Source organism: Peromyscus maniculatus, chromosome 18 (genome assembly GCF_049852395.1).
Source record: "Peromyscus maniculatus bairdii isolate BWxNUB_F1_BW_parent chromosome 18, HU_Pman_BW_mat_3.1, whole genome shotgun sequence".
In the NCBI taxonomy this organism is placed as follows: Eukaryota; Metazoa; Chordata; class Mammalia; order Rodentia; family Cricetidae; genus Peromyscus; species Peromyscus maniculatus.
The window spans coordinates 14,028,916-14,173,094 of NC_134869.1; the positions used below are offsets into that span (position 1 = coordinate 14,028,916).

The following is a 144,179-nucleotide window of genomic DNA, read 5'->3' on the forward strand; positions in this document are numbered from 1 at the left end:
ATCCGCCTGCCTCTGCCTCCCGAGTGCTGGGATTAAAGGCGTGCGCCACCACCGCCCGGCCATTTTTTTTTTTTTTTTTTTAAATGGTATTGGGGGTTGAACTCAGAGCCGTGTACATGCTAAGCAAGAGTTCTACCCCTTAGCTGTGTCTCTAGCTCAAAAACTCAATACATTTACTGAGATCATCAAATTTAGAGCATTCGTTAAACAAAAGACTCAAGTAAACATGCTTCGATTCATTAATAACAGCCCAGTAGCATTTGCTTTAGAAGATGAAGTGGCTCTTCCTTTTTCTACAGTTCCACCTTACCCAGCTAATTGATGCTTAAGTACCGGTTCTGGCTCCTCTGCCGCTGGGGTGCGGCAGCACAGCGGAGCCCCCGTACAGGAGGGTCCAGACGGTAGATTAGAGTCCGTGACGCTGGGGGGGGAAGGCATGGCAGCAGAGGCAGGAAGCTGAGGGCTCACAGCGTCAACTGCAGCGGGAACCTGAGAGAACACACCTCACTTCCTCTTAAAGGCCGCCCCCCCCACTTACCTTTGTCCCTCAGGCCACGCCCCCTGAGCCCCCTCAACACTCGAGTGGGGGCCAGTGGATGCCTGGGACCCCCTTACACCTCTTGTTCTCTTTAACTCTCACGGCCGGTTTCCATTATTGACCACTGTTACATATAATGGATTTTTAAAACAGCAGCTTTATTTAGGCCTGGTTCACATTATATAGAGTATTATTTTGGAGAGACTGATAATTAACTTTAATTTATAATTCTGGAGTTGTGCAAGATTGTTAGGAGTCATTTGCAACATAAGGGTTTGGTTTATGAAATCTTACAGAGATGGGCCTGTAATTACAGGTACATGCTTCTATTCTAGTACTTGGGAGGCAGAGGAGGAGGATCATGAGACAAGACCATCCTGGACTACACAGTTCAAAGACTTACTCAAAACCAAGGTGGGGAAGGTGGGGTGTAACTCACCGGAGTGCTTCCCTAGCTCACTCTGGAGAACACAAAACCTTACAGAGTAAGGACTGGGAGTCACGTTGTTAGGAAGTAGCTTTTGTGTCCATCAGCAGACACTGTTATGTGAAGTGTAGGTCTAGTGCCAGTTTGTACTGTTCACATTAAAACACACACACAGAGCACTAGGTTCTTACCTTCTTTGTGTACATAAATACATTCCAAATGAAATATGTGTAAAATACAGAAATTAGCTACATGAATGTGTAGGTGCATAAGCCTGAGATACCTGGGTTGGGAAAGCCTTTCTGAAACAGTGGGAGGATTTACAAAAAGGTTTAATTGCAACTCAAAACCCTCAAAATTCAGGTGTGCTAAAAATACCAACAAATAAGATAGGAAATCAGGACTGACTGGAAATCAGGATTGATTAGTGGTCCTGTTTTTTTCTGAGATAAGATTTTGCTTTTAGCCCCCGCTGACCTTAACTTGTTTGCCATGTCCTCAGGCTAGCCTCGGACTTTACTGATTGCCCTGGACTTCCAAGTTCAAGACTGCCATCCTTGTCCTTTTTCTTTCTCTGGTGTGGTTGGATGCGTCTGTCTCCTTAGTACGCGCCAGCTGTACCCAGCAGTGGGTTTCTTTCCATTGCCCTACGTGCGTGTACACACTGTGTTTGTTTATGTGTACTCCCTTATCTTCTCTGGTTCTCCTCTCACTCCACCAGCCCCTTCCTCCCAGCGGGCCTTCCTTCCGTGTTCTTGTCTTTTTTCTGTGACCCAGTGCATTTCGTTAGAGATGTTCACAGGAGTACGGATGCACCAGCACACTCTCTTCAACACAGTTTAATGTTGGTGTTTTTTCCCAATTCAAGGGTACAAACTGATGAAAGGATTTTTCCTTTATTTTTTTAATTTATTATTTCCTTCCATTTTATTTAGGAAGAAGAGCTGAGAAAGGCCATTTTAGTGGTGTTTGCAAACAAGCAGGACATGGAGCAGGCCATGACACCCTCAGAAATGGCCAATGCACTTGGGTTACCTGCTCTGAAAGACCGAAAGTGGCAGATATTTAAAACATCCGCAACCAAAGGCACTGGCCTTGATGAGGCGATGGAATGGTGAGTGTCTGTTTGAAGCCAGCTGCTCGTGCATATGGCGAGCTTCCTATAGGATAGTTTTTATTTTCCCCCAGACAGTGTCTTGTTGTACAGCCCAGGTTCTGATCCTGCTTCAGCCCTCCTTAGTGCAGGGACCAGACCTGTGTGCATTACCACACTGGCCTATGATGCAGTGCTGATTTTCTTGGGGATGACATTTAGATAGCAGCTTTTAGATAGATAGAATAAACACCTCTTCCAGCTTTTTCTCCCATTGTCTTCCTGAGTAAACGTCTTCATTCCAGCCACACTCACATAACTGCTAATACTAGGTAAGCTGCCCCTCTGCTTTACGTCCCCTTCCAGTTCCGAGGCCTTCAGGAATTAGGATAAGGCTTGCTTCTTGTCAAGAAGAGGCTTGACAGGCATGGTGATAGCTCATTCCTTTATACCAGCACTCAGGAGGCACATGCAGGAGGATCACTATGGGTTTGAGGCCAGTCTGGTCTGCTTAGCAAGACCAGCTGAGGCTACAGAGTGGGACCCTGCTGCAACTCTCTTCCTCCCCCGAAAAGATCTGCATCATCTGTGATCCCACTGTCTGACCACACACGTGAAGTTATGTGCCCTTGTCACAGACCAGTGACACGTGCTTGTCCATTAGTCTGTAATTGTTCAGTAGGTGTGTCTTCTCCAGATGCTTGAGAATAGAGGTCAGTTTCTACCTCTGAACTGTGCATGCATACATCCCAGCAGTAATAGCAGACTATAGATACCTGAGACTCATTTGATGGTGCCTGCCTATGATATCAACACTTTGGAGGCAGAGGCAAGAGGGTCAGGAATTTAAGGCCACCTATGGCTCTGTGGTGAGTTCAAGGTTAGCCTGTCTCAAAAAAGAAAAACATAAATAGAAAGAAAAATCAATAGATACTTGGGCTTTTTCTTTAATCTGTGTTAATATTTGTAATCTTAATTGTGAAATTTATATTGTAAATGTTCATGCTTTATACCTGGACGTTGGTTTTGTTAACTATTGCATTTTCTCTCTGCAGGTTAGTGGAAACACTGAAAAGTAGACAGTAAGTCCACTCACATCAGTTCCTGTGAACCCAACGCTACGTCCCATCCTCACTGGAATCAGCTGGATGTGCTTCTCTGACTGTTAGGACTGTGTGATTGCAGGCTGTACAGAACTGACTCCACTATTTGTAATAAATATAAAAAACAAGTATTTGGCAAGAGGGTTAGCTTGATTGAATCACCCAGATGGTTTATGTAATGTAAAATAGTCTTCCTTGCTTTCTTGTGTTAAGGTATATATTCTATTTGTATGGAATTCTTACACAAATACAATTCTATTAAAGAATGTACACTCTTGGGGGGAACCCTCCTATTTTTAAATTAGTGGTTGCATTTTGTTTGTATGAACACTAATATTTAGCTCAGACTTTTTCTCCCTTAAAATGAATTAAGGCTTTCCAAAGATTAGTCTTAGCAAAGTAGATTAGAAATAGTGTGTATAATATAATCATCACTTGCCTAACTGACTAGTTTATATAAGCTATTCCACTTAAAGAGTTTTTGGTTATAGGCATGAGAAGTATTTTGTTGGCTCACTTTACTGACTTACATTATTTTACAATACTTTATACTTGTCCAAGAATTTTATATATGTTGATCTGAACATTGTACCAGGAACCCTGTGAGAAGAGCAAGGTTCTGCTGTGTTGCTTGGCCAGGCCCTATATACTGAGGTGAGGTAGAGTCCAGAGTCAGGCTTCTGGGTCAGAAATTTGTGTTATAAGTCCTACTGTATCTGGAAATACCAACATGGGAATGCACACACCCAGGTGTGGTGGCACACACCTGCAATCCTAGGACTCGGGACAGGCAGGAGGACCAAGAGTTCAAGGCTAGCCTCAGCTTTGTGGTGAATCTGAGGCCAGCCTGAGCTGCTTGAGGCTGTGTCTCAAAACAAAAATAACAAAAAAATTATGCTAAAGTAGTTACAGACATTCAAAGCAATGTTTATATAAACTCTTGTCTATGCTAGTAAAATGATAAATGATACAGTCAAAATGATCCAAATGGCTGTATTTAATGAGTTCACAACACAATAAAAAACATAACATGAAAGGAAATAAAAAGTAATTTTAATAAGTATTAACAAGATGTCTTTACTGTCTTCCATTCATTTACCTTTTTTCAGTATTAAATTGGTTAAAAATAATCTTATACTGGTTCTATAGCAAAAAATTAAATATTCCTAGTTTTAAAAATTAGGCCTAACTGCAGGCTTAAAATGGTCTTCAGAGGAGCTTTCCCAAGCTAATCATCCAGCACGCACTTAGCAGCAGTGTGACAGTAGTGTAATACACAGTATTACTAACATTGGGAGTCCTTGCCAACATGGACGACTGGCATTTGAAAATCAGACATTGCTAGACATGTGGGCTCTAGCCTCCCTCCCATCTATGGTCATTTTGTGGGGTTGAGTGAAGGAATGCACTTTGCTCCAGAGGGATTTTTATTTTTTGGAGCTAGCCCAAGCTGGCCTCAAACTCCCAGTGATTCTCATGTCTGGGGGTGCTGAGGTTGTGGCTGCTTACTGTCATGGCCAGCTTGGGATTCATAACCTTTTTGTTCCTGCTTCTATTTAGTTTGATTTTTTTTTTTTTTTTTTTCTCGAGACAGGGTTTCTCTGTGTAGCTTTGCGCCTTTCCTGGGACTCACTTGGTAGCCCAGGCTGGCCTCAATCGCCTGCCTCTGCCTCCTGAGTGCTGGGATTAAAGGTGTGCGCCACCACCGCCCGGCCCGATGATTTTGTTGAAGGTTTTTTAGGGGCCTTCTTCCTCTAGGCACCATTATTTCCAACACAACAAAACAAAAACAAGTTTTGTTTTCATAGACTTCAGTACCCATATACGTGGACATCCGCTTTCATTGGAATATATTCATACTTAAGGCTGGGGAGGTGACTCCATGGGTTCACTTTGCTATGCAAGCATGAGGTTTGATACCCAGCAAGCATGTAAAATGCCAGGCATGTCTTGAACCTCAGTGCTTGGGGCCAGTCTAGTGAAATGGCAGAGTCCAGCACTGAGACCTTTATCTCAGAAACAAGATGGAGTACTAGATGAAACTCTAGTCACCCTCTGACCTTCACATCTGCCCACACAGACAAGAGCATCCCTCACACCCTTATACCACGCAAAAAAGTCTAAAGTCGACATAGGATTATATCTGTCAGCTAGAAAAGAGGCGCTGCAATGTATAGTTTCCTTCTGGCCAATGGCAATAGCACATACGGAGTTACTAGGTTTATTCTTAAGGCGTTAAGTACTCCCCTATGATTCTGGAACCCTGGAAAAATGGTGTGGCAGGCACACAGCACCCACCACCTCAATCTGATCATGATTCTGTTGATTTATCACATATAGGCTAGGATATATCCTGAGTTCCAATGCTGATGTTTACAAAGTAAATCTGAATACTAGAATGTCTGTGTGTGTAAGAAGCTCTGTAAGGGAAGTGTTTTGAATCTTGGTTCTACATTTCACATCTCCTTAGGTTATTTACTGAGTCTGTTTCATCTATAAAATAGAAACAATTTTGTATCTCAGAGATAGTATCAGAATTTGGATGTTTGCCAAGTACCTAACACACATGGTGGACTGTTTTACAAATACACTGAGCACTGAAGATCGCGACAACGTTGAGTGTGATGAGCAAATGATGTGGCTGGACAACTAAAAAGTTTCCTTCAAATGTGAGTCACTGTAGACTTATGTATATTCGACCTTAGAATCAACTGGTAGTTTCAGGGAAAGCATATACTAATATTTGTTTCTTGTTGTTTGCCACATTTAAATTGAGGCATTTGCATATAAGCAAAACATGAAAACCTGGAACTCCAAATCTCATGAGTATTGCTAGGACAATTTAAGACCTCTGCCACCAACACTAAGGGTTTAAATTGTGTTCCTTCTCAGGACTATCTTTAAACACTGACATCCTTCTCGTTATCCGTGTGTGACGTATGTATGGATAACAAGAATGGCTTCATCATATAGTGTATGTGCACATGTTCAGATTCTTAAGTTTATTATAACACAGTGTCACTCTATTTTTCTGACTTGCTTTCCCTGGCTAACAGTTTCTAGCACTTGCCTATATTGATGTAACTAGCTCATTTTTCTCTACTGTGTTTCTGTGAACGAATATGCCTCTATTCATCTATTTTCGTGTGTAACTCCTGTCTGTGGTACCGTGGCTCTAAGTTTCTCTAAATAGTGGGTTACTGGACTGGAAGCACACTCATCTTCAAGTTCATAGTTAATGCCAAGCTGTTTTCCAATGTGCTGACTTCTATTGCTCCACTAGGTACCTAACACCTAATGGTCAACCTCATCAAACGTAGGTTCCTAACAGAATTTCCTCCTACCAGTTTGGCTAGGAAATACTCCTTTATTATATGGGGGGTGACAGTGAAGGAACTCACTCATGACCCACGGTGGCCGTTGGTGGTGAGGCTAAAGGCAATGATTACTTACCAACTAGCATGTAAGTTCTAAGGCACTGGTACAGCCATTATCAGCTGGCAGTTAACGGTAAGGATCGTTTCTGCTTCTCCTCTGTGGACCCCCTCTTTTGCCACGTTTTCTATAGGATCACCAGCTCATCCATAGTTTACTCATTACATATTCGGGAAGCAAATCCTTGAACAGTGGTATATGGAGTATGCCATATCCCAGCATGCACCTCTGTAGAAGCACCTTTAAAACAAAACCTTTTATTTTTGTGTATGTGCACATATGGCATGTTAGCGCAAGGGTCCTCAGGGACCAGGAGAGGGCATCAGATGCCCTGGAGCTGGAGTGGCATGGCTGTGAGCTGTCCGCCATGGGTGCTGGGAAGTGAACTGGAGTCCTGGGAAGAGCAGCAGCTGCTCCTGACCCCTGAGCCACGGGAAGGAAAGCTCCTCTTCCATGCAGTAGAAATGCCCACGTTCCGCTGCCGACAGCATTTGTATGTCTTTGAGACTTCATCCTTTTCTAAAGGCATCTTGCTTTGTTGGTTCATTGTCTTGTCTTCCATGTAAATTTCAGAACTGGCTTTATTAATTAGCTTAACATGAATTTTTGGGGTTTTGCTCCCCTATGTAGTCAACCAATGGGATGAGTTTGGGAAAAGAGCATTTTATACTAATCCATCAGCATGGCTATATCTTTCTGTTTGCACAGACTTCTCAATGCCTTCTGATATTATTATAAATACTTTGTTTTATTTATTTATTCCTAATATCTCCTTTTTTGCATGTATATATGTGTGTGTGTATGTACACACACACACACACACACACACACACACACACACACACCAGGTTTTCCCCATTTTAAACAATCTTTTTGTGAAAAAGCTAAGCTTTAAACCATGTCATTTAGTATCATATACTTTTTAGACAAAGATACAGGAGTAGGATATTAAACTTTTTAATTTAAAAAATACAAGCATGATTACATTAAAATATACATTACAAATCTATGCCAAAGTTGAACTCATTTTCTTTTCGTTGAGACCTGTTCTCAGTAGTCCAGCTGGCCTGAAACTCACAGGTGGGCCTCAAACATGAAGAAATCCTCCTGCCTCAGCCTTCCAAGTGCAGAGATTACAGGTGTGAAGCCACACAAACCTTTCAAAGTTTAACTTAGAAACAATCTGCTGGGTATTCAGTCCAGGAGAATGAAGCCGGAAGTTCAGGTTTTCACCCCAGTTGAGAGAGTGTGAGTTACTGGTATGCACACAGGGAGACCTCACTCCACTATTGCTAAATCTCTCAGGCTGTGGGATTTTTGTCTCTTGGCCTTATAGCCCGGGCGCAGGAACTCTATCTTTCTTTTCTTTGCTTCACTTTTATTTTTATGTTTCTTCAACTTTTTCTTGGCAGCGATATCAGGATTGGTCACAAACTTGAAGAGAAAGCAGAGATCTTTCATTACTTTTGCGGTACACATGAAAAGAATCCAAATCGAATGCTGAGATGTCATTAGTGACAATCCCTCTCCTCTCCAGCCCTCCTCCTGCCCCTGGGGAAGAGTAGCACACGTGTGCACAGCACTCCTAGCACTAATTATACCTGTGGCCCCGCCACAGCCACAGCAGCCGCCTCACTCACCTCCAGGGCCTTCCTCTTCTTCCGGAGCGCCCTCTTTTCACTAGCCTGCTTCTGCACAGAGGCAAAGGCCAAGGAGAAGCTCTCGAGTCCAACCAGCTTTCTGAGTAATTCTATGATTTCCTGGGATAGATTCTTCAGCAGAGGATCTTATTACAGGGAAAAAAGATGAGAGGCGGTCACACGTCAAAACATTTAAACTCTTGTGGCACCATGACTTAAATTACCATTCAACACAAATCTACTGGCCTCGGAGCTCCTGAGGCGGGGGTGCGGCACCTGTAGTGCCCACCTCAGGCAGAAGGCAACAGGAGAGCCAACTCTAGGGGCCCACCTCCCAGCAGGAAGCTGGATGCGAAGAACCTGGCAGCATTTGGGTTTCCTCTGCGAGCCCGCAGCTCTGCAGATGTGGAAGAGGTAAGACAAGATGTTTCTCTAGCCTCCAGGGCACAGGTCAGAGCCCAGCTGTCTTATAAAAAGCCCTTCTCTTTATAAAATGCAAATCAGCCACACAGTTGCTTATTCCTCAAATACCATGGGAATTAAGATGTATACCCAGTGCCTAACACACAGAATGAAACTTTCCAAACACCCTGGGCATTAAAGAATATCACTTCAAGACTAAGTGCAGTGAGCAAAAGATGAATGGGGCTGAACAGCTAAAAACAGCCTCCTCAGCTGGGTGGGGACAAGCACACGCCTTTAATCCCAGCACTCGGGAGGCAGAGGCAGGCGGATCTCTGTGAGTTCGAGGCCAGCCTGGTCTACACAAGTTCCAGGATAACCAGGTCTACAGAGAGAAACCCTGTCCTGAAAAACCAAAGCAACTCCACAGCAACAACAAACCCCAGCGTTTTCTAAGTGTGACTTACTAGAGCATCGGGAACATCAACCTCAGGACCAACTGCTAAGGGCTCATGAAATCACGGACTGTTTTCTTTCTATACTTAGTTACTTAAGCCACACATTAAAAAAAATTATGAGGTATTTGTGAATAAGCAAGATATGAAAGCCTGGGAATCTAATGCCAAATCTAACACAACTGCTCCATTTCCAACCTAACACCAAATCTGCTCCATTTTTTTTTTTGTTGTTGTTGAGATCCTCTCCCCACGTAGCCCAGGCAAACCCCAAACTCCCAATTCTGCCAGCACCTCCAGAGTGCTGGGATTACAGGTGTGCACAGCCTGTCCAACTCACTGTGAGGTTAGGAATACCGCAAACTTGCCCCGGGAGTAGAAGTAAAGCATTCTCTCTCTTTAGATAGCGTTTTACTGTGCAGTCGTGGCTGGCCTTGAAGTTATCAAGATCTACCTGCCTCATGCGGCACACCCAACACAAGGTTTGTTGACTAAACGGAAAATGAATGTTGTCTTCCTTGCACTCTAGGAGGGAAGGGGTCATGTGGCATTTAGGAGAGACGCCAGGGTCCCAGTGTGCACTCAGAAGACAGGGTTACCTTGCTCTGCATAGGTGCTGTTGAGTTCCCGGAACAGCGGGGCGATGATCACTGGGAGGTAGGGCTTTACCCGGTCCACCCCGAGGTCCACGGCCGCCGCACCGAGGAACTTAAAGATGCAGGTCCTCTGTAAGGAGAGACTGGTCACTGCAAACGCCTCTGCTCAACATCCACCATGCCAACAGTGTGCATGGGAAAAGCAAAGGTCTCGATTGTGAGACAGATGTTGATGCTGCTTTAGGTTCAAATTACAAAATAACGGGGACCCGGAAAGTCTTACCAATAACGTAAAAACATTCAATAAGAAACACCAAGCCCCAAAACCAACACCCCGAATCAAAACTCCCAAATAAACAAAACATCAGGCATTGTAACTTACTCCCATAATAAACCTAGCACTTGGGAGGCTGAGGCAGGAGGATTCCTACAAGTACAAGTTTCAGACCTGCCTAAGATATATAAAGCAAGCACCAGGCACATGAGTTATAGAACCTACGTCAGGAAACCCCGTCTCTAAACACTGGAAAACAAAACCCAAAAACCAAACCGGTGTCAAAAACCAAGAGCCTGCCATAGTGAGTGGCACACACCTCCGACTCTCCGGCATTTGGGAGGTAGAGGCAGACAGATCTTTGTTAATTCCAGGCCTGCCCGGCCTAGCAGAGCTCCAGGTCAGGCCGGGCTACACAGTGAGCTGCGACCCTGCCTCAGACAGCACCAGCAACAAAACAACCACCAAGCCTGAGTCGCCCTGCGGCACCTTTAAGGGGTTTCTCGGCGAGTAAGCAGCCTCCAGCTTAGCCGTCCGGGACAGCTTCTGGATCAGCCACAGCAGTGTGGCCGGCCTGCTGGGTTCTTCCTTCTCTTCTCTCTCAGATTCCATCTTCCCATCTGCACCAGCCTCGTCTCCTGCCGCCTCTCTGGCCAGAGCATCTTCCAAGTCTTTCAACTCTCCTCGCTTGTTCCCAGAATCGGGTTCCAGTAAATACAAGACTTTGGCTATGAACAGTAAGTTCTTAACAACCTTAAAGGGGGAGAGGGAGGAGGTTAGATTTTGAACAAGCAAGGCTTCTGGGCCCTAACCCAGCGTGCAGGAGACAGATGGTGGGCACCCAGCACCATGACACTGGCGGCGTTCCTTCAACTCCTAAGTTCCTCCATAAAGTATCCAGATCCATTCTCACGTAACCGTTAGCATCCGGCCCAGTTCTGTCTTTAGAGTCTCAGAAGCAGAAAACCTTTTCCCATGGAATAAGCACCGTCATTTATCTTGCACTAATTCTTTGAACCTAATTATGCAGAAATAATCTGAACTGATTAGCTGTTTTCTATCCATGTTGATTCACCTGTGGAAGATCTCTCTGAGGTGATATTTCTAGGAGGAAACCAGCTACTGTAAGTTACATTAATATAAAATATCACGAGTGGTCAACCAGAATCCAACAGTCTTTAGAATTCAATGCCGCCGGGCGGTGGTGGCGCACGCCTTTAATCCCAGCACTCGGGAGGCAGAGCCAGGTGGATCTCTGAGAGTTCGAGGCCAGCCTGGTTTACAGAGTGAGATCCAGGACAGGCACCAAAACTACACAGAGAAACCCTGTCTCGAAAAACCAAAACCAAATAAAACAACAACAAAACCCCAAAGAAGGTGAATAACAAATGTAAGCTGCCTTAGTCTGCTGGTGGAACCGTCTGTCGGCTGCTTCTCTTATACTGGAGACTACATACACTCACTCTTACCTGTTCTCCTAGGGACTCGTCTAAGAATTTGGAATGCAGCTGATGGCATGAGGCCAGAGAGATGCTCTTCATCTGTGAAAAGAAAGGGGCATCAGCAGGCAGACAGCACATCTGCTGGCCACACCCAACAGCTGGGTGTGGTGGCGCACATCTGCCATCAGGAACACACCAGGAGCCTGAGCGGGACGAGCCCTGCGAATCCGTGCTACACCGAGTTCCCGAAAAACGCTATGTCACACAGTGGGAGCATGTCTTAAACGCCTACTGATGACATACGCAAGTCATCAGCTGCTGCGTCTCCCACCCCAAGACAGCCACATAGACCAGAGGATGCATCTCACCCAGGTCAGAAGAGGGACAAGGTTAGAGACACTTCTCCTTACAGACACACGGGCAACAGCAACCAAACCCAAGCCAGGCACGGGGGAGTTTGTCGGCAGCAGTCAGTCTGCTGCCTTAATTTTAAATGCCCTTTTGGTCCTGTCCCAGTTAAAAATGTGCAGCTGGGTTCCGGAGGGTGCTGGGGATCAGTTCCCCTGTGGTTTTTCCTGTCGGGAAACAGTGTCCGGCTGGCCACCGGATACAGAGTAACCATTCCTTGACTCCTGCTGTTAGAGGGGTACATAAGCCCATGTTGGTAAGAATAAAGAGAGCTGCTTCCCTGAGGAACTGAAACTGGGTGTCTAGAGTGCTGTTTAACCTTGGCGTCCCTCGCCAGATTTCTTGCTCCAGTTGCGCGGGCTGAGGCAGGAGTTCAAGTCCTAGGACTTGGGAGGCCGAGGCAGAAGGATCCCAATACATTTCAGATCAGCTGGATTTTAGTCTAGCCAGGGCTACATAGTGAGACTCCGTCTTAAACAAACAAACAAACAAACAACAACAACAACAACAGAAGCAAACGGTACCTTTTGGTCAAGGTCGCTTGTTAGGAACCTGACTGCTACAGGCTCCGTGGGTTTCTTTTTGCTTTTCCATTTTTGAACGAGCTCTTCTGGTTGGCAAGATGCAAAGAGCAATCCAAAAATCTGGGCTGCTGTGAGCCACACCCAGCTGTGCGGATGTCTGAGGTGAGAGTGTACGTGACCTGAAAGAGCAGAATGCATTCTCAGATTCCCTGAGGTAGACGCCGTGAGTGCAGGCAGCCAGGGAGCCTCTCTGTGTGCCTGGACCGAGGAACCAGAGAGGAAAACAACCGTCCGCTCTCCAGGCCACAGGAGCCAGGGAAAGTGAGGTAGAAAGACACAGGAAACAATTATAAACTAACGGTCTGGTAGACACTGAGGAAATAACGAAATGCCCACAGTTCCCTATGAGCTGGTGCCACCTGAGCCAGTTCAGAACCCAGTGAGGTAAGATGCTGTGAAGGACACGTTTTTTAAGGTCAGCAGTGTAAACACGTACACAGGCACCAGCTTAATCCTAATGGTGGTGACTTGGTGGTCGGAATGGATCGTTTCCTTACTGACTTCTTTCTACAAAGTGTGCGCTATGGTCACCAGGCGAGGAGAGAGAGAGATGCTCGGGGGAGGCTGCTGTCACCTCACCCAGAACTCAGGCTTCAGCAAGAGCACACAAGGTCGCTCTCCATGCCCACACGTGGCAGGTAAAGTGACAGGTCTGATGTGACTGTCACTGAACCACAGCATTCCACGTAAAAACCCACGGACTGACTACTCTAAACTCACACGTTAAGTTACTTTTATTTCAGCCCCCCCATCTTATTATCCCCCCTCCCTCTACTTCTTTTTATCAATAAGGCCCCCACAGATAGTTCTTATCTGTAAGTCACATCTTAGAATTCCTTTTTTTTTTGAGCTGAGGATCGAACCCAGGGCCTTTAGCAAGCGCTCTACCACTGAGCTAAATCCCCAACCCATAAGTCACATCGTAACAGAGCCCTGGGGAGACAGGGAGGAAAGGGGAGGAAGAAGGAAGGGAGAGCTGGTGAAGGGGGTGTGGGTGCCAAGCAAATCATCACGCAGCAGCCGGACTTCTGTAACGTCTGCCTTCGCAAAAATTTACCCCCAATTAATACCCTTTGTTTCGTAAATGAAATGTATTAGTGATGAAAACACCCCCCCCCCCAAACATTGCAGTGTAATGATCTGATGGGGTCCTTCATGTTTTTTTCTTACAGACTTTAAAAAAAATAACGTTTATTTTCTGTAGTGTTCCTATTCAAATTTCAAGCATTTTCAATAATTCTATCACAGCTACTTTGTCATTAAATAAAATACTTACTCCAGATTTTATTCAGCGTCTCGGAGGGCTTGGTAAAGCGAATGATGTTACATTCCTTGATGAGCTTACTGATCAGTGTGAGAAAAGCAAAGAGCAGGCGATCTGCAGCCTTTTCTTCCGTCTCCTCTATGATCTAAACACAAGGTGAATGCATGCATGGTTTAACGTCATGACCTGGAAGCGCCCAACGAACGTGTCTTTCCAGCACGCATGTCTCCACCAGGCTTCCCACCCAGAGCAACAGTGATTACCCTGACTCTCTACCACGATGCCAGTGCAAACCACCCCTCGGCTGTGATATCCAAAAATGTTTTTGGATACCACCAACCGTACCATGTGAGGTAAGACGCCTTAGCTGAGTCTCTGATCTTCACATACCATGGAAGATAACTTACTTTAGAGACAGCATCTCACTGCACATCACCACAGCAGGCTGCCCTTGCCTGTGTTGGCGGTGCTGGGGCTCGGGCATGCTGGGTAAGCACTCTATCACTGAAATAGTCCCTTAAGCCCTAGGCCCCTTTAAAAAGCTCCAGCTGCACTGAGCGCTCGTTTTCGCTAATAAAAACTGCATTTCAGCACTAGCTATACCGATCTGACCCGAGTGTCCTCATAAACATTCCCCAGTTTTAGGGCCCAGCAATTTACTTACATCTTTAAAGTTTTCAGGATCAATCTCCTTTTCAATCACAGGAAGAAGAGTTCCAAGCCTTCTCTCAAAATCAACTCCTTCACTTTCCACAAATAAGCCACAGGTCAGGGCAGCCAGCTGCCTGTTTAATCGCTACGAAAACAAAGCACACCACGCCGCAGAATGACGGAAAGGCCGGCGCGCACGCAGCCCCGCTTTACCCGTGTTTACCTGGGAGGGAGTGTGTGTGGACGGCAGGAAACCAGAGAAGGGAGAAGAGGTGAGGGAGAGGGGCAGGAGGGAATGAAGCGTCGGAGGAGAGCAAGGGGAGCTGTGGGGTGGGAGGTTCGCCTCAGCTGGGGGCCAGAGGGGGCACCGAGCCGAGTCCCTCCGGATGACATTGTGTTTTTCAAAAAAGAGAAGAACTAAGTGAAGTCACAGCTGAACTCAATACCAGATGGGCCAGCGGTGACGGTGACAGGATCAAGTGGGGAGGGTAATGAAAAGTGCGCCCGGAAGCCGACGAATGAAGTGGAAGCAGAAGCGTTGCTGGGTGCTGTGCTTGGTCAGCATTAATAACATCTGCGCACAGCTGGGTCTCCTGTTAGGTTCTGTAGCGTCTCATGTCTGAGACTTTAGGAGCATACCGTCTACAGAACCACTCACCAGGGCTGGCTGGGATATGCTGTTTCACCAGTCTGTCTATCTAGTGGGTGCTCTGATGATATACACTATGTGCCAAAGCTAGGATGCGCCCCTGAACCCGGGGCAGGGGCGACACCCACCTTTTTTGCTCTGAACCAGGAGGTGACCAGATCAAACAGCCAGTCCTTCTTCTCAAGGCTGACCTTGCTGAGCAGGGACTTGATGGCCATGGACGCCATCTTCTTGCACATGGCAGAGTCATCGTTGACCATCATCAGGCAAAGGGGGATGAAGAACATGCCGCAGTGGTCATGGAGCAGTCCCTAGGGGAAAGCAGGCGCCGGTGAGAAGAGCCAGGACGGAACTGCAGTGGGTGTGTAAAGGCGCAGAGGCAGGGGTGCCGGGGCCCTGGGTAAGCAGTACCTGAGGGAAGGTGTCAAAGAGATAGGCAATCATTTCCAAGGTGGACTCTCTTCCAGTCTCATGTTCGTAACTAGGGCGAGAATGATAGGTAGACTCAGTATCCTGTGACTGTTGTTAAATGAAAACACCAGTCTGTCAACTCATTTCTTAAAACACTGGGCCTGCCATTCTCCCAATGTCAGTGGACCACCGGGAGCAGCAGCACAGCACCCTCGAGGAACCGCCACTACGCTCAGGCCATCTTTTCAAGACGGCCACCACATCCAAGGCAAAGATGAAGCCAGCCCTCTGTGGCTATAGTCATGGTTGCGCTTACTTGAGTTGAGCGAGCATGAATTCCAAGTTTGGTCTCAATTTCTCACCGAGGGGATAGTCAAGAATGTATTTCAGAAAAACCTAGAAGAAAACACGCAGCTGATTATATGGATCCTGTCTGTGCAGGTGGGAAATGTGGCCCCTTCCCACCCCTCCCTGGTTTCCTTATGAGGCAGGAGACTGAGGCAGGCTCACTGGGTAAACACTACCATTGAGCCATGTCTCCAGGATCCTGCCTGCTGAGGTGCTTTCTGGGACTCACAGCAGGGTAAACTTTCCCCAGGGGAAGAAGTCAGGCTTTCCCATCGACTCCAGACTGATCTGTCTACTGACCTAGATCTGTGCCCCTTTCGGCAGCCATGGCACTCACTGATGCCAGGCTCCATGGAAGGTCCTGCCTGTCACCACGTGGTTAAGCTCCAAACCCAAGCCTGCATATCCAGAGCTTCTCTGACAGGTGCGTGGTGACTGAGACGGTTCAACCTCCCATCTTCCCTTGGATGTAATGAGCTAATACCGGGAATGGTAGAGACTGCACCTACCAAACACCACCTACGTGCCCAGCACCGTCAACCCTTGTCATTCTTCACTTCCTTGGGCAGCAGGTGATATAACAAAGCGACGGCACAGAGAGACTAAGTAGTTTACTGGTCCAGACATGAAACTGTTTTTAAACACTTATCCATTTAGTGTGTGTGTGCTTGCTCACGCATGGAGGGAGGAGGCTAACTTGTGGGAGTTCTCGCCTTCCACCACGTGGGTCCCAGGGATCAAACTCAGTCATCAGGGCTGGCGGCAAGTGCTCTACCTTGCTGAGCCTGCCAGCCTGCTAGACTTCATCTTTAAACCACTAGAACAGAGCCTTAGTTGAATACATGGTGAGAATGAAGGCATGGCCTTAAACTTTCAGAGCCTGCTTTTTCCTAATGCCAAAAGGGAGATCCTACGTGCCCACACCAGGCTGTGTAGACTGTGTAAGTGGTTGAGCTGAGTAAATAATGTGCTGTGCACAGCTCACTTTGGAATTCCTGTGTACTCCTTATCACAGCAAAAAAGGGCAGACCACAGGCTAAACTGAAGATCAGAGATCATGTACGTCAAGTCCTGACTCCTGGTAAGAGTCACAAGAAAGGGATCTTAGGCTTTGTACACAGTAATCCCAAAGAGGACTGTACACAGCACACTATTAACTCAACCACTTAACAGCTGGTCCTTGCCGTGGGATGTTCTGTATGTTAAATGTGTTGCTCTGATTGGTTGATAAGTAAAACACTGATTGGCCAGTAGCCAGGCAGGAAGTATAGGCGGGACAAGGAGAGAGGAGAATTCTGGGAAGTGGAAGGCTGAGTCAGGAGAAGCTGCCAGCCACTGCCATAACAAAGTGAGATATAAGGTACCAGTAAGCCACGAGCCACGTGGCAACTTATAGATTAATAGAAATGGGAGTTTAATAGAATTAATAGAATTTGGGAGCTGGAGAGATGGCTCAGAGGTTAAGAACACTGACTGCTCTTCCAGAGGTCCTGAGTTCAATTCCCAGCAACCACATGGTGGCTCACAACCATCTGTAATGAGATCTGGCGCCCTCTTCTGGCCTGCAGGGACACATGCAGGCAGAATACTGTACACATAATAAATAAATAAATCTTAAAAAAAAAAGGGTTAATTTGATATATAAGAACTAGATAACAAGAAGCCTGCTGTGGCCATACAGTTTGTAAGCAATATAAGTCTCTGTATGTTTACTTGGGTCTGAGTGGCTGTGGGACTGGCCGGTGAGAGAGATTTGTCCTGACCATGGGCCAGGTAGGACTGGAGAAAACTCCAGCTACAGGTCCTCATCCTGTGGTCAAGCATCTTTTGTTCCTAGGGACTTGCTTTCTCTCCTCCACCTTGGCCTCTGGCAGCAGCCTAAACCATCCCTGTGCAAAACCGCAACTCTGACGTCCATCTCTTAGGTATGGTGTGTAGTTCTAAGATTAGAGATGGACAGATGTATTAGCAAATATGATCCTGTCACTCCTCTACCTAAGGATTACAATGACTGCCTACTGTTCTTAGAACAAAGCCCTACATTAAAAATTATATATATTTATGGCAGCCAGTGCCTTTACCCACTGAGCCCAAGGCCCTCCATCTTTAACCAGACCACAGGTTCTGCCTAGCCACGAGTGCTTTGCTCCGAAGTCAGCTCAGCTCAGATCAGCCCGAAGGTTACTTTCTGAAGGCATCTACTGCTCCTTCACCTGAAGATTAAGCCTACTTTTCTTCAGATTTCGGTTTACACGGCAATCCTCAGGAAGGCCTTCCTGACCTTCTGCCCTGGAAGCTTGAACTCAGAACACAGCAACAACATCACACAAAGCAGTCTTCAGAATCCAGTCAGAGGTGACCTCTCTAGCTGGAAAAGCCAAAGCTGGCAGGTGGGGCCCAGCCTGTACTGCAGTAAGAAGCTCTCTCCACGCACCTGTCTGCACTGTACCCTGGCAGGTTCATTTTGTGCAGAAATTGCCAACTTGGATACTTTCCGCATGATATCATCAATTTCTGGGACCAATAATTTCCTTGATAAAATAGCCTGAAATATAAGGGGGAAAGACATATAAATTTCATCCACAGATGATCTAAGTAGGCATGACATTAAAGAGTCACAGGCAGTTTTTAAACAGTGAAAATAACCAAAAAAAAAAAGTATGTACTTTTATTTTACCACATAAATCGTGGTAAATTCATCCAAATTAAGCACAACAATGAAAGACCCTCCAACATGATAACCTGGAGCAAGGCATCTGTCCAGGACTCCCCAGGCTTAGGTAAGCATGTATGTACATATGTGCATACGTATGTATGCATACACGCAATGCTAGGGATCGAACCCAGGGCCTTTCCTAATCTAGGTAAGTGTTTCAACACTGAGACAAATCCCCAGCCCCTCTGGGAAGATCATCACAGACCTCATGTTTCAGTACTATATTATATTAGGGCTGCAGAGATGGCTCAGAGGTTAAGAGCACTGGCTATTCTCCCAGAGGTCCTGAGTTCAGTTCCCAGCACCCACATGTCGGCTCACAATGGGATCCAATGTCCTCTTGTGGAGTGCAGACATACACACAAAGTAGCCATATACAGAAACAATTCCTTTTAGAAAATACTCTATTAGCTTGTATCTGACTATCAAAATCATAATAACCTTTATTAATTACTTAATTTCAGAAGTTAAAGTAGTACGCTCCATATGATTCTAAGGATCTGATGTGTATACATAAACATCCAAAACCAACATCTGGCAACATCATACCTTGAGAAGACCAAATGCGGTGGCTTGTCTTGTGGTATCATAAATGTCTTCCTCGGCATATGCCAGGAGAACCTGAAGTTGTTTCTCAGTTATCTTATAGGACTTGACCTTCTTGACAACGATGGTCACACACTGTAAGTCACAACAGTGAATCAGCAGCAGCCACCCCAACGAGAGGGTCAAATGAAATGAAAAGATCTTAACAACAACCCAGGAAACCAATCTGACCAAAGGTGGATGTGGATCCCGGTCCTGGCTTTCTCTCTCAGGGTAACTGTTTCTTCTCACCTTGAAACAATTCACTACCAGGTGGAAGTTCTGGCCCCGGGCAGCCCCCAGTCTTGCGTAGTTCTTCAGCAAGAGGAAAAGGTGCTTCGTCAGCTGCCCTGCTTTCGTTTCTATGGAGGGCAGAGGGAACCGCAAGACCCAGATCAGGCACTGCAAAGCCCCTGTGATGACCTGAGAAAACAGAAGCAGAGCTATGACCCAGGACGGGGCGGGGAGGTGAGGAAGCAATGGACAGTGTTGGGGCAACTGTGGGAGAACTACCACAGACTAGAGTTTCTCACTTCTTAAAGAAAAAGGTTTTGTAGATTTATTTCTGTTCCGTGTATACGTGAAGCGCATCAGACCCTCTAGAGCTAGAGTTACAGCTGGCTGTGAGCCATGTGGGTGCAGGGATGGGACCTGGGTCCTCTGGAAGAGCAGTGCTCTTAACTGCTGAGCCATCTCTCCAGTCCAAAGTCATTTATTTCTTGCTGCAGAAGAAATGACTCCCTGTCACAGCAAGTGAAGGCGGATCATGAGTAAAACAAAGGTGCTCACTTACCAAGTTCTTAAGGATTTGGATAGACGGGACAATTTTAGGACTTTTGTTAATTTAAAATAGCTTCCTGTTTTCTAGAACGACATTTCAATGTAGCCCATCTTTGCTAACTTTGTTTTCTATATACAAAGCACTCCACTGGGTATCATTAAAGCTGCCACAAACACTACCACCTTTTTCGAAGGCTTATGTGTGGTAATTTTGATCTCACTGTGACACTCAGAGACTGTTAATAAAGTTACCTTTATTAATCAGGGGGCGAGGCTAGCGACTAGCTGACCAGAACTGGCCATAGAGATGCCAGCAATTTGGATAGAGAAGATGCACAGGGAGGAAGGGGGCGGAGGTGGGGTGGGGGAATGTGAGTTTGGGCTTCCTTTTTGGTTTTGGCCAAAGACTCTTGCTGGGCCTCTGGCCAAAAATCAAGGCCAACTGGTTGCTTTTTGACTTCTCTGATCTAGGTTTTCACCCTCACATCTGACTTCGAGTCTTTGTTGGTAAATAGAAGGATAGAGACTTAGTTTAAACCTACATAATCAGGCAGCGGCAGAGCTGTGGCTGTGGGACCAGAAGGCCTTCCAGGCTATGGCCAGAGTGGCTAGTGGGCACTAACTGCGGGGCCGTGGGGTTGCAGACATAATTAAAATATCCGTAGATTCATGTGCAGCCGCTAAGCTGCCAGAAAAACATCAGACCTAGGATCAAATCCAGGGCCCTTCACATGCTAGGTAAATGTTTGGCCACTGATCTACATTCCCAGTACATTACTGGGCATGATAAATACAAAGATAGCCAGGCATGGTAGTGAAAGCCTGTAATCCCAGCCCTTGGGAGGCTGAGGCAGGGAGATCTTGAGTTTGTGGCCAACCTGGGCTACACAGTTAAAGAGTCTGTTTTAAAAAGCTGCAAATAAACAGGCATATAACCTCTGTTAAGAAGAGACAACTGGCTCAAAGCCAGCTGAAGAACAAGTTCCATGTCGTACAGTTAAGTGCAGGAAGAGCGAGTGCCGGTGCTCTGTGAATACAGACGGATCCCCAAGTTCCCAGCTCAGATAGCTCCGCAATACCCGCACACTCCCTCCAGCACAGTGCACCCTTACTGGGCTGGATTATGAGAGAGAAGGAGCCTGGGCACTGTGTGGGGGCGGTGGTGGTGCTCGCCTTTAATCCCAGCACTTAGGAGGTAGAAGCAGACAGATTTCTATGAGTTTGAGGCCAGTCTGGTTTACCGAGCGAGTTCCAGGAGAGGCTACAAAGCCACACAGAGACACCCTGTCCCAAAAAACCAAAAACAAGCCTGGCCATCTGGAAGTCCTGGGCTTAAATCTGAGCTTTTGAAATGATTGCCTGTGTGACTCTGAAGATGTGGAGGCTCTGGAGTCTGGCAGACAGAGGTTCAGCATCTGGATCACGAGCAGTTGCCAGCTGCAGCTTCCTCATTATGATCTGCCTTGGGCTGGAGGAGAACTCAGTGGTACGGCCCTTGTCTAGTGTGCAGAGACCTAGGGTCATTACAACAGAAACCCGGGAGCTAGGGATAGAGTCTGCTGCTCCTCAGAGGACCCAAGTTTGGTTCCTAGAACCTGCACCAAAGAGCTCACAGCTTTATCTCGAGTGTTTCAGGGGATTCAATGCCCTCTTCTGAGTACTTTGAGCATTCACATGCATATATGCAGACATATATACAATATAAATACAACTAAGATAAATCTTTAAAAAGAAAAAAAATCTGCCTCAGGAATTTGGAGGGTCGGAGGTGAAGTCATAAAGATAATGGCAATAGTGACCATGATGAAGATGGAGATCACTGGCCTGGTGGCACCACTGAAGGTGTTTTGAGAATCAACGAGATAACCTACCTACATGGACTTTCCAAGATGTGAAGGGCTATCCAAACAAAGGGACTTCGTGTGTGCTGCGGCTTTTGTGTGCATGTTGGGACCCAAACTCAGGTCCTCATGCTCACACACCATCAACTCTTCTTACTGAGTCTTCTTCCTGGCCCCAGTGGTTATTTTCAATGAGGTGGACAGTGATGGTTGTACCAAAAATCCCTTCATAAATTTGGTCATCTCAGAGGCGACAGCTCCTGAGGTAAGTTCCAGTATTCCACACAGTGCGGCCCTTGTGAAGGAAGGGATGATCCAGCACGGACCAGTACTCACCTTCACATCCCTGGCACCCAGGCAGTTTATGAGCACCGACACAAAAGGGTCCAACATTTCCAGCACATGCTCATTCGAAGATTGGAACTTGGAAGTCTTTAGACTCAGATGCAGCAGCTAAAAGGGTTGAAGAAGATATTTTACATTATTTCCCATTATGCCAGGCGGGTGAGGTAAAGGGAGTGACCTGCAAAGATGAATGCGACATTTCAAGATGCTCCTATTCAGAATAATACAAGAAAATGAAGGAACCTAAGAAGTGAGTCTCAGAAAGTCAAGTGTGTGGGAACTCAGCCTGCAGCTGACATGCTATTCACAAATGAGCGCTCAGCATCTCCTGGGATTCCAGGCACTGGCCCGGTGCACAGGGCACAGCAATGACCAGGACAGCCCTGGTCCCTGTCCTGAGGGCTCTCAGAGACGCAAAGAGAGTGAGGTGACTTTAGAACTGAAGGGAAGCTAGGCTCACTGCAATGGAGGTTGGGATGGCACAGTAGGAGCCTGCAGCCTTGCAGCCCAAAAGGACCAGGAAGACTGTGAGCCACAGGAACTAAAACCATCAGATCTTAAGAAAAAAAGACAGTGGAACTCTAGTAAGCAGAAGAGTCAGAATAGTAGTGGAGTCAACTGTATCATCGAGGAAGGGCCAAGAGCGGTGGTGCACGCCTGTTACCCAGCGCTTAGGAGGCAGAGGCACGTGGGTCGCTCAAAGTCTCAGGCCAGCCAGGGACGCCTGGTATCGGAAGTAGGTAGAGACAAACAGTCCCTTAACAAATGCACCCCCAACACTTCTGTAATGACTTCACGGCGCAGCATTTCTACGGAGGCGGGAGGCTCCCGAGGTTCTGCAGATGACGTAACAGGAAACAGGGCGTAAGGAAAGAAAGGCTCACCCGAAGCCCAGACTCGATGAAGATGTGCATGTTGGTTTTCTTGCTCACCACAGCCTTTGGCCCACCTCGAACTGGAGTTGGGGGGAGCAGAAGGCAGCTCTGGGGTGGCAGCCGCTCGTCAGGTGCAGGGGCTGCTGGCTTTCTGTCAATCACAATGGAAGAGAAAGAGCACTGTCATGTGCTTAAGGACGTCACCGTGTCCTGTGCAGACCTGAGCGGCACTGGGAGGCCCGGCTGCTCTAGCATGGTCTTCTCCCGTCCTGCAGATGACGGAGGGCTGCCTGGAGCTATGGCAACCCCTAGCAACGGAGGCCAGACTAAAGAACGGACTGAATGGAGACAGACACCAGAAGGACACTTGCGGTTGCAATCTGAAAACAAATGCTAAGGTCTCTTCAGAACACAGAGCAAAATCCAAAGGATGTGCATGCGGTATTTTCAGATCACTTAAGTTTCACAACTGTTTTTATCAGAATAACAGGAACACATTTCAAATCTATCCCTTCATTCAGTAAATATTTAAGATAAGCTGGCACCAGAGAACGGTATGAAAATGACCGACTGCAGTCTTTCAAGCTAACTCACAAAGAGAAAAATAACCTTTCAAAACTTTTTTATTTTTATATTTTTTATTTTCTGAGACAGGGCCTTGGCTGTCCTGGTACTCACTATGTGTGTAGCCCAGGCTGGCCTTGAATTCAGAGATCCCCTGCCTCTGCTTCCTGAGTGCTGGGGTAAAGACATGCACAACTAACTACACACGACAAAAGACAGTCTCAGGTTGAAAGGGTCACTTGGAAGGGTCTCGGCCCGAACAGCACAGAGCTAGGAAGAATCCTGCTATCTAACCTGGGCCGGCATCCAACTCAATTCTCCTGCCTCTGCCTCCCGAGTACTAGGATTACAGGCACCCAGTGACGGGCTTAGCTAACTTTTGGTTTTACATTACATCCGATTATTAATGCACTTAAGAGACAACGACCGAGGACTTGCTGGAGAAAAGCACAGGACACATGTTTATCTTAAGGTCCCCCTAATAACTTACTTTTCCTTTTCTCGGAGCAGTGGCAGATTTTCACTGACCAAACCATAACTGAGCAGTAGAAGAGATTCTGCAGTCATGTCTGGATTCACAATTAATCCTGCTATAATTCGGCGTAAGGTTTCGTGAACTTTCCGGGCAAGTTTTAAACTCGTGGTGTTTTGTAGGATCTAAATTAGCAAAGAGAACAGCACACAGATGAACACAGCCACACTTTCATTTGCTGTAATGGCTCTTACACAGACTTGCTTCCTAGTGTGTTCTTTTTCTAATTAACCAATGTATGTACTGCATCTTCAAATAGCTAAAACACATACAGAAAAGTTAGGCACAACCTTGTGAACCGAAGTCTCCAAAAGAAAACAGTCTCTACAAGGGTGACTGAGCAACTAAATCCCCAGTGACTGTGGAGAGCCGGAATGCTGCAGGCCCAGAAACAAATGATCTCAGGCTATCTCTAGCCCACAAATGGTCATTCACTGTGTACCTCTGTGTTTGACCTCCCATCTTTGTGGATATCTAGTAAACCCTTTGGGGAATGTAGGATAGACCTCCAGCTTCCACCAAGACAAGGGCTACTACAGAGACTCTTGCTTTACTGTAACTGACCTACCCAATATTTCCACAGTGTATTTCACTCATTCATTCATTTTTGTTTTTTTAAGACAGGCTTTCTCTCTGTAGTCCTGGCTGTCCTGGAACTCACTCTGTAAACCAGGCTGGCCTTGAACTCACAGAGATCCACTTGCCTCTGCCTCCTGAGTGCCGGGATTAAAGGCGTACACCACCACCGCCTAGCCTATTCGACAACGCACTTTTAAAATGCCTTCATTTATTTCTTTGTTTCTTCTGTTAGTATAAAAACTTCATAAATCTGTTACCATTTTGGAACATGGTATTTGGGGTGATATGAATTCATGGTCACTCATATTTGGCTTCAAAATAATAAAAAGCATAAAAATCTCGTACTCCCTTTGAGGGGAGAGCTGTGTTTTCCCGACAGTCTCAGCTCTAGAGACAGTTACTGTGACTGGATTCTGTACTTCTGATTTTTTCCATTCCTGCGACCTCTTCCTGTTGGTGAGGCTCAGGGCACAAAGCTGTAGGTATCATCTGCCAAGTGCACTGATAGGGGTGACTGGTAGGCATGTGTGTGCGCGCTCACTTGTGCATTCACACATACACTCACTCACTCACTCACTCACTCACTCACTCACTCACTCACACTCATATCCCACACCCACCTATCAATAAAATGCATAGTTGCTATTTAAAAGGAACCATGTGAATTAAGGACTTCGATGGTCAGGCTTTAGGACAAACTGAAAGGAACTTGGGATCATCAACCTAAGCCAAAGACTCAGCACTTCACTGTGTGAGACCCTTCCCATCTCAAAACAGACCCAACATTCTTAGGTCCGTGCACTCTAGTGACAGCGTGACCTCCCACCAAGACATCGGGGACTAAAAGTAACCTGTCATTCCACGCAGCACGTGTTGCTCTAGTTTTACTGCCCAGTGCTGTAATAAAGTGATCACTGACATCACTGAGTGGCTGTCACTGAAATGGGCATGGAAAACAAGAAACTGGGTAACTTAAGAGTCCCTGTTCTCTAGCAGCAAAAACAAAACAAAACAGCAGAAAGCATGTGACCTTTGGATTAGAGTGGTCTACAACTAAATCCTGAGTTTTTGTAACCACGTTCCTTCCTTCCTCTCAAGCCTGAATTTCTTAACCACTCAGCCAACCACTCGGCCATCTCCCCAGGCCCATGCTTAGAACACTTAATAGGAGCATTCTTCTGCTCGTCAGTATGGGAGTTGTCTTACCTCCAATGACAGAGCTGTAAAATGCACTTACACTCCAACTCTTCCTGACTTTCCTGTCACACTTTGTCTCTGTCAGAGACCGTGACTGGCTGGTCATAGCACCTAAGTCAAGGCTGCCACCCAGGTCCATTAGGGACTTGTCTGTTTAGCACAAAAGGCAACCCTGGGTGACCACAGTGTTTCCCCATAAGACTTTCAGGAGCTCAGAGACAGAACGTTGGGTATTCCTGGATCTCACTCAAGTCCTTACCTCTTTTAACGGAAGAATAAGTTTTGTAACCTGATCTTTTCCGACAAACTTGCCCAGGATTTCATAAGAATCGTAACTCTTGCTCCTTCGCGCCTCCATGACTTTGGACAGAATCTGCTTTACTTCCTTTTCTTCAGCAAGGGCACCAAACAATTCATGGTTAAAAATCTTTGAAAGAAAAAAGGACAAATGGTAGAGACGAGCACTCAGCAAGGCATGCCCAACCAGCAGTCCGTGACGGGCATCACAGGACCCAGTCCAAGTCAGACTGGGCTGGAATGAAAGGAGAGGAAGAAGCTCTGTTAGATCTCCCACATTTTCAACGCACTTTAGAAACCAGTCCAGCAACACAAGGAACAACACAGAGCAACACGCCGAGATCCATAAAGCCTCATATCTGCCACTTAACAACTGAAGTGAATATGAATTTTGAAAATGAGCTCAAAAATTAGAGCCCACATTCTAAAAATAAGCAAACAAAAGGTGTGTCAAGTTCATTATACTCCTAATCCTGCCTCCCAAATCATTTAAATTATTTATTTTGAAAAGCTAAGTATTTCTTCATTATTATAAAGTTCTGATTGAACATACTTTTAGCTTTTTCAACAAATCCAAGTTATTCCTTTAACCAAGATTATTGGACATAACTGGAAATTTTTGTTCAAAAATTTCAATTTTGTTTCAAAAGCTGTTGACATGCAATGCCAACCCTCTTTTGAAAAATAAGGTTAAACTAACTTTGAGACACTAGCAACAACAGAATGTCATGGCAACGAAGTCGCAGCTTTTCTAACATCTGCTGTGCGCTCGTGTGTGTGTGTGTGTGTGTGTGTGTGTGTGTGTGTGTGTGTGTGCATGTGTGCTGAGGTTTAAACTTAGAGAGGTCTTCTACACACAAAGAACCCACCTCCACTGAGTGGAACCTGACATTCTACTTTCACTTTTATAGTCTATTTTTATTTCTTATTTGTGAACTGTTAAAATGATCATCGCCCACTTAGGGAAAGCAGAATTGTATTCCGTGAATCTTACCTCAGTCATTATTGGTAGACAAGAGTCTAAATCCCCAACTTGCAGCTTGCTGCTGAGGCCTTGCAGCAATGTGTAAACGGTGAACGTGAGCACATGGACCTAAGATGAGATACACAGTTAGAATGCAAACGGCTAAGAGCCCTCCCTACACACGAGGGTGCTGTCCACAACGCAAGATTCCGTGTGTTAGTTACTGCCCAGAGCAGCGTTGAGACCTGCTACCACATGTCACCATTTAAGGTCCTTTGCCAGAAGCATGGCTTGTACAAAATACAGTGTGTTCAGAATCCAATGGTATGCTTAGGTACTATGATGATTTATGAAGGAAAGGCACTCAGACACACGTAAACTGCTGAGAAACACACCACAGTCTTTCAAGTAGCCAGGGAAAAAAAGACGTGTTACTTGGAAGGGAACCAACAGAACAGCTCACCACAAAGGGTGTCCAATGCTTTTTGTCAAGGTAGAAGTCCGTATTCAGGAGTGATGGCCCTTTCAGGAAGGAAGGTGAGATAAAGGCCTCCCAGAAGGAGGGAAGTGAGACCCCACTGCCTCCAGCCCCACATTCACTAGATGTGATTACTAGAGAAGTTCTTCAGACTGAAGGGAATATCAGCAGACACACCCAAAGAAGAAAGAGGCAATGGTAACTCCCCTGGGCAGGACTACTTTCTACCTTGGACTATTGAAGTTACAACATTACCCTATGAAGTTCCCGCTCCTCAAACACAGAAGCAACCACAATACATCGGGGGGAGGGGGGGAGCACCCACACAGCAGTGAGTCTCCACATTTCACTTGGAGTAGTAAAATACTGACCTTCATACACCGTTCAAACATATATGCTGACGAAAAAAGCCGCATAACGAAGCAAGACTGGGATTGTACTTAGAGTATATTCCTTACACATCAGTAAGTTAAGACATGCAAGGAACTTTAAATGAGTATTTGAACACGCTGTAAGGCTCCCTAAACTTGACCCGAGGGTCCTGGTAGATGCAGGTTCCACGGGCAAGTGCAGGCGGGCTCTAGTTTGCTGTCCAGGCCACACTTGGAGCTGTGGCAGGTTAGACCACCATGCAACTACTCATGTTTCATTTCCTGGTAGCCTTACTAATTGTATTTATGCCAAGTTTACATCAAACATATACATATCTTCTTTTTTATTCACTCAGTTGGCAACGCCTTCAAATAAACATGAACAAAATTTTATGAAGATCTACAGACTATGAAACAATGTTAAACAATGTGAAAGAAAGAAGACCATGTAACCTAGCCTATGAGGAAAGTAAAGTAAGACGGCAGGTCTTTTGGCCTGATGGATACTGATGAGAAACTGGTTTTGCTGTTATTTGAGATAGGGCCTCATGGAGCTGGAGCTGCCTTTGACTTGCTGGCGCTCTTTTCTCAACCTCCCAATGCTGGGAAGAGAGACATGAGTCCCCAAGCTTGGCTGTGACTGGAAACGTGAATGTTGCCGACTGCTTGCTCAGTCAGCTTCACTGAAGACAGACACACAGTACTACGACTCCTGTGCGATCAAACCCTGGCTCACCTGGTACCCACGGACAAGGGTCGTCTGTAATTCTTTGAGAACATACTGCAGAAAGTGCACACCCAGATCTTCGATTATTTTGGTGAGAGTACTGCGTGCAATATCTCGGATTTCCTGTGCTCTGTTCTTGAGGAGGACACACACCTTCAGCAAAACACTAGAAAAAGCACAGTTGAAAAATAATCAAGAGGCAGAAACATAAAAACACGCCCGTCTGTTTGTCTCTCACTTATGCACAACCCGAATTCCCAGTCAGGAGGCAAAGGAGCAAGTCCTGAGTTCCTCTGAACTCCTCTCATGTCTTACGACATACCTGGGCAGATTTGCCTCCATCACCTCCCGTGGGAGGGACCGCATCAGCTTCACCATGGCAAAAGCCAGGGGGACTCGGACCACTTCCTCCTCATTCACGACCTTTGACTTGACCAGCTTGTGCTCTTCTTCCCTTTTGGTCTGCAAGAAAAGTTTAGGGGAAATTCAAACACTAAGGACCGCAAAGGCCTGCCAACACTGTATCCTGCACCTGACTGTCTCCTTTTCCCCAGACTTGATTATGGCCAGTGACTGAACCCCAGGTCTTGGGGTTTGCTACAGTGAACTTTCTTGAACCCTAACTTTACATTTGAAAGACAATTATTCTATTTTAAGCCTATTGCTAGTTTATGTGTGTGCACATGTGTACCCAATGGGAGGTCAGAGGTGGGAGTCTGATGTCCTGCTCTATCGTTCCACCGTATTCCTTTGAGACAGTCTCACACTGAAGCTGGAGCGAGGCGGACAGCCAGCAGACCTCAGCCACCCACCCTCCCCACAGCACTGGGTAATGGCATGTGGTACAGCCATCCCCAGGTGTTGAGGCGGAGGCCAGGGGAACCGAGCTCAGCTCTTCATGCACACCAAGTGCTCTTACTCTGCTTGTCTCTGTTGAAGCTAGTTAACTCTGCTGCTATGATGCAAAACAATGGCTGTGTTCTAATAAAACTTTATTTATTAAAAATAAAACAAAACCCAAAAAACAAAATGACCAAGCTGTTTTATACCAAGAAAGGCAGGCTCTGGGTATATGAGAATGCACTGTTTAAGGTTACCCTTGTCAACCAGGAGAAAGATGGATCTGTCTGACCACACTGTCTGCCCAAGATGACATTTAAACAGTACAGAAGTAGGCAAAGAGCAGAAAGGGAAATAGACTCTCGTGTTTAGTTAGCTTTCTTTGGCTGCAGCACGTGCTGGCCCAGTCCTTACCGCAGACGCCAGGCACTTGTGGAGCCTGGGGAGGATGTCCCCCGTGATGGCTCCCTGGATGGTCTGAATGGTTCTTTCCAACTCCTCCCGAGTCCGCGGAAGGAAAGAGACGGACTTCGAGCCGCACTCCTGCTCCACAGCTGCTGCCCCACCAGACTCCGCTGCCTCGGCGGCCTCCAGCAGCTCCCTGCCACCCGACGAACTCTTCTCTTCCTCATCCACGGGCTCCAATTCCAGGGCTTCATGTTCCAGTGACTCAGTCATTTCAACTGTGTCTGTAACCAAAGTCACCTTTAATTACATAAAGAAACGTCACAGCCAGGTGTGGGGGTCACACCTGTCTGCAATCTCAACCAAGCTAACAATCTTCACAGTGGTACTCTCAAGAGGCCAGCCTGAGCTACAGAGTCAGCTTCTGTCTGAGGAGGAGGAGGTGGGGGTGGGAGAGGGAGAGGGAGAGGAGGTGACGATGATAATGGTGACGATGAAGCTGTGCAGCTGTGACAGGCCGCCTGCTCTTCCCATCAGTACCTATCGTCCAGTAGACAATACTCATCTCCAGTCACAGGCAGGTGAGGAAAGAGCGGAGGAAGCAGCGGGGAGTGAAAGGCTGAGGGTTTCCCTTCTCACAGTTGAGAGTCCAGTGAGGGACAGAGACAAGCAAAGGGTGATTACAGACGCATGTGGCTTGGCCAGGACGGTTGTTTTCGAACAGTCGGGGGCGGGGGGGGGGAGCACACTGCAATTAGGATTCTTAGCCAAGAGAAGGCTTCCTAAACAGAGTGGCTAGTTTCCTTACAGCAGAAACTCGCATTTACAAGAACGAGAACCAGTCATCAGCTGTTGGCTCTCATGGGGAAATGGTCTTCTGGGACTCAGCTTATTTATGTCCGCTTGCTGTGTTGGGCACAACCCAGGGCCCAGTGCTTGAGTGCTGCATCACTAAGCTTCAGCACATTAGAGAACTGAGACAGGGGAGGACTGTGAGGCAGGCCAGTCGTGACCCTGCTAAGACACTATCTCACTTAACCACCTCGCCCTGTGCGCTTTCAACTCACCAGTGAAAGGGAAGAGGCGCCCATCTTGCCAAACTACTGTGAGAAGTAAATTCTGTAACTGTCTAAAACACGTTTGTTATTCCACCGACTACTAAAAAACCAAGTCCCTTCTTTTGTCATTTACTGACTATGAAACTTGGTTTTCTTATGTAGCCAAAGCTCAGATTCTATTATGAAAATCCAGGTAACTAATGGGTTCTTGAGGGGTGCCTATCAGAATGACAAGATAGTGCCCATCTGCTCAAAAAATTCCATTTACCATTTCATTGTTGTTGAGCATGTTTTTAAATTTCAAGACAAGGTTGCTCTGTAGACCAGGCTGGCCTTGAACTCAGAGATCTGCCTGCCTCTGCCTCCCCAGTGCTGGAATTAAAGGCGTGGGCCGCCGCCGCTGCTGCCACCACCACCACCTGTCTTATTGAGAACTTTAAACTAACATATGGAATTAAGAACTAGAAAATGAAAACTCTTGGCTCAGCATCATAAGGGACTGTAAGTCAAAGATGCTCTTTATCCTCAACCTGGATGTGAAGCTCCCTCCACCTTGGGCTGGTCCAGTGCTGATTCAGGCTACCCTGGGGTCAAGGGTTTTGGCTGTGTCTCAGTGGGATGCTGCTGTCAGTCTGAGGACAGTACAAAGGAGGCTGCCGCAGAGGAGACAGAAGGAAGAAGGCTGTCCTGAGCTGACTGGGCCCAGGATCTCACTGCTGGTACCCACAGGCAGACTGTCATACATAGGGAATCAGACCTCTAGGACAGAAACAGCAGCTCAGGTGTTTACATTAGACAACTGCAGATGTGTCTTGTATACAGGTAAGTAAGATTTCCTAAGAATAAGCCTTTCATTTATTTCAGTTTCTGTCTGACTCAGTAACTGGTCCTTACTACAAAGAGAAGAAAAATCAGTGCATTTTGCCATCTTTAATTATCACAAATTATCCAGGAATAAAATGAGAATCTAATTTAAGAAAGTTTCAAAACGTACTTTCTTCATTCTTAACACTTCCCATTTGTTCTTCAAGAGTTTTGTAGTCAAAATGGAACGCTTCCAACACTATCACCAGCAAACTGTCAAAAAAGATAAAGACATGCCCTTTGATTAGCAATATCATCTATGAAGGGGAGAGGGACCGTGAAAATAGCAACGGGACGACTGTTTACCACGTGACACTACCGAGCATGACTGTAACCACACAGTGAGCATATGAGTGATCTCAGAAAGACGCCTTTAGGAAGCAATGCTTCGGTTACATGGTCAAGACAAAAGACAATTGACTATACCTGACCCCCAGCTTCTGGTTGATCTGGCCTGTCTGCAAGACGTGAATGAAATGTTTCAAGTAATACACATAGGCTGGCCAAGACAGGTGTCTGCAAATAGCTCCAATCACCTCGGTGGCAGCAATGGTTATGTTTTCATGCTGTAAACAAACCGAGAGCATCAATGTACAAGTATCGCTAATAGAACACAAGGTTAATTTGGTAAAGGCCACAGGGCAGCAGGCCGCCGGGAATTACAGAAGGAAAGAGACTACCCGTTCCTTCACAAGGAAGTTTACCAACCACTGTCACAGATACTGATTTGGACATTGTGTATGCTTGTCAAATCAATCATCCTTACTCCTTTTTCTACCCTAATCCCAGAAAAGGATGGTATCAACTTCCTTAAATTCTTTAATATTAATGCACTCTGAACACCTTGTTACCCAGATCTTCCAGATGGGTTCAAGACTCCTGGTAGTGAATGAGAAAGTAAAGCAGTTGTGACCAATGTCAAAAACTACATACTACTGCTCTTCAACTAGAAAAGTGGACAAAATAAACCCAGCTGTCAAAATGAACCCAGGATGTTCAATACAGCAGGAGAACAGTGCTCCCCAAGAGGAAGAACGTGAACGTTGCCATGACCTGAATTTTCTGTACACACAGGAACTGTGGGGTTCCTGCACAGGAGAAGAACCCCGAAGAGTCAACTGGTCTCTGAGTTAGAGACAGATGCTGCGCTTGGTAGTTGGTCTCCAGGGAGGAGTAGCCTATAGTCCAGGGAGACGAGAGAGGCCGCTTGAGGAAAGGCTCCTTTGATTTGAACACGACACTGAGTTGGTGGTTCTTACTGGCTTTTAAAACTGGGATTTAAAGAAGCAACCTTGAAGGCTGGGTATGGTGGTACATGACCACAGTCCTGCTACTAGGAAGGGAGGAGGGCGTAAGTTCAAGGCCAGACTGGGTAACACAATGAGCCACGCCCACCCTGAGAATATGGAAGGAAGGAAGGAAGGAAGGACCTTGCTAGGCATGGTGACTCCGGCCTATAGTCCCAGCACCTGGGAGTCTGCACCAATAGGATCGCTGTGAGTTTGAGACCAGCCCCTGCTACACAGTGAGTTCTAGGACAGCCTGAGTACAGAGTGAGTCTACAAACCAACCAACAAGAAAACCAATGAACCAAACACACACACCTGTACACACACACCTGTAAGGACAGCAGCTGGAGAGCTGAGATGGAAACTGAGAGTTCGAAGGCACCATGGGCCACACAGTGAGATTCTTTCTCAAAGAACCAGAAACCATCTTAGAAATCTAGAAATTTCCAGAAAGGTGAATTTCATTTTTATTTTGGAGATTGGCCCATATGTGCAAATAATAATAAAAATAAAAAATATATTTACAATTTACACAGAATTTCCCATGTGCCAGGAGTGGTTCTAAAAAATCCAAACCACATTCATTTCAATCTAGTTATGATGATAAAATTAGTATGGTTACTAATGCTCATGCTTCCTCTGCCTAGTGGTTTACCTTGAGCAGTTTCTCATCAAGAATTGGAGTCATGGCGTAAGGCATGATGTAATTCTGGAGAGATTTACAAGACAGTACAACCTGCCCTTCCAGGAGTTGTCTGGCCAGCTTCTTCAGGGCTCTCGCTCGTCTGTGGATCTAGAAAACAGATAAAACACGCAGTGGTTACCACACGCTCTCTGCTAAAACCACCTCTGCCTCAGCCCTATGTGCTTTTCTCTGAACCGTGTACAGGCGGGAAACCTAGTCATGGACTAGGCGACCAAACACCCGGGCCTTGATTTGTTTTCAGAAATGTAATGCATAGCACTTAAAAATGGACCTGAACCTTTAGGAAAACCGGAGAAAGTTGACACTGTTACGATTTGTCTTTGGTGATGCCACCAAGAAACGAGACTCCCAGGAGATGATCGTCTCATACGCAAATTTGCCCGATGGCTACGCAGAGCAGGGAAAGGAGCTGGGAACCTCGGGCCATCTTTGCCAGAGGCAGACTTGTTTCAAGTGTTATATGAATGCATCTACCTGAATGTGCTTCATGTTCTCAAAGAAGTCCATTTCCGGGTCAGTGTAATGAGTGAGCTGCACCAAGTCCTTAAATTCCAGTTGATTGGGAAAAGTTTGAATCAAACAGGAAAGGATCAGAGTATAATCATGTTGAACACTCTGCAAACATCAAGATGAGACAAAAAAAGGAGTATTTTAAAAGTATCCGTTTCCTAGATAATATAAGGTAGATGAAAAAGCTATTGCTATTTTAAGTAAATCATTTCTTCCCCTGCAAGAAAAAAAATTATAAAGTAAAAAACCACATCACACCACTCCCACCCGCCTTCTCCTCAAAAGACTTGGTAACTGAATTATTTACACTGAACCCGACTGCTTTTCAACAGCGGAAGAGGGAGAACACTGCAGACAGTAGTAAGGAAAGGATGAAGTCTCAATACCTCTGTCTGGCTCTTCAGTCCTTTCCTCAGTCTCTCCAGGAGAGTGCGGTGAATGATCTCCTTATAGTCTTTCTCTGTGACGTTCAAAGCAGCTAGCCTTTTGATGATACTTGTCAAGCACATGCAGGCATTGTCACTTAAAGACATGTCTCCTAACTGAAAGTAAGAAAAAGCCCAAGTTATTCTGCTGTTAATGACTGTTATCTATTAAAACAATACAGACTATTATTTCCCCAAGAAAGCGAAACCCCATTAAAGCTATCCTGCAAAACCCTACTAAGAAATGCCTGTGGCCAGGCGGTGGTGGCGCACGCCTTTAATCCCAGCAAAGGAGGCAGAGGCAGGAGGATCTCTGAGTTTGAGGCCAGCATGGTCTACAAAACAAGTTCCAGGACAGCAACAGTTACACAGAGAAACCCTGTCTCAATGCCCTCCCCAACCTCCAAAAAAAAAAAAAAAAAAAAAAAAATCAAAAGAACTTGGGGAGTCCAGAGAAGGTTTTCCCAACTCAGCTAGCAGGCAGATGCAGCCTCCTTGTGCTGAAATTTGACATGATAAATGAAGAAATAAGCCCTGGATAGAAACTCTTAACCTCAGACAGAGTAAGAAATGCCAGTTACTTGAGGTCACTGCAGGTTAACAAGTCACTGGTTTCGGCCGGGCGGTGGTGGCGCACGCCTTTAATCCCAGCGCTCGGGAGGCAGAGGCAGGCGGATCTTTGTGAGTTCGAGGCCAGCCTGGGCTACCAAGTGAGTTCCAGGAAAGGCGCAAAGCTACACAGAGAAACCCTGTCTCGAAAAAAAAAAAAAAAAAAACCAAAAAAAAAAAAAACAAGTCACTGGTTTCATTTCCTGTTTCAGATTTCATTCCATCGAGTAATATGGCACTTAATACAAACACCCTTTACCTCTAGTAAATCTTCAATAAAAGCAGATAAACCTTCTGTTAGGTTAAGTAACAGTTAACCTAGAGATGAACATATTTTAATGCCATAAAATTCATTCTTTTAAAGTTCAACAGTTTTAAAATGTTTACTTGTGCGTGTGTATGTGTGTGTGTGTGTGTGTGTGAGAGAGAGAGAGAGAGAGAGAGAAAGAGAGAGAGAGAGAGAGAGAGAGAGAGAGAGAGAGAGAGAGAGAGAGAGAGAGAATGCACACATGTGTGGAGGAGGGCAGAGGACAGCTTTTAGGAGTCAGTCTTGCCTTCTACCCTGGCAAGGCAGAATTTCTACTGCTGTGAGTACTTCTGGTTAGCTAGCTATCAAGCTTTGGGGATTTTTTTAGTCTCCCTCTTCCATCTTGCTGGAATTACAGATGTGCAATACCACATCTGGTTTTTCACATGTGTTCTGGGGACTGAATTCAGGTCATCAGTCTTGACTGGCATATGCCTTTACCCACTGAGCCACCGTGCTGGCCCTCGTGGGTTTTAGAATATTAAGAGGGCTGTGCGACCATCATTGGAACCTCCTTCCCAGAGGTTTTCATCTTTGTTATTCTCTCCCTACAGCTCTTGGCAACATTCAGCTCTTCTTTAAGAGGGGCCGGTTGTGGTGTTCCATGACGGTAGGATGGGCTGAAGAGGTGGAGGCCGGAGCATCTGTGAATGTGACATCCGCCTGGTCCACATAGAGTTCCAGTTCAGACAGGACCCCACAGTGAGACTCTGTCTATATGCAAACATTAACCAAATAACAAAGCAACGAAAGACAGGGGCTTGCTCTGTAGACCAGGCTGGCATCAACCTTGCGATCCTCGGTCCCGCCTCCCCAGGGGTGAGACCATGGAAGTGTGCCGCCACTCAGGCAATACATAACTTGTTGATTTGATTCCAACTGCTTCCATGTATTAACGTTTTAGTCCTTCAAATCCCGAGAGTAGCAGAAAGTGGTTCACAAAACAAAAAGTCAGCATTTAAAAAAGAAAAGTCTGCCCTAAAAACCCCTGTCCTCTTTCTGAAACAAATTTAGGAATTCAGTCACTGTATTTAGTGGTGTCCTGTCCAAACAGTCTCAACGTCTGCCGTGAGCACCCACCTCCATATTATAGAAGCAGTTATGCATCACAGGGACCAGGTAGTCAGCATCCACCGTCTGCATCTCCTTTATGGTAGAGGTGATGGTCTGGAATGCTGAGAAGCGGACGTCAAAGTTGATGTCATCGAGATGCCTTTTATCAAAGGCATTAAGCTACAAGAAATGATGGCAAAAACCATATAAATAGATATTAGGGTTAATAAACCAAAATGATAATACTTTTGAAGCCAAAAAAAAAAAAGCTTTCTTTCTTACCTTTACAACGTCTGTAATATATTTTAGTCCACTTTCAAAATCAGACAGACTCTGAAAGGAAAGGGCAATCCATTCATTCTTTGAGTTTTAGGAGGCAGGTTTCTCACTCTGTAGCCCAGGTTGGCCTTACCCTCCCAATGCTGGCTTGCAGGCCTGTGGCACCATTCCTGGCTCTGAGCATAATTAGCAATGGATACAACTACTTGTTCTGCTCTAAACGCCTTAGTCCTTCAAGCCATTCAACGTCACCTATCATCTAGTAGAACAAAGGTGTGGCTTGCTCCGATGTTTTAGGGGACAAAGGAAAGGGCGATCTGGGATAAAAATGCCTCGCACATACCTGGAAAACGGTACACAGCAACTGTCTTGACAGCTTGTTCTTAATAACTGAGAAGAGCTTGGCCAGAGGTTTGAGGAAGCGGGTGGGGTCCAGACAATGCTGTAACAAGTTCTGTACTGTCACCAGGATATCAAGCTCTGTATCCTGAGAACCGGGAGAAACCGCATTTCAGTATTTCAGAGAACTGTATTTATTCTCTCTCCCTCCCTCCCTCCCTCTCCCTCTCCCTCCCTCCCTCCCTCCCTCCCTCCCTCCCTCTCTCTCTCTCTCTCTCTCTCTCTCTCTCACACACACACACACACACACACACACACACACACACACACACACACACACACACACACACACACTGTTTATATATTTTGAGACCTGGCTTTGATATTTGCAACAATCTTCCTGCATCTGCCTCCTAAAGTGCGGGGATCACAGGTGTGTACCACCACACCTAGTTCAGTTTCTATTTTATGATAGCATTGGAAACAGTCTAAGAATTGGAAAAGATTATTTCATGGCATTTAAAAATTAGCATTTTAACTTAACACAAAATCTATGGTTACGGTTTTTTCCTTCAATTCTAATAGAGACTGTATGTGAGTTTGAAGCACTCTCTTTGGTTGGTTAATCAAAGTGGAGCCAATGGCATGAGCCTGCTGAGAAAAATGGATGCTTCTGGCTGTATAGATTTGTGGGCTTACAGCTGAATGACTGACTGTCTGGTCATTCCTGATACCTGATAAATGAGCCTCGAGAAGACCTCTTAACTGGACTTAGGGTTTTAGAATCTGATCAAAAACTCTTGGTTGAATATTAAAAGAGAGACTTTTTTTCACTCAATTTTGCCAGTGTGATCTATACTCATGACTCCACAATGCACAATGAACTTCTTGGGTTCTATCTGTTGTTAAAGAGGGAAGAATCCAGGAATGGACAGAAGTAATAGGAGGGGGTGGCAGGTGATGGCTTCTCTCCCATCTATTCTAGCCCAATCCCCTCTACTTCAAATGTTTGACTTCTATACAGCCTTAGGTTTTCTGGAGCAACTACATCACAGACGTTAACCAGTAAAATCATCCACACAAACAACCCAAGGGGAGAGCAACCCTCCGTGGACAAAGTTACCGTCCTGTGAACTGTACCTGAGCAACACTGCCCCGGAGGAGGAAGGGAAGGAGAAGTGTAATGAGGAGAGAACTCTGCTCTTTGTCCTTCATAAACTTGCTTATCCTAAAGAAGACAGTGGACACGTTAGGAAGATGCACCAGGAAGAAGCAGGGCTAAGCCTTAAGCAGCAGAGAACCGTCGGTTGGGCATCGGGCACTCTCACTCCCAGCCACTGCTGCGTCGTTTTCACGGGATCTGGTTGTCTGGGTGGGTTCTGATGTCAGTGCTGCAATCAGGCAATTCATGCTTCCTTATTTTGCAAGGAAATAACATTCTCAAGCACCACCACTAAGGTTTTACACACACGATTTCAATGCAATTCCATTAACAACGCCACAGCAGAGGGATTATTCAGGCCCATGCTGCTTAGAGAAGAACCGAGACTAAGAGGAGCGGCTGTGTGTGAGGCCGCGACTCTGGCCTCCTGGAGCCTAAGGGCTCAGCATCTTTCCACTGCCACATCGTTGACCCGGGATAACTTGGCCAACACTTAGAGAAACTTAGAAACATACATAAAATATTCTGGCTTCTATCCCAGTTTATCATTTTCATGTTGCTGAAAGTAATATTAAAAAGTTGTCAATGTTTCATAAAGCTTACATTAAAATTTAAGATAAAATCATTTCTTACTAACTTTGCCTTTAGAGAAACTGATTATATATTATTACCTTTACTGCCAAAGTCTTTGAAAAAAACAGGCCTGAGCCTTCAAACGGTTTGCTCTTTCTAGTATTTTCAGTGATCTAACAAAACTTGAGACTGATTAAGCAGCCATGCAAAGGAGGAGCGAGCAAGTCTGCCCAGGGCCTGGAGACTCAGCAGGTGCTCGGCCCTCCCTCCTCCCTCCCCTTCTGTATGATGTTCACTGCTGGACAGTCAACCCAGCATCTTGTACGTGCCTCGCACAGGTTTTGTTCTTTTTTCCTCATTTGTTCAGTTAGAGGTTTTGAAAACTTTAGCCCATGAGCGTCCCCCTTTTACCTTTTACGGACGGACGCCACTTACTTGGAAAGGATGCCGAGCTCCTTACTGACTTGTGCCCTGTTCTTCTTCTTTTTCACCTTCTCTGCACTTATTGTGCTTCTGCTGAGATACTCAAGAATCGCAGGCACATGAGGCACAATCAGTCTCCCTCCCACGGTGACAGGCTCTGCAACAGTGATTGTTTCAATTAACTCTCCTTCATCGTTGAAAGTATTCAACTATTAATGAGCATTTAAATTTCAACTCTAATCATTAAATAACCTTTTCTTCCTTAAGAGACACCAGAAGCTAAATCACACGTATTTATTTATTTATGGTTTTTCTTTCCTTTTTTTAGATTTATTTATTTATTATGTATACAGAAGAGGGCACCAGATCTCACCACAGATGGTTGTGAGCCACCATGTGGGTGCTGGGAATTGAACTCAGGACCTCTGGAAGAGCAGTCAGTGCTCTTAACCTCTGAGCTATCTCTCCAGCCCTATTTATGGTTTTTCCAGGCTGGGTTTCTCTGTGCAGCCCTGGCTGTCCCCAAACTATCTCTGTAGCCCAGGCTGGCCTCGAACTCACAGAGATCCTCCTGCCTCTGCCTTCCAAGAGCTGAGATTAAAGGTGTGCGCCACCACTGACCGGCTCTTAAATTACCAATTCATGTAAGACCTTAGGGTACATAACTCATCGCTTATAGCAGTGCAGGAACTATTGGGATAGATAGTGTAACAGAAGAATTCAGGTACAACAGCGGAAAACATTTCCCAGTGTCCTGGAGGACAGCTAAGAACTTCCTGGGAAGAAGTCATCTACACGTGCAAGGAATTTCTGATTACACACTTCTCTGAGACAAGAAACCTTCCCACACGGCTGTTAAGAAAGTCAAATGCTACTGATTCTTTCCCGAGAGCGACAGCCACTCTGAAGTCTGTGAACCACCCGCTTTGCACAGCGCACACACCTGCATTGTCTGCCACCTCGGCGTACACACAGCCAGTAACCGGCAAGCTCGGCACTGTTTCTGTGGGCTCAAAATCTGGAAGGCTGAGAAGGTCATCGACTATGTCCATTATAATGCTGGCTGTGGCATCGGACAGATTCTTTGCAGAGAGAACTGCAAAGACATTGGTCAGGATATCACATTCTGGGTGTCCAGGTTTCTGTTTAGCCAGAAGAGGGAAATATCTGCAAGGCGAAAGGCATTGTAACAATTACCTTATTTCTCAGTATCTTTATGTCTAAAACATTCCCTAAGAGTTTCTGCATTGACTTTAACAGGTGTATGTGTATATGAGGAGAAATTATTTTAAATCTAGAACCCAATGGCTCATTCTAAGCACTCTATAAACATTCTATTACATACATACATGTATATATATATATATATTCTTCATGACATCTCTATGAGGTACCACTATTTCACATCACAGATGAAGAGGGGCAGACCTGCTAAAGCCACTGAGCTATCCTATGAAACAGTAGAGCTGAGACTCCAGTCACTGCTGGACTTCCAGTCTCAAGTCTTTTCTAAAGAGCCTAGGAAGGTTCGTTTTTCAGTGATAAGGTTTCTAAAATGCAATGTCTACAAACTTATATAGAGATCTATGGACAACAACAAGTGTTGTATTATGTATGTGGATATATAGAACTCAGAGAACACTATCACTTGGAGAGGACAAAGCCATCCTAATAATAAAGCACCCAGGAAGAAGCAGAATATTCCTCTGTGTAGAAACATATCAAATACTTTTTAGGAAAAAAACCATGGGTAGATTAACTTTATCATTGGAAAGAGTTCAAGTACTTGGCACCAGCACACTAACAGAAGTTCTAAGCAGCTCTGTTTCTGTACCTTTTGGTCCAATTAATATCTGGCATAGTATGGACAGGCTTCAACCCTTCACACACATCATCATCGTAAGCAGTTATGTCTGTTATGTCAGGTACGCCTGTTATTTCTGCCTGTGGGAACGTGCGTGTTCACATGTGGGGGTTGGAGGACAACCGCGGGGTCTTCTTCCACTTTTGTTTGGAAACAGAGATTCTCACTGGCATGGACCTTTGGTAAGTGGGCTAGGCCAGCTGCAGTGAGTGTCCACACATCTGTCTGCCTCCACCACCCATCTGCCTGCCTTTACACGGTCCTGCAAACAGAACTCCGGCTCTCACCTTGCCCGTTAGGGACTTCACTGATCCATCTCCGAGCCCTAGGCTCTGTTACGTCTGTCTTACAGTGAACAAGCGGAGGATCCGAGACCCAAGGTGCAATGCACATGCCCATGCTGAAGGGCGTGGCTTAACCAGAAACTTCAACCACCCTCTGGACACGCAAGGAGTACCAAGCACCCCTGTGATAGGAGGAGAACTGTGGAGGGAGACACACCAGGAGAACTGGTCTCTGCTCTGATATTTTAGGTAGATAACTAGAGAGTACAAGCCAGGCATGACGACAGACTGCTGGAGCCGACAAAGCTCAAAGGCAGAGGTGGGTACCATGGGGACATGGGTGGATGTCGTGACTAGAATCAGCGCAGCTAAGTCAGTCAAGGCTCCCAGACCACAGTGCCCGTCCTGGCTCATTACTACTTTTTTAAAATTGCATGTCTCCATCGGCAGTGACGTCTTAGTTTGTGCAACCGGGCAGTAAACAAGTGTCAGCTGGCTTGAGTTCCCCGAAGTCTTCAGACAATGTACTCTTCCTTGTAAGATTAAGGGTAGTGACACAGCTCAGCTCTAACTGGATCACTGCAAAAGCCAACCGTTAGACGTTTCTATAGATGGACAAATCAATTTTAACATCTGACTGGTACTACGTAAGTGGCAGCTTTACATTACATTGATTTATTTTTGTGTGTGCACATGTGTGTGAGTGAGTGTATGCTACTAAGCAGTACACGTGGAAATCCAGAGGGCAGCTTGTTAGAACCAGTTCTCTCCTTCCACCATCCTTGTGGCTCTAAGGGATCAAACTCAGGCCGTGTGCCTTCGGCCGATGAATCATACCGCTGGCACTAGGTCTATGCTAACGCTAGTTATTATGCCCTTGAAAAGAGTACCATCCTTATGAAGCAGTTTTTGACACATTTATCCATTAATTCTTTCACATACAGCTCTCTATGTGTGTCTGTGTTTACTGGGATTCTTCAGTCAGTCAGGCCTCCTGGAAATACTTCTCAGGTGAGTACTACTTAGGAAAGGAAACAGCTGGAGCTACAGCACTGGACGAGCATTATGGGAAGCAAGCCTAGGTCCTCTGAAAGAGCAGCAAGTGCTTGTAACTGCTGAGCTACCTCTCTAGCCCATCGTCGACTTTCTCAGCAAAAAAAGAGGAAGAAATTTCAGGATTCATGAAGTGATGTCCAATGTGGATGCGCCTTGACTAAGGAACCAATAAAGTAAGATCAAGCTGCACTGTGGCACCGTCCTGGACTAAAGCCTTGAGTGGCCTGTTTGTATCCATCACTACAGAACTTGTCTTAAATACAACTACAGAACACTGCTTATGCTGCTCAAGAGAAAGACACAAAATCGCCATATCAAATGTGGAAATAAGTGAAGTGAGGCCTTTTCCTACCAACAAACAGGCTCTCCTGCTAGTAAAGAGAACAGGTGAAGAAAACATTTCTGGGCTTTAGGGAAATCTATTTAACAACAAGAAAATACTCATGCCATAACGGTAAACAATGAAAAACAAAATGAAAAACTGGTTATACAATATGGTCCCAATTTTGTAAAAACCAATGCCATGTAAATGCACCACCAGATCAGTGTCAAAGCATTCCCTGACACAGAAGCTGCATGTTTATTTAGACAGGAGTTTTAATTCTCCATTTCAAGTAAGAACTGGGAAACAGACATAATCGATGAACAAATGAGCATTTATTTTTGGGGAGAGCAGGCCAAAACATAGTAAAGTTATGTGAGGATGCCACCCCTTACGCGATCTACACTCCTCTCCCTTGGCCAGGTCAGATCAGATGACTGATGCAGTTATCACACTGTGGAGGAAGGTACCCATCGACTGCCATGCCTGGCATCGCTTTGGACTTTATATACAATTTTCTTTTGTATCACACTGCAAGATGCAATTGTACCGTTTTTGTTGTGAATTACTCAAATATTACAAAGGACATATGATGCCTCCCTTCCCGGCTAAGATCTCACTCTCACAAGCAGTCCAGAAAGGCTGGTGATGTAGAGGCTGAGAGCGAGACAGTAGTTACTAGAGGCCAGGAAGGGCAGGACAGAGGAGGGACAGAGAAACCCTGGGCAGCAGGTACCACTGAGCTTTGGACTCTACTGCACTGTGGGGTGACAGCAGGCAAGGCTAAGTGCACTGCATTATTTCTAAAGGATGGAAGAAAGGATACTGAATGTTTTTACAAGAAAGAAGAAATATTTGAGGATGTATGTTCATCCTGATTTTTACACTATACAATGTACATGATATACTTCACAAACATGTAAAACATATATTTATTTTTTAAAGTTTCTCACATATCCTAGATATTTTTGTTTTATTTCATATTCATAGACAAATATATCTATGAACATTTTTCTTGGGATATATCATGCATATTGTTTCAGTCCATTAATTTTCTTAAATGATGTATTTTGAGTTCTTTCCATGTTTTTATTCAAATTTATCTGTTTTGACTGTACTTAAGTAACTCCCTACACAGCAGACGGCCTTAGACCAGTTCTGACTAGACTAAAACACTGCTCTTTTTCAAAGGAAGGAAAGTCTTACCTTGCATTTCTGCTCCAGATACTAATTAGCTTCAGCAGAGGAGTAGGCGAATATTGACTCTCAGATCCAAGCCTGCAGATCTAGGAGACCAAATAAAGGCAGTATAAAACAGAGACTTAGAGAAGAACCAAAGCAGCCACTAAACAGAAGCAGCACCCCAGGGGAGGATGGACAGACCAGGGCAGAGAGCACGCAGAAAGGACAGAGGCAGGCGAGGGAAGGGCAGCCAGGATGCCAGCAGAAAATGGGAGCCGTGGTGCCCGGAGCGTCTAGACACCGGGAGCAGCTGCTGGGGTTCAATGGTCAGAAATGACTGAGTTTACACAGCCAGAAACTGTTCTCAGGACCACGTCCCCCACAGTCCTCTTAGCTAACTAACCATTTACCATAACAACTGCCCACCAGCAGAGAAATCAGGAAAGCAATGCTGGTGAGCACACACCTCCCCTGTGTTTGTTAGTACACGGTGCTGTGGAAGTCAGAACCCATTTCCTTAAGGCACACAGTCATAGTCAAGTGAACCTCCAGTACAAATGTCATGGCATTTAAAAACTGACTTGATCTTTATGTCTAAATGTTCTATCAACTTGCAGAAATAGAGCCTTGATGCAAGAAAAAAGAACAGACAGCATCCATGTCTGGGTGGTGGGTTATGCTGGTGAATTAAAAATATGGGAGAAGTAGAAGCAGTATGTAGAAGTAGAAGCAGGATGTAGAAATCAAATCAAGGTTTGTTTACCTGGGGCCAGACTGCACCATGAAACACAGCATCGATTTCTTCTGCTCTGAACTGATAGGATTCCCAATCCAAAAAGATATCACTGACCATTTTGATTCCCAGACGTCTTAAATTTTTCAGTGGGTTAATAAACCGTAGCTGTATCTGCAAACAAAGGTCTTTTTCAGACAGACAGACAGACACAGACACACAGACACACGATTCCTTAGAGGCACGCTGGCTCATGTGGCAGGGGAAAAAGACTCGGGGCTGGCGAGGTGCTCAGTGTTTAACAGCACTGGCTGCTCTTGTGGAGGACCCAGGATCAGTTCCCAGCACCCACACCGCAGCTCACAACTATCTCCAACTCCAGTTCCTGGGATCTGATGCCCTCTTCTGGCCTTCAAGGGCACCGCATGCGCAGACATACATGAAAACACTTATATGCATAAAGCAATTATGTCTGCTTGGAGGCACAGAGGCTGGAGAGTCACAGCAAACACTAAACAGACATCACATCTCCTTCTCTACATGGTGTGAAACTGTAACAATGCAGGCCGTATGTTCAGGCTCAAAGCAGACTTATGAGTCTCCATCAATGGCATTATAGCCATAGTCTGTATTTATATGAGGGACTAAAAATTCTGAAGAGTTCAATATGTGGGGGATTTTTTTTTTCGGGGGGGGGGGGGTTTCGAGACAGGGTTTCTCTGTGTAGCTTTGCGCCTTTCATGGGACTCACTTGGTAGCCCAGGCTGGCCTCGAACTCACAGAGATCCGCCTGGCTCTGCCTCCCGAGTGCTGGGATTAAAGGCGTGCGCCACCACCGCCCGGCCAAATAATTTATTTATTTTTATTTTGCTTGCATTGTTTTGCCTGCATGTATGTCTGTGTCATGGTGTCAGATCTTGTTGTTACAGACAGGTGTGAGCTACCATGTGGGTGCTGGGAATTGAACCCAGGTCCTCTGGAAGAACAGTCAGTGCTCTTAACCGCTAAGCCATCTCTCCAGCCCTGTGGGGGATTTTTTAAACCTGGGGATGACAAACATTACGCAGAATTCCCACTGGATATTAAAGAATGAATGCGCTTAGCCCCAGAGAGGAGAGACAAGGGCTTTGGAGTGATGCTCTCCAAACAAATAATGTTAAAACCAACAGACAGAGGTGACTCAAACCCTCAACACCTTTCTACCTGATCAATGTATTGGGGGTGTTAGCATTTATATATATATGGCCTTATTTTCCTACAGCTTCACCTAAAAACCATCCTGAAATGTAGGGCAACAAGGGAAACCCTCTTATGTAGTGAATGTCAAGTCTATGTCCCGGACACAATGAATAAAACCACGAGGGGAGTTCCTTGCCATGAAAAGCCAATACTCTGCCCAAGAGAGAGGTCTAAATCTGAAATCACTCATTTTAAATTCAAGCGCCTATGAACAAGGATGCTCTTCATCTGCCACATAAGCTCAAGGAAGCCTGGATCTCACACACCATCCGCCTTTATCTGATCACCTCCTTAGTCAAGGTACAGAGGAAATCATGCAGACACAAGAAGGAGACACAGTGACAAGCACTCTGATCTGCTTCCAGTCCACTGGGAGCATCTGTGCTGTCCCTAGAGTCGGGTTTTGGTAGAAGACAGAAAAGGTCAGAAGGCATTGTGATGGTCTGGAGCAAATGACAAACCAGTGTTAGGAAACAAGACCTCAAATAAGACGCCCCTCCATTCTCCATCCCTGCTTCTCCCCACGGGCAGGATAGGCATATGCTACCATTTCTACAACTATAGTTCCAGCTGTCCAGTTTACTCCAGTCCTGTTGACCAAGCCAGAGGAAAAGCCGGAAAATAAGCCTTTGTAGACTTTATGTATATTTATACACGGCCACTGCTTCAATGTACAAACACCACAAAACCATTTACTTCCTTAACAACACACACTCATGACAGCCAACACCCCAAAGGCTATCAAAGTCATAAACAGCAAGTGTGTAACTGAGCTCAAACACATATTAGGGCAAAATCACCATGGCGTGATTCATTACGCCTCCCAGAGGAACTCCTTGGACCCGTGTAAGAGAGCAAGAGGCTCCACATCCGTGAGCCAGCCTAACACCTCAGGAACTAATGAACCATGAAATTGCACAAATGATCCTTTGAGTTACCAAATGTTGGCTTGGGAGCAAGGCCCATTACTGAGTAACTCCTAAGTTAATCATCAAAAGTCCAAAGGACACCGCTTTATGAAACTTGTCACCTTCGTGATTTAACACCAGCGGAGACACTGACTTCTGCTTGCTCTGAAGCACCGATGGAAACGCTCATATTCGCCTTTAAGCTCGCACATAACAGAGAATTTCCCAAGAAAACATTTTTTGGCTTCTCCAAGCCTCTTTCCTACAAAGCAACCAAGGCAATATTTTTCTGGTTTTTTTGGAGACAGGTCTCACTATGTAGCCACTTGCTGTCCTGGATCTCATTATGTAGACTAGGCTGGCCTCCAACTCAACAGAGATCAACCTGCCTCTGCTTCCAAAGTGCTGGTATTAATGGTGTATGCCAGCACACCTGGATAAAACAGCATCTTTTTTTTTTTTAAAATGTGTAGCTGAGGCTGGCCAGTTTTTCAAACTCGCAATCCTCTTGCCTCTGCTTCCTTCAGCAAATCGTAGCTACTGGTGTGCCCACCAGACCCGGAATGAAGCTGCATCTTTATCACTCCCCTGCTTATGGTTCGTCAGGATTCTCCCAGGAGAAAAGAAGTTTCCATCCTTTCAAACGAACACACGTCCTATCACCAGCCTCACTCAATGGGCACTTCCACTCACTGGGACACTCTCTCGACACCTCTGCCTTGTCTCTTCTTAGGACACACTGCAGATGTGCCACTGCAGGGGGTCAGCTCTGGTGACTCCCCTCATCAAGGCCAACCTATGTCTATCTAAAAAGTAGCCAACTTCTACTTAAGACTGTATTCGAATGGCAGTTCACTGGGTGTGTCAATCAACAGAGACAATTTCTTTTCTTTCTTTTTTTTTAAATTTACTTTTATTTCATGTGCATTGGTGTTTTGCCTGCACACATATCTGCAAAGAGACTGTTGGATCCCCTGGAGTTGAAGTTACAGACAGCTGTGAGCTGCCACAAGGGTGCTAGGAACTGAACCCAGGTCCTCTGGAAGAACAACCAGTGCTCTTAACCACTGAGCCAACTCTCCAACCCCCAGAGACCATTTCTTGACAAACTGAAATTTTTGCCCATTTGCCAGAGTTCAAAAGACAGAATCGGAGCCTGGGTCTTTACTTCAAATCCAATTGCTCCCAGGAGCCTTCTGTGCATCTAATGTACAAACTATTCCCCTAGGTTCCTGAATGTAAACTCATGGCCACGTTCCTATTGCAACAGAACAGGTCTGGAATACAATTCAGAGAAAAATCTACAGGCTCCCCTTCCGGCAGTCGGCCAGCTAACTAACCAGTCCTGCTCATCACACGGCTTACTTCCTCAGAACACTGGCCGCACTGGCTTCAGCATGTATTTCCGAAAGTCTATACGACTCTCAACATAACAAGGGTTACAGAGGGAGGTTTAACCTTGAAAGCCACTAGTGATTCAGATGCCAACCCAGCTCCCAAGAAAAACACTCTTTCAGTTGAGAAGAAAGCATCTCTGAGGCCCTCACCTTCTCTCGCTGGTCGAGGATGTGTGAGACGGTCGCTGTCATACACAGCAAGATCTGCAGAATCTTTGGAAGGTACTCGCTGATCAGATGACTGATGTTCTTCAATACAACCTCCATGCTATTTAAGATGCCATGCTGACGACCCACGGGAAGAACCTTAGACAAATCCAAGTCCTCTACTGCCCGAATGACTGCACAATGGCACTCCCCTGGTCAGAGAGAGGATGTGGTGTTCAGTGAGGTGCAAGGCTGTTGGGATCACCGTGTCCTTCCCATCTCCCTAAATAATGCGGCTTTCCCAGTGCTGTGTTATTTATAGGTGTCAATGCGCTTTTCTCATATATTATCGCCCAGTTTCTACAAAATGCTCAGTGAGCTGATTAAGTTGGGTTTGCTATTCACATTTCAGATAGGGAAACTGAGGGATAAAGAAAGATAAGAAGTTAGTTGGAGGGCTGACTCTTAAGTGTAAATCTCATCCAATCTTATTTTATTATTATTTTCTTTTTTGAGATAGAGTCTCTATTATGCAGCTCTGGCTGTCCTGGAACTCACTCTGTAGCCCAGGCTGGCCTCAAACTATCAGAGACCCACCTGCCTCTGCCTCCCAAGTGCTGGAACTAAAGGTGTGCGCCACCACACCAGGCTCATCCAATTTAATAAAAATACCGTTCCTGAACACTGGACTTACTGAGGATGCTGAGTGTGGCAGAGTCATGAAACTACTAGAAGACTAAGAATAAAGTGTCCTCTTTCTCATATAATTTCAGGTTAATAAATAAAAATGACTCTATAAACAACTGCTACACTACTGATTGTAGAATTCGCTAAAAAGATCTGCACTGGGTACTGCTTAAGCTTTGCATAGGACCTGAAATCGGATGATGAACTTGCTGGTGCATACATTTAACGGCAGCACCTATAACTGTATTGTTCGCATCCACCCACCCAACCTTAGTACTCACTAGTGCCATTCTCCTATACAGGACAAGACGACTACTAGATGGGAACCAATGATCTGGAACAAAACAAACTATACTACAAAATGCGTATTTATGTTGGGCTAAAGAACTAGAACAAAGGATTTTATAATCTGAAAGGTCTGAGTTCAAATCCTACCTCTACCAGTTTTCTCATCTGTAAAATGGGCAGTTACATAATTAGAGTGCCTGTGTTTGTGCAGAGGGCTTTTATAACGTTACGTGTGGAGTAAGTGCTCCACACATCTAGTCATGGCAGTGATCACCATGACAAACGTCACATGCTATGACAGAAGACAGCACCAACCTTAGCCTGCACTATTACACTTCTCCTAGCTTTTCAACTGAGCCCAGCATCTGGGCCACAGGAAAGATGGACAAGCTGCTGCTCACTGTTGAACAGGTAAATGATTCTGTGAATGAATAAATAAATGACTAAACAGCAAGAATTCCAGCAACTTGTTCTTAATCTCTCTCTCTGTCTCTGGTGTGTGTGTGTGTGTGTGTGTGTGTATTCTAAAATACAGTCTCAGTATGTAGCCCTGGCTGACTTGGAACTCGTTATATAGACTAGTCTGGCACGTTTTTTCATTGGTAGAAATGCACACCAACAGAACACACAGTTTCTAAGGAGTCTTCTAATACAAGGTACTGACAACCCAGGGTCAACTGAGATCAGAAGTTTACAGTGGACTGCATTCCAGCAAACAGACATCAGTGAGGTGGGAAGAACCAGCCCCATTAGGAAGACTTCTGCCCTGGAACGTTCAAGGTCACCACAGGGGTATGCACTGGTCAGAGAGGCAGTGGGTAGCTACCGTTTTTGAAGTGCTTCACAGGTTCAGACAGCAGGTCTAAGAACAAGTGGATCTCTCCAGGTTCGGTCCCAGCGAGGAACCGCAGGACAATGGCCATGCGGGTGCTGGAAGCGGATTTCCCCTGGGTTTTACTCCCTGTCTTATTCTTCATCCGCCCATACAAAATTCTGAAAAGTCAAAACAGCATCATCCATATGCATGTTACACTTATCACTAGCTGCCTGCTCTGCAGCAGGTTTAAGGAGCTAATCCAAAGACTTCAACGGCCGCATTATAAAGTGACGAGGGAAGGAAAACAGGGACCATGGAAAACAATGAGACAAGGCCAGCAGGAAGCAGGAAACAGAAAATAAAAAGGCTTGAAGGTAATTCACCTTATGACAGGGAATAAATAAAGCAGGCAATTCAAGGGTAAGTTAAACCAAGAATAAATGAAAACAATAATACAGATACTAGAAGGAAGTGAAATAAGGAAAAAAAACATATAAACCAGCAAAAGGTATTTAGAAACAAAAAATATATCCTAGGCCGGCCAGAGCTATACAATGAGACCCTATCTCAAATCAAACAAACAAAATAAACAGAATAAAAATCACATGGAACTTATCTAGTTTTATATGAAAACTAATTTTAAGGAAAAACATAATTCCTATGCTACAGTTTCACAGCACAGAGAGAAAAGGGAAAAGCATTTTTTTCCTTTATGGAAGGTGGTAGAAGTAATACATGGATGAGTTAAAGAGTAAAAATGAAAACCAACTCGAATTTGCTTCTAAACATAAACCACCATTCCCACTCCCCTCCCTCCCTCCCAATAAACCCATACACTACACTAACCCACAAGCATAAAACACGACACTTGTCCCTCTCCCTTCCCTGTACTGCCGACACTGGCCTTGAACGCAGCTCCTAGGATCACATGCATGCAGAACCACACTAGACTCAAAATACACTTCTCTTTTGTGTTTAAAAGATTATCATTTATTTTATATGTGTGTTTTGCTTGTAAGTATGTGCACCACATGTGTGCCTGGTGGCCAGAGGTCAGAAGTTACAGACAGTTGTGAACACCTAACAGTTGTTAGGTGTAACTGAAGAGGGTCTTCTGTGAGAGCACCACGTGTTCTTAGCCACGGAGCCATCTCTCAGCCTTCACATCACATTTCTAAATATAGTATCAACTGATGCTTTCAAATTGAGTAAGGATCACCCCAGGAAATGCAGCAAAGAGCAATCAGTACATGCATGGGGATAAAAAGTTAGCATGACCATTTGAATACATGCTTAGTAACGGTATTCAACATCCATCTCTCATAAACCTTTAGATATTTAATAAAAGCTATTTTGTGCCGGGCGTTGGTGGCGCACGCCTTTAATCCCAGCACTCGGGAGGCAGAGGCAGGCGGATCTCTGTGAGTTCGAGGCCAGCCTGGGCTACCAAGTGAGTTCCAGGAAAGGCGCAAAGCTACACAGAGAAACCCTGTCTCGAAAAACCAAAAAAAAAAAAAAAAAAAAAAAAAAAAAGCTATTTTGTTTGTTTGGGGTATGTAGCTCTGTCTGGCCTGGAACTTGCTACGTAGACCAGGCTGGCTTGTAACTCAGACATCAGCATCCTCTTCTTTCCTGAGTGCTGGGATAAAAGGCATGCAACCCAGCTAACTGCTTCTTTGCAGTATAATAAAATTTACTGACAACACTCAAAACTTGAATATATGGTTTTAAAAAATATTAAGACACCTTTAAACTATTAGAGGCATAAAGAACTTTTGTGTAAGTTTACCTATGGTAGTTATGATTTTTAGAAATTAAAAAAGACCAATTTTTAAAATATTGTTTTCTGAATTCACTGAAGCAAAACATGTTCATTACATGCTAATATAAATAACTTTTTAATGAAAAAATAGTTATATCTCAGCACTCATGCTCTGTTTTATTTTCTGACTGGTTTAACAGATCATGACAAGATGTTCCCATTGCTTCTGCATCTAATCCACGGGGGTGGAAGAAAAGCCCTCCATGTTACAATAACTGTGTCTACTCCGTTTTGATATGAAACAAATGGCAACTGGCTGCAACATGGAATATGAAAATCTACCAACAGACTCTATAAACTGTTTACTAAAGTCTATTCCTCTTGAGCTTTGTACACGCTGACTTTGTGACATCCACCCATTACTTGGGAAACAATGGCTGAACAAGTCACGCAGAAATGTCAAAGGCTGACACATCCCACTGTCAACCAAAAGAAGAGGCACACTAACCAGCTTTTCAAAGTACCGTCATCTACCTCATCAGACATGCTTTCAGGTTACTGGGAAGTTGTAAGTTCACAGGAACAGAAGTTTTCCAAAATTCTAATTTTCACTTGATTGTTAAAATTTAGTAATTTGAGACCAGTTCTGTCATTTGTTTTCTCTGACTTGTCAAACTTACTGCATTTGTGTTTAAGAAAACTCTTGTGAAACACCCAAGTCTAAAAAGAATGATGCTTCATTATTTAGGCTTTCAAATAAAAATGGTGTTGCATTGGGTGTGTGGGGCAGGGGGGGAGAGGCATCTGGTACAGCTTGTAATACACTGGCACAGACGTCATCCCTGAGATAAGCAGTGTGCAGCAGGACTATCTCATGAAATGTCTAATTCAGCACCTAAAACAGTAAACAGAGCCATAGCCAGAGCATTGGAAGGACACTGACGGAGTCCTTGGTTTTCACCTCGTTCTCCAACTATGTGTCCATGACGAGTGACAAGTGTAGTTTGCTGCCACTGTCCAAAGAGTCAATGAAAGAAGAGAAATAGCAGGGCTGCAAATGTGGTTCAGCAGGCGGAGTGCTTGCCCAGCAGCACACACAAGCCCTACATGTGATCTCCAGTACTGCTGAAACGGAGCATGGTGATGCATGCCTGCAATCCCAGCGAGAGCTCAAGGCCATCCTCAGCTACACAGTGAGTTGGAGGCCAGCCTGGGCTACATGAGACCCCATTTAAAGAAAAAGAAAAGACTCACATGACTGTATTAAAACTGTTTTTTGTTTGTTTGTTTTTTTATTTTTGTTTTTCAAGACAGGGTTTCTCTGTGTAGCACTGGCTGTCCTGGAACTTGTTCTGTAGACCAGGCTGGCCTGGTCAGAGAATCTGCCTGCCTCTACTTCCCAAGTGCTGGAATTAAAGGTGTGCGCCACCACCGCCCGGCCAGAACTGTGTTTGATTCACATTTTTAAAGAGTATGAATACCTCATCAGAATTGGAAACAGATCTGCCCGGTGTGCAGTTTTCACTATGGTGCTGTCTTCTGAAATGCTGAAATGCACGATCTCTTCTTTAAAGCTCCTGTCCTCCAGCAGCCTCTGTAAGTTCTCCCTTTAAACAGAGTCAGTTCAAACAACCGTCAGTTCACAGCACTTTCCAAAGATGGCAAGAGCAATATTTGCAGGTACAACTAAATAAAGTAACACACCAAGGAGTTCATGAGGCTCACACCCAGTAGGCCATCTTCACAAAAATATCTTCAAATTTCAAGAGGTAAATGGGTTAGAAGGGACTAGAGATGGTCCATAATCCCATGCTTAAAAGCACATGACACAAAAGCTTTACTCTTTAGACATTCCCATCCCCTAGGTAATCACAAAAGTTTTATGGAATTACATTAACAGAGAAATGTTACCACTTTCCAAGACATTTTAAATTAATAATCTCTTTTCCACTTTGTTATCTACAGAGAATAATTCAACAAATACACTACTGGTTTTCATTTCTTCCCTGGAAATGGTTATGATTACTTTGGAAGAGGGAAATTTCTCAGGCCTTTAAGACATTATTTCAGAAGTGGCTCTAGGTAAAAGGAAGTAACATTTCTTATGCCTACCTACATAGCTCACCTGTAAGGGAGGATATGAGGGTGTTTGTAGGTCATTATGCAATCCAAGGCTATTTTTTGCACTGTCTGATCTTGGTGTAGCAATAACTAGAAAAGAGGTTTTACAGAATAATTTAATGAAGTAATATATACACAAACCATGAGATAGAAACTTGTTTAATAAACCAAATAACAAGACTCTACTTGGGCGGAAAAAAAGAAAGAAAAGGAAATGAAACTCTGACCTGAATACTGTGGGTGACCTGGATTTTAAACAACTGGGCTGGTCTTGGGACAAGGACACCCTATACTATAAAGTTAATGGTCAGTCAGCTATCAGGAGAGGACTTGGCTGTGGTCCCACTGTTACCTGTGGCAGACTTCTGAGCTCAGGCTTTCTAGTAAGGTCTATGTGAATTATGTGCAGAGCATGGACAAAGTCTGCTGAACAGATGGAGTTCCACCAAGACCATCAACATATGAGAAAACTTCATTTCCCCAGTGGGTTTAGAACGACAACCCAATTGCATTTCTGTCATCTTGTCTGGGGCTGGGGACATACATTATAATTCAGCACTTCACCTATCTGTTCTCATTCCACCTAACAGACGCAGAAGCCCAGTCCCCACCACGGCTGGGGTCAAGCAGCGAAGGCGGCCAGTCATCCTTTCCTCTGATATAGCATGATTTTACTGTGCTTACTTCTAATCCAGCTGCTCAGTGTTAGTCACTTTAAAGTCAACTCGATTAGTGCAATCTAAAATGGCACATTAAGATGATTTTTAAAAGTATGCCTGTTAACAAAAACAGCACTTAAATGTAGAAATGGACCCCATCCACGGTTACCAAAAACCTAAGTTACTCTGGTAAAAAAAATGAGAGGAAAGTTTGCAAGGATTAAAGCACTGAGGATTTATTTGACTTACCTGAAGATATAGTTCATATAATTTGGATTCTAGATACAAGGCCCGTGGGTTCGAAAACTTAGAGAAGACTTGCAAATGAGCAATTAACTGCCTAAACAAAACAAGAGGTTATTGTAGTAGTAAAGAATAAAGATCATCTTCAAAGAACATTGTCCACAATTTTATTCTTTGACAAGTATTCCAAACAACTCCCCCCCCATAAGTCTGCTGTTAATTACCCAAGCAAATTTTAATGATTAGAAAATTATCTTCTGGAAACTTTGACTCTCAGGCAGGCTTTCCACACTAGAAAAACTTTCAGGATATGCTTAGAAAGGCTTAAGCTGAACCAAAACTGGAAAGAAGGTGGTTAAAAGACTGCTCTCAGAGTGTGAGTACAGGTGACCTGGGGACCTATTCCTCTGCTGGGTTCCAAAGGGCAGGCAAGTGGCAGGATTCACTCTTCCTCTCACTCAGGAGAACACAAACACTTGATGGCATGCAACAGAGGTCCAAGTTGGGGTGACAATGGCTCTTGCTTATACGACTGACCAGAAAAAGCAGCAATGCCCTGAGATTAAAAGTTACCATGAAGATAGGGCTGTCCAGAGCAAACGACACCGTCTACTACAACGGATGGAGAAGGATGTGTCTACCTCATCTGCCCATTTGATTTCCTAATTAACACATGGACCCTAGGAAGGAAGATTATAAAGCTGGCTATGCACATACTGAGACAGCACCAAGATCATTCACTCACTCCTCTCAACCTTCTCCCAAGGGTCTCATGATCTCACTGTGTAGCTCTGCTCACCTGGAACTTGCTATGTAGATCAGGCTATCTTTGAACTGAGAGATCTGCTTGTTGCTGCCTCCTGAGTGCTAAGATTAAAGATGTGGGTGTGTGCCACACATTCAGAACAATTAATTCACATTTAAAAATTTTTTTAAAATATTATGTGCATTGATGTTCCTAGGTGTCGGGTTCCCTGAAACTGGAGTTACAGACAGTTGTGAATTGCCATGTGGGTGTTGGGAATTGAACCCAGGTCCTTTGGAAGAGCAGTCAGTGTTCTTAACCACTAAGCCATCTCTCCAGCCCCTTAATTCACATTTTAAATGATGGTGTGTGGTAGCAATATTCTAGGTTTGGATATAGGTGGTAGATGAATTACAACAGAGACCTAACCCTCATAGAATTTCTCCTTCCTTCCTCCCTCCCTCCCTCCCTTCCATCCACCCACCTATCTATCCAGATTGCCCCTGAACTATGCAGATGAGGATAACTTTCAACTTCTGACCCTCCTCCCTCCGCTCCCAAGTTAAGATTATAGGTGTGAACTACATATGAAGTGCTGCTTGAACCCAGGGTCACGTGCACTCTAGGCAAGCACTCTGCCCACTAAGCCCAGCACATCTTCATGTTTAGTGTTTTACCTAAGTTTCTTTAGAACACTTCAAAGTGCAGGGAGACAGGCAGTTATTAGCGAGAATACCACTTGCAGCCCGTAGGGAATTTCTGATTTTCATAAGAGCTGTAAAGAGCTAATATCCAAAAGCAAGCAGGGATTCCATTCTACAAGTATAATCAATCAGTTATGAGAGTTTGAATCATGTAAGATAATTTCTACTTTAAAAGACCAGAAAAACTTCAGTGAGGGAACTATGGCTAGAATTACATCTTGAAGTGTGAACAGATTCTCTCAGTGGGTAGAAATGAGGCCAGGGCATTTGGACAGAGGCAAGAGCATGTGTGCAGGTCTTGGGGGTGAGAATGGTCACAATGTGACAGAGAAATGGCTTATTCATTTATTCAGCAAACACATACCTAGAACTAATCTTTTGCTAGGGATTATGCTGATGGAAAGAGAAGAGACTAGAGTTTCAGGCAGCTTGGCTGTGGGCCCATGCTTTACACACCATTTCCATTGGTTGATAGGTCTTTTCCCTGCCCAAGGCTGGAGCTTTCATCTCTCGGCAGCAGCAAAGGATCCTTTCCTCTGCAGAGGGCCTTCTCTGAGTCTCTGCCTCTGTCTCTGCGGTAGATGGGAGTAATTCTCTACAGTGCTCCCGTAAACCCTATCAAGTATCTGACCATCTATCCCTACACTGCAGCTGGTTGCGGTTCAGCTTTGCAGTCTTACACTTAGCAAAGGGCACTGGCTGCAGTTACCAAGTGGATACACTCATAAATGGCTAGTGTGGAAACCCACAACAAGTAAGATCTACAAGTTTAAGAGCAACACTAGCCTTGGGGATCAGCCCCTCAATCCAGACAATCTTTGGGTAAATTCAAAGATCCTCTGAGAGAGGGTTTTTTTTTTGTTTTTTTTTTTAAACAGTTTGGAACTATTTAAGTAAATGAGTAACTAGGGAAACTAGAAAGTGTCGTAGCATAAGAAAAAAGTAACCAGCAGGGCTAAGGCAAAGGGAAGGGAAGTGCTGACCAGAGACTCTGGTGCCTGCGACCCTGGCACACAACCACAGCGCCTAAGGTACTCAGCACTCCAGGCTGCAATGCTCTCATCTTTAAAAGGACCCATAACAAAAATGAACCACATCAAAGTTCCTCGGCTCCTAAGATTCTGTGCTGAAGCAGGAAAAACTAGTCAGTCACTGTTGCCAAACACACCAGCAGTCCCCACGGTGCCAAGAGACTCAAGAAAGAGGCCGAGAGAGGCAAGATTGCCACACCAGTTTACTAGGGCACACTGACAGAAGTGTGGTCCTGGGGAGCACCAAGGCCAGCAGATCCCAATAAAGTCCCGTGTGTAATTCTGGGCCTGGCTTCCTCTAGTGTTGGTGTCACAGAACACTACAGCCAGTTCTCAATGCCTGGCACCAGCATGTTTCAGAGTAAGAGTCCTCAAAGACTGACAAAACTGTCAGGAAAATCCAGGAAGATGCACCATGGCATGCTAATAATGATCGGAGGAGTTCATTTTCATGAAGCTGCTTCCCACAGACACAGAGGCCTCACTGCCCCCCCCCCACAGCCATAGCTCCCTGATCGGCCGGGGATGGGGAACTCACTTGGCTGCGGCCCTTCTTGTCTTCTTCTTCTGGGGGGCTTCATCTGTGGGCACTGCCTCTTCCTCCAACTCTTCATCTTCCTCCACAGCAGGCTCCTCTTCCACTTCCTCAGCCTCTGCTCCTCTGCCTTTTCTGCGTAGATCCTGGGTTGGAGCAACTTGCAGATCAGCTGGATAATACTCATTGCTGTTAAGAGGAAGCATGTAATAATAACGCAAGTGAGCAGTACACTTCACTGGAAAAGTATCCATAGCACACAGGAACGAACACACACACACACACACACACACACACACACACACACACACACACACACTGCCTTCGTCAAGGTGCCTTTATACTAGCATTCTTAAATTATTTTATTCTATATGATGGGTGCTTTGCCTGCATGTGTATCTGTGTACCAGACATGCCTGGTACCAACATAGGTCAGAAGAGGGCGCTGGATCCCCTGGCTAATGTTATAGATGGTTGTGAACCACCATATGTGCTAGGAATTGCACCTTGGTCCTTTAAAAGAGTAGCCAGTGCTCTTAACCAAAGATCCATCTCTCTAGCCCCTCCACCAGTATTCTCTTTCCTTTAATCTCTCACTGACAAGTCGATCACTAACTGTAAAAGACAGTCTGCTCCATACGTTGTCAAAAATTGAAATGTCTACTCTAGACTGGAGTGAAATCAGCCTCTGTCTCTGGAAGCACAGCTGGTCAGAGTGGACTACAGAGTAAAGGATTAATGTGAGCATTAGGACTGGATTTCTTTCCTACTTTGCCAATGTCCTTTCAAAAGCATAGCATTACAATTTCAAATAGTCAAGGCAATAGCAAGCAAAGAGTAAAGTCAGAAACATCACCCAATTTCCTAACAGACGAAAAAGCTTGATCACAACAGCATCGCATTAGCATACAAGCTGCCCACAGCCAGTGCTGGCCTTTCACTGACACACTGAGAACTCTGGAGAAAGGGCAATCTTCCTGACAAACGGTGCAGGGGGCAAATGGATAACCATGTGCAAAAGAATGTAACTAGACCTGTGTCTCTCACCACTTACAAGACTCAACAGAAAAGTGCCTTTAAGGTAAAAGGTCTACAATTATAAAACTACTAGGGAAAAGAGACAAGAAGGAAAGCTTTCATTTCAGTCAGAGGCTAAGGCTTTTTTTAATGTAACCAAAAGCACATAAAACAAAAAATGCCACCTATTCTTAACATGAGTACTAGTTTCTATTAGAGCGTCTAAGTCTCCCCTTCTACTACAGGTCTCTGTCCCTTTACCACCTAGTCTCTTTACAGGAAGGTCTTTATTCTTAGATGTAAGTGACTTGCACAGTCCACTAACACGGCCCTTGCTACCTTAAACTCAGCTCACATATCCTTTAAGACACACCCGATGTGAGAGAAAAACCAGATACCTCTTTTCTCATCCCACGAACAACCATCCCACAGACAATTCTGGGGCTGGGGACATTATTTTCCCACTGCTGACCTGTTGCATGGTTTGTATGCTCTACCCTTTCCTGGTTCCTAGTCTCCTCCCTGTAGTCCCCATTTTTTAAAAAACAGGCTCTCATTGTGCAGCCTTAATTGACCTGGAACTTGATATGTAGACCAGGCTGGCCTCCAACTCACAGAAACTCACCTGCCCCTGTCTCCAGGTGCTGGGATTAAAGATTGCGCTAACCACCTACCTTCTCTGCCCTTCTTGATCTTTTGTAACAACAGTATTCACATAAGCTGTTTCAACTTTGAATAACAAAACCATCACCAGACACGCCTTCTCTGCCCGCCCCCCCCCCCCCCCCCCCCCCGATCCCTTCAGTCTCCATCTTACTACAAGGACTCACAGGTTCCACTCTTCCTTCTCCAGACTCATCTCACCAGACCTCCGTCCAGATTACATAAAGCAACTCATTACGGTCTCTGTGTATCTTTCTGGGCAAGGTCTCCCTTAAGCCAAAGGCCAAGTCTAATTCTAACACAGGACTGACTGCTCAGAAATATCTAATTTTCTGATCCAACTGACTATCCCTCCCTGAGACACTAATCCTTAAACTAAGAGGTGATGTTACTTCTTGAGGGAAACCACAGACAATTAACACACTAGGAAGTTCAGATCCATGTCTTGTTTCCTTTCCAATACCTTTCATGGCCTGCTTTGCTGGTTCCTGACTTCCTCTCTCTAAACACTGGTCAGCAGCAGCCCCTGCAGGTCTCACTTTCTGGTCTCTCTAGGAGACTCCATTCTGTCAGGTGACTTTAAACACTGCTCATCTGCTCATAATTCTCAATTTATTATCTCCAGATCAACCCTTTTCCTTGAACTCAATCTTCCTAAACGTAATGCCTACTTGGGTAGCTCCTTGGTTTCCCCCACAGGTGGTGACCTGCCTTTCCTAGCTGCTCAGCCTACAACCTGGAGAGAGAGACTCCCTTTCCCCACTCCCTTCTGTTCCCTCCAACCACCACCGCCTCCAATCACACAACTGACCTGGGCAGAATCTTTTCAGTTGTTTTTTTTTTTTTAAAAACCAGTCCGCCAGCGAACCCTGCTCACACCTGTAATCTCCTTCTGACTGACATCTCTCCAACCACCACTGCATTCTACAATCTCTTCTCAAAACAGCGTCTCCAAGGCCTTGGCGCTTCTGCCTCAACTCCCTCTCTTCTCTGACAGCCAAGGCCGATTTCCCTCACAAGGCCCCACTGCTAACTTCCTGCTCCATCTCCACCGCTTCCTCTGGGATCACACTGCAGTGCTCACCCCCACCCCACTGTTCCGGGACGAGGCAGACATGCCGTGGCTTACATCCTGCTCAGCCTGACCGCATACCTTCCTCCCATGGAATGAGGCACACCGGAGCAGCACACACTTACTGTTTACTTCTAGTCTGTACAACACGTCCTTGTTAGACTTTCAAAGCCATCCAGACTCTCACACTCAGGTACTCAAAACAAAACCAGGCTTCAGAAAGCTCTTACTACTCTTCAAGAGCACATTCCTTGACATCGAGAGGCTCAAAGCAGTAGTCGTGCTTAGGTCACTGGAAAACAGCTTTTACCCAGGCAAGTAATAAAACAATGCACAGGGAAAGAAACAGTAAGGCCGTTGAACTGCAACACGGCCCTTCTTCTGTGGTAACCTGACCTCTTTTGATTCACACCATTTGTACGTTGAGTGAAACATAAAACTAAATGGGAACAAAACTAGTTTAGTACTGACCTGAGGAGGCAGTGCTTTGTAAACATGACACATGTGCCGAGTCCTCAGCCGCCGGGGGAGGCTGAGACCCCTACTCACACTGTGCCTGGGACATCATCCTAGGGACTTACTTGATGAACCTCAAGAACAGTGGGGAGAGTTCCCTGGACCTTGGCTCTACTCTCTCTGGAAATTTGGCCAAAGCTCGCCAGAGCAAGAATCGGAAGTTGGTGTGGTCCAGTCGTTCCCGACAGTCGGTTTTCGATGCTAACTGCTGCTGGTAAAGTGCGCCCACGTCGCCCTCTTGGCTTTGCTCCCAGCCTCCACCCGCAGTGGGCTGTTCGTCTCTCCTGTCCTTCTGCAGTTCTTTCTCTGCAAGAGAAAACTGTCATCCTAATGCTGTAGATGATCACACTTATCCCTAAGACTGGACACGTGCTTCCTAGTAACACAAAGGAAACAGTGACCTATCTCAGAGCTTTATCAAAGAGAATGTATTTCTCATGTTCCAAAGAGAATGTATTTCTCATGTTCCCCAGTTTCATGCATAAAACACAGTAAAAATCAACAACTCAATAAGCACTGGTGTCCCCAGCCCTCGAGACTCCCGCTCATACCAGCATGTGCAGCTGCTTTCTCTAGATGTTCATAGCAGACATTCCAGAATTGCTTGTTTTCCATTCCATGGGCATGAGAACTGAGAAAAGATCATAAAATACATGATACAGCATGGTCTTTAGTGTGAGATATCCCACTAGAAAAATGTACAAGAATTAACTAAATGCTAATCTGATTAGCCTTCACCATGAGGCTAAAATCAATGTCACACTTTTCTGTTGTTTTCACACTGCCTACATTGCATCGGCTCTTCATTTTACTTTATTGTTATATGTGACTGTGCGTGTGATGCCCATGAGTGAGTGGGGTGTACATGTATCAGTGCGTGCATAGACACTGGAGGAATCACTTCTCCTTCTACTGTGGGGTCCAAGGACTGAGCTCAGGCTTGTGCAAGACCTTCTACCTGTTGCACCTCCTTGCCAACCCACAGAAATGATTTTCATAGTCAGAAGCAACTACAGAATATTTTATTAAACTATAAGTAGACTCATGTGGCCGGGCGGTGGTGGCGCACGCCTTTAATCCCAGCACTCGGGAGGCAGAGCCAGGCGGATCTCTGTGAGTTCGAGGCCAGCCTGGACTACCAAGTGAGTTCCAGGAAAGGCGCAAAGCTACACAGAGAAACCCTGTCTCGAAAAACCAAAAAAAAAAAAAAAAAAAAAAAAAAAAAAGTAGACTCATGTGAGACTAGCTTTGCTGTTGAAGGTGCTTTGGATCTTTCTATGCAGTCTAAGCTGGCCTAGAAGCCATCATGAAGCCCCAAACTCCCAATCCACTGGCCCCAGCACTGGGTGCTAGGATGCAGGCATGAATTTCCATACCCAGTTAGAAAGACATGAAAATGAAGCATGATATACTCTCTGCTCGTTCCTCTGTTGGTGTGACAGACTCCATAAACAAAAGCAACTTGGGGAGGAAAATGTTTACTTGAGTTATACTTCCAGGTCACAATTCACTGATGGAAGTCAGGGTGGGATCTCAAAGCAGGAACCTAGAGGTAGGAACCATGGAGGAAAGCTGCTTGCTGTCTTGCTCCCAGGCTGGAGTTCAGTTCTTACACAGTTCAAGTCTACCTTCCTAGGGACTGTGCTGCCCACAGCCCTCCCACATTAGTGATCAATCAAGACAAGTCCTGGGACCAACCGGGTAAAGAAAACCACTCAAGGACTCTCTTCACATGACTCTATATTTGAAATATACTTTTCAGCTGAGTGTGGGGGCACACGCCTCTAATCCCATCACTTGGGATCTGTGTGTGTCTGAGGCCAGCCTGCTCCTCAGAGCTTGTTCCAGGCCAGCCAGGGCTACATATTTAGATCTGTCTCAAACACAGACTTTCCAGAACTTAATGATGAGACATGAAAAGAATTGTCTAGGGTTATTTTTGGTTTTGTTTATTTGTTTTGTTTTTACAGTTTAAAGACCTTGCAATAATATTTTCAAGTTTTCTCTACTCTTTGTCAATAATTTCCCTTTTCTCTTCTCTCCTTCTTATCTTCCTCCCCATTCCCTCCACTCTCATCCTCCTCTTTCATGAGACATATAGTGATGTAGCCCGGGCTAGCTTCAAACTGTCATCCTCTCTGCCTTAGCCTCCTGAATGCTGTTATTAAAGGTGTGCATCATCACATCTGGCTTCCCCTTAACTTTCTAATATACATAATCTTTACACTAGATATGAGAACTATGTATGTTGTATATTATACATGGAGAACAGTCCCTAACGGCTAAATAGCCCAGCCACTATGGAGAGACTTTAAAAGCATTTAGGAGCCAACATTTGTGATAATGGACCACTGATTACAAATATGTCACTTCTTATCTTTTGAAGGTACCAAAAAAAGAAAGAAGAAAAAAACAACCCCAGGTTGAAGTCAAAAGCCATTTATTTTCACTACACTTGTTTGATGGTTCTGAAAGGAAGTAAAAGCAGGCAAATTGGTTTAAAATTGGAAAGGGATTTGTTTATTCTGCTTCTGTCAAGTAAGAACTAATAGGATCCGGAAAGACATGACACATGACATATTTCCAGTCTGACAAAAAACCAGGGTCTCAAGGACAAACATTTGTAAAAGGACAGATTTCTACATCTCAGCACAGCATATGCTATTTTCTGTGACTATTAAAATTATTTGTTAGAGCTAAAGGGATTTTTGTGTGTGTGTGTGTGTGTGTGTGTGTGTGTGTGTGTGTGTGTGTATGCTAGACAGCAAGGGTTTTGAAAAGTCCTCATTTTTAAAGTATGGTTCAATGATCTAATATGTAAAAATAAAAGTATGTAATTATCATAATGTATCTTTTCATCATACAAATAGTATCATATAAAATAAACACAAAATTCTCTAGTCATTTAAATGCACAGAAATATTCATAGACCTAAACTACCGAAAAACAGGCACCAAAGAGAAAGCATATTTTTCCTCTTTGTGTTGTCCCCAGGGATTCAGATACCCATGCACTTTAATCACACCAGGCTGGACCAAGTCCTGGCACCGTCACTCCACATCAGTTAATCCACTCAGCCCACGCTTACCTTACGAGCTCAATCACAGGGTCCCAGAGGGCGCTGAAGTTGACATACAGCATGCCCAACAGGTAACGGAGCGGCACCTGCAAGTCCGAGAGACTGGTTTAGTGAGCGCGGACAGGCGGACAGGAGGACAGGAGGACAGGCGGACAGGAGGACAGGAGGACAGGAGGACAGGCGGACAGGCTGCAGTAGAAGGGCAGGAGAGAAGTGCTCAGACGCACACACCCCTGGGACAAAGCGAAGTCTGGAAGACACTTGCACTTAAGAGCAAAGGTTTTGGTATTAATCCAGAACTCAGTGTATAATAATTTTTCTCCATCTCCTAAAATCTCACTCATTTTCACTAGAACACAGAATTCAAGATCCTAATCCAGGCGTTCATTCACAGAATCTAATCGCACTGGGAACAAAATTCCATCCTAACCAGCACTGCCAACCCCCGAAGAGCTTCATTAGCGAGAGCAGACACTAAAGAAGGACAGCAATAAAACAACAACGACAATACCGTGGGAACGGGCGCTCAAGCCTCCTGCACAGCACATGTCTGAGTTCTTTTTGGGGTCTCTTTACATAGCACTGGCTGTCCTGAACTCACTCTGTAGATCAGGCTGGCCCCAAACTCACAGAGGTCTGTCTCTGATTCCTAAGTGCTGGGATTAAAAGCGTGCACCACCATGCCTGGCCAGATGTCTGAATTCTTGAAACTGAACTTTCAGAGAGTCCAGTTCAGGGGGCCAAAAGCTTTCTCAGTCAACCTCCACCTTGCTCCTAGGGAGTCCATAATGGATTTCAAAGCCAAAGCCAAATCCAGCAGCAGTGAATGCATGTGGTAAAGAACACTGGCTTTAAACCTGACGCGGTGCCCTCCCCCAGCAGGAGCCAATGAGCCTGCTCTCCCAGTTGTGGAAAGGGACTAAGGCTGCCCTCACCCGGCTGTGAGAACTGAAGGAGCCGGGTGGGAAGGATTAGGAATGGAAAGGCATGCTGCGAACCTCCAAGTACAGTAAGGAAAGAAAGCGGCTCTTTCCAGGCGGACTGGGCTCTGTGCACACACCGCTTCACAACACGAACTGGCTTCTCAAGTGCTGCAGGCGGCACTGCTTGAGTTGTGACCGACTGAGGGAGGCAGTGGTGCAGAGCAGCTGACGGCATGGCCGGGATCGGATACCTCGGCTCCATCCCACCCCAGCAGCCGGGCACTACTCGACCCTGAGTAAACGTGACGCTCACGGCTTTCTTCTCTGCAGAGGATCCTGGTCTGCCTCCCGCTCAGTCCCTAGCCTCTGGGCAGTGCCTAAAGCCAACAAGAAAAACCACTGGGCTTCCCAAGGTTCCTTCTCAAGAAGACACTTCTGGAGACAGCGGCGACTTGTCTTTTCTTTAACGGCAAGGACAGAATCAGGATCAACTATGACAACTACTTTAGTCTTACAGTTTTCCCTGTGTGTTTTACAGGCAATGCAAAGTGTGAGTGCTCTGACTGTTAACCATTTCATGGCCCTTCTCTGAATCCTAAAAGCTAGCCACCACCCATTTTGAAAAGCAGTGGCCAGAGATCATTATACCATGAAATGTTCTTGATATGGGAGGACCATGTTTTCCTAGTCTACTTTCAATGGACTTAACAGGCATTTGCATTTTTAGGACAATGTCTAGAATAAAATTTAAAAAGAAAAAAAAAAAAAAGCTTTCCTGTGTTTTTCGTCACCCTGTTGTAATGACATATAATAAAGAAAATGATAAGATTATGTCCCCGGTATGGATCACACGAACACATTCACACTGAAAGCCGACTCCATGGAGCAGGGCACTGTGCTCAGATGATTAAAAGAAGACCTGAATCCCTCAAGGAATGGACTAAGGAATTCCTTCCAGAGGGAAAAAGACCAGTCTTGTGACCCACAGCTAATCAACCAGCAGGATAATCAAAGCCAGCAGGACGGCTGGGGAGGAGGAGAGCACATGTGTGACATCAAAGAGATGAAGATGTAGCAGTATCCTCTGAGCCCGGGGACCATGCCTGTCTGCGGTGTCCCTGAATGACCTACGTGCTCTCAGATCTTGCTTCCTTTGCACGTGCTTCCTCTACACTGGGACTATCGCCTCTTTCAAGATTCCACCAAACCTCACCCTTCTAGAAATCCTAGGAACTTACACACTCTTGAGCAGGTACCAGAGGGCATGCTCCCTCTAGATGGCAGGCTCCCTAGTCATTGCCCTTGACATCATCTCTTTGAAGGCAGAGGCTGGGCTTTTGCTGTGATCTTTATCACCAGCACCCGGTCATTACTAGCCGACATGTTTGATGGAAGATTAACATAATTAATGTTAATAATAGTTACCATAAAGTGCTTAGATGGTAGCGTATTTTGCAGTGGGATTTTAGATTTATCTCATGAAATTCCTATAGCAACAGTGGAGTACAGACAATTGTTTTCCTAATTCACAAACAAGGAAATGGTGCCAATCCTTCACCGTGGTAATCCTGAGTACTCTACTTAAGCTGCTATGGGACGCCAGGGGCCAGCAGTTAGCTCTGCTTCTCCTGTGGCACATTTCTGCACCCTAGGCCCACATCCACCAGTCACACTCCACCCTTTACAGCCACATCCACCAGTCACACTCCACCCTTTACAGCCACATCCACCAATCATTCTCCATCCTTTATAGCGTCTTTTAAAGGCCAGAACCCACATTTTACAACTATTCTGTCAACAAAACCGGTTTCTTTCTTTCTTTCTTTCTTTGTAAGGCCCTTGAAGCCAGACGACTGTTGAAAGTGAAGTATCACATTTTAAAGTGCTCGCGTGCTATACCTAGGTAGGAAACACAGGAGAAGCCCAGGTGGAATGAGCTGCTGTGGCAGCCAAGGCGTCCTTTCTAGGCAAAGCAACACAAGGTGAGGTCCCTGTGTCCCACCTCACACACACAAGAGCACCAGCTTATTTAATAGGCCGAAGGAGCAACTGAACTTGCAGCATGGAAGAGAAGCAGGGTTCGCCTCACTCATAAGAACATTTTCATTGTTGACAACTCTGTGACCCGATCTCCAAAATAAGATTTCAAAGATAATCGAAGAAACAATGTTCAAGAGAGACAGACAGACAGACGTCACGGTTACCTCCTGGAGCGGTCCTGGGGGGGTTGCATCCTGCACCACATCGTGCCTCAGCTTTCTCAGGTGGAGCAGCTTCTCTCTGTAGTCGCTCACAGTGGCCGGCACCAGCTCTGCCTGGCGTAGGACAGCAAAGGCCGACTGCCGCTCCGAGAGCCCGTCACCCTGAACAGCAGACAAAGCCCAGGGTAGCTCAGAATCCTGACTCCAAAAGGGATGTGGAGCAAGACTGAAGGTTTGGTTTCCTGAGATAAGGCCTTACTATATAGTCCTCGTTGGCCTGGACCTCGCTATGTGGTCCAGGCGGCCCCAAACTCACAGAGATCCACCTGCTTCTTGCCTCCCGAGGGCTAGGATTAAACGTGTGCACCACTATGCTCAGCTTAAAGGTTTTCAAAAAGAAAAACAAAACAAAACCCAACCTAGAATATGTTAGAGAAGGGCGGACTCCTGGAGCTCAGGGGTCAGTAGGCCTAGCTGATTCAGTGGGAGACTTTGTCTCAAAAGGCAATGATCAGGGCTGGCTCAGCAGTTAAGAGCTGGCTGCTCTTCCAGAGGACCCTGGCTTAGTTCCCAGTGCCTACATGGTAGCTCATAACCTATCTGTAATTCCAGTCCAGGAAATCTGATGCCCTCTGCTGGCCTCCTTGGGCACCAGGCATGTACACAGTACACAGATATACATGAAGGCAAAACATCCATACACATAAAAATAAAATACAATAATTTAAAATAAAAAAAGTGATTAGCTCTAAACACATACACACATAAGCAACAGTAAATGGACTTAGCAAGTTGTACTTATACATTTATTCATACTTAAATATATGTAACAATAAAGAATTGGAAGTGGGGGGGATGGGAGAGGTTAGAGGGGGTAAGTGTTGTAACTATATTTTAAATTAAAAAATAAAGTAGAGAACAATAGAAAACATCCAATGTCACCCTCTGGCCTCCACATTCATGTGCACTAAATATATGTGCATGTGTCTGTACACACACACACACACACACACACACACACACACACACACACACACACCACACAGAGTAAACAGAAAACTGTCAAAGGATTCCAAGTGACTAACAGCATCTACTCAAATGAAAAAGCATACACACACCACGCACCCACCCACCCACCCAGAGTATATATAGTCTCACTGTGCAAGTCTACTTCTAGCATTTGTACCGTGGAAACAGTTCTCTGCATGAAAATACCCGTCTAAGGGCGTTCACTGTGGTGCTGTGGAAGACACTGGAAAAGGTAACTAAGGCCCCACTTAACCCATTAGCAGGAAGCAGGTAAGATTTTAAACTGTGGGCACCATTAACTTCTAAAGGAAGAGGCAGAACCAGAGGCACTGATGCGGAAGAGTCCCATGGTACCATGAGCTCCCATCATGTCTGCTACCCGCAAGATTTGAAAGAACACTTAAGAGACTTAGTGGTAGGCAAGGATTCGATTTCCAAAAATAACATTTTTTATCATACATTTTTATATAGCTTAGCTACATATAGTTATATAGCAAAGATATCATTTTGAAAATTAAATTATGTTTTATTTATCTTTTTTTTTTAAGACAGGGTTTCTCTGTGTAGTCTTGGTGCCTGTCCTGGATCTCGCTCTACAGACCAGGCTGGCCTCAGAGATCTGCCTGGCTCTGCTTCCCAAGTGCTGGGATTAAAGGCCTTCACCACCACGACCACTGACAAATTACACTTTTTTAAAACTATACACTCTAATAATTACAATACCTCCACTGATGCTGGAAGCCGGATGTCAAAATGATTTAGGATCCTTATTGTCAAGAGCCGAATCTAGAGAGAGCACAAGGGAGATTTCCAATTGCAGATTTAGGTGAAGGAAGAAACTGATGTGCAGTCAGGGAGACCCACGTCTCACCAGATCTAAGAGGTACTATTGTCAGAGTAAAACTCGGCCTTTTCTGGTCCTTGTCTCATAGCCAGCAATGACAATACCTAATCAGTCAATGAATTACAGACGGCATGAGCCTGAGTGGGGAGGGCCACTCGACACACTGTGGCTTCGCTTTAGCTATGGCAGAAGTGCGGGACCTGGCCAAGCCTGTCCAACATTCAGCTAAGATCAGCAGCTCCACACTTAGTCACATGGGTATGTTCACACACTCGAATGAGTAGGTAAACCATCTCAATTTTTTTCCCCTTTCTTCCTTTTTTATTTTTCAGAACAGGGTCTTACTCTGCAGTCCTGGCTGTCCATCTCCTGACTACCGGGGTTATGGGTGTGCCCAACCATGCTTGGCCTACGTTTTCTTTCTATGAAATCTGACAACTGAGAGCAGCAGTGCATCACAAGAGCACATTCTTCTAGGTTTAAGTTGTAAGACACGGACAGGTTGCTCACCTGTGAGTGTAAGCACAATTATCTAGTCCATAAAATGCGCACTATGCAAGGATGTTATAACGGAGATGTAGTCAAACAACTGCCAACTATGAGTCCATAAATTCAAGAAAAATGGTTTTATTCCTCTAGCTTTTTCTACCCCAGTCCTACTGAACCGGAATCTTTGGAGGCAGAACCCTAGGATTTGTAATCTGATCACCCTAAGCAGTCTTAGTGACTAGTCTGTGGCCAGTGGTTAACAACCACTGTTCCAACAGAAATCCCCCGCAGTGCCCTCTCCTGAGGGACCACGTGGTCATGGGCCGAACGCACAATGCAGTATTACCTTGGAGACACCAGTTGAAATGTTTGTCTGTAACTTGGGAAATAACTCCATTAAAGCTTTCTCAGAAAGCGGCCCTTTGCATCCACATAAGGCCAGCCTCTGATAATAGAGATCAGCCAACAGCAACACAGATGGCTCCGTCGGAAATGTTCTGCAACAAGACATTTACGAGATTCAAACTGCATCACACCGCTAAGTTACCAAGAAATGTCCGTGGAGGAGGGAATGTAAAATGCAGCGGGCTCTAAGTTTTATAGAGCTTGCCAACATCATTTTATAGTTACAGCAGAAGACTAGGTCTGCCACGTGAGTGCTGTGCTTAGCCACAACCAGCTGGCGAGAGGCAGAGGGGGACTAGAACAGCCAGTGCTGCTCCCCCAACCCAGAGCTCTGAGGGGCAGCTGCATAAGAAGGGGGCGTGTGAAATGCGTGAAGTGTGTACTGCATGCCAGGCACCGAGCTGGTAAGGAAAAGTGCAGCCATTTCTAAACCGTCCCCTGTGACAAGCTACAGACCCTCCATCCAACTTCAATCACATATGGACCGAGAGCCTAGTGTAGCCAGTGGTTTTTCTAGACACCGAGAGAAAGTCAACCAAAGACAAAGTTCTTCTTTTCCTGAAACTCAAATTTCTACTAAAAGGGAGCCATAGCACACTAAAAGATAGTCAGTAGAGCAGGGATAAATGCCGGGGAGCAAAGGATTCAGGGGAAGGAGGCCAGGGGCAAGCAGGGGCAGAGCAGTTGGCAGGGACCAGTGGGCAAAGTGGAGCGCCTCTGACACAGGACGGTCACGGAATGCAGAACTGGAAGAAATGGAAATGTGGGCTCAGGGGGATCTGAAGGAAAAGCATTCTAGGCAGAAGAGTGAAGCCACGGCCCATGCCGATGCATTCTAACCTACAAGAGCATTAGAGACCAGTGTAACTGGGGCCAAGTGAACAAGGAAATACGGGTGATGTCAGCAGTCACAGGGGTTAGATCATAAAAAGTCAGAGGGACTTGGTGAGGACTTCAGATTTTATTCCCCGTGAGGGTGTTACCACAGGCAGAGGGCTTCCCAACAATATCAGCGTTCAGGGCAGGAACACTCTGCTGGGGGCTGCCTCATGCTGTACATTGCTTAGCCACAGCCTTGGCCTCTACCTACCTGAACCAGAACAGGCCTAGTGTGTATGAGGCCTTGGGTTCCATTCTTAGCATTACCAAATAAAATAACTTTTTTTTTCCTTTTAAATCCAACTGGGCTAAGCATAGTGACATATGCCTTTAATCTTAGCAGTTGGGAGGCAGAAGCAGATGCATTTCTGGGAGTTCAAGGCCACCCTGGTCTACCCATTGAGTTTTAGGGCTGTGTCGAGAGACCCTGTTTAAAAAAAAAATCCAGCTGGCATTTTAACTTTATAACCTAAAACCTAGGCATATAATGAAGTATTCCTTTGCAAAGATGACTATACACTTAAAATCTGTCAAAAATTACTTATTTTAGTTGAAGGATCTGATGTCAACATTTAATTTCCCCATGTGACTGTATTCGGGTATAAAACAGATTAGAACGATTTCTGTTATATCCAAGACTACACAAAAGTGGGAGCTCTTGATATTTTGTTTATTAAGACAAACAGAAGTAGCTTACTCACAGCACTAAATTCTTCACCCGCTCCACAGGAACCAGATGAAGAAGTTCAGAAGACTCTTCCAAACTTAGCAGGGTACTTACAGCTTGACAGAGAACAAATAAGTTTCCTAAGGACAGAAAGACAGGAAAAGTACGTATTTCTTTCTCAGCTGTGAAACATCTCATTACATTTCCTTACAGAAAGCTCATTTAAAGGGAATCTGCGCTCTGATGCAGTACTGCATGTCAAATGTCTACTGGAACATGCCTGCGCTCTGATGCAGTGCTGCATGTCAAATGTCTAATAGAACACGTCTGAGATCTCTGATGCAGTGATGCATGTCAAATGTCTACTGGAACATGCCTGCGCTGTGATGCAGTGCTGCATGTCAAATGTCTAATGGAACACGCCTGCGCTCTGATGCAGTACTGCATGTCAAATGTCTAATGGAACACGCCTGCGCTCTCTGATGCAGTGCTGCATGTCAAATGACTACTGGAACACGCCTGCGCTCTCTGATGCAGTGCTGCATGTCAAATGTCTAATGGAACACGCCTGAGATCTCTGATGCAGTACTGCATGTCAAATGTCTACTGGAACACGCCTGCGCTCTCTGATGCAGTACTGCACGTCAAATGTCTAATGGAACACGCCTGCGCTCTGATGCAGTACTGCATGTCAAATGTCTAATGGAACACGCCTGCGCTCTCTGATGCAGTGCTGCATGTCAAATGTCTACTGGAACACGCCTGCGCTCTCTGATGCAGTGCTGCATGTCAAATGTCTAATGGAACACGCCTGAGATCTCTGATGCAGTACTGCATGTCAAATGTCTAATGGAACACGCCTGAGATCTCTGATGCAGTACTGCATGTCAAATGTCTAATGGAACACGCCTGCGCTCTCTGATGCAGTGCTGCATGTCAAATGTCTAATGGAACACGCCTGCGCTCTCTGATGCAGTGCTGCATGTCAAATGTCTAATGGAACACGCCTGCGCTCTGATGCAGTACTGCATGTCAAATGTCTAATGGAACACGCCTGCGCTCTCTGATGCAGTGCTGCATGTCAAATGTCTAATGGAACACGCCTGCGCTCTGATGCAGTACTGCATGTCAAATGTCTAATGGAACACGCCTGCGCTCTCTGATGCAGTGCTGCATGTCAAATGTCTAATGGAACACGCCTGAGATCTCTGATGCAGTACTGCATGTCAAATGTCTACTGGAACACCCCTGCGCTCTCTGATGCAGTGCTGCATGTCAAATGTCTAATGGAACACGCCTGAGATCTCTGATGCAGTGCTGCATGTCAAATGTCTAATGGAACACACCTGCGCTCTCTGATGCAGTGCTGCATGTCAAATGTCTAATGGAACACGCCTGCGCTCTCTGATGCAGTGCTGCATGTCAAATGTCTAATGGAACACTCCTGCGCTCTCTGATGCAGTGCTGCATGTCAAATGTCTAATGGAACAGAAGCAACAGAGAGTCGAGTCTCTAAGTCAGACCCTGTCTCTGTTACAGTGAACACATGTCTGAGGCAGAGAATAAAAGTTCATGCCACTGACTTAGACAAGAGGCAAGCTGAGGTCAAGAGATCTACTCCAAACCTGAACGTCTGAGCCCTACTGTGCTGTGTGCTTAGTTTCAGAGTCAAATGTTAGATCTGGGATTTTCAGGGGAGCTCCTCAACCAGTGAAATACATGTACATATTTAAAAATCTGAGGGACTCAAAAATCTGAAGCATTTTAGTCCTGGGCATTTCAAGGGAGGAATACAGTCCACCCTCCAGTATCACTCAGACTAGACCTTTCCGTAACAGTAGACCTGGACTTTTCAAAAGCTGTTATCTTTACATAAAATTACTCATGCTGAAATTACTCTTCAGTTTATATTAATATATTATATTATATTATATTATATTATATTATATTATATTATATTATATTATATTATATTATATTATATTATATTATATTATATTATGCAATAGACTGGAAATTCAGAAACTCAGTTAACACTAAACAGTGACTTGGAGCATGGCAACCCACTCCTGCCTACAGGAGGCAGGTAGGCCTTCCTAGTGATGCCCCTGTGGAGTCTGGATGAGAATGAGCCAGTCCCCACCATAGACTCCTGTATGTGGACACCTGGTCCCCAGTGGCGGGTGCTCTTTGGAGGAGGTTCTGGAACTCCTAGGCTACAGGGCCTTGCTGATGGAAGTCATCTCTCAGCTTCCTTCTCTGGCTGCCTGACGCCATGCCTCCCCCGCCAGTATGTACTCTCCTGGAACTGTACGATAACACAAACTCTTTCTTCCTAAGTCACGTTTGGCCGTGGTGGTCTATCACAGCAACAGCAAGAAACCAGCCTGAGTGGTGTTTGGAAGGAAAAGACTGTGCTGCATAAGGAGCTTAGGAAGGTCCTCGCACAGAGGTACACGCATATCCAGAAGAGCATCAGACTGTGTGCCGGGGACTAAAGGATGATGCCGCTCAGAGCAGGTGTCTCTAAGGGTAGGAGGACCCGGGGACAGCAGGGCTCAAGTGTCCCAAGTTCTAACAGCCTCTGACACTTGACTTTCCTTGTGCTCACGCAACTTGGACCCGGTCACCACAATGTAGGGTACAAGTTACACATGTCCCTGCCACACATGCATTTTTCATACAGGGAGTCAGAGTAGAATAGTGTTAGTACTATTCTCTGGCATTACCCATGTTTACATTTCCTTTGGGTGTGCCAGAAAAGAGCAGGCAGAGAACAAGTGCTCATTGTCACTGACCTTTCCCAAAGCTCCCCTTGTCACCAGCCATGAAGAGGGACTCTATGAAGCATGACACGAGAGCTAGCACCTTCTCCTTCTCAAGAGGCCTGTTCAACAAGTGCAGAGAAAAAGGGAAATCTTCAAATTTCTAGTTAACGGCTTATTCACAGGAAGACAAAGAATGTTAACATTTTAATAAAAATGTTAGACACTTGTAAAACTAAAGTTTATTTTCTTACCTGATATGAGGTAATACCACAAGGGCTGCCCAAGACCGTGAAAGGTAAGTGGTATCATTATTTGGGGGTAACTGAACTATGGATAGGAGATGGTCTAATACGGGAAACTGTTCCTTTCTTCTCTTAGGGTCAGTCTTCCTCTGCTTTAAGTAGGATCTGAGGGAAAACAACGCACAGACATTTACTCAATACAGGCACAAGTTTGAAAGGCTGCATCCTGACTGGAGGAGTGCTCGCAAGAACAGAAAAAGGGTAGTTATAACTGTATGTCTAACACATACCCACAAACAAATGCTAAGTCAGAAAATACCACCGAACAACCTTGTGCCGTGTTCAAGTCAGAACTGTCAATCATAATTAATAAAAGTGGTATTTGCCGATTTTACCATGGTCACTTTGTGACATCATTCTTCATTTGTAAAGTAATAAAGTTCATGTAAAAAGGAAACGGTTAATTGTAATGCCAGCAGCACTCAGAAGGCAAGAGGCAGGAGGATTGCCACAAGTTCAAGGCCAGAGAAGCAGGTCAGCACATGAGTTGAAGAGCCTGTCCCTACAAGCTCTTCAAATCCAACACTCCTTGTTTGGATTCTAGCTGAGTATACAAAAGTGACCATTCACACAGACTGTATGGGGTGGGGTGGGGGGAGGGGAAGGGATGCTTTCTTAGAGACAGACACTGAAGTTGTAGCACTAGCTTTGGGTTAAAAGATCTAGATTTTTTTTTACTATGTACTTTTCTCAGGAGGATTAAAGAACTGAGAGGTGTGAGAGACGGCCTTATCAATCCCCTGGGGAAGCCAAGAACAAAGCTCCATGGCACAGAACCCAGAGTTCTGGCCACTGGCAAGAATGTGCCTGCTGGAGACTGGCTCTAGGTTGTGAAATTGAGATAGAAGGCCCAAGGAAATGATTCTCCAGGAGTTATTCATTACTCACTTCTCAAGAGCCAGACTCGGGTAAAGAGAGCAAGACTCTGCTCAGGCACATTTGACAGAGAAGCTACCTTCAGAGGAGGAGATGTACGCAGGCATTAAGGAGGCAAAGCTCCCCAGATCTCAAGCTCCCCTAATTCAAAAGTAAATGCTGTGTGACTGTGTGGACAATCCCTTCATCCCAGAGAAGGCAGCCAAGTTCAAAGCCAAGTACTTAACACAAGCTCAGGGAACCCCATCCACCTACCCTAGTGTCTCAAAGCAAACCACAGACTGGACAGGTGCAACCACTCCTGCAAACACAAACTAAAGTATGGAAGCAAAGGAATGGGGCAGTGGGATGGTCCAGCAGGTAAAGGCGCTTGCTGCCAAGCCCAAGGACCTGAGTTTGAGTCCCGGAACCCACAGAGCAGAAGGAAAGAACCTACTCACAAAAGCTATCTTCTGACTTCCCAGACATGCCATGCACCCACCCACCTACCACCGAAGGAGAAAGTGAACCGTGGCCTTTTTAAACAGCTGCAATACATGGGATAAATGGAGCAGGCTATGGAGCACAGACACAGACAGAAACCATGCCCAGGGGATTTATGACCCAAGTACAAGGGCAGCACACAACAAGTCAACAGCCCGTGGACCAAAACCGCAAATCTGACACAACAATGCATAACGAGTTACCTGCTTCACATGACAGGGAAGGGTAAGGGAGAGGGGAGGGGGAGGGGAAGGGAGGGAGAGGGAACTCATAGTGAGGTCCTCTCTCAACGACAACAAAACCACTTTCAATTTTTTCCATGTTTGGTAGAACTGCTGTTTTTATCATGAATTCAGTTGTATTTGGCTCTTCAAAATCATGCCTTCACAAGCCACTATAATGGCTATTTTCAAGAACTGGGTTGCAATTCTTCATACTTATGATAAACCCCCAAAATTCCACTTTGAAAACATGAATGTTCACAGTAGCTTCATGTGCAATGGCCAAGAAGCAGAAATAACTAAAAGTTCTTCCACATGTGAATGATTAAACAAGTGTTACGTTTACTGAGTGAGTTTACTGATATAGCAACTTGGGTGAATCTCAAAGGAATTGTTGTAGGTAAAAAAGCCAACCAATCACAAAAGATACACTGCACAATTCTTACAGAACACTCTCACAGTGACACACTTATAAAAGAGGGGAGGGCCGACTCTGAGTACAAGGGGTTAGGAATGCAAGCGTGTGTGCGGCTATTAAAAGTCGTGTAAGCGAATTGTGAAGTGAGTGGGGAAGGGGAGCACAGGAGAGGCTGGAGGGAGAAGAGAAATGATGGAATTGTCTTTGGATTTTTAAAAACTGGAGGACAAAAAGGGACAAGGAGGAATACTTTTGTGCCTTCAGGTGGTGGTGATAGATCTGCTGAGTGATCGCCTGCACAGACCCACTGATCTACACATGGACAGTGCTCAGGTGAGTGATCGCCTGCACAGACCCACTGATCTGCACATGGTCAGTGCTCAGGTGAGTGATCGCCTGCACAGACCCACTGATCTACATATGGACAGTGCTCAGGTGAGTGATCGCCTGCGCCTGCACAGACCCACTGATCTACACATGGTTAGTGCTCAGGTGAGTGATCGCCTGCACAGACCCACTGATCTACACATGGTCAGTGCTCAGGTGAGTGATCGCCTGCACAGACCCACTGATCTACACATGGACAGTGCTCAGGTGAGTGATCGCCTGCACAGACCCACTGATCTACACATGGACAGTGCTCAGGTGAGTGATCGCCTGCACAGACCCACTGATCTACACATGGACAGTGCTCAGGTGAGTGATCGCCTGCACAGACCCACTGATCTACACATGGACAGTGCTCAGGTGAGTGATCGCCTGCACAGACCCACTGATCTACACATGGTCAGTGCTCAGGTAAGTGCACACTAACTGAGGAATCTGAGTGAGGCTGCTAAGCTGTATCTAGTTCCAATACTACAGCAAGATTATGTAAGGATGGTACTAGTGGGAAATGTACACACAGAACCTCTCTATACTAGTTCTTGAAATTACACGTGAATCTAAAATGATCTTTAAAAGGTTTAAACATTAATAATCACATCTTTTTTTTTTCTTTTTTGGTTTTTGGAGACAGGGTTTCTCTATTTAACAGCTCTGGCAGTCCTGGAACTCGCTTTGTAGACCAGGTTGGCCACCTGCCTCTGCCTCCTGAGTGCTGGGAGGATTAAAGGCATGCGCCATCACTGTCCAGCTAATCACCTCTTTTCTTAATCACCTTCTGAGATAAACAAAGCTAACAGGTTTATGTCTCCATCCACTTTTTTCTATATTCCCACACACAACTTTGTTTTTTTTTTTTAAAGATTTATTTATTTATTATGTATACAGCATGTATGACTGCAGGCCAGAAGAGGGCACCAAATCTCATTACAGATGGTTGTGAGCCACCATGTGGTTGCTGGGAATTGAACTCAGGACCTTTGGAAGAGCAGTCAGTGCTCTTAACCTCTGAGCCATCTCTCCAGCCCCACAACTTTGTTTTAAACACTGCAAACTACAATCTTACGAATCACTATGTGTATAGGCACAACACTTTATCGTGGACATCTTTCTAGAGAATATATAAGATCATCATTTTGGGCAGTATACTTGAACATTCAATTAGAAATGGATAATCTTACCATCACCATAGGGAGTGCATTTAGAACTTACCCCACAGTCTGTTGTGAGAAAACCAGAGGGTATTTTTCAATGGCCATAGAGCCAGCAGTGGGCGGAGGAGCTTTTTTCAGAATGAGCTTGGTTAAAATGGCCAGTGCTTCATCGCAGACCACAGAGTCGCCCATCAAAAAGCAATTCTCAATGTACCAGAGAAAGCTTGGTAGAAACAGCTGAAGACAAAAAAGGAAATTAACGCTCATTACCAGAAGGAGATTCCAGAACACCCAGGAAAAATATCATAACACTTCAACAGAGTTCCTAGCAAAAGATCAGCATTAAAGCTCTCCAGGTGATCAACAGAAGCTGGACGACAACGTGGCAACACTCTGAACACTGTGAGGGAAAATGACCAACAACCTAGAATTGGGTGCCTAGCCTACTATCAATGCAGTGCAGGAGGAAATAAACGTATTTTCAGATACATGAAATCTTATGTTCCTGCCCTTTACCTTCCCCAGGAATCTGAAGGAGCTATGACACTGAGATAAAAGAGTAAAGTAGGAACAAGAGGGAAATGTAGAGCCCAGGAAACAGAAGAGAAATACAGGGCCATCGTTATGGAACACCTGTCCAATGGACTGAGAGCAAGACCTAACAGGAAGTACTCCAGGAGGAATCTAAGGAAGTAGAAAAAAGCAGTTGCCATGTGGGTACTCATAATGCTACTGGGGAAGAAAGTAGATGCCATGTGGGTACTCATGATGCTACTGGAGACAAACCCACAGACAAGGTATTCAACCTGTGTGAAGAATGAGGCAATTGCTATTCAAGGAAAGATAAGGCGGCATACACAAAATACATCTAACTCTAAAATTCACCCTGCTTATAAATATAAGTGGTAAATATGGATTCAATCAAATCTTGAGATAGATCTGTCCTGGGTGAGGAGACAAAGGAATGCATGCATGCATACGCGAGTACACACACACACACACACACACACACACACACACACACACACTTTTAGCTTTTTAGATACAAGATCTCCTAATCCTTCTGTCTTCATTTTTCAAGTGTTGGGATCGTAGGTATAAACCATGACATCCAGATAAGATTTATTTTTTATTTTTGTGTGGGGGTTGAGATGCATCTCATGCAGCACAGGGTGGCCTAAGACTTGCTATGGAGCTGAGGATGAAACTATTCTCTACACTTTTAATTTAAATCCAAGTTCTCTGAACTGACTTTTCAATTTTACCAGTTTTCTAAATAATTCAATTACTGCTAAAAGCATAGTGGCTACTGGCTATCATTTGGGGTGTGTGTGTGTGTGTGTGTGTGTGTGCTTTAAGACAGAGTCTCACTCTAACACTGGCTAGTTTGGCTCCTGTTACACAGTCCTTGCAGGCCTTGAACTCACAGTAATCTACGTGCCTTGGCCTCTGAAGTGCTGGAAGTATAAGCATGCCCCACATTGGCTTCATTTTGGGCTGCGCTGGTGCTGGAGACAGGGTCTAAACAGTCCAGATGGGCCTTTACCACCCTGTCAAGTCTTCCTGCCTCTACCCCCCAAGAGCTGGGATTACAGTCCAACCTGGACGTTTTATATGACTTAGCATATAAAGTATCCCATATAACCTATGAATGAATAATTGCTTTAAAATTTTATGTTTATACTATATATAAATTTATGTTTATACTAAACAGCAATCATTAATTGTTTCTCTCAAAAAGCAACAACAACAAAAAAAGAAGTCACAGAATCTCAAATGTGATTATATCATGACATATTTAAAAAGTACCCTAAAATGAATGTCTTGCTTACCTGTTCAAACTGCTTCATAGGAAACATGACTTCAGAAAAATCCAAAATCAAACGTCTCTCAAATTTGCTTTCAAATATCTGTGAAGCAAAGATCAAAAGTATTTATAAAGGTATACAGCAGTTCTCCCCTCAACCCCAATATAACTGCAGTCAGGGATGGCAGGCACACCACACGCCAATCAGCAGCATTCCATCCAAAGGCTTAACCTGCTCTGAAGGAACGTAGATGCAGAGCACAGTGTCTCAGTGACTACTGTAGGCCCTAAAGGCTGCTTGGCTCTGCCCAGGTACAGACAATCACAACAGGAAAAGCAGCAGGGTCCACAGAAGCTCAGTTTTTTTATTTTCAGTCCCATTTCAACATACTTTGGAAACCCACGAAATGCAAACAGCAGACATGACCCTGCTTAGCATTCTTCTGGGGCCTTCCCTACTTGCAGGATAGAGCCTAACTTTTCAAAGCCAAGAGAGCTCCACTGCTGTGGTGTCACACTTTCTCCAGTGCCTGTGTGCCCAGACTACACCCATGATGAACACAAGTCAGTCATTAAAGTTCCTTTGTCAGGTGTTTTTCCCCCCTGTTGGCAAATTGCTAAGAAACCTTTAAAGACAACTCCAAGTCTATGTCCTTTGAAAAGCTTTCTGTTCCCCCAGTAAGTAGAATTAACAGTTATAATTCAAGAAACATCTCTAAGCTATTAGTTCACCATTGGTAACTACCCACTCCCAGGCTCCCTTACCCAGTCAGAAGGGAAGGCATCATAGCTACCCTGGAATATGCAGCACACACCCACTGCACAGCAAACTCTACACGTTCACTCATGTTTGCCTTGAGATCTAGCTGCTTGTTTCCATGATGGCATGCAGCTCCCATCTCCCTAACAAGCTCAATCCCTTGGGGCAGAGCCTTTGCCACGCTTCATCTCTATTTCTCAGAGGTATACTCAATGCTAAACACATTATTAACTACACAAGTAACATCTGGCGAAGTAAATTACTTTGTCTATGGTTTCTTTGATGAGGGTCTCTGGCAAGGAAACATTTTCAGCTAGGAGCAAAGCAGAAACCACATCCAAGAGGGTCTTCCGGCAAGATGTGGAAAGACTGGCTGTCTGTAATGCTTCAGACAATACCTGTAATAATGAAAGAAAAGACAAGGCACATATAGCAATCTACACCCGGCCCCACCCTCCAGTGCTGGGGACCATCAGTCCTTTGCACATGCCGGCGGGTGCACAACCTTTAACGAACTCTTAGGCACATCAGACTTGGAAGCTCACCCTACAGACGTCAGGAGGCTTTGTTATTTTTGACCCACTTCCGTGTTTGACGAGGATCAGCAATGTTTCCAGCAGCCGACTGATCTGTTCAGAGTTTTCACGGCAGTTTGTTTCTGTCCCTTTGCTGTGTAGCTCCAGGAGTGATTCCTTCAAATCAAGAATTTGAGAGAGTAAGTAACTACACAACACCAAACCCATGCGCTCATGCAATAACGGGATGTCCTGTGACAGCTCACCTTCCCACACGCTTGCTTTCTAAAGAAGGGTGCCTATTTCGGACATCACTAGACAGTGGCAGCCAGTATTTACTGAGTACTCTGTCTTCGTTCTTTGGAAGTCTTTACTCAACACCCTCATAGCAACCTTGACATAGGTAACATCAGCCCCATTTTACCATAAGAAAATACTGAGTTACTGAGTACTCTGTCTTCGTTCTTTGGAAGTCTTTACTCAACACCCTCATAGCAACCTTGACATAGGTAACATCAGCCCCATTTTACCATAAGAAAATACTGAGCAACAGGCGCTCTACATAACTTCTCCAAATCACACTTGCAGTACCAAGATGCAAAGAGAAAATCTGGCAATTCTCTCAGCCACTATGCTCCACTGTATCACATCACAATCCATCACATCACATCACACACACACACACACACACACACACACACACACACACACACACACACTCTCTCTCTCTCTCTCTCTCTCTCTCTCTCTCTCTCTCTCTCTCTCTCCGCCCCCCCCCCCAGGGGAGGAAGGAAGATCAATCAATGTGTAGGTATTCAAATAAAGGAAATGATGATAAAATACAATCTCCAACAGTGCTCAGCTCAGCTCAGAGCAACGACAAAGGGTATGCAGACGGTCCTGTTACACATCCATTCCTAAAAATTAGAACTTACTTGCAAACAGTCAAAGAATACACCAAAATGTTCCTTATAGATATAGCCGGCAGTGGATTTGGCCATGTTTTTCAGGGTTTCTCCAACTAAAGTCCATGGTAGTTGAGTTTCTGTTTCAGTAACAGGTCCCAGTTTTTGCAAAATGAGCTTCAGTGCCTGTGGGAATGCAAGAGAAAGCAATTTAAACAGTTTTGGATAGCAATTTTTAAAAGAAAGTCTTAATCTGTGGCTTATCACTCTGATTTTATTAAAACCTTAGCATGGAATAATTGAGGATATGGCAGATCTGACTGTTAACTCTGTGGCGATCCATCTGCCTCAACATCCCGGATGCTGGGATTACAAGTGAGTACAAACCACACTGCCTAGCCTTAGGATGTGGAATTGATCATAGAACAGTGTCTCCCCCTCTATCCATAACCATCAATTGAGGTTACAGCCTCCAAGTACTCAGGACCACGAAGACCAATGTGATTTTGTAGGTCAAAGAACCCAAAGTGCACGTTCAGAAGCACATTCTTAGCCCTGACACTCCCCAGCGTGTGCTTCCTGTGTGTTCTAGGGCTTCTGCCCACCCCCACCGCTTTCCTTTATTCCCTCTGTTTAGCCCTTCTGCACAGACTCAAGTGTCCCCCACTCCTTACCTGGCCTGCACAGGAATGAAACATATTTCTGACCCCTTTGCACATTTCAAAGAGCAACTGTCCAACTCCTTCCACTTTTTCTGGATGTTCATTAAGATCAAGAAACATTAAATTGAAAAGTGCATTTTTATCAGAGACCTAAAATGAGAAATGGAAAGTTGCATTTACAAGTATGTCTAAATAAGAAATCATACTTTCTATTTCATATATTCAGATTTAAATAGACTCTGAACATTTCTGAAAGGAACGGGCATGTGTACTGATTTCAAACTACTGGAATCATGTACTTGCCCTTGTAATTGTCACGTGAGGTGATGAATTCATTGGTATGATAGGAAGGCATGTGCTAAGAAAAACAACCTCATGCAACATTCTATCTTTTAAATTGAGTCAAGTATTTATATTTTATAGCACAAAAGCAACTTAATACCAATGTTTTATTTTATTACCAAAACCTAAAATTCACCAGAAAAATTCAGACAAACATAAATGGTACTATGCTATTGTTTCCTTGCAAGAAATCATTACGGAAATCCCTCAGTGACTTCAATCAACGGGCACTTTATATTATGTACAATGAAAGCTGTAAAAACCTAAGTAACAGAATGACTCAAATTACAGCTCACTGATTAGTGAACAGAGACTAAACCTTAGGGTGACATGAGGTGAAAACAGTAACAAGCTTCTGCTTATGGATTTTAAAAAGTTACTTCATAATCACATTAACAAAGACATCTATTCTGGCCATCAGATTCTTGACAATTTACTACCAGTAAACACTAAAATATCAGACTAACCTTTCTCATCAAAAAGGTAAAACTTTCGGCAGCAAAATTTCTTATGTGTAGTTTTTTATGAGCCAGGAGGGTGCTGTACAAGCTGTAGAAGGAGAGAAGCGGGGTGGTTTAGTCAACAGCACCAGTTTGGTACCGAGTGCCACACGTCAGCAATGTGGCCACCAGTGCTGGCGATGCGGCAGATGATCACAGAGACAGCCGAATGTCAACAGTACCAGTTTGGTACCGAGTGCCACGTCAGCAATGTGGCCACCAGTGCTGGCGATGCGGCAGATGATGACAGAGACAGCCGAATGTCAACAGAGGCTGAGACCACAGACAGCAGCGTAGGCTACTGGTGCTGGTCTTCCAGGAAAAACTTCATGACACGGTGAAACTCGCAGTGAATTCGGGAAGGCGGTATGAATTTGGGTGTGAAATGGAGAGCTTTTTATTAGGAAGGGCAAAGATGGGGTAAGTAGAAATAAATAACACACTCAGGAAATAAGGAGGCAAGACGTACATCTCAAAGAATGGTGATATGGCTAGAGCGGAGCAGTGGGTAAAGCAGCCCCGGTAAACGCGCACTCTGAGCTCCAAGCAGAGGAACCTGGGCTCTAGTTTACGTTTCTGCAAGTACTTCCTCTGCATTACTTCATTTAACCAGCACAGCTCTGTAAGCTGGGCACTCTTATTCCCACCATTATTTAGCTAGTGAGCTGAGGGAAAGGCTAAACCGTCTGTATATATAAATGATATATATATATATCGTTATAACTGTTCAACAGCTATAACTAATTATGTAACCACAAGGTTAGCCTGCCTAATGATGGAAAAACACCGAATATGGCTAGCCTATTTTCACCATGTACCTAGTATCTGACAGCTCCTTACTAATAGCAGGTGCAAATAAATAGTGGCTGAGTATCATATTTTAGTAGATTAATTTGATGCAACATATAGGATAAAGGAAGAAAAGAGGCTAATGATCTAGTTGAAATATAGCTCAGTGGTAAAGCGCTTGCCTAGCAAGCACCAGACCCTGGGTTTAGTCCTCAGCTCTGGGAAAAAAGAAAGAAAAACTAGTCAATAGTGGAAACTTGGGGCATCAAGGCATAAAAGAGGCAAGTATCAGAGAGAAAGGGCAAAGGGTGGGCCCAGAAGATATTCCAGGAGCTCCTGCAATGGAGCTGAAGACCTTCCAGTGATCCAAGACCCTCTGTGATCTGTCTTTTTCCTACTGTTCCTTGGCTGTTACCTAATTACGCTCGCCCTTACACATGCCAGTGTGCGCCCAGGAACCCTAATATAAACATTCTAATATAAACATAGAACAAGGACTTCTGTTTTATTTGTGACTATCCCAAGTGATTTAACAGCAAACAGCAGTCACACAAGTTCACTGAGCTGTATGAATGAGAGAGAAGACCTGGAATCCTGAATGACTAGATCAAAGATGCCTCTGAGGAGCCAAGACAGGAAGAACGCTGGTCTCACTGTCCTCCATATCCACACCTTCTACTGGGATGCACAGAGCTGATCTTTGATCCCACGCTAATTACAGCAGAAATAATCAGAAAACCAAAAGCAGAGTTCTATTAAGTCTGACAGATTGCAACAGATAGGAATCTTTTCCAAGGAATTTATTCTCCATCCACAACCCCGTGTATTTAAAAATGGTTATCTCTTTTAGCTGTGCATTTTAAACAGGGTTCTTACACAGTTCAGGGCTTTGCAGAGGACAGGATTATATTACAAAGAACTATAATAAAGCCTGTGTGATCTAAGTGAAGAAATGGAACAAAACACAGCCAAAGAGGTACAGAATTTAAAGCTATCATGGCTACATGGGGCAGGGGTTGTTAGTATGATGAATTCCGAGTCAAGCTTGGATGGGTGGGAGTCATTTTAAGGGTTATGAGGAAAGTAAGTAGGTATGATACACACAGCAGCCTGCAGATAACATTAGATCACAGTGACTGGCAAATCGACTCTGAACAAGGAAATAATGAGCACTGGACCGGGAAGGTGTTCTGGAGTCAGGGAGAGGTCAGGGCAGAGAAAGAAGGCAATCAAACATACTACAGGGGGAAGGATCACCTGTAGATCTTGGCCATGTCCTTCACCATCAGTCTCCACAGGTACTTGTAAAGATACGACAACGAGGTGAAAGCCCATTCTAACAGCTCTGTGTCCTGAGTCTCCAGGATGGAGGTGACTGTCAGGAAGAAGTCTTCAAAGTGTGGATAGAAATCAGTCTGCAGGTCTCGTGCCAACTGCACTACTAAACTGGATTGAAAAAGAGGCGACCAATTTAAAAAAGAAAAAAAAAGGCCGTTTAATGATATAGATAATCTGTGATTGTTTCTGAACTAAACGAAGTCAGTTTAGTTCTAAGTCATCTCTGTTTTTGCTGTTTTAGTTTTTGAGACAAGCTCTTGTCTTGCTATGTAGCCCAGGCTAGACAAGATCCACCTGCGTCTACCTCCTGAGTGCAAGGATTATGGAGTGTACCATCATTCACAGCTCAAATCTTTTTTCTTTTCTTTCTTTTTATTGTTTGAGACAGGGTTTCTCAGTGTGTCCCTGGTTGTCCTAGAATTCAGAGATCCACCTGTCTCTGACTCCCAAGTGCTGGGATTAAAGGCGTGTGCCACCACTGCACAGCAGCTCAAATCTTAGTAGATACAAAATTCTTTAAATCTTAACCGATGAGTAGAAAAATCAATTCAAAATAGTTACTGCAGAACTCAGGGTGCCCATCCCGAGGGTCAAAGAAGCACACCGCTCTTGCAGGAGCCACGTGTGTAATATACAGACTACAGAGCAGGTGTTACCCTGCTTTATGGCAGGGAAGGCAGATTCATCTTGTTTCTTTCTTTGTTTGGTTTTTGGAGACAGGGTTTCTCTGTGTAGCTTTGGAGCCTGTCCTGGATCTCACTCTATAAACCAGGTTGGCCTCGAACTCACAGAGATCTGCCTGCCTCTGCCACCGCCCCGCCCCCCGAGTGCTGGGATTAAAGGCATGCGCCACCACCGCTTGGCTCATCTTGTTTCTAAATCATAAACACTACTTAAAGCCAGTGATGAAACATGACCTTTCTTAAAACTCAGATAAACACCATCAAGCCTTCATTTGAGATGTGACTTACTCCAAAAGAGGTTGGTAGGCAAAACTGTTCCTAATTTGCAGGTGAGTCTTCAGGCTCTGAACTATTTCGTTTTGATGATAGACCAACTGGTTAAAAGATTGGCATTTGTCAATGACTTCTTTGTAAAATTTCCCTGGATTAGCAAAAGAAGAAAGAGAGCAAAAAAGATTACATTGTTTTTCTCCATTACATCACTAGTTGTTGCAAACATGAAAAGTGCCAATTATGGCCCTGAGAAGAAAATACAAATTAAAAATACCAAAGTGCTCTGTAAGGTTCAGTTCTCTCCACTTCAGCAGAGCCTCGAAGAAGTAGGTTTCAACCTCCTGCAAGAACAAGGGAGCCCATTAGTGAAGCAACTCCAAGACCACTGACTGAGCAAGCTTGAGTACAAACCACACCCCGGCACCTCAAGACAAGGACTAAGGGGTTAAAATCTCCTCTTTGTGTTTTGAAATGTAACAGCCACAAATGAATTACAACAATGCTTGCTGCTTTGGATGCAGCAAAGGACTGACTTAAGGCCATGTAATAATCATAGGAAAAGCTGCCTACACAGAAATGTGTGGCCTCTCATGGTTCTCTCATTCTGTTTCAGACATATGGACTGCTACAACCCTGTGGGGAGGGAATCTGGACTTTATTTAGCCATAAAAGTAAATATTCACTTACACACCACACACCATTTCTACTTTTAAGCTATAGCTTGTAAAATTTACACACATAAAGGTGTTTATACAGCTTTATTACAATGAGAGGGATCAAAACAGCCTAAAAACTCAACAATAAGGCAAAAGTCGTAGTAACGTATTGTCTATACACAGAGTGTACTATGTGGCTATTAAAATTTCTATTAGGAGCAGAGCTATGGTGGTGCACATCTTTAATCCCAGCACTCAGGAGGCAGAGGCAAACTGAGCTCTGATTTCGAGGTCAGAGTTCCAGGACAACCAGGGCTAAGAAAAACCCTGTCTCAAACTACCCCTCCAAAAATATTAGGGATGGGTATATAGATCAGTGGTAGATAACACATCTAGCATGTGTGAGGTCCTGGGGTCAATTCCCAGCAACAAAACAAAACTTAAAATAATTTTATCATCATTAAGTAGAAGGATATTATTGATGGCACATCCCAGTGTAAAAAAGCACATGTAAAGTATATACTGGTTGGTATCTTCTTCTTCTTCTTTTTTTTTTTTTTTTGGTTTTTCGAGACAGGGTTTCTCTGTATAGCTTTGCGCCTTTCCTGGAACTCACTTGGTAGCCCAGGCTGGCCTCGAACTCACAGAGATCCGCCTGCCTCTGCCTCCCGAGTGCTGGGATTAAAGGCGTGCGCCACCACCGCCCGGCTAATCTTATTCTTCTTATTAAAAGCAAAAAAAGTTCTAAAGAAAGTTTAAAGAAACTTTTACAAATAGCTATACATATTAGTTTAATACAGTATATATTGTCTTGCACTTTGGACCAGTAAAACATAATGGTTTAATTACAGAAAGTAAAGACTTTTTAATATTTTCCTATTGTCATTCTTTAGCATGTATCAAATTAGTGTATCTTTTGATTGTACTGTGTTGGAATGGCTGGTTTAAAAATTATTACCTGAGTTGCTGAATAATGCAAGTTGGACATAGAGAGTTTAATAAGTCCCTCTATGAACAACAGACATACGATGGAAATGACTCTGCCACACCCACAACAAGGCTTTATGAAGGGGTGCCCTTCCTGTTATCACTGTCTTAGAAAGATTCTTACATGATAGAAAGAAGACCGGTCTAGCTGTACAGGAGAAAGAATGATATGAAGAGTGTCCTGGTTAATTCTATGTGAACTTGACATAAACTAGTGTCATTTTGGAAAAAGGAACCTGAATTGAAAAATGCTCCCACTAGATCTGCCTTGGAGGAAAGTTTGTGGGGCATTTTCTTGATTGATGATTCATGTGAAAGGGCCCAGCTCACTGGGGACCATGCCGCCCCTGGGTAGGTGGTCCTGCGTGGTATAAGGAAGCGAGCTGAGCAAGCCAAGGAGAGCAAGCCAGTAAGCAGCTCCCTCCATGGTGTTTGCTTCAGGTTGTGTCTCCAGGCTCCTGCCTTGAGTTCCTGCCCTGATTTCCCTCCTTGATGGACCATAAACAGTAAGCTGAAATAACCATTTTCCTTCTCAAGTTGCTTCTGGTCATGGTCTTTATCATAGCAATAGAAATCTCACTAAGACAACGATAATGGAGACCAACAAGCCCCAACTGCTATATGCATAACTAAGGTCATTTTGAACCATTCAGCCTAAGAATTTTTGTAAGAAAAATTAGATGTCAATATACACTCATTATGTAATTTGTTTTATTGTACATGCTCATCTTTAACATTTTACTGCTTGGTACTTTCGACCTCTCCTGTAGCTTCTACTAAAACCACCTGCCAAATCCAAGGCTATAATCTATCTCTGCCTTCACCTATGCTCTAGATCCACACATTTTTTGTTTGTTTGTTTGTTTTTTGGTTTTTTTTCGAGACAGGGTTTCTCTGTGTAGCTTTGCGCCTTTCCTGGGACTCACTTGGTAGCCCAGGCTGGCCTCGAACTCACAGAGATCCTCCTGGCTCTGCCTCCCGAGTGCTGGGATTAAAGGCGTGCGCCACCACCGCCCGGTTAGATCCACACATTTTTTGAGACAGGGTTTTACTATGTAGCATAACCAGCCTGAAGCAAGATATGTAAACCAGAATGGCCTCTAACTCAGAATCCACCTGCCTCTGTTTCCCAGGTGCTGGGATTAAAGACGTAACAACACAGCCTGCTAGTCAAATGTCTTTTAATGTTTCCCCTGACGGTCTAGTAGTTAGGATTCAGTATGCTTTCTGGTACTGTCCTTTTCTCCCAAATATCCTATGGCCACTATAATTTTCATGGTCACAGGTACTACACGGCAAATTTAGAAAGTTTCCAGTGCAGCTAATTATCTTCCTCTAAGAATTGTGCTCTCTCTCTCTCTCATTAGCATTTAATGCATTATATATACATATAGATAGATAGATAGGTAGGTAGGTAGATAGATAGATAGATAGATAGATAGATAGATAGATAGATAGCACACGTGAATAGCAGGGTCTTACTATGCAGTCCAGGCTGGCCTAAAACTGGCAATCTTCCTGCCTCGGCCTCTGCTGGAATCACAAGTATGTGTCACCACACACAAAACCTTCACAAATCTAAATTGCTGAGTGGTATCTTCAACTGTCCTGCAACTGTAACCAAAAAACCTTAACCCCATCCCCTTTCTCAACACATACCCAGTAGGTCCCAGTTCCTATCCATTCTACTTCCTATCCCTGAAACTTTTCTTCTGTTTTGGGTGCCATTACCATAATCGTTTCTCATTTAGACGACCATCAGATCTTCACAGCTGGTTTAGATAGGCAGGCCCAAAATCTTAAGCCTGATCATGTCACTCACTCCCCTGTGTACGATTTTGGAAGAGTATCCTCTTGCTCCAGGATAAAATCCAAACTTGCTTGGCACATGAAACTCTTTATGATCTTTCCCACCTCTCCAGCCACCCTCCTCTCCTATTCCAGTCACCACACACACATGCCCCTAAGCACATCTGTATGACCGACAGTTCTGTAGAATCTTAAAGGTGACACATATGTCCTAGCTTCTGCTGCTTTGTGTAGACTTTTCCCTCGGCTTGGAAGAGCCATTCTTGTCCTCTCGCCACACTAAAACCTGCACAAATAGCAAAACTCAATTCCAGTACCATCGTATACAGATTCTCTTTTGACATCCGTTCTGATACCCTCTCAGAACTTTGTGAGTTCTCAAAGCATTTGATGCTGATCTACACGATATCACTTAACACACTAAAGTGCTAGGAGGCAAAGCATGCCAAGACTCAGGGCGGAATCTGATTAGTGACACACGAAGACGACCCGAGGTTAAAACCCCAGTTAAAGGCATCTACATCACAAGACCTTCAAAGGCTAGCAGAAGCATGCAGCAAAAAGGAAGAAAATTCTTCACAGAAGAACAAGAGTGAGGAATGTGCTTAGGATGGGAAAATCGTGCAGCCTAGCAAAATTTCCTTTTAAAGAGGAAGAAACTAAACCCTAAGGAACTGACTTCATTAAAATCACTTTGATATCCGAGCTGGAAAAAAAAAAATACAGGACTGTAGACCCACTTGCAGTGTACATGAGAAAAGAGTCTCCAAATCAAGTCAAGTTTGTTTAACATTGCATCACCCAACTGAACTTGTAGCAAGGATGGAAATGTCCCACCTGGGATGGCACTTCTTCAGTATGGCAACAGCTAGCTGCACACCGCTATTGAGGACTTTTTAAAGTGAATTAAAAATGTATTTATGCTGGGTGGTGGTGGCGCACACCTTTAATCCCAGCACTCAGGAGGCAGAGGCAGGTGGATCTCTGTGAGTTCAAGGCAAGCCTGGTCTACAGCCAGGACAGACACCAAAACTACACTAAGAAACCCTGTCTCGGGAAAAAAACAAACAAACAAACAAACAAACAAACAAAAATGTACTTGCTATGTGTGCTTTCTTTACTAGACAACACAGGTCTAAATTGCTGCATGTATACATTAAAGATGTCTTGAAAAACAACTTACTTATATTAGTAAAATGGTCTGAGGGTTGCTAACATCACATCCTCTTACCTCATCATAGCTTGCAGTTCTATCGATACGGTGAATAATATCGATGTTCACATTGCCCAGTCTTTCAGCAAATGTAAGAAACTGCAAAGAAAAGCACATTTAAGACACATTAGCATTTAGGCTTATCATATCTTGATATCGACTAGAGTATACTATACCATAATCACATCAGACTCTGAAGGTAGAATGTTCAGAGCTTCAGTAGGCTTTCTATGAGCCACAAATAACAGTTCCCTTGGCTATCACTGATGAAACACAGAAAGTAAATGCAAGAACTCTGAACATGTTAGTACTTGACAGTAATAAATACTGCTATATTTCCGTGTTACTTGTTTTTGTCTTTTTTTTTTTTTTTTGACTTATGCATCCCAGGTTGGCCTGGAACTATGTAGCCAAGGGTGACCTTTAAATTTAACTTTAGATGCTCCTGCCTCTTACATCCCCAGTTCTGAGACAACAGACACTAGCCACCACACCTTTATTTGTTTGTTTGTTTTGATGGGGTGTAGGTGTGCTGAGAGCCAGCCTAGGGCTTCTTGCACGCCAGAGCCCTATACCAATGCTATCTCCTAAGCTATGGTTTCCAAATACAATTTCCATACTGACGGAGGAAGCTGGATGAACGCTGACAAGCAGCCCTGCTGAGTCTTTCAGATTCCACACGGGACCAAAAGCACAGGGATCTCGCTAAATCATGGCAACAAGTGTGTTTTTTAAAACGCGGGCGGACTCAGTTACAATAGGATCTGGAAAGACTAGGAAGTACTACAGTAGCTGGAAGTCACTCACCGCTTGCCCGCCCGCTCCACGCTCCTCAGTTCAGTCTTTAAAGTTAAAAGGGGGAGACGAATGTGCACGAAATCTCCCAGGGCAATACATGTGCCTGAACGGAAGGGAATCGCGGAGACAGAGCAGATCTCACCGTGGGAAGGCGAGATCTGCTGTTCAAACTTCCTAACTTCCCCGGGAACTCATGTTTACCACAGTGGCACAGCCTCCCACTTTCGCCAGAGCCCGGGGCGAGTGGGCAAAGCAGCCCAGCTTTGCCCGGACTCTGCAGGCCCAGGAGTGACGCTAGCAGCCGGTCAGGCAGAGGCGGGAGGACCCGCGGCTCCCGCCCGGCCCGGACTCCCGCGCTCACCCGGTAGGTGTTCTCCGTCTTGTGGGAAAGCGGCTTGGTCTTCATGGTTTGCCGAGGGGCGGCGGCCCGCGAGGGCCTCGGGGAGGCAGGGAGGGGATCCGCGGGCTCCACGCGGGAGGAAGCGGCGCACACGCGCTACTCGCCCGACGCCGGCTCGCCTGCGCTTCCTCACGTGCAGCCCGCGCCGCTGGGCGCCGCCATGTTGGGAAGCCGGGATGTGCCGGTCACGTGGGCGGAAGAGGCAGGCCGCGCATGCGCGCTCTTCCGGAGGCCTGTGCCGCCGCGGTTCGAACTCGGTGGCAGTTTTGCGGACTTTTTGTGTGTTTGGGGCAGTTTCCTTTGCCTTGTCGGTCATTTGCCTGTTGGTTTTGATTTTCTTTTCTATGGATTTTTTTTTGTTTCTTCCTTTTTTTTTGAAAGATTTATTTATTTATTATGTACACAAAAGAGGGCACCAGATCTCATTACAGATGGTTGTGAGCCACCATGTGGGCGCTGGGAATTGAACTCAGGACCTCTGGAAGAGAACAGTCGGTGCTCTTAACCTCTGAGCCATATCTCCCGCCCCCGACATGGTTTCTCTGTGTAGTTTTGGAGCCTGCCCTGGAACTGGCTCTGTAGCCCAGGCTGACCTCGAACTCACAGAGATCCGCCTGGCTCTGCCTCCCGAGTGCTGGGATTAAAGGCGTGCGCCACCACCGCCCAGCTTGTTTCTTTATTATTTATTTATTTATTTATTTATTTATTTATTTATTTATTTATTTATTTATTTATTTATTTATTTATTATTTTTATTTATTTATTTTTTATTCATTCGCTTATTTACTTATTTATTTACTTGTTTGTTTATTTGTTTATTTAGAGTCCAACATAAAATTGAGTAGGTGGGGAGGATCTAATAAGAGACAGAAAAACATGATCAAAGTATATTGCATGAAAAATTTAATAAAAAGATGTTTTTATTAGAAGACATAACAGTCACCATCCGCTAACATTGCTGCTCACCATATACCCTGCACTGTCAAAAGCCCTTCTCCCCCATAATTTGCAGTAATGCTGGTTAGACTCTAAATGTGAGGTGTATGTGTTTTTAAGACTCCTTGGCATTCAAGGAAACCCAGATTGTGCAGCTTGTAAGTGATGGTCTTTCACACTCAAATTCTGAGGTTCTGGTTATAGTTTGTGTTTGTTGGTCCTGGAATCAAAGCTAGGGCTTCGTGCATGCCAAGAAACAACTCTACCACTGAGCTATTAGATCCCACAGCTCCTAATTATGATTTTATTAATTTGAAGAAAGAAAGAGAATTTAATGAAGATTCTTTAATTTCATTCACTGCTTTTTTCCTTTGGTATTTTCCCTAACAGTTTAATGTTGTTATGTGTAGCATGTTGTTAAACATAATTGTGCAGTTATATAGAATGTGTGTATATATGTATGTATATATATATGTACAGTTTTAAATATTTAATACCTCTTCTCCATTTCATGTTTGTTTGATCAAATATTTCCTGAGAGTCTGCAAAGAAATATTTAATTTAAAGTACTCATATCTTACAGAGTCAAGACAAGCTGTAAGTAGAGAATTGGATACATTGCCTCATAGACTTGGGGTATCTACAAGGTAATCTGGGCTTGTGTTTGCAGGAAATTTGAGAGGAGAAAACATTGTGAAGCTTGGCATATACTTTTGGATATTTCTATTAATCAAATACTATATTCGAAAAAAAAATTCTGGCGAAGAGGACTTATTTTGCAGAGATCCAATGGGTAGTTGACCTCAGTGACCAGCTTTCTTTATGCTCAGAAGTATGTCTGCCACAAGATACATAATCACAGAGTTATAAAAATTTGCACAAACATTGTATATATAACATTCAAGCAGAAGCCTAACGAGAGAGAGAGAGAGAGAGAGAGAGAGAGAGAGAGAGAGAGAGAGAGAGAGAGAGAGAATATGAGCCATGGAGCTATTTGCACAAAAATAGGATTGAGTTCCAGTCTGGAATAATGGCAGCCAGAAGCCCCTAGTGCATAGAATACAGTAAGTGGAGAGGAACTCAAAGGGCTATAGACACACTTCTATCATTTTTCAGACCATAGGGGCACAGGTTAAGAGAGTGAATCATCCAAGATGATACAGGAAATTAACAGTAGAACTGGGAATTAAGTGCCCTCACCCCCATTTAGAACCCTTCTCATTGTAATCAACTTTAAACTATTGGAATGCTGGGTATTTCAAAATCATGAAACAATTCCAGTGACTTCAGAACTGAGCTTGATTGGCCAATCCATCATCATTTCATGAAGGAGTTGATTTTCTTTCCTCATGATATTTTTGCTTGTTTGTCAAGATGTGGTTTGTCTGTGTAACCCTTGATGCCCTGGAACTTGTTCTGTAGACCAGGCTGGCCTTGAACTCATGGAGATCCACCTGTCTTGGCCTCCCACGTCCTGGGACTAAAGGCGTGCACCACCACGATCCAGCTTTGCCCCTCATGATTCTTTGTGTTAAAGTGTAAGGTGTGAAACTGCACTGATTATACACAAACCAAATAATCCAGAGGGAAATAATAAGACTTGTTATTTATAAAAAGACTTTGAGCTTCTCAAGAATTCAGCATCCATTACCTCCACTGGTCTTTATGACAGCCCTGTAATGCAGAGAGATATAATTACCATCATATCATACAGAAAGAAATGAATCAATTCCAGAGAAAATAAGCAATTCTACCAAGGTCATGTGCTTTGCTTGCCAGTGCCAGAATTTCTTACTCTGGCTTCAAAGGCCCTGGCACCACGTTCATCTCTCCGGTGATGAGCAGTTGGCTCCGTATAGCTCTTACTATGCCCCAGGCACTGTTTCAAGTGTTTTGCATATAATGACTCATTTACTCTTCCTACGAAGTGGTTCTATTATTATCTTTATTTGCCAATGGGAAAGAAAGCTAAGAGACAGGGAGACTGAGTGACTTGGCAAAGACTGGCTAATCCCATAATTCAGTCGGAGCCAGGACCTAACATTTTCAGGCCGTGTTCAGAATCTGTACTCTTAGTCCATGCACTACGCTGCCTCTCCAGTGGAAAGGATTCGGAAACAGTTTGTGGTTCAGGTGATTCAAGGGCACAACTCTAGAGCCTTTGAGGTCAAGTCCAGAGATCCTTTTGCTCCTGGGATTGTTGCAAGCCCTTCCTTTAATGTCTACAGCCACTTGGTCTTATTATCCACTTAATGTGATAGAGAGATGTAATTAAATTTTGGTCCTTCAATCATTCATCTGGGTGGGGTGGAAGAAACCATGCTGAGCAGCCATCATTCTGCCGTTTAGCTCAAATTCATTACGGAAATGGGGCAGACACGACACATGCACACGTGTGGTTTTTACCTAGTTTGCTTGTATTGGTTACACAATCTTTATTCTCTGTTTTCTTCTGGGGTCCCCACCCACATTTGTTTATTCGCAGTCCATGCAGTTACAATGACAACAAGGTTGCCCTGTCTCCAGGGTTTGATACATGGCCCAGATAGACACGATCGGAGTATAAAAGCCAAATGTGATCAGTTCAGGGATGTGTGTGTGTGTGTGTGTGTGTGTGTGTGTGTGTGTGTGTGTGTGTGTTCCCAGTCAGTTCAGTGAAAGTTGTTCCTAGAACTTGTTGAATTATTGGGGAACAAGGCTCTTTCTACTTAGTAACTAATACAGCTGGTGATAAACTTGGGATTACTGGTAGCCATTTTACCTTACAGGGACAGCCAGCAAGAGAATGAGTGAATGAGGATAAACAAATGTAGAACCCATAAAGGAAGAGATCAAGTCCCAGATGACAAATTTGGGGCATTTAGTTCTCTCTGCATCTGCCCATGAACTTTTCAGTATGTAAGCCTGTGTGTTGAAGCAAGTGTAAGTTGGAGTTCCATCACTTGCAACCTAGATCAATTCTTTGCAATTAATTCATTGTTCTGATCAATATAGGCATTTATATACTAGTGTTCTCAGCAAGTAAGGCAGAAACTTTATGGCCTTTTATGAACTGACCCTACTCCATGATAGTCAGAGCTCACTAGATTTAAGAACAGACATAGGTCATGCCCCTTGAGGAAAAGAATGTCAGGTATATAGGTGGCTACATATATATACATATATACACACACACACACACACACACACACACACACACACACAGTGTAAAGCATGCGTTGGGCGTGGGTGTATGTACACCGAAGTATGGAAGCCAGAAGTTGATGTAGGGTGTCTTCTTGATCACTTTTCACCTTATGTGCTACAGCAGAGTTTCGCAAGTTAAGCTATAGCTCACTGATTCAGCTAGTCTAGTAGCCAACTTACTCTGGGCATCTCTGTTCCCTGAGTGCTAAAATTATAGACAGACTGCTGTCTAGCTGGCATTTGTGTGGACGCTGGGGATCCAAACTCCAGTCTTCATGCTTGCCCTGTGTGGTTGCTACTCTTGGTTGTCAACTTGACTCCATCTGGAATGAACTAAAATCCAAAAAGGGAGGGTTCCCTGTTCTGAAGCAATGCCACCAAAAGCTAGTGGAGGTGCCCTGAAATTTGCCTTCCCACCAGTTCTATCAGCACTTTAATAGAACAGGCTCCTTAAGTGCTCAGCCTGTTCCCTCACAGCTCAGCCACCTGCACACACGGCCAGCACTCTTTCAGGAAGATGACGCTGCTTCATGTAACTCAGAAAAAAACAATATACTAGCAATATGACTCCCGCCTATCCTCGCTACTGAATCCAAACTGTACATACCTGCCGTTTCTATTTTGTTCATCTTTCCTTTCTAGTCTTTTTTTTTTTTTTTTCCTGACAGGGTTTACACATATGGCCCAGAATGGCCTCAGACTTACAATCCTTCCACTTCAGAATCCTTCATACTGCAGTTACAGGTCGACACCATCATAAGCATGTTAAGAGAAGAATTTACCTGATCTTCTGAAGATAGGGAAAAAATAAGCTTTTTTTTTTTTTTTTTTTTTTGCATGTGTATATGTGTGGGGGTACATGCATGTGTGAGCTCATGTGTCTGCAGATCGGGGTGCATATAAACATGTGTCCACGTGCTTTCATAGCAGTTGTCATCCAGTGGCTTCCTCAATTGCTAGCCACTGAGGCATATGTCAGTCTCTCCCTCTCGCCCCTCCCCATTCCCCCTCCCCTCTCTCTCCATGATGGGGGTTTCTCTGTGTAGCCCTGGCTGTCCTCGAACTCGCTCTGTAGATGAAGCTGGCCTCTGAGATCCACCTGTCTCTGCTTCCAGAGTGCTGGGATGAAAGGCGTGCGCCACCATGCCTGGCTTGAGTTGTGGTCTCTGGTCCAGCTAACTAGCTTGCCCTAGGATCCTCTGTCTATGCCCACCTGGCTTTTACATTTATACCTGGGATCAAAATTCCAGTGCTCATGTGTGCAAAGCAAGAGATTTATCCACTGAGCCATAGCCCCAGTACTAGGTAAACCTTTTTCTTTTTTTTGGAGCTCAAGGACTTTATTTATTTATTTATTTATTTATTTATTTATTTATTTATTTATTTACTTATTTACTTATTTACTTATTTACTTACTTACTTACTTACTTATTTTAGCATTTAAGAGAAAAATAACAGGGTGTGGTGGTGAATGCCTTTAATCCCAGCACTCAGGAGGCAGAGACAGATAGGTCTCTGTGAGTTCAAGACCCACCCTGTCTAAACAGTGAGACCCTATCTCAAAAAGAGATGGGGAACAGAGTGGGAAGAAGAGAGGGAGTGTATGAGAGAGAGAAACAGAAATGTAGTACTAGTTACATGAAAATTCTGGCAGCAATCTGGAGGAGAGATGGAGAAAAAGCCATTTCTTTTCAGTTAGGTATGGACTAGGAATAGACAGATTTTTAGGAAAGGAAAATGGATGCCCAGGAATGGAAGTTGTCTAGTGAACCAAGGAAAGAGCCCCCAAAGTCCCAATAACCCTTTTTTTTTCATATGTATAGGACATCCTTCGTTTACCTAGTAATCTGCTGCTTCTTCATGTGTACACATAATAATCACAGTAGAATATTTTAAAAATATATTCCTAAACCAAGTGTGATGGTGAGTGCCTTTAATCCCAGCACTTGAGAGGTTGAGGCAGGCAGATCTCTGTGAGTTTGGGGCCAGCCTGGTCTACAGACTGAGTTCCAGGACAGCAGAGCTATCTAGTGAGACCCTGTATTGAAAACAAAAAATAGAATAGAATAAAAACATATTCCTAAAGATGTAGAATCATTGCTATAATTTAAAAAGACACAAAGGTTTCTGCCAGTTCACACACGATAAAAGTTTGTTTCTTGCTTAACTGGCAGTTTTGCACAATTATTTTGGACAAGCGAATAACCAGGTACACCCTCCTTTAGCTAGAAGCCCAGATCAGTGGAGAGTCAACCATTTTCAACATGTGCTTCCAGAGACACAGAAGTGCAGGCATGTAGATGGGAACAAGGATTTAATGGGTCAGACATTCAAATGGTGCCGCTCCTTCCATCAGCTGGAACTCAGTCTCACTTGGCTCTGCCTAACTGCAAGGGAGTCTGGGAAGTGTGTTCTCAAGAAGAAGAGAAAAAAAACGGGCTCTGGGGACTGAATAGACAGCGGTCTGGGCCATTTCCCTCAAACCCCAACAAACACTTAGTTTTTTACTGGTTGAATTTTGTTGTTTCTGCAGTTGTCTCATGGGGTTGTTGTAAAGATCCTCTCAAAAACAGGATACATCCTTCAAAATACATCAGTTTTTTTTTTTTTTGTTATTGTGCAAATGTCACAGAATGGACTCATAAAAGCCTGGGTAATATAGGTCAGCTGCTTATTTGGCTTCTTTTATGGCTTTTAAACTTTTTATTACATTCTGATTTATTGTATGTGCATATGCATGCCCGTGTGTTTATGTACCACTCTGCACACGTGGACAACTTGCTGGAGTTGGCTCTCTCCTTCCACTCTGAACCCAGGGATCAAACTCAGGTCATCTTGCCAGCCTGCACCTGTATCTGCTAAGCCATCTTGCTGGCCCTTGACCTAGCCTCTTGATGCATTCGAGATACAGTAATCATGAGACGTAGGAGGCTACGATATGAATGAGGTTGCTCCTAGACGAGCAAAGCAAGCAATGTTATGGTATGTTATCTATTTACTCATTCATTCATTTATTTTACTAAGTAGAAGAACATTTTACAAATATAAATATGCATTCTAAAATAATGATCAAAGTATTATAATAAATAGATGAGTCAGATGTAGTTTAGTTGTGGAGCTTTTACTTCAAATACATGAGACCTTGGGTTCATACCCTACCAGGCAGAAAAATAAATCAAAGCAAAAGTGTACTATAAATCCACAAAACAGTGACATAGACCTTTATTATCATCGTTGATTGCTGTACATAGTAATGTGTGCTGTGCTTTCATACAGCGGGAAGTGTGGTGGGCTGGTTTACCCCAACATCTCCATAAACACAAAGTGATGTCTCGTTCTACAATGTTACAGCAGTCTCCATGTCCATAGGGTACAGCTCCACTGTAGTCTCATGAGATCGCCGTCCTAAGCATGGTGACATGGAAGGAAACACTGCTATGTGGTACACGAATGTATTATGAAGACCTAGAACGTTGCCTGGCAACATAAGCATCTCATCAGAAGTTTCCGATTTTTGTTGTATTCTAGAGCCTCTGGTTAAAGGTTAATTCCTTATGTGAATCTTTCTCTTCTCGTGCTATACTCCCCACCAGAGTTTATTTGTTGAAATTATTTATTTACTGTCTTGCTCCTCCTCAACATACTTCTTGCTTCTTGAAGGAGATGTTTGTTTTTTCCCTTACAACCCCTCTTTTCAATTCTTTGGCATTTTCATGCATGGATGTAAAGACTTTTAATTATTTTCACCCCCCCCCCATCCTCTCTCATCCTCTCCACTCTCCCATTGAAGTCTCTCTTGTGTTTAGTTTCTTAAAATATTTTAAGTGCCTCGTGTGACCTCTGGCACATTGTAGGCTAGCACTAGTAGTTGGTGGAGGAAAGAGAAGTGGTGGGGGAGGGAAGGGAGGAGGGGAGAGGGGATGGGAAGGGAGGAAGGAAGGGAGAGGGATGGGAAGGGAGGAAGGGAGGGGAGAGGGGATGGGAAGAGAGGAAGGGAGGAGGGGAGAGCAGATGGGAAGGGAAAAAAGGAGAAGGGATGGGAAGGGAGAGGGGAGAGGGCATGGGAAGGGAGGAAGGGAGGAGGGGAGAGGGGATAGGAAGGGGGGAGGAGAGAGGGGATGGGAAGAGAGGAAGGTAGAGGGGATGGGAAGAGGGAGGGGAGAGGGGATGGGAAGGGAGGAAGGGAGAGGGGATAGGAAGGGGGAGGGGAGAAGGGATGGGAAGGGGGAGGGGAGAGGGGATGGGAAGGAAGGAAGAGAGAGGGGATAAGAAGGGGGAGGGGAGAGGGGATGGGAAGGGAATAGGGAGAGGGGAAGGGAGGAAGTGTAGACACCTTGAGGTTGAGGTCTTCTCATGGAACATTCTGAAAGAACAACCTGGTAAACTACATAACATTTAATAGTAGTCTCTCTGCTCCAGGTCCTGGAAGGTCACTTTCCACCCAATACCAGTGTAGGGTGAAGGCACCATACATCCAATGCCCTGTGTTGGACACCTCTTCAGTCCACTGTTGCAGCCACTGCTGCAGACCCACCCGCGGGAGGAAAGAATCCAGTCCCTTGCCTCTGCTGGGCTGTATCTCGTGCCTTCAGGTTGCTCGTAGGCCAGTTCTTTGGGCATCTGCTGAGATGTGTTTTGTCTCTTACGTAAACAAACATGCAAGTGTTAGGAAGTTGATGTCCTGTCCACCTAGAGAACAGCCGAGGAGAGGGGAAAGGTAAGGGGAGGGCAGGGGAAGAGAGAAAGGGTGAATGATTACAGTTTATCTGGGAATAAGGAGGAGGCACTGCAGTGACATGTCTTCAAAGATTAAACCAGGTGTGTTCAAAGAGCTGGAGGCCAGGGGACAATTTAAGGGCTAATTGAGGAAGATTTCCAAAATTGTTTTGAATCAATTTTGCTTGGCTACAGAATGAACTAGAAGGGTGGCATCTCTTCAAAGCTAGTCAAGCAGTTAATGAGCAGACATCCTTGTATGAGTGTCTTAGTTAGGGTTTCTATTGATGTGAAGAGACACCATGACCATGGCAACTCTCTTAAAGGGGAACATTTAATTGGGGTTGGCTTACAGTTCAGAGATTTACTCCATTATCATCATCCTGTGACATGGTGGTGTGCAAGCAGACATGGTGTCGGAGAAATAACCAAGAGTCCTACATTTTGACCTGCAGGCAACAGAAAGTGGTCTAAGACAGTGGGCATGGCTTGAGCATAAGTGACCTCAAAGCCCACCCCCACCGTGACACACTTCCTCCAACAAGGCCACACCTCCTCATAGTGCCACTCCCTGTGGCCAGTTATGGGGGCCAGTTAAATTCAAACAACCACAATAAGTATTTTCTGTATAAAGTTGTGGTGGTTTTTGTGCAGGGCTGTGTCTCCAACAGTCTGTTGCATAGTTCATGTTGTCAGATATGTGTACATGAGATTCCTTCCTTCACATCCTCATGGCTTTATTATTTTGTTGTTAGGTTTGACAAAACTGACCCCATGTTGACTTTCAGTGTCTTTTTTGTTTTCCAACTCAAGAATTCAGATTAATACCATTTTTTATTTTGTTTTCTTAAATTTTCTTTTTTTCCTTAAAGTTTTCATTATGTGTAGTCGTTTTTACATGGTTCTGTGTTACATAAGGATGTGTTTGCTTGTACAGCCACTTTGAAAATCAATATGGCAGTTTCTTAGAAAATTGGGAGTCAATCTACCTAAAGACCCAGCCATACCACTCTTTGGCATATTCCCAAAGGATGCACAATAATACCATAAGGACATTTGCTCGGCTATGTTCATAGCAGCATTATTCATAACAGCCAGAACCTAGAAACAACCTAGATGCCCTTCAATGGAAGAATGGATAAAGAAAATGTGGCACTGTAAAAAACAATGACCTCATGAAATTTGCAGACAAATGGATAAAACTAGAAAAAAAATCATTCTGAGTAAGGTAACCCAGACCCAGAAAGACAAACATGGTATATACTCACTTATGTATATTAGGACTAAAGTATAACCAACCTACAATCCACAGCCCCAGAGAGGCTAGATTACAAGGAGGGTCCAAGAGGGGTGCATGGATTTTCCTGGGGAGGGGAAATAGAGGAGATCTCCTGGGTAAACTGGGGGTGGGGGTGGGGGTGGAAACATGAGGGATCAGGTTGGGTGGGCTGGGTGTGGGAGGGGGAGAGTAATAAGAGAGACACCTTTGATGAGGGTGCCATTTTGGGGTCAGGGAGAAACCTGGTGCCACGGAAACTCCCAGGAATCCACAAGGATGACCCCAGCTAAGACTCCTAGCAATAGTGGAGAGGGTGCCTGAACTGGCTTTCTCCTGTAATCAGATTGGTGACTACCCTAATTGTCATCATAGAGCCTTCATCCAGTGACTGAGAGAAGCAGATGCAGAGATCCACAGTCAAGCACTGGGCTGAGCTCCTGGAGTCCTGCTGAAGAGAGGGAGGGGGAATTGTATGGGGGGGGGTCCAGATCATGATGGGGGAACCCACAGAGACAGCTGACCTGAGCTTGTTGGGACCTCATGGACTCTGGACTTAGGGAGGCTGCATGGTACCCACCTAGGCCCTCTCCATGTGTGTGACAGTTGTGAGGTCTGACTATGGGGCTCCTAGCAGTGGGATCAGGACCTGCCCCTGGCACACTTAGCTGGCCTTTGTGAACCCGTTCCCCATGCTGGATTGCCTCACCCAGCCTTGATTCGGGGGAGGAGCTTGGTCCTGTTTCAACTTGATAGACCATGCTTTGTTCATGCCCATGGGAGGCCTGCCCCTTTTTGAATGTTGACTACCAAAGACGAGTGGATGGAGGCGGGGGTGGGGTGGTGGTGGGGGTGGGGTGGGGTGGGGTGGGGGGGAGTAGATGAGAGGAGAAGAGGAGGGGGGAGGGAACAGGAGGAGAGGAGGGAGGGGAAACTGTAGTCAGTATGTAAAATAAATGAAAACAAACTTCATTAGTAGAAGAACGAAAAAAGAATATGTTTGCATATCTAGAATATACATTGAGCCTACCCCCCCACCCCCACCCCCATCCCTTTGCTCACTCCCCCCCTCATGCTGGCCCCCTCTTGTTTTCCTAAACAGTTTTGCCCTTACTTCCATGTCGAATGTACATACGTGGTTTTCCATACCTATTGAAAGTCTAGGAACCAAAAATGAGAGAAAACACAAAACATTTGTCTGTTTGGAGAATGATTTCATTTGTTCAATATTATTTCCAGTTGCACTCATTTTCCTGCAAATAACTTTATTCTTCTTTATTGATGAAAAACATTCCATTGTGTATATGTACCTTTTTGTTTTTTTGTTTTTTGTTTTTTAACAAAAGGGTCTCACTACGTAGCCCTGGCTGGCCTGGAACTCCCGATGTAGATCACATTGGCCTTGAACTCACTGAGATCTGCCTCTGCCTCCAGGGTGCTGGGATATAGGTGTGCGCCACCACACCCAGTCTTACCACAGTGTCTCTGTCCACTCCTGTGCTGCTGGAACCAACGTGCATTGGGTTCCGTGACTTAGCAACTGTGAGTTGGGCTGCGTTCGCCACTGAGGTATAAGTACCTCAGTGGTATGTTGACTTGGAGTTCTTTGGATGAATATCCAGAAGTGGTATAGTTGGGTAACATGGTAGATCTACTTTAACTTTGTGTGGACCCTCCGTAGTGATTTCCCTACTGGCCTGACTGGTTTACATCCCCACCAGCAGTATATGTGGATCTTTTTTTAACCATATTCTCATCATTTATTGCCTATTTATTTATTTGTTTTTCTTCTTCTTACTGTTATTATTATTACTTTAGTTTTTAGCTTTTTGAGGCAGAGTCTCACTATGTAGCCCTGGCTGTCTTGGAACTTGCTCTGTAGACCGGGCTGGCCTGGAACTCACAGAGATCTGCCTTCCTCTTCCCCCACTGTTGGTTTTCTTAATGACTGTCATTCTGAATAGAGTGAGATGGACTCCTAACGCAGTCTCACTTTACATTTCTCTGATGGCTAGTGAAGTTAAGCATGTTTCATGTGTTTACTGTGCATTTGTCTGTTGAGAAAGCTTTGTTCATTTGCCAATTTATTGACTGGGTGTTTGATTTCTTCTTCTTTCACTGAGTTCTTGGAATACTTTAGATATTAATCCTCTGTCTATACAGCTAGCAAAGATCTTCCCTCCTTCTCAGTGTCTTTAAGAGGATCATTAAAGCCTGTCTAATCCCCATTTCAACAGAAGCTTTCTTTTACCAATTCTTAGGATCAGAAAGATGCAAATTCCTACCCAGGTTTAGGCAAGACTCCTTACCCCCAGGCTCTGGGGGTTCCAACAGTGTCTGGCCTCTGCCAGGAACCTAGAGAACCACTCCAGTGTGTTTGTGCTGCTGTTTTGAGGGAATCTGTCCTGTGACAGTCAGGAGTTTGTCTATTTGGGGCCTCTGAGAAGCTCTATGAATGGTCAAGTTCCCTGGCCTTGCAGAGAGTCGTTACACACAAAATTGATAAAAGCGCACTTAGAGTGTTCACGGTTGGCCCATGGAGTTCAGAGAGATTTCCCCGAAGGTCACCTGACCTGTGCTTGACTCTCATAGAACTTTGCACGTGTTGTATTTGTAACCCACCCCTACTCAACCTTGGATCAGCTCCTGCTTGTGAGAATGAAACCCTTAACGCATGTAAAAGCCTGTAGTCCGGGGGCTGGCCGCCAGTGAGTACTTTATAAATAGCGCTCCCGTTGTTAGTATAGGCACGCTCCCTTCATTACTGCCTCTCCCACAAATCTGTGCTCCACTCCCACAGTCACTGCCTGGCCATATCTGCTCAGGTTCCTTCTCCTCTTGTAATGCTGGCTCCTTGCCACTTGTCACTCAGCCAGACTCACTCTGTAAGGTGAAGTATGTAAGTCCTCGCCGCCGTGTCCCTTCATGATGGGAAAACAATGTCTGGCAGTTGTATTCTTCCCAGAAGTAATGTGACCACAAGGAGATATTGCGGATAAATTAGCTGAAGCTCCTGGGTGTAATGGTGAATCAAAGTCCTATTAATACCTAACTAAACATCCAAGAGGACAAGAAAACAAAGGGCAGTTGAGGCAAAGCCTTGATGTGTTACAAGTTATTATTAGAACAAGAGGCCAATTGTCAGCCAGATGTAAGGTAGAAACTCTTCCCTTGAGAGAGTTGTGTCTCAGAAGGGCTTCCCACTTGCTCTCACAAAGAGCCTTTATCACGGGCAACAGGAGTGTCCATGTTTAGTCTTAAAACGACAACAACAGACCAGCCTTTCTCATCGGCATTGCTGAGAACTGAATCTTTTGCCTTGACTCAGGATGAGGAAAAGAGGCTAGCGGAGTGTCTGTGTGCCTGAGAAGGCACTCCATTCATAACCTATAAGTTTGGGCCGGCGGTGGTGGCACACGCCTTTAATCCCAGGCGGATCTCTGTGAGTTTGAGGCCAGGCTGGTCTACAGAGTGAGATCCAGGACAACCAGGGCTACACAGAGAAACCTGTCTCGAAAAAACAAACAAACAAAAAACCCAAACCCCCAAACAAGCAAACAAAAAAACCCCCAAAACAAACAAACAAAAAGTGTCTAAGTGTTCTTACTCTCTTGTTGAGGCATGGTCTATAAGAACAATTACGATGTTCTCAGAATCACAGAGTTTCTGAGTGTGTGTGTGTGTATATATGTACATGTTTGTGTGTGTGTGTGTATGTACATGTTTGTGTGTGTGTATGTACATGTTTGTGTGTGTGTATGTACATGTTTGTGTGTATGTACATGTTTGTGTGTGTATGTACATGTTTGTGTGTGTGTATGTACATGTTTGTGTGTGTGCACATGTGCAAGCCATCTTCCTCTATCCGTCTCCACCCCCTCCCCCCTTTTATAAAAGTGTTTTGGAGACAGGTCTGTCTCTGAACCTGAAGGTTGCTGATTTGGTGAGACTTGCTGGCCAATAAGCTCTCAGCATCTTCCAGTCTCCACCTGTGTTGGCTCCCCCCAGCACTGGGGTCACAGATGCCCATTTCCACACCTGCTTTTTACCGGAGACCCTGGGGATCTGAACTCTGGTTTTTCTGTTTGTACAGCAAGCACTTGACCAACTGAACAAGCTCCCTGCCATAGGTTGTCTGATTCTTGCATTACTTTAGTGGTTGAAACATTTTTGTCTTATTAAAATTCAAAACATTTTTTGTGGCATAAAAATTAGAATATTTAGATAAACAAAAAGAAAATTTTAAATATCATAAAATTCTAATAACGCCCCCTGGGGTATAGTGTTTCAGCACTTTCTTGTGATTGTACATACAGATACATTACTTTAAAAATATTGTTGTATAATATATATTAAATATTTTATAATCTGGTCTTTAAAATTTTTCAGCATATTATTATTGTGGGAAACTCTGGTTGTTTGAATGAGATTGGCCTCAGTAGGCTTACAGATCTGAATGCTTGGCCTTCAGGGAGTGTCACTATTTGAAAGGATTAGGAGATAGGGCCTTGTTAGAGGAAGTGCGTCACTGGAGGTGGGCTTTGAAGTTTCCAAAGCTCAAGCTAGGCCTAGTCTCTCTCTTTTCCTGTTGCCTGTGGATCAGGATGTAGCTCTCAGCTACTTCTCCAGCACCGTGTCTGCCTGCATGCCACCAGCCATAATGATAGTGAACTAAACCTCTGAACTGTCAGCAAGCCCCAATTAAATGCTCTCTTTTATAAGAGTTGCTGTGGCCGGGCGCGGTGGTGGCGCACGCCTTTAATCCCAGCACTCAGGTGGCAGAGGCAGAGGCAGGCGGATCTCTGTGAGTTCGAGGCCAGCCTGGTCTACAGAGTGAGTTCCAGGACAGGCTCCAAAACTACACAGAGAAACCCTGTCTTGAAAAAAAAAAAAAAAAAAAAAAAAAAGAGTTGCTGTAGTCACTGTATCTATTCACAGCAATAGAACACTGACTAAGACAGAAACTCAAAAAATTCCCTCTTGTTACAGGACTGGTTATCTCTTGTCTTAGGAGTCAGTTCGAATTAGTGCACTGTGGTAATTGTCTATTGTTTAAGTGAGTTACACCTAAAATTTGGTGTCTTCTCCTGGAGAAAGGCCACATAGCTTCTGCAAGGGACAGAAACAGCAATGTCTTCTTGAAGCAATGCTGTTTTCTAAAAACAGGAGAAAACATATCCCTTTGTACTGAAAAAGGCAAAAAGATTTGTCACTAGATATGGATCACGACTCCAACTCTAGCAAAAAGGCCAAAGATGTCCATTCACTTCCACCCACCTTTCTGAAGCAAACAAAAACAGATGGACTCTTCAGGCACTTAAGCAGGTAACCACGTTAGTGTTATAGTGGAATGTCACCCCTGAATGAGCGTAGGGTCTGTGCTGGCCTTGCCAGTGTGTTGCTTAGTGAGGAACGTGAGAGGGAGCCAAGAAGGGAAACTTCCTTTTGATCTATGTGCTATGCCTTTTGTCCTCAATGTCCTTGTCAATGAAATAAGAAAAAAACCTCCTATCCAAACTTCCGGATAGAGCAACATTTCACCCTGTCTTGTCCAGTTCATATAATGTTAATACAGTGCAGCTGGGCGGAATCTTCCTCGGCTTCTTAAGTGGAACTGGAATCTTCTTCTGTTTATAGGAAACTCGTATTCTCATTATCATCAAATAAATATTTCACATCACATTATCATCAAATAAATATATATTTGTGTTCTAGATACTATTTTAAATGTACAGGCACTGTGGTATATAAGGTCGGCATGTTTTGTCTTTCTGTACAACTTATAACTTCTTATTAACTGGTACAAATCATCATCAATAATTTATTATTGGTGACTGTGGTGGTTTGAATAAAAATAGTCCCCATAGGCCCTTAGGGAGTGGCACTGTTAGGAGGTGTGGCCTTGTTGGAGTGGGTGTGGCCTTGTTGGAGTGGGTGTGGCCTTGTTGGAGTGGGTGTGGCCTTGTTGGAGGAAGTGTGTCACTGTTAGAGGTGGGCTTTGAGGTCTCAGTTGCTCAAGCTGGGTCTAGTGGGACATTCATTTCTGCAGCTTGAGGATCAAGATGTACAGTTCTCAGCTCCTTCTCTCCAGCACCGTGTCTGCCTGCATGCCTCTATACTTCCCACCATGATGATAATGGACTGAACCTCTGAAACTGTAAGCCAGCCCCAGTTAAATGTTTTCCTTTATAAGAGTTGCTGTGGTCATGGCATCTCTTCACAGCAATAGAAACCCTAACTAAAACAGTGACCCTAAACCTTTCCCTCAAAAGAAATGCAATGGGAGCCACAGCCTAAACAGGGACAATCTTTCTGTAATAACAATTTACTTCAAGATTAAAATGAGGGAGAAAACTTCATTGTGTTAGTTTTAGATCTCAAATGAGGAATTGCCTCTATCGGATTGGCCTATAGGTAAGTATGTGGGGGCATTTTTCTTCTGTCTGTCTGTCTCTGCCTCCGTCTCTGTCTGTCTGTCTCTCTCTCTCTATTTTTTTTTTTAAAGACAGGGTCTCACTATGTAGCCCTGGCTGTCCTGGAACTTGATATGTAGACCAGAGTCTGTCTGTCTGTCTCTGCCTCTCAGAGGGCTGGTGTTAAAAGCTGGCTTCTAGGGCATTTTCTTGACTAATGATTAATGTGGTAAGGTTCACTGTGGGTGGTGCTTTTCCAGGGAAGGCGATCCTGGGTTGTATAAGAAAGCAGGCTATGCAAGCCATGGAGAGTAAACCTGGAAACAGCACCCCTCCACAGTCTCTGCTTGAGTTCCTGCCTTGGCGTCCATCAATAGTGGATATGTAAGCCAAATAAACCCTTTCCTCCCCAGATTGATTTTGGTCACAGTATTTATCATAGCAACAGAAAAGCAAACTAAGACACTTGGTTAAAAGACACTATCTAGAGACAAAGCCTAACTTTCTTCGTTTTGTTTTGTTTTGGAGACTGTGTAGTTCAGGCTATTCTGGAACTCACTAGCAAACCTCAAACTTGCAGAGCTCTGCCTGTCTCTGCCTCCTAAGTTCTGGGATAAAAGACATGGGGCCACCATGCCTGACTCAAAGCCTAAATTTCTGTTTATTTAGTTTATTATTGTATGCATATATGTGTTTTTGCCTACATGTGTATATGTATACCAACGTTATGCCTAGTGACTTTGGAGACCAGAAGACAGTGTCACATTTCCTGTGATTGAATTTACAGATGGTTGTGAACCATCATGTGGGTGCTGGGAATCAAACCTGGGTCCTCAGCAAGAGCAACAAGTGCTCTCAACCTCTGAGTCAACTCTCCAGACACCTCAAAGCCTACATTTTTCATTGAATTCAAAGGTGATGCCCAAACATTTCTTGTTTGTACATCAGCTCCCACGTGTGTACACACCCAGTCACACAGGGGTGAGAGCCTCTCACAGCCTCTTTTGTTCCTTGAAGATACTCCAAAGGAATTGGTTGAGAAACATTGCTCTTGAATTCACAATTCCTTCATGGAGATGTTGGGAAAATGAGATGAGGTAACCCCTTATAAGGAACCTAACCAGAGGCTGGAATTTAGACAGGCTCCTGCCTTGCCCTTGTTCCTCATGACAGAGAAAAAGCCTTTGGCCATTGAGTCACACAGGTTAAGGCTTTGAAACTCATTAACCTCACCTGTGATGAGACATTTCTAAGTCTCATTTTGAATTCATATGTGTGCATATGTGTTTGTGCACATGTGTGTACAGGTCTGTGTGGAAGCCTGAGGACAAGGTCAGATGTCATTCTGTAGGTGCTGTCTTCTTCCTTTGAGACAAGACCTGCCATTGGCTTAGCTGTCATGAGTTAGGCTAGACCAACTGGCTAGCATGTTTCAGAGGCCCTCTTGTGTCTGTTTCTCCAGTGCTGGGATTATAGGTGTATACATGCCTGGCATTTTTACATGGGTTCTGGGCATTGAACTCAAGTTCTTCTGCATGCAAGACATGCTTTACTGACTGAGCTACCTGTTGAGCCCATCCAATTCCCATTTTCAAATTTGTTGACTTTTCCAATTTTTTGTTTTGCTTGTGTATGTGCAGCGTGTATGCAGTGTTTGTACGTGTGTGCATGCATGCATGTGTGCGTGTGTGTTCATGTGGTACATGTGTGTACTCAAAGATGGCTCTTATGTGGGTCCTGGGGACCAGAACCCCAGTCCCTACACTGATGTGGCAGCTGCTTTACTCAATCATTTCCTTAACCCCTTTGCTATCTTTTTAAAACATGACGTGTCTTTGTTGTTGTTGTTTTGAGACAAGGTTTCTTGGTGTAGCGCTGGCTGTCCTGGAACTCACTATGTAGGCCAGGCTGGCCTCGAACTCACAGAGATCTGCTTGTCTCTGCTTTCTGAGTGCTGGAATTAAAGGCGTGCACCACTATGCCCAGCCTATATATGATATTTTTTGAGTTAAGGAAATGTCTAAGAAGTATTATTAGTTGTAGAGCAAATTTAAAAGAAATGTCCAACAACAACAACAAAAACCAACAATACTGAAATAATGTGCCCCTTATTTAACTTTTACAAATTAGAGCTTCGGCTACTTACATGCTTCTACTCTTGATCCTGAAGTTAATGAGCATAGTTCCTTATGTAGGAAGCTGACCTCACTGTTACTGATCTTTCTCTTAAAATGCAAAAGTTTTTGCTTGCTTTCCCTGCCTGAGGTCCTAGGTTCAATCCCCAGTACTGGAAACAAAAAACAAACAAACAAAAAACAAAAAAAGGTTTTAAAATTAAAGATGGCATTAGTTACCTAGGATGCTATCATAAATTGTCACGGATGAGACCTAATAAGCAATAGAAATGTATTTCCTAATGGTCCGAGAGGCTGGAAGTCCAAGACTAGGGTACCAGTGAGTTCAGATTCTTCTGAGGTCTTTCTCCTGGGCTTGTGACAGCCGCACCTTTTCCCTGAGTCCTTGTTCCTGAGTCCTTTCCCCGTTTCTGGTACGTCTAAATTTTCTCATCCTCTGAGGACCCCAGCCAGGCTAGGTCAGGGCCCACCTGCACGGCCTCAGTTAATTCAACAGCTTTGAACATCAAAATATGACTTCAAAACCTGTCTTATTTTGAGGTTCAGGTAGTTGGGGTTGCAACACACCAAGACCTCAGCCTGCAACCGAGAGCGAACAAAACAAAGAAGTACTGTGCGCGCGTTTAGAAACGCAGCTTCTTTGTTAAGGGCAGTGCCATGTCAACGGGTGGGGACAGACCACAGAGAGTTAGGCCCAGTTTCTGTCCCTAAATATTTGGAAGAGTTCGATTGACGTCATTTTCCTTGACCCGGGATCCCAGCCGCATTCTCACAAACAAGTGAGGAACTGTTGCCAAAAATATCACGCCCTTTGTTTAAGGCATCGAGTGCTAAATATTAAGTTTTCACAAGTGTCTCAGGACTTCCAGGGTCAACAGGGGCCTCTTAGATTTGTGGGTTCAATCTTGTTCTTCCCCAACTTCAGATGCTGAAGTCCTAATGCCTAGAACTTCAGCTCTCCAGCATGGGCTCTCTCTCACATCGTATGATGGAGGAGCTTTGAGGGTCCTGTGGCTGGCAGCCATCATTGGCATTCCTTGTCCGGTAACTACGTCACTTCAGCTTCTGATGATGTCTTTACCTGGGCTTCTCCTCTGTGTGTTTATTTCCCATGTCTTTCTGTGTCCAAATTTCTTTTTTCTTACAAGGACACCAGCCTCTGGATTAGTGTCCCCCCCCTAAGCAGTATGACCTCATCTTGGTGTGGTTACTTTTGCAAAGTCCCTAAGTACAGACTTCCTGCTTCTATAACAAAATACCACAGAGTAGGTGGTTTGTTAATGACTGGAGTTTATTTCTCTTTGTTCTAGAGTCTGGAAGTCAAAGATCGTGGCGCCAGAAGAACTGATGCCTGGTTACTTAACTGTCACTTTCTTATGACATCCTCATGTTGCAGAAAGAGGCAGAAGGACACTATGGTCAATCCAGTTCCTTCCAGCCTGTTTATAATGCTTCAGTCCCATTCTAGACAGCCAAACTTTCAAAGCTTAATCCCCTCCTAAAAGCCTGACCTCTCCATAGGATTGTATTGGGGATTAAGTCGTGCCCAACCCCAAATGGAGTCAGAGCCACACTTAGGGCCTGAGCATATCTGTTCAGTGGGGTACAAGTCGACGCGTAATAGATAATCCATTCAGTATCCACTACACCAACTTCTAACATCTAAACTTAATGAGTCCAGGTCTGCTTCAACTTTTCTGCTTCCCGAATCAATAGTCTACCTTTCCAACACTTTATTCATGTGACCAGCCATCCCTACCTTCATTTCTCCTAATTTGAAGGTATATGGCCCACATATTTCATGAGAGTCCTAGGTTTCCATCTGCTAAGTTTTGGCCACCTAACTTCTGCATCTTGTTCAAAGATCTGGAAGTGTTTTAGATAAAGCAAGTGTTTCTAGTTTTCCACCATACTATGATATGCTGTGGGATGTTCTGTAGGTCCTGTGGGAGCCCATTCTCAGGTTCTTTGTGGCGTTACCCAGCAGGTCCGTATAGAGGATGATTAGGACCATGGGCCTGAGTGCAGGTGTTTGAGATGGTCTGCACTTGGCTGTGCTGGGGGATGGTCTGTATGCTCTGATTGGTTAATAAATAAAACCTGATCGGCCGTGGCTAGGCAGGAAAGATAGGTGGGACTAACAGAGAGGAGATATAAAAGGACAGAAAGGCAGAAGGAGACGCTGCAGCCGCCGCCATGACCAGCAGCATGTGAAGACGCCAGTAAGCCACCAGCCACATGGCAAGGTATAGATGTATGGAAATGGACCAATTTAAGATAAAAGCACAGTTAGCAAGATAAGGACAGTTAGCAGGAAGCCTGCCACGGCCATGCAGTTTGAAAGCAATATAAGTGTCTGTGTTTACTTGGTTGGGTCTGAGCGGCTGTGGGACTGGCGGGTGACAGAGGTTTGTCCTGACTGTGGGCAAGGCGAAAAAATCAAGCTACAATGATACCCACACTGAGACTGTTTATTCAGTTATGCCACTTGATACTCAGAGAAATTTTGGTTTACAGTGCTTTGTCTGGAGTTAGAAGGAAGAAGTAAGGATAATGATGGCTAGAAACTCAATTAAAGCAAATATATGCTTGTGAAGAAGATAGGGAAGGACTTGAAATCAATTAAGATGCCAAAGAAAGTATATAGTATCTGTAAATCATTATAGTTTTATCACCAAGACTACTAAGTGAAGTCAGCAACTGAGAAAGGAATATCGGAGGAGCTGTGTCTTGGTGTGCTGAATTCAATATGTCCTTTAGGTGGCTGAGTGGCTGGTACTCAGAAAAGAGGTGATGGCTGAAGGTGTAAATATAGAAGTATGAAATTAATAATTGAGATATGAATGTGGTTCCACATGTGTGAACATGGAGGCCAGAGGTCAATGCTGAGTATCTTCCTCAATCATTCTCCACTTTTTTTTTTGACATGGGGGATCTCTCAGTGAACCTAGAACTCACTCATTTAGCTAGATTGGCTGTCCATCAAGCTCCAGGATCCCCCATTCCCATTTTCCAAGTGCTAGGATTGCAGGCTCATTCAACTGTTCCAGCTGTTCTATGTGGACGCCAGGGATCAGACTCAGGTCCCCATGCTTGTGCAGAAAGCCTTTTACCAACTGACCCATCTCCCCAGCCCCAGAAACCATTACTCTTCCTGGAACAGCAGAGAACTGCGGTGAACGTTACTCATGGCTATCGGTGATGATTGGCGTTAAACTGATTTTCCCCCCCATGGGATCATGGATAACTGTTAGCTTCATTTAACCAAAATCATAATAACAAATGCTGACCTCAGAGTTGCCGAGTTGGATGAAAGTCAAGAGCAGAGATTAAAACCAATGCCAAGATGAAGAAAACAAAACCAACAAAATACTAAGGGTAAGTTGGTCATTTATTTTTCCAGCGATCATTTGTTAGATGTCCCTCATACATGAACTTGGAACTTGTGAACTGGCTGAATTGTAAATCAGTGTATGTGGAATTAAAACCTTATGTAAACACCATAACCCGAGACTAACAGGATATGGCTCAGAGTTCAGGGATATATTTCACTTCCCTTAAAATCACAACAGAACAGTGAGAGGGAAACCGGCTTTCACTGGATTTAGAAATAAATGTCTTAAGGATTCAAATGAGGGAGAGGGAGGTGATGCCTCTAATAGATTAAGGACTTGGTGGTTATAGTGGGACTTGCTATCATGGGTAATTTAGTGTGCGCGTGAACAGGAAGTGGATAAGCAGGACCAGTATATTAGTTACTTTTTCTCATTGCTGTGATTAAAAACCTTGACAGCTTGAGGGAGGATGGGTTTCTCTGGGCTCATAGCTCTAGGTTACAGTCCATCATACTGAGGGTGGCATGCTGGAAGGAGCATGGGGCTGTTGACATCATTGTATCTGCAGCCAGGAAGCAAGGAGAGGTGAATGCTAGATAGACTTCTTTTTGTGGGGTTCAGGATCCTAAGACCGTGGAAGGGGTTGCCCACATTTAGGGTGGGCCTTCTCTATTGGCCTAATTTAGGTGATCCCTCACATGCATGTCCAGAGACTTGTCTCTTTGGGTGATTGCGGATCCTGTCAAGCTGACAATCAATTACTAGCTCTTCATAGAAGGAAATGCCTACAGTGCAGGTTCTTAGGCCCCTGGAAATTCTGCTTCATCACCTATGTGGTGGACTCCAGAAATCCATTTTTTCCTCACATCTAGGTGATTCTTATATATTTATTCTTTAGAGTACATTTTAAGAGTGAATAAATTGAATAGAAAAATGGTCCTTAGAATGTATTGGATCACAGAATCCTTTAATAGTATCAAGCTCCTTATATAGAATCAAGGAGAATTCTTTGTTGGAATAGAGGTATTTGCTTATGAGTCATTACTGTACTATTTTCATGGACTTTTATACATTAGTTGCTATGTAATGGTGTGTATTTACAGACCATTATTGCTCACTTTCTGCTGTGAAGTTTTATCCAAATCCAATTGAAATGGACTGTATTGTTTTTAGTTCCATGGTCCTAACTAGATAGAAAAGAGTTCACTATTTCCAATTGTACTAAGTTTGCAGCATGAAGGTACATATTTACCCAAAACACATATGGCTGTGCACATGTTTATGTATTTGTTTATGAGAAGGGAACAGTTTAAATGGGGATTTTTCCCCCCACCATTTGTAGGAGGCAGTGTTGTCCAATGATGAGCAACACTGATCCTCTAGCAAGACTGGCTGGGCTTGACTAAGTTGTGTCAGGAGAGAGTTGGACAATATTACACATATTGGTTATCTAAGTCTTTATTTTCCTACCTTTCCAATGGGAGTATTTTTTTCCTATGAATAATTGTATCCATCTTATATGATGTAAGATTAAGTCTTTTTTGTAACTTAAAAGATTAAATACAATTATATAATTTCCCACTTCCTCTCTTCCCATGTTTCCCCCCCATTTCCTTTTAAGTTCATGGCCTCTTTTCCCTTAATTATTATTGTTACATATATGTATAAATGCATAAATACACAACTATAACCCAATGAGTCCATTTAGTGTTGCTTGTGTATATATTTTTAGGACTGATTACTTGGCGTTGGAAAACCAATTAGGGGGTTTATCACTGGGGAAGACTAAGTCTCTCTTTCTCAGCAGCCATTAATTGCCTGTAGTTCTTCATCTAGAGATGGGACATCTTGGGATTTTCTCCCTCGTGGTAACATATCTCTTGGTGTTGTCATTTTCGCGTCTTGTTTAGGCAGCCATATTGTGGAGGTTTCATGGATGCAGCTTCCCTGTCATTTCTGGAAGACACAATCTTGCAGCAGATGTTGTGTTCCTCTGGCTCTTACAGTCTTTCTTCTCCTTCATCCATGATGTTCTCTGAACCTCAGATTTGGGGATTATGTTTACATGTGTCAGTTGGGCTGGACACCCCACAATTAGTTGTTCTCTATATTTTGACTAGTTGTGGCTCTCTGCAGTGGTGTCCCATGGCTGAAAAGAGAAGCTTCCTTGATGAGGGATGAGAGCTGCACTTATCTGTGGGTAGAAGGAGAAGTATTTAGAATGCAGCTAGGAATTATACTGGTTTAATAAAGTGGCCATGGTAGGTTCTCCTCTAAGACCATTGACCACACTAGCCCTGGGTAGTTGGCTCTGTTTCCAGTACCAGGCATGATTTTCATTCTGTTGAGCAGGCCTTAAGTCAAATTAGACAACTGTTGGTTACTACCAAGATATGAGTGTCACTATTGCATCTTTTTTTAAAAAAATTATTTATTATGTACACAGTGTTCTCCCTGCATGTATGCCTGAACACCAGAAGAGGGCACCAGATCTCATTATAGTTGTGAGCCACCATGTGGTTGTTGGGAACTGAACTCAGGACCTGTGGAAGAGGAGCCAGTGCTTTTGACCTGTGAGCCATCTTTCCAGACCCACACTATTGCATCTTTATCCCTAAAGATATCCCTAACTATCTTGCCATGATAGTTAGGCACTTGGCAAAAAAACAAGAGCAAAAAAAGATCATTATGCACTTGGGTTAAAGGTATGCACTACCAAACCTGGCCATATACATATATATAATATTATTTTTAAGTTCTTTGAACAGTGCCTCATTTATAATAGGAACTATGTACATGTTCACTGTTGCAGTTTTATCTGAGTCTAATCTCAGTCAAACATGGTGATTTCACGAGTGACTCTTCTAGCTGTCTCATTATCCAACAACAGAGAGATACCCTGAGTATCTAAATGTGTCAGCCAGTGTGTAGATTATGAGAAACTAGAAATTGCCAGTGTATTCTCATCTTAAAAATAAAAGAATTCATGTCTTTGCAGGAACTGTCACGACTGTCAAAGCACTCTTCAGATCTCCAATTCCTCTGGGTCGTTTTATCTAGAGGAAGACCATCCTTCGTGGCTTATGTAAAAAGAGTTCTGTCACTTGGTGTCCTATGGGACTATGGGAGCCATTTTCATTCAAACCTCCACATTCCATTTGCTGGCCCTCATAGGCTTGTGGCCACATCATAATGCAAAATGCGTTTAGTTCAACTTCAAAAGTTCCCATAGTCTATCACTGTATCAGCATTGTTTGAAAGTCTAAAGTTCAAAGTCTCTTCTGAAACTCGTGCAATGTCTCCTTAAAATCAAAATCAAAAAGCAGATCACATACTTCCAATACTTTTAATGGCACAGGATATACATTACTATAGCATGAATCCTAATTGGATTTATAGTAAAAACCTGGAGCCAGATAATTGGGGTAAATGCTGAAAGATCAGAGAAAATAAGCCACAGCCACTTCTCACCTCACCAACTGCTCAGCCAAAAGGGAAAGATCCTGTCTCCACAACTCCTCAGACTGAATGCCCCTGAGCCCTCAGAGAAAGGACTGAGTTCCTGTCTCCTACCACCATATATGCTTTTCTCTGCCCAGCCATATCATTTCCTCTCTCAACCTTCCTAGTGCAGGGATTAATGGCCTGTGTGCTCCCCAAATACTGGAAACAAAGAAATGAGATCCCAAGTCTGGGATTAAAGGTGTGTGTCACCACTGCCTAGTTCTGTTTTTCTTTTAGACTGGTTTAATATTGTGTACTCCAGGGTAGCTTTGAACTCACAGAAATCCAGGCGGATCTCTGCCTCCCAAGTGTTAGGATTAAAGGTGGGTGCCACCACTGCCTGGCCTCTATGTTTAATCTAGAGGCTGGCTCTGTCCTCTGATCCTCAGGCAAATTTTGTTTGTTAGAGCACAAACAAAATATCACCACACATTACCATTCAAAAGGGGGGAAAGGAAGCATAGTGAGGAAATACTGGACGAAAGCAAGACCAGAAACCAGCTTTGCCAACTCTAAACTCTGCATCTCTATGTTTAATATCTTCAGATCTCCAACTCCTTTCAGCTTTGTTGACTGCAACACATGTCTTTCTCTTGGGCTGGTTCCACTTCCTGTTTACAGCTTTCCTCAGCAGGTATCCCATGACTCTGACATACTGAGGTCTCCAAGACAGTCCAGGCTTCACCTTCACAGCTTCACACAATGGCCTCTCATGGTCTCCATGCAGAGATACTCCTGACACATGCCTGGACTCAGCAATTTTCTTTAGTCTTAGAGGAAGACTTCATAACTCCTTTCTTGTATCCTTGACTCTAGAGCCAGATCCATGTTGCCAAAGATGCTGAGTTCTGCTGCTTGCTGTGGCTGGAGCATGGCCCCCTCATTCAATTACATCGTCACTAACTTTGTTTTTGAGGGTCTCCTTCACTGGCTAAGCCTGGCTGTCCCGGAACTCAATCTGTAGACCTGGCTAGCCTTGAATTTAGAAATCTACCAGCCTCCACTTTTCAAGTGCTGGGATTAAAGGTGTATGCCACCATTCCCGGCCCTGAGCTTTTCTTTAATTCCTTTTCACAGTAGAAGCTTAGCTGGGTAGATTCTTGCTCTGAGGTCACCACTCCCTTTATTCCACTTAGCATCAGGCTTTTCTTTAGTCTGTTTACACTTCCTGGTGCTCCTTTTCTCCTCAAACTGTACATTTTGTATTTTTCCTTGCTCAGCTTTCTCCTTTTCATTATAGACCTGCATAAGACTGGCCACCAATAACCACGTGGTACAGTCAACACTAGGCTGTTTGGAAATCTCCCCTGTCAGTACAATTAAAACTCTTCAACTTAGCTTAGGTAGACTTTTTGGACAAGGACAAAAAGCAGCCACATTCTTTGTCAAAATATCACGAGAATGATCTCTAGGCCACATACTAATGTTCTTCTCCTCTGAAACATTTTGAGCCGGACCCCCACTGTTCAAATCAGTGCCACTATCTCCCATGCTCCTACTAGAATGGCTCATTAAGCCCCACTTAAAATGTCCAATCACTTTTCTAGTCCAAAGTCCCAAAATGTTCCATATTCCTCCAAACAAAAACATGGTCCAGCCTATCACATCAATGCCCCACTCCTGGTACCAACTTCTGTCTCCGAGTTTTTATTGCTGTGAGTAGACACCATGAGCACAGCAAACTCTTATAAAGGAAAACATTTAGTTGGGGCTGGCTTGAAGTTCAGAGGTTTAGTCCATTATCATCATGGCAGGAAGCATGGTGGCATGCAGGCGGACGTGGTTGTGGAAAGGGGCTGAGTTCTACGTCTGGATCTTTAGGCAGAAAAAGTGAGTCACTGGACCTAGGTTGAGCTTATGAAACCTCAGAACTCACCCCCCCCCCCCCCGTGACACACTTCCTCTAACAAGACCACACTTGCTCCCACAAGGCCACGCCTCCTAATAGTGTCGCTCCCTGTGGGCCTATGGGGCCGTTTTCATCTAAACCACCACGCTCGGCAAGAATAAATAATGGAGGTGTGAGGATTCCTCTATGCCAGTTTTTCCTGAACACGAGTGTGTGCCAAGCCTGCAGTGGTCAGAGCTGCCCAAACTGCTAATGAATGGGGACAACAGGACACGACCTTGTGTGGGAACATGCAGTTCCTGGAATTTCTCTTGTTGGCCCCACATGGGGTTACTCTATCCCAGTCTGCATTTCTCCCAGCTAGTCTTAAGTCAAAAGCTAAGGCAATGAAGCTATAAATTATTTACTTGGGAAATTCTGACTCTTTTCCAGCGTGAAATTTTGTACATGCTAAGTGATGCTTGATTCCTGAAGGGCCAAAGGTTGCATTCAACTCACACAAAGGGAATTCTTGGGGATCTTTCATTTTGCCTTAAGGATAAGAACCTGGTTCCTAAATATAACACCAGCAGCACAGACACTGAGAGCAACAATTAATAAATGTTACATCCTGGAACTGAGAAGCTTCTGTAAGGCAAAGGGCATGGTAAATAAGACAAAAATGACAGTCTACAGAATGGGAAAAGATCTTCACCAACCCCACATTTGACATAGGGCTGATCTCCAAAATACATAAAGAACTCAAGAAACTAGACATCAAAATACCAAATAATCCAATTAAAAAATGAGGTACAGATCTAAACAGAGAATTCTCAACAGAAGAATCTCAAATGGCTGAAAGACTAAGGAATTGCTCAACATCCTTAGTCATCAGGGAAATGCAAATCAAAATGACTCTGAGATACCATCAGAATGACTAAAATCAAAAACACTGATGACAACCTATGTTGGAGAGGATGTGGAGTAAGGGGAACACTCCTCCATTGCTGGTAAGAGTGCAAACTTGTACAACCACTTTGGAAATCAGTGTGGTGGTTTCTCAGAAAATTGGGAATCAATCTACCTCAAGACTCAGCAATACCGCTCTTGAGCATATACCCAAGGGATGCTCAATCATACCACAGAGATACTTGCTCAACTATGTTCATAGGAACATTATTCATAATAGCCAAAACCTGGAAGCCACTTAGATGCCCCTCAACTGAAGAATGGATAAAGAAAATGTGGTACATATACACAATGGAGTATTACTCAGCTGTAAAAAACAATGACATCATGAAATTTGTAAGTAAGTAAATGGAACTAGAAAAAAATATCCTGAGTAAGATAACCCAGATCCAGAAAGACAAACATGGTATGTGCTCACTCATAAGTGGATACTAGATATAAAACAAAGGATAACCAGGCTATAATCTACAGCTCCAGAGAAGCTAGGTAACAAGGAGGACCCTAAGAGGGGTACACATGGATTGCCCTGGGAGGGGGAAATAGTTAAGATCTCCATGAGTAAACTGGGGATGAGGGGATAGAGGAGGGGATGGGGGATGAGAACATGAGGGAACAGAATGGTCAAGTTGGGGGAGGGACAGAGTGGGAGAGTAATGAAAAAGATATCTTGATAGAGGGAGCCATTGTGGGGGTTAGGGAGAAACCTGGTGCCAGGGAAATTCCCAGGAATCCACAAGGATGACCCCAGCTAAGACTCCTAGCAATAATGGAGAGGGTTCCTGAACTGGCCTTCTCCTGTAATCAGATTGGTGACTACCCTAATTGTCATCATAGAACCTACATCCAGTAACTGATGGAAGCAGATGCAGAGATCCACAGCCAAGCACTGGGCTGAGCTCCTGGAGTCCAGTCAAAGAGAAGGAGGAGGGATTATGTAAGTAGGGGGGGGGGTTCAAGATCATAATGGGGAAAACCACAGAGAGAGCTGACTTGAGCTAATGAGAGCTCATGGACTCTGGACTGCCAGCTAGGGAGCCTGCATGGGACCGAACTAGGCCCTCTGAATGTGAGTGACAGTTGCGTGACTTGGTGTTCGTGGGGCCCCTGGCAGCGGGGCCAGGATTTATCCCTGGTGCATAAACTGGCTCTTTGGAGCCCATTCCTTATGGTGGGATACCTTGCTCAGTCTTGATGCAGCTGGGAGGGGACTTGGGCCTGCCTCAACTTGATATGCCAGGCTTTGTTGACCCCCCCCCTCCATGGGAGGCCTTACCCTCTCTGGGGAGTGGATGGGGGTTGGAGTGGGAGGGGAGGAGGAGCAGGAGAAGGGGAGGGAGGGGGAACTGTGGTTGGTATGTAAAATGAAAAAATAAAAAACCTGGAAGGGAAGCATAGTATAAGAGAACTGAGAGCTGCTGAGAGCTATGTGTATGCTGGAAAGTTTATATATGTTGTCTTTGGGGTAACCTAAAGTGGACCAATTCCAAGGCCATGCTTGCATTTATCTATGTCCATCACAGGGACTAGCACATCGCCTCAAACATAGAAATCTCTCCATGCTGCTGAATCAAATATATCTACATGGACATGTCATAGGTCCACATGATCTCTCTCTCCTTTGTTTATCTACTATTAGCCAAGGCTTACACCACTGAACGTGACAGATTTGAGTGGAAGACGATGAAAAAGTTGTGACTGAAGAAGATCGTCCTGAAATCATCTCCTCCAAGATGCATATTTGAATATTCATGGGCTGCTATCTTTGTAAGACCATTGGGTCTGGCCTCAGTCTAAGACTAAGCCGCATTGAAGAAGTCAAGAAAGAATCTGGGCACAATGGCACGAATTTGAAATTCACTCAGGAGATTCACTCACTCACTCAGGAGAATGAGACAGGTGAATTGGGAGTTCAAGGCTAGTTTGGGTTACACCTCTCGAGCTTGTCTCCAAAACACTGAACTAACCAACTAGCCAACTAATCAACCCAAACTGCAGACACCACAACACAACACAACACAACATAACACAACACCACAAACACAACACAACAGCAGAAAACAAACAAGTGAATAATGCAAACAAAAACCAAACAATGACAACAAAATAACCACAAAAGAAAGCAGGAAGGAGCTGCCCGTGTCGCTTCTGACTCACATGAAGAGGAGCACCAGCCATCTGGAGGAGGTAGAAGGAATTAAGTCCAGGCCTTAGACTTGAAACCCAGCACCCGTCTCACTTCAGTGAATTCAGGTGCCAAGCCAAGTTCCATGACCCCGCCCCAAAGTCTATTACCCACAGCGTGAACAACTGAAATGTGTTAGCCAAGCAGCCAAATGACTGCCCCTGCCATCCCTTGATGCAGCTAGGCAGGAACGTGGCCTACTTTCTCAGGAACAAGGTACAGAAGAAAACGGGGAACTTTGCCTTGGAGCTCAGAGCTAGGGCTGCTCTGGTGAAACTCCAAAGCCAGGAAGAAAATAAAGGCCTTACTCAGGTAGAACTCTCATCCAGAGTCTCTAGACAGGTCCTCAGAGCAGATGGAGAAGAGCAGCCCAGTGGGATAGGCTCAAGTTTTCTCTTTCTTTCTTTCTTTCTTTCTTTCTTTCTTTCTTTCTTTCTTTCTTTCTTTCTTTCTTTCTTTCTTTCTTTCTTTCTCTCTCTTTCTCTCTCTTTCTCTCTCTCTCTCTCTCTCTCTCTCTCTCTCTCTTTCTTTCTTTCTTTCTTTCTTTCTTTCAAATATTTTTCTTTTTTATTTTATTTGTACGAATGTTTTCCTGCATGTATGTATGGGTACCATGCCCAAAGAGGCTAGATGATGGCATCAGATCTCATACAATTGGACTTACAGATGGTTTTGAGCTACTGGGTGCCGGGAATTGACATGAATCCTTTGGAAACCTCTGAATCATCTCTCCTCATCTAGGCTCAAGCTCTCACTTGCATAATTGTTGGCCTTGGAGATGGACTTTGGGTCTGACTCTCTTCCCCACCTCCAGTTTCCAGCTTTCACCATGTCCTTCCCAGCCACAGTGACACTCTGATGCTGCCCAGTTTTGTGGTTGATATATTGTACGCCCCAATAAATTACTTATCTGGGGATCAGAGAACAGAACAGCCACTATATTAAACATAGGTTTAAGCAGTGGTAGTACACGCCTTTAATGCTAGCATTCCAGAGGCAGAGATCCATCTGAATCTCTGAGAGTTCAAAGCCACACTGGAAACAGCCAGGCATGGTGACACACACCTTTAATCCCAGGGAGTGATGGCAGGAAGCAGAAAGGTATATATGGTCTGAGGATCAGGAACTAGAGTCTCTTTAAGCTTTTAGCTTTTAGCAGCAGTTCAGCTGAGATCCATTCAGATGAGGACTCAGAGGATTTCAGTCCGAGGATTTGTGGAAACAGGATCAGCTGAGGAGTTGGCGAGGTGAGGATGTGGCTTACTCTGTTTCTCTGATCTTTCACTGTTCACCCCAATATCTGGCTCCAGAGTTTTTTTTATTATTATTAATAAGACCTTTTAGAAATTCATGCTACATAGCTTAGCTTCAGAGTTGGTGTTCAGGAGTGTCTCCTCTACTCCTCTAGCCCTGAGCAGTATAGTTATCCCAGGTCAGTGCTCACACACAGAGCTTTCCACCTGCCTCAGTGTGAGGCAGAAACCTGTGCCTCAGTGAGATGCATTCATGCATTTCCCCTATAGCGTGTGCTGGCTTCCAACTCAGACTGTGCAGGCCCTTATGGCTGTGGGACTAGGGTGTAGCCTAGTGAAGTATCAGCCTTAGTGGCTAAAAGATTATGCAGGCCTCCACTAACAGTGTTTTCATCTGCTACTAGTCTAGTTGCTGTGATGGAAGACCTACCAGAAAGCAAATTAAGAGTAAGAGCACTTGTCTGGTTTACTGTTTGAGAGTGTACAGTTCATCATGGTAGAGAAAGCTTAATGGTGGCAATGTTAGGCTGCTCACTCCCTTCTGGGCAGACCAGGGCAACATGGAGATGAAGGCTGACACTTATCTAGCATTTTTCATTTTTTAACACTTTTATTCAGTTTGAGCAACAAGCCCAGGTGTGGCATCCACTTCATGGTGACACTTTCCTCTTCAGTTAGTCTTCTCTGGAAATACCCTCACAGACAGGTCCTGAGGTGTGTCTCCTGGTTACTTCTAGTCCAGTCAGGTTGGTAATGGAGATTAACCGTCACAGTTTTTCAATATTGCACAGCATAGCACAGAACCTGATTTTATTTATGCGTCATAGAACTGGGTAGGAGTTACAAGACCCTGCCTTGAAATTCAGTGACAAGCTGGTGAAACCTAACAGTGGAAGGTTCCTAATGGCCTCCATAAGACTATGCTTTCAGGGATCATTTCTATAATTTGTTCCTAATGGCCTCCACACCCAGGCCTGTCAATGGATTCTCTGTTATAGCCATTGTGCTAGGTAAAGACATATACTCCAGTCTCTCCATCTTATATTCTGGTCAGCATCATCGTTGCTGGTAGAAGTTCTATTCTCTCTCTCTCTCTCTCTCTCTCTCTCTCTCTCTCTCTCTCTCTCTCTCTCTCTCTCTTTCTCTCTCTCCATCCACCCACCCATCATCCATCTAGTTATCTATCTATCTATCTATCTATCTATCTATCTATCTATCTATCTATCTATCCACCCACCCATCATCTATCTATCTATCTATCTATCTATCTATCTATCTATCTATCTATCTATCTATCTATCCTACCTATCATTTATCATGTATCTCCTAATAGCTTCAACCATGTAGTAATTTATTATAAAGAATTCAATCAACCAGGTGGTGGTGGTGCATGCCTTTAATCCCAGCACTTGGGAGGCAGAGCCAGGCAGATCTCTGTGAGTTCAAGCAGCCTGGTCTACAGACAGGCACCAAAACTACACAGAGAAACCCTGTCTTGAAAAACCAAAAAAAAAAAAAAAAAAAAAAAAGAAGGAAGGTAAGGAAGAAAGAAAGGAAAGAAAGAAAGGAAAAGAATTCAGTCATATGGAAGGGAAGAAGTCCAATATTTTTAGTTTTTAAGCTGAAGACCCTTGATAGTCACTAGTAAACTTAAAGACAGAAAATTGATATTCCAGCTTAAAGTCATAGGGAAGAAAGAATTCTTTCTTATTTCCTTTTATTTTATTCAGGTCTTCAGCAGATGGATGAGCCCATTCACATAAGGGAAGACAATCTACTCTACTCAGTCTACATATTCAAATGTTAATCTAAAATAAACTCTCTCTCTTTCTCTCTCTCTCTCTCTCTCTCTCTCTCTCACACACACACACACACACACACACACACACACACACACACACACACGAAGAATGTTTAAATATCTAAGCACTCCATAGCCTAGATAAGTGATACATGAAGTTAACTATCACAGTATCTATCTGGAAGTTATTTACCCCTGATCATTGATAGGAGAACAGAGGAGAACGAAACACATCAGTGTAGATCTACCATACTAGACAACATGGTGGAAGGCACACAGTGTTTCTGATCAGGCGGGTTTCATTATAATTTGGTTTTGCTATTTACTAGTCATCATAGTAACCATGGCATCACTGTGACCCCAAAAACTAGTGGAAACAACTTGATGGAGGAGAGCTTTACTTTGGCTTGTGGTTTCAAAGGATTTCAGTGTATGATGGCAGGGAAGATGTGAGGAGCGGTGTGGTGTGGGGCATTGTGGGATAAGCATGTGGTAGACAAGATGTGAGGAACAGTGTGGTGTGGTGCATTGTGGGATAAGCATGTGGTAGACAAGATGTGAGGAGCGGTGTGGTGTGGTGCATTGTGGGATAAGCATGTGGTAGAGGCTGTTCATGTTCTAGTGGACCAGAAAGTAGAGAGCATGGTATGGGGATAACCTTCAAAATGACCTTCAAACCTCTAGTGACATACTTCTAGGTGGGCCCCACTCCATGACAGTATCCCAGCTTCCAAATAATGCTGCCATTTAGAGAATGAGCATTCGAAATGTGAGCCTGTGAGTGATGGTTCACGTACAAACCACGATCTTCTGCCCCCAGACCCCAAAGGCTCATAATCTCATAACAAAAATGCATTAGTCAAACTTCAAGAATTCACTGAAGTCCTAACAGTTTAAGCACTGTTTGAAAGTCCAAAGTTCAAAGTCTCTCCTGAGATTTGAAGCAAATCTTTTTCTCCTCCTCCTCCTCCTCCTCCTCCTCCTCCTCCTCCTCCTCCTCCTCCTCCTCCTCCTCCTCCTTGTTTTTTGAGATAGGCTTTCTCTGTGTAACCACCCTGACTGACTTGGAACTTGCTCTGTATCCCAGGCCAACCTTGAACTCACAGAGATCCTCCTGCCTCTGCCTCCCTAGTGCTGGGATTAAAGGCATGCACCACCATGCCCAGCTCTACTTTTTAATAATATGCTTTATTTATTCATTGAAATTTGCATATATGCATACAATGCATTTTGAACATTTCATACCCGAATGCCTCCCCTAACTCCCTCTGAGACCGCCCCCTCCAACCTGTCTTCCTCCCAAATTCATTCCCCCTTCTCCTCTTCCTCTTCTCCTCCTTCTTACCACAGAGTCTAATTAGAATTGGCCATATACAAAGGCATGTGGGGCCATCCACTGGGTCAGGGGACGCCTACCAATGGTCACCCTTCCAAAGAAAAGTGACTGACCCTTCCTCAGTAGCCATTAAGTGCCAACATCTCTTCCACTAGAGCGGGGCCTCATGAACTCCTCTCTCAGACATGTTGGAATTTTGACTGGCTTGATCTTGTGTGGATCTTGTGCAGTCATCTACTAGCTTGGCTTTTAAAAAAAAACAACATTATTATCTATAACAATGAAAATCTCTTTTGTCCACAGACTTTTAATGTGTTCTCTTTCTGACTAACTGTGTATTTTCACATCTATATGCTTTTGCTTTTTGCTCAAGATTATTTTCTAAATGTTTATTTATTGGTGTATGTGTATATGCATGTGCAGGCATGTGCATACCGTAGCATGTATGTGCAGGTCAGGACAACTTTGCAGAGTCAGTTCCTTCTTGCTGCCTTGCGGGATTTAGGGTTTGGACCAAGTCGTTGGGTTTTCACTCCAGCACCTCTGCCTCCTTCTTCATATTCTTACTGTGACTGCGGATGACAGTAGACCACAGTAACCATGGTGTGCCTTGAATCCTATGCTGTCTTTCAATTTACTCTACTAACTTAATTAGTCCATTACTTTTGAATTCACATTAATTGGATTTTCAGGGCACAGGGAAGACATACACAAAGTCTTTCCCAGAATGAGATGGGAATGGCCACTAGTCTAATTCCTGTTCTTGATCCCATATAAACCCCATGAGTCTAGCCTTCACTGTCTGAATTTCTATGAGCACTCTGATCTGCACTCCCACTGACCCTCCAGCTGATCTCTGCTGATAGCATCCTAGGGCTTCTCCAGTTTATATCTCTAAATTCTTGAAGTTCCTCCCCAAACCAGTTACAAAAGCTTAACAACCACACGGTTGGGTTTGGTTCCAGCTATGGTCCCATTTCTCTGCTACTAGATTTCTGTATTAGTTACTTTTCTCTCACCATGAATACAGTACCGAAGAGAGATCACCCAAGAGAAGAAACAATTGTTTTGGCTATGTTAGAGGGTTTCAGTGTACCATGGTAAGGCATGGCTTGGAAGCTCAGTTTCTAGTGGAAAGAGCATATGACAGAGACTGATCATATTATAACAGACCAAGGAACAGAGTGAGGTCAGAACCAGGGGCAAAGCACTCAAAGGCATACCACCTAGTGACCTGATTCTGCCAGCCAGGCTACACCTCCTAATGGTTTCACTGAATTAGTGTCAGAATATGTGGAACACACATTCAAAGCATGATCTTGTGAGTCATGTTCAGATTTAAACCACAGCACTGTCTATGTTCCCAAGTCTCAGTGATACATCCTCAACTTTGTGGAGCTTTGAAAAATGTTTCATTTCATTTTGGGGAATCATTTTAGAATTTTTAAAAACAATAATGCCATTTCCATACATTAAGCCTCATTTGTATACATACTCCCTGTATACTCTCATAGCTATTCACCTGGAGAAGCTAAGGAAGACTTTGGGAAACAGAAGTTAGTTTAGGGACATAAAAGGTGAAGGCCATCTCCAGCTTTTCTGGGAATTTCAGGGACACTGGTATCTGTCACTCATGTTAGGAGACATTGGAAATACTTAGAATTTTTATTGACTACTGACCATAGTTTTTTTTTTTTTTGATGGGGGGCACATTTGGATTTGTTGCTCAAATGCTGTTTCACCCCTCTCCCATGAAAACTCCATTCTCAGGGTGGCTCTGTATCCAGCCATCTTAGCACCCGCAAAGAATGTTTCTTTTGTCATCGTTCTAGAAAATGTCCCATAACTGATGTTCACTGATCCAATTTGGATGTCTTGTTCGAACAAATCCATGAGCCAATTACCCTGGCTTTTGACTGTTTAGAACTGAGTGTCTATCTACCTTAAGAGTCTTACAGTCAAATGACCTGGTTGCATGGACTAAGTGGGACAGGAGATAATCATGAAAACTGGAAGTGCTCTTACTAAGAGCGGGGAAGATGCTGGGCAATCAAAACAGAAGGCGTTCGTTATAGGCAAGCCAAAGCAGCTCCTCCTTCAGCTCTCTTATCTCTATAACTCTGTTGAGCTCGCTGTCTGATCCGAGGGGAGTGCTCACATAGATTAGGATGGGAAAGGAGACCCCAGGTGTGCGAAGTTCCCTAATCTTTCTCCCCACCTCAACTATTATTATTTCTTCAGTTTCCTATCTCCCAAGCTTTCATCTAGTGCGGTGGTTCTCAACCTTCCTAATGCTCTGACCCTTTAATACAGTTCTTCATGTTGTGGTGCCCCCTAGCCATAACATTATTTCATTGCTACTTCATAACTATCATTTTGCTACTGTTATGAATCATAATGCAAATATCTGATATGTGGCCCCTTTGGGGCTTGTGACCCACAGGCTGAGTACCATGATCTAGTGGAGTGGGTAGGATTCAAAGACTCTCACAGATCTTACACGATTACTTAAGTTCCAACACATAGGACCTTATGCCAAGGTATGAGGAATCAAGAAAATCACTGACTCAAACCTTCCTGAACACAAATGTACAGCCCATGGCAGAGGATACTGCTGCCAACCACATCTCCAGAATTATTTATATATTTTTTCATATTGTATGCCCGTGATAATGGTCACAATATCATTTAGTGAATACTTACAAATGAGCTCTGGAACACTGTCTTTTTATAGCCTGAAATAGTATGATTTGAGGAATATATTCCAGAATTAAGTTGCCCAGACATACTTACTATCAACATGGTTTTGTGTCCTTATTCCTGTATTTGAGTGATGTGAATTCTTTTTATCTAAACGATTTGTGGATATAGAAGTGTTTTTTCCTTCCAATAGCCTCAAAAGGTTCAATTTAAAAGGGATGTTTGTATAAACTAAAGGAAAATAGTGTATAATATATGGTTTCTATATAATTCATATGCAATATTTATAGCTATGTTTTTCTTTTTTCTTTTTTTTTTTTTTGAGACAGGGTTTCTCTGTGTAGCTTTGCTCCTTACCTGGAACTCACTCTGTAGCCCAGGCTGGCCTTGAACTCACAGAGATCCGCCTGCCTCTGCCCACCAAGTGCTGGGTTTAAAGGCGTGCACCACCACCGCCCAGCAGCTTTATGTTTTTATATTGATCTATACTACATTTCTATAGCAATATATAAAATCACATTATAAACAAAGCTATATGTATGTTTCTCTGTCTTTTCAAGTGTTCACTTTGGGGTGTGAGTAGTTGTGGTCTCAACTCCTTTGTCTTGTCTTTTCCGAAGCATGTCTAATGTCTAGTGATGACTAATGTGAAGACAATTTACTGGCAGGCAATGGCCTGACAGACAGCATTCTCAAAGCAAAGCTCTCATAAAGTTTACGATGCTCCTTTGATTCCTCAAAGGCTTCAAGAGGACGAGGAATATCTTATTACAAAATGTTTCCCACATTGTGTGGGCAGGTTTAATTTAATTCACTAATATTTGCAAGTTCTTTGACCTTCTAGGTCCCGCCTCCAGCCTTATGCTTGCTTCTACTCTCTGTGAATATGCAGCAGGATAAAGCACATTGGCCAGGCAGACTGATCACACACTCTTTTCAATGCGATATTAGAGGTAAGTACTTGAACACTGTGGTGGACAGACTCTGAAACAGTCTTCAGTGACTCAGGTCCCCTGCGCTAATTCCCTCTTCTTTCCATGTAGACTGGCTTTGAAATGTGCTTCCAGCTACTGTAACGGCCTGAGTGACAGGAGATCATCTCTGTGGTTAGGTCCCATCAGAGTTTTTCTTCTGTTTCACTAGCAGATCATTTCCCTGCCTGCGCACTTTGTGTAGTTTGGTAAAACGAGGCAGCCATGTTAGATCTATGTTGTCCAGAAAGGACAGTGCTGTCTGTCAGCTGGAATGGGAGCTTGTGAGCTCGGAAGCAGGATTTCCACATTAGATCTTCACATGAGACCTCAGCCCTGGTCAACACCTGACCGTCTTCTGGGAGATCCTGAAGCCAAGGGCCATCCTAAAATCTGCAGCTCTTGTCTCACAGAAGCCGAGGTAATGAAAGTCTTGTTTTGAAGCATTCCACCTGTGGTAATTTACTACAAGGTGATAGATTAAGTCCTGTGTGGGGAAGGTGTGCATACACCACCCAGCCAAACCATTAAGTGTGGGGAAGGTTTGCATACACCACCCAGCCAAACCATTAAGTGTGGGGAAGGTTTGCATACACCACCCAGCCAAACCTCACCGCTAAGTAGTGCTACGGTTAGGATGTGTCACTCACATTCATGCGTTGGAAGCCACATCCCCGGGGATGAGGTGGGCTGTGTGACAGAATGAGATATGACTGGACTGTGAGAGCAGAGCTCTGAGGCATGACTGGTGCTGCTAGCGTGAGAGCGGGTTAGTTATTGAAAGACTGGTTGTTGTAGAACAGCTCTGCCCTTGCACTTTGTCTCTTCTCCATCCACTCACATGCTCTTCTGCTTTTTTTTTTACATGACATAATTCAGGACAGAAGTCCTCAGCGGGTGCTGCCACTCTTCCTTGGAGTTCTAAGACTCTGCAACTGTGACCCAAACAAACTGTTCTTTGTAAATTACTCAAGCCGTGATATTCTGTTATATCCAAACGGAAAATGGATGACGACAACTCAAATGGACTTCCTTACAAGACAATTTGGCAATCAACTGGATCGAGTACATGTACACTTGATTGGGCCCAGTTGCTGTGACCTGATGCCTGAGGCTCTCAGAGTGTTTGGCTGGAGTTTCATGCCTACCCCTGCCGTGGGGAAGGGAGGAAGGGTGTTATTAGTCTATAAAATTGGTAGGTAACCATATGAAAAAATGGGATTTTATTTCTGAAAGAACAAGGAAGTATACAGGGCAGGCAAAGCAACAGTTGTCTGTTATAACACATCCCTTAAGCATTGTAGGAAAATATTGTTTCCAATCATACACACACTACTCTCTGAGTGAAATTTTGATAGCCATTAGACAATAGATCTTTTTATAGTACTAATACTTGAAGTGAATATTGCACAATAATATACACTATAATTTGCACATAAGAGCACAATCTCATCACACACTCAGATGAATAAACATCACAAACAGCACAATAGCGGCTCTGTGTTTCTTTTCAGTCACTACCTACATTCCTCTACCTATACCAAGTAGAACCACCAACTTTTAAAATTGTCAAGTCTTTTGAATTTTTGTTTTTTTGTTTCACATAAAGGAAACCAATATCATCTGCTATCTTTGGTGTTTGGCTGATTGGTTCAAGGTTATATTTCTGAGGCTCATCTACGCTGCTATAGGTTGGGTACACAGAACTCACTGTGTGGTTACATCCTTTGTCTATCTCTTCTACTGTAGATGGGCACTGGAGAAAGTTCATGTGGGGACTGTTACTTCTTGCAGTGACAAAACTATGTGATGAAACCAACTTAAGGAAGGAAGAGTCCATCATGGCTCATGGTTTGAGGGGACATGATCCATCCTGGTGGGAAAATGTGTTAGCCAGTGTTCTCTAAAGAACAGAGAGTGGCTTATAGTCTGTGGCCTGGTAGTCCATCAATGGCTGTCTCCCAACTGAAAGGCCATAAATCCAGTAGTTGCCTGGTCCACAGGGCTGGATGTTGCAGCTGTCTCAACTGGGTGATGGAGTAGTACTGGAGGATTCTTAAAGGGCCGGTGGTCTTCATTTTATGTTGGAATTGAAAAAGTAGGTTCTAATACCGGTGAAGGAATGAATGCCTTGGCAACAGGATAGATGAACTTGCTAAAGGGATTGAGAATAAATAGGCAAAAAGCAAAAGCTTCCTTTTCCCATGTCCTTTTATGTGGGCTGCCACCAGAAGGAGTGGCCTAGATTGGGGTGGGTCTTCACCTAGTTTTAGTTGACTCCAGATGTAGTCAAGGTTGACAGTCAAGATTAGCCGCCACAGAAGGCATGGCTGGGGGGAGTAGAAACAGCTGGTCACGCTGCACTTGTGGCCAAGAAGCAGAGAGGGAGAGAAGTGCTAGCATTCAGGTCACTCCCTCCTGATGATCTTCTCGTCTAGTCTGGGACGTTGGTCCGTAGGGTGGTGCCCCCCATCTTCATGGTGGGTCTTCTCATTTAAACTTTTTTTTGGAAATACCCACCCAGATGTGATTTCAAATCCAGTCAAGCTGACCATGAATGTTAACCATTACAGGAGTAATTATTTGAAGTCCTTAAACAAATCCTGGTGCTTGTTTTTGTGCTGAATCCATGCATGCCTTCCTGCTGTATACACACAGCAGCAGATTTGCTGGCTCTGGGGATTGTATGTGTCAAGCTTTAGTGGATACTGCCGAATTATTTTCCAAGAGATTGTATTAATTTATATTTCTATAAATAATGTGGTCTGGTTGCTGTGCATAATTACCAACACTTGGTGTTTTTCATCTTTTTCATAGTAGTCATTCTAGTAGGTAAGATTTAGATCCCATTATACTTTTTAATTTGCAATTCCCTGATGACAGAAGATGAATATTTGTAAGTAAGCCGACTAGGTATTTGTGTTGTTTTTGATATGTTACATTTTTGGCTATCATTCTATTGAGAATCTTTTTTTTAATTAATCTGTAAAAATTTTTTATATATTGTGGACATGGATAATTTATCTGTCATTATTATTAAAAAATATCTTCTCAAAATTTTCCTTGAGTTTATCCTCAAATAATTTTTTAAAATTAGTTCTTTTATTTTTGAGATTATACTTCAGTTACATCATCTCCTCCTTCCCTTTCCTCCCTCCAAACCCTCCTAGGTACCCCTCTTTGTGCTCATTCAAATAAATGGCCTTTTTTGTTCATTGATTGTTGTTGCATATATATATGTATATATATGTCTATGCATATATATTTCTACATATAACCTTCTCAGTCTGTATGATGTTACTTGTACGCATGTTTTCAGGGCTGACCATTCAGTATTGAATAGCCAATGGGGGAGCTCTTCCCTGGGTAAAGACTGTTTCTCCCACTCTCGGCATTCATTAGTTGCCTGTAGTTATTTGTGTAGGGTTGAGGCCTTACGGTCTTTCTCTCACCCACTTTAGCATGTCTACTGTTGTCTCTGTTCAGCTCATGCTTAGGCATCTGCATTAGTAAGACGTCATGAGTGTAGCGTCTGACATTCCTAAGGACACAATCTCACAGCAAACTCCCTGATCCTCTTATAGTCTTTCCTCCCTCTCTTCCACAAATGTTCTTTGAGCCTTAGGTGTGGGAGTTGTCTTATAGATGCTTCCATTGGAACTAGGCTCCACAACTCTGCATTTTAATTGGTTATGATGTTCTGTAATGGCCCCTGTCTGTTGCAAAGAGAAGTGTCCTTGATAAGGGATGAGGACTATACTTATCTGTGTGTATAAGAACAAATACTTAGAAAGTAGTTAGGGTTTATGCTGGTTTAGTAAAGCAGTTGTAGGTTCTTCTCCAAGATCAGTGATTTCACTAGCCCTGGGTAATCTGTTAGGTTTTCAGTGCCAGGCATGGTTTCTTTCTTGCTGAGTGGGTCTTAAGTCCAATTAGAGAGCTGTTGGTTACTGCCAAGGTGTGTGTGCCACTACTGCATCTGGTCATGCCGGTCATTGTTGTGGTTCATAGACGTCATAACTGGGTAGGGCTATTAGTTGCATCCCTTTTCTCTACCTTTATAGTTGTGTTTTTACTTTTTTTTTTTTTTTTTTTTTAGTTTTTCGAGACAGGGTTTCTCTGTGTAGCTTTGCGCCTTTCCTGGAACTCACTTGGTAGACCAGGCTGGCCTCGAACTCACAGAGATCCGCCTGGCTCTGCCTCCCGAGTGCTGGGATTAAAGGCGTGCGCCACCACCGCCCGGCGTGTTTTTACTTTTTTGTGGTGCTGGGTTTGAACCCAGGGCTTTGAGCATGCTAAGCCAGTGTTCAACTATTGAGCTAATACCCAGCAATTTTTGTCTTTCAGTGCAAGCGTTTCAATTTTAACATAGTCTATCATCATTTTCCTTTTATGCTCAATTGTTATTATTTTTTGTGTGTATTTGTATGCTTGTTTGTATTCTGTTTAAAAAAGAAGTTGCCAACAGATGCAAACTTGATTTTAGTGATGTTTTATCATGGATCAGTGATATTTTGAGGATCACATATTCACTGACTTAGCAGACTGATATTTTCACAACTTTGAAAAGATCCTCATTTTGTTTTTATTTCAGGGTGGAACTACCTGCCAAGAAATGTGCCTTGGAATACCATGTCTCAGTAGAATATTGTTTTTACCTAATTTATTTATTGAGACAAGCTCATACTACATTATCTTAACTGGCCTGGAACTCACTCTGTAGACCAGGCTGGCCTTGAACTCATAATAACCCACCTGCCTTTGCTTCCCAAAGTGCTAGGATTAAAGGAATGTACTACCACACCTGGCTCACCTTACCTATCTATCTATCTATCTATCTATCTATCTATCTATCTATCTATCTATCTGTTTTTAGAGAAAGGGACGTGTAGCAGTCCTGATTATCCTTGAACTCACTCTGTAGACCAGGCTGGCCTCAAACTCGTAAAAATCCCCCTGCCTCTGCCTCCTGAGTGCTGGGATTAAAAGTGTGTGCCACAACACCTGAATAATACACACACACACACACACACACACACACACACACACACACACACACACACGTATTTATCCACCTTTTAACTTTCAAGTTTGGAGAAAACTCAGAGTGTTCTTTACCGAATACCCCTTCCTTAGGGGCAGTTTAACTGTAAAAAAAAAGAAAGGAGCATTAGTTTGATGCTGTTTAATGGCAAATCACTTACTCTTCCTGACACAGTATAACTACACTTTCAAAAGTTGAATGAATCCTAATATGCCAACACTGTGGTGCTATTATGAAAACAGCTATGGTGCCGGGCGGTGGTGGCGCACGCCTTTAATCCCAGCACTTGGGAGGCAGAGCCAGGCGGATCTCTGTGAGTTCGAGGCCAGCCTGGGCTACCAAGTGAGTCCCAGGAAAGGCGCAAAGCTACACAGAGAAACCCTGTCTCGAAAAACCAAAAAAAAAAAAAAAAAAAGAAAACAGCTATGGCAATAGTACTAACAATGACGTGATAAAGTGCCCATATTGCACCAGCACTTTATGGAGTAGTGACTGCCAAGCACTTTGGCAAATATAAATGAATGGAAAGCAGGCTATGGGGCTGAAGGGCACAAGAATGTGCCAGAGGGATGATGGGGAAGGGGTGGCCTGAGAGTCAGCACAAACCAAATCTAATACTGTGCCTGCTAATTAAAATTTTTAATTAAATTTTAAGTAAAAATTATCATTAAAAAGAATGGGCATAAAACAGAATATATCATATCAGAAGTAATGGAATTATCATTAATGATTGAACATTTTCATGGAGAGAGTTATTTTACCAAGGAGTAAATCCACTTGATTAACTCTGGAGAAGCATTTTTCTTGTGCAGATCTTCTAAACCAAACCAAAGGGTTTATGAGGCCAACGAATTACCAAATCTGTCCAGGTCTCATGGCCAACAATGTCAAAGGTTCAGTGGTTGAGACCAGTCCTTAAAGTGACACTGACAGTTGACACAAACCTCTGACTCCTTACTCCCTGCTCAGCATCTTAACTACTGGGGGGGCCACACACTTCCAAATCCTGGTGTTGATTATAACGATTTGGGATATGCATGAAAGTTATTTGTATGCCAATTTTAAAAGTAACTTACAAAAACTCCTGGTAAATGCTCCAAGTTTCTCTGGACTTTACAAGTCTCATCAGAAAACCCGTTTCAAGATGATGTTATCCTTCTTGACATGAGCCTTTACTCTGACAGACTATAAACAATCAGATCTCAGCTGCCTTTCAAGGAAGGCTGGCGTCGGCTAAGGCCTTCCCACAGAAGTACCCAGGCTTAGAGATGACAGGGTTCACAATGACAGAGCAAGGACGCAGTTCAGTAAGCAAAGAGGCTTTAGTGGAGATATGCCCCACGTTTACAAAAAAATTCACTTTTAACTGTTACCTGCAGTTTGTCTGGCAACCCCACCCAGCTGTGAAAAATGACTCTAAAAGTCATTTTCTTTCTGAAACTGCTTTGTCTGATGGCCATGTAATAAGACTAAAATGGTCTCGCAAGGCAACTACCATGAAGAGGGCTGTCCTCATTACACACTTAGATTATGAATTTTTTTAAAAAAGTTATTGCTTCATTGTCAGCTTTTGTAACATTATGGCAAAGAAAAGTGCATATGCAAACAAGCGCGAACCCACCCAAGTTCCATTAGGCGTCGTCATTTACCACACTTTGCCTTTTTAGTTTTTTAAATTATTGGCGGTATTTCAGTTTTCTTTTAAACTTTTTGAGATTATAAGTACATCATTTCCTTCTTCTCTTTCCTGCCTTCAAACCCTCACTTGCTCTTTCAAATTCATGGCTGCTTATTTTTCATTAATTATTATTTTATGTACACACACACACACACACACACACTCCTAAGAACACGAATACTGAATTCAGTCTGCTCAGTCTATATGATGTCACTTGTGTGTATGTTTTCAGGGCTGACCATTTGCTACTGGATAACCAATTGGTGTGTTCTTCCCTTGGGAAAGACTATATCTCTGACTCTTGGGATTCAACCCTTATTTTAACGCAAATGAAGATTTCCTTGTAGCTTTTGTAGAATCAACTTATTCCTATTTAACATGGGCCAGATCAACTAGTCTTCTTTAAAAGTCACAAGGGACAACAACAACAAAACCCCCAGAAAATCGTATCAACACATCAACAAAGAAAAGGGAAATCCTTCAAAGGAGGCTGGCTCAGGAGGTGCTGCTCCTAGCTTTCTTTCCTCCAGTTTCGGTGCTGGGGACGCATGGGGAGTCTCTGAGGGAGAGTCTTAGCTTCCTTGTGGCCTTGTCATTATAAAACCCAAGCAGTAAAACGCTATTGCCTCACAGGTGCCTCATGGGGTGTTTTGATAACGTGGGAATGGTATGCATTCTTATCTTAAAGTGAATTAGGAATGTAACTTGTGTGGGACTCCCTACACTTCAAATCCAATGATCTTAGGAGTTCTGTTTTAGGAGAGTCTAGACAAACTTACTATTCCTTCTTTTGCCCATCCATTCAACTCCTTCCCACTGCAAGTGAACAGCATTGCCTTTTGAATATTTATAAAGTGCCTGAACGATTTCCAGTCCTTTCCCTAAGTTGTTTTTGTAGAGAGATATGCAGGCATTAAGTTTCAAGGGTGCAGGAGCCCTTTTCCAAAATGAGGAGGAGCTAGGAGACTCGCCTCCTTGTTTTTTTCTGCGATGCTCCTTTCAAAGAACTCTTCAATGGACTTGTGATGGCAAGGAGCAGGGAGGCAACTGCCAGCGGGTTCTCACAGGGTACCACGGAAGACGGTGTTCACAGGGTACCACGGAGGACGGTGTTCACAGGGTACCACGGAAGACGGCGCTCACAGGGTACCACGGAAGACAGTGTTCACAGGGTACCATGGAAGACGGTGTTCACAGGGTATCACGGAAGACGGTGTTTACAGGGTACCACAGAGGACGGTGTTCACAGGGTACCACAGAGGACGGTGTTCACAGGGTACCACAGAAGACAGCGCTCACAGGGTACCACAGAAGACGGCGTCCACAGGGTACCATGGAAGATGGTGTTCACAGGGTACCACGGAAGATGGTGTTCACAGGGTACCACGGAAGATGACGGTGTTCACAGGGTACCACGGAAGATGGTGTTCACAGGGTACCACGGAAGACAGTGTTCACAGGGTACCACAGAAGACGGTGTTCACAGGGTACCACGGAAGACCGCTCTCACAGGTACCACGGAAGACAGCGCTCACAGGGTATCACGGAAGACAGCGCTCACAGGGTATCACGGAAGACGGTGTTCACAGGGTACCACGGAAGACAGCGCTCACAGGTACCATGGAAGATGGTGTTCACAGGGTATCACGGAAGACAGCGCTCACAGGTACCATGGAAGACAGCGCTCACAGGGTATCACGGAAGACAGCGCTTACAGGTACCATGGAAGATGGTGTTCACAGGGTATCACGGAAGACAGTGTTCACAGGGTATCACGGAAGACAGCGCTCACAGGTACCATGGAAGATGGTGTTCACAGGGTATCACGGAAGACAGTGTTCACAGGGTACCACGGAAGACAGCGCTCACAGGGTATCACGGAAGACAGCGCTCACAGGTACCACGGAAGACAGCACTCACAGGGTACCACGGAAGACAGCGCTCACAGGATATCATGGAAGACAGCGCTCACAGGGTATCACGGAAGACAGCGCTCACAGGTACCATGGAAGACTGCGCTCACAGGTACCATGGAAGACAGCGCTCACAGGTACCATGGAAGACAGCGCTCACAGGGTACCACGGAAGACGGTGTTCACAGGTACCACGGAAGACTGCGCTCACAGGGTGCCATGGAAGACAGCGCTCACAGGGTATCACGGAAGACAAACGAAGCTGACAGCACAGTTAGCTTAGTGGGACTTTGCAAACTTCCCGAATGCTTCAGTTAAGCTTTACATTTTCTGGAGAAGGAGAAAGCTTTAAGTCTACAGACCTTTGAGTTGGTTTACCTGTGCCTTCTGCTCAGGTAACAAAATCCCCCCAAAAGCTGAAGTCTGAAAAGCAACCAGGGCATATCTGGGGATGTTCCTCTGTGCGTGCTGGTCAGGGTTTCTCCGGGGATCAGTTATCCTTTTGCCTCAAATGCTTGTTAGCCATCAGAGTTCCCACCCCCCACCTGGTCTGGAGGGCTGCCTAAGAAGAAGAAAAGAGGCCAGCTCTCTCTGTTGCACCATCAGAAGGAAGGATATTCCGGTGTTCCTTCTCTGCCGTTGGCTTGCCTTGTCTCAGAAGCTCCATGTCTACGGGTTGCAGAATTAATCATCAAGGTGAGTAGGGCCTTGAGTAGTCTCTTGCCAGACTCTCCAGAGATAGCTGCTCAAAAGTCATGTACAGCCTGTCTACCCTGATCTGGTACTGACAGGACAACATCCTTAGTCATTTCTTAGTCTCAGAAGCAGGGGCAGTATATCTTACATTAAACCTGAAATGCAGAAATTGAGTTACAAACTAGGTTAAAAAAATAGGTACCTGCTTTGAGATAGGCATCTTTGCAAAAAGATTGAGCACATGACTATTTAGATTAGGGTACGTGTTTTCATCTATCTATCTATCTATCTATCTATCTATCTATCTATCTATCTATCTATCTATCTATCATCTATTCATCCATCCATCCATCTATCATCTATCTATCTATCATCTATTCATCCATCCATCCATCTATCATCTATCTATCTCTCTATCTCTCTATCTATCTATCATCTATGTATCGTGTGTGTGTGTGTGTGTGTGTGTGTGTGTGTGTGTGTGTGCGCACATGTGTCATGGCTCCCGTATTGGAGGTCAGATGTCAACTTTCCAAAGTGGGTTTTCTCCTTCCTTCATGTGAGTCCCAGATATGGAATTTAGGGTATTCAGGCTTGCCAGCAAGCGCCTCTCCCCATCTTGCTGACCCTTACAATGTGTCTTTGACAGACATGTATTATAAAGAAAAAGTTCTAAAGCACAGTATATATATATATACTATTTTCAGCAGCTGAGAGTACTAGCTGCCCTTGCAGAGGACCCACATGAGGTGGCTTGTAACTCCAGTTCTAGGGGATGTGGCGCTGTCCTCTGGCCTCTCAGACGCCGGCGTGCATGTGGTACACATGCGTACACACAGAGAAAAACCAATCTCGAAAACTCGTGTGTGGCATATTTCCTTCTGTCTCAGCACCTCACCCAGATCGTGGCAGGTATTCAATGTATACTCTGTGCTGATGATGACATCTACAAATAATTTCCTCTGTCTATACACAACATCAAGGACTAGCTGTCACAGAAACCTCAGTTAAACTGATAATATCTGTATTTCTTTCTATTATGATTGGACCGAGAATCTTGACTATTTTTTCCTTCCAGAAGGGGAATGAATCACCAATAGTATCCTAATACTGGGATAATAATTAATCAAACAACAGCTTACTTTAATTGACTACTTAATTACATGCCAGGATTTAAGTATCTGGTGTGTATTAGTTCATCTAATCCTTAAAATAACTCTTCCAGCCATGATTATCTCAGTATTGCTCTTAGAAGCTCATCCGGAGGGCTGGAGAGATTAAGAATAATTGCTGCTCTTGATCCAGGTTCAGTTTCCAGCAGCTTCACAAGCACCTGTCACTCCAGTTCCAGGGGATCTGATGCGTCTTCTGACCTCCGTGGGCACTGTATGCTCACGGAGCATGGACATACATTCAGGAACACACACGTAAAATTAAAAAAAAAACATTTCTTTTTTAAAGCTGAAATATTTGCTGATTTTGTCTAACAAGCTGATATACTCTGCACAAGATGGTTATACTTGACCCTCCTTGAAAGACTTTTGGGAAATGATTGATGGATGGATGGGTGCAAAGGTGTGGTACCTTTGTCACAAAATTGGGACTTGTAGTAGTGTCACAAGTTGAGGAGCAGATGAAAGGAAGATGTTTCTTATGGTTAGAGATTTTGAAACTGAGAGGCCACTGCTATGTGACATGAAATACAGCTTACTCAGTGAGACTCTAAGTCCCTCCCTTCCCAGCTTCTTCATCTGACCACACACCCCGTGAGCACATATGCAAATTAGAGATGGCAATACTGGAGGGTGAAACCCGGCCAAGGCACACAGGGTTTACAGGCTAGTCTTTCTAAACCTCTGATTCTTCCATCAGATGGTTACCCAAAGGAGCTTCCCCTTCCGGAGCTTGTTTCTGGGTGTGTGTGTGGGGGGCGGGGGGAGGCGAGAGTCAGATAATAAAGAAAGCAAAGAGAGGTTCAGGCCAGCCCATCGCCCCACCCAAACCAGAAAAGCAGGAGCCACACTCTGGGGTGTGCCTCTTCCTGCCAGTCAGTCAGGGGCAGGGCTTCCGGACAGGTCCCCTCGGTCCTGAGAGAATGGAATCCTGAGAATAGGTCACACCACCGCGATTAGGGCACTGAGCTTCCTCCTGGACTGCCAGAGATCCTGTGCCGTAAAGAAAAGAACCAGCCCAAAGACTGCTAAGCAAGACAGCAGCCCTGACTGTTTCCATCAGCACATTGACGATCTGTCTCTAGCCAGCGCTGATGGGAAGGGCGTGGCGTGGCTGACTCCAGCGGAGGAGAACTAGAACCCTGGAACTGGGAAGCCTCACGCCTGCCACTTCCGGAAGAGAAAACCGAAGCCCACAGATGCACAGACTTACTAAAAGTCATACAGCAACGGGTACTGGAGTCCACGTTGTGGACTTCAACCAACTTTTATTGGCGAATTTACTTAAATAACAACAACACTTTTTCAGTTTTAAAAACTGAATTTGTTTTTAGCAAAAAAGCATCAGAACGAATAAGTACAACTCATAAGTAATAACTCTCGTATATGTTTCTTTCCTTCCAACATTTATTTTTATACATTTGATGTAACCATAGAAATTAGCCATTTTTGTTGGTTTCTCCAAAACAGAACAGTGCTTTCTGACTGGCAATTTGAGAGAATTTTTAATGGGTTTTCATATTTATTTATCGAGTGCCTACTGGAACTAAACTTTGTTCTTTTTCTCTCCCACCTTTTATTTTTTTTGGGGGGGCAGTTCCTGGGGTTGAACCCAGGGCCTTGTGCACACTATGCATGCCTTCTGCCTCTGAGCTACACTTCAGTGTTTCAGATGCTATTCTAGATGACACAGTGTCACTCTCCTTCCAGAACTGGCTTTCTGCTGGGGGAAGAATCAAGAAACAAGCAAGAAATTACATCCTCTGGTTTCAAAAGCCCCCGTAGGAAGAATTATTATAGGTTGAAATGAACTTAATATAGATTTCAATGGAAACAATGTCTTTCCTCTCAAGCCCCCAAATTAATACCCATTTATGCTAACGCATTAAAATAGGCAATTATTTCATAGGCAGTCACTATAGGGCTTACATATATGTTCACCAAGCATTCACATAATACTCAGTGTATGTTTAATTAAATATTTAATGCAAAAAAGAGAAATGAACAATAAAGACACATGATGGTTGCTTTCTTGAGATCTACAAAGGAAGGATGGAGGTGTCTTGCACCACATTCAGGACCATAAGATGGTGTGTCACAGTTGATGTTGAATTGGCTCCATCGCTTCCTGGGCCCAGGGGATCTAAATCAGTCACGTGAAGACCATGCTC

The 144,179-nt window shown here is 44.3% G+C and overlaps 2 protein-coding genes across 3 annotated transcripts in view; one reads left to right on the forward strand and one right to left on the reverse strand.

Annotated features, from left to right (window-relative positions):
- The window catches only part of Arl1 (ARF like GTPase 1), an 11,262-nt gene extending 7,800 nt beyond the window's left edge, over positions 1 to 3,462 (forward strand). For both annotated transcript variants that reach the window (XM_076554595.1, XM_006979835.4), the window contains 2 exons: positions 1,901 to 2,079; positions 3,114 to 3,462. In XM_076554595.1, coding sequence (XP_076410710.1) covers positions 1,901 to 2,079; positions 3,114 to 3,144 — 210 coding nt within the window. In that variant the 3' untranslated portion in view covers positions 3,145 to 3,462. The remainder of the gene's footprint in view (positions 1 to 1,900; positions 2,080 to 3,113) is intronic.
- Positions 3,463 to 7,537: 4,075 nt separating this feature from the next.
- On the reverse strand, positions 7,538 to 93,136 carry Utp20 (UTP20 small subunit processome component). The gene is made up of 62 exons (XM_006979834.4): positions 92,926 to 93,136; positions 91,785 to 91,865; positions 87,376 to 87,442; positions 87,117 to 87,249; positions 86,065 to 86,253; positions 83,986 to 84,067; positions 83,189 to 83,326; positions 82,545 to 82,700; positions 81,640 to 81,786; positions 81,358 to 81,492; positions 80,360 to 80,437; positions 78,586 to 78,764; positions 74,941 to 75,096; positions 74,720 to 74,808; positions 71,956 to 72,061; positions 70,317 to 70,467; positions 69,361 to 69,423; positions 67,612 to 67,770; positions 64,494 to 64,570; positions 61,957 to 62,036; positions 61,471 to 61,711; positions 58,141 to 58,326; positions 55,129 to 55,219; positions 54,225 to 54,310; positions 53,581 to 53,706; positions 50,347 to 50,513; positions 48,549 to 48,757; positions 44,885 to 45,028; positions 44,146 to 44,225; positions 40,357 to 40,580; positions 39,426 to 39,570; positions 38,396 to 38,483; positions 37,260 to 37,403; positions 36,920 to 36,970; positions 36,665 to 36,817; positions 34,630 to 34,785; positions 34,208 to 34,348; positions 33,683 to 33,820; positions 32,165 to 32,304; positions 31,869 to 31,951; positions 29,826 to 30,100; positions 28,894 to 29,033; positions 28,581 to 28,737; positions 27,026 to 27,124; positions 25,994 to 26,161; positions 23,917 to 24,083; positions 22,872 to 23,013; positions 21,979 to 22,095; positions 19,274 to 19,444; positions 18,986 to 19,117; positions 18,155 to 18,265; positions 15,689 to 15,768; positions 15,373 to 15,442; positions 15,090 to 15,272; positions 14,326 to 14,457; positions 13,674 to 13,806; positions 12,338 to 12,516; positions 11,433 to 11,504; positions 10,453 to 10,716; positions 9,693 to 9,819; positions 8,237 to 8,382; positions 7,538 to 8,030 (listed from the first exon to the last, which is right to left on the reverse strand). The coding sequence occupies exons 1-62, from the start codon at positions 92,968 to 92,970 to the stop codon at positions 7,875 to 7,877; spliced, it is 8,325 nt and encodes a 2,774-aa protein (XP_006979896.1). The 5' UTR covers positions 92,971 to 93,136; the 3' UTR covers positions 7,538 to 7,874.
- Positions 93,137 to 144,179: the final 51,043 nt, after the last annotated feature.

Coding starts and splice junctions, on each gene's coding strand:
- Utp20 (XM_006979834.4), bottom strand. CDS start 92,970: ATGAAGACCAAGCCGCTTTCCCACAAGACGGAGAACACCTACCGG. Junction 45,029..48,548: donor TCCTCGACCAGCGAGAGAAG/GTGAGGGCCTCA, acceptor CTTTGTTTGCAG/ATACAGCTACGGTTTATTAA. Junction 14,458..15,089: donor CCTGGTTCAGAGCAAAAAAG/GTGGGTGTCGCC, acceptor TTGTTTTCGTAG/CGATTAAACAGGCAGCTGGC.